At 40.1% G+C, this 144,179-nt stretch overlaps 3 protein-coding genes across 8 annotated transcripts in view; 1 reads left to right on the top strand and 2 right to left on the bottom strand.

Annotated features, from left to right (window-relative positions):
* Positions 1–43,368, top strand: part of CAMK2A (calcium/calmodulin dependent protein kinase II alpha) — a 79,584-nt gene extending 36,216 nt beyond the window's left edge. Inside the window, exons 7-20 of one of the 4 annotated variants that reach the window (XM_074291775.1) lie at positions 1,307–1,409; positions 2,595–2,678; positions 6,153–6,247; positions 11,206–11,328; positions 12,313–12,396; positions 14,274–14,316; positions 17,494–17,534; positions 22,126–22,158; positions 23,210–23,258; positions 32,309–32,384; positions 35,966–36,060; positions 38,494–38,722; positions 39,218–39,265; positions 42,659–43,365. In XM_074291775.1, the coding sequence (XP_074147876.1) occupies positions 1,307–1,409; positions 2,595–2,678; positions 6,153–6,247; positions 11,206–11,328; positions 12,313–12,396; positions 14,274–14,316; positions 17,494–17,534; positions 22,126–22,158; positions 23,210–23,258; positions 32,309–32,384; positions 35,966–36,060; positions 38,494–38,722; positions 39,218–39,265; positions 42,659–42,662 (1,107 nt within the window). In that variant the 3' untranslated portion in view covers positions 42,663–43,365. Of the gene's footprint in view, positions 1–1,306; positions 1,410–2,594; positions 2,679–6,152; positions 6,248–11,205; positions 11,329–12,312; positions 12,397–14,273; positions 14,317–17,493; positions 17,535–22,125; positions 22,159–23,209; positions 23,259–32,308; positions 32,385–35,965; positions 36,224–38,493; positions 38,723–39,217; positions 39,266–42,658 lie in introns of those variants that run through there. The other 3 variants (XM_074291776.1, XM_074291778.1, XR_012486648.1) reach the window with 3 other exon arrangements.
* Positions 43,369–59,609: 16,241 nt separating this feature from the next.
* On the bottom strand, positions 59,610–91,555 carry SLC6A7 (solute carrier family 6 member 7). 2 transcript variants are annotated; one of them, XM_074291773.1, is made up of 14 exons: positions 91,378–91,555; positions 85,461–85,644; positions 81,476–81,607; positions 80,518–80,752; positions 78,714–78,852; positions 76,315–76,449; positions 75,595–75,698; positions 75,302–75,426; positions 71,138–71,250; positions 70,902–71,033; positions 70,462–70,561; positions 67,910–68,010; positions 67,409–67,576; positions 59,610–61,180 (listed from the first exon to the last, which is right to left on the bottom strand). In XM_074291773.1, the coding sequence occupies exons 1-14, from the start codon at positions 91,408–91,410 to the stop codon at positions 60,974–60,976; spliced, it is 1,908 nt and encodes a 635-aa protein (XP_074147874.1). In that variant the 5' UTR covers positions 91,411–91,555; the 3' UTR covers positions 59,610–60,973. The 2 variants fall into 2 exon arrangements, with proteins under 2 accessions (XP_074147874.1, XP_074147875.1); XM_074291774.1 differs by lacking the exon at positions 91,378–91,555 and having other exon boundaries at positions 81,476–81,542; positions 85,461–85,610.
* Positions 91,556–102,039: 10,484 nt separating this feature from the next.
* CDX1 (caudal type homeobox 1) lies at positions 102,040–117,644 on the bottom strand. 2 transcript variants are annotated; one of them, XM_074291771.1, is made up of 4 exons: positions 117,060–117,640; positions 114,437–114,478; positions 105,922–106,067; positions 102,040–104,729 (listed from the first exon to the last, which is right to left on the bottom strand). In XM_074291771.1, the coding sequence occupies exons 1-4, from the start codon at positions 117,499–117,501 to the stop codon at positions 104,508–104,510; spliced, it is 852 nt and encodes a 283-aa protein (XP_074147872.1). In that variant the 5' UTR covers positions 117,502–117,640; the 3' UTR covers positions 102,040–104,507. The 2 variants fall into 2 exon arrangements, with proteins under 2 accessions (XP_074147872.1, XP_074147873.1); XM_074291772.1 differs by lacking the exon at positions 114,437–114,478 and having other exon boundaries at positions 117,060–117,644.
* Positions 117,645–144,179: the final 26,535 nt, after the last annotated feature.

Genomic DNA, 144,179 nt, shown 5'->3' with positions numbered 1-144,179 from the left:
AGATGCCAGGGTCTGGGTGGAATATCTTGAAGCATAGATGGAACCTCAAGAAGTTACTGAGATGAGAGCAAGGAGTATATCCATTTCTCCTTTCCCTAACTCTGTGTCCAAGGGTTGAGGAAAAAGCACAGCCAATTATGAAGAAGGTAGCCAGGGGATGAAATATCTTCTGGCAAAAGTTAGGTTACCTTAAGAAGCAGGAAGCAGGAAGAAACATAAGACAATGGCAAATTTGTTAGCAATAGAACAGAGGATCCAGAGGGTATACGGAAGGCAGAGCAGTATGGGAATGCTGAAGGGTTAGGGCTGAGAGGGTGGGGATGAAGGGTTGAGAAGTAGTAGCAGGGGAAGGGAGGTTTCATCTAGGCAGCCTATAATTTTGAATCACAGAGATTTGAAAAGGAGGAAAAATAATTTGCTAGCCATTGCATGAATTTCTCTCTCCCTCCTTAAAACCTGAATCTGCCCTTAGTGATAGAATTTCTAGTTATAGCTTTGGGTTAGGACCAGCTATAGACCCTAGAATTCCTTTCCATTTGGGTGACCTCATTGAACAAAAACTTTAATCTAATAAAAATTTACTAAATGCCTACTTAGAGCATTGTGTTGGGTATTGGGAGAAACAGTTAGAAGAGTTTAAAAGTAGGTAGAGTAATAAATTAATAAATGTCTGCTAAGTACCAGACACTACTAAATGCTGGGAGTACAAATACAAAAAAAAAATAAAAAATCCCAATTTTTGACAAATAAATAATATGCAGTCCTTACTTTCATGAATTTCATGAGTTGGGGTATTATGTATGTATATAGATAGTGCAAAATGATACATAAAAAAGCACATTTTAGTCACTAAAAAAACTGCTATGTGAAGTCTGAGGGAAAAAGTCATTCAGTGCTCAAGAGTAATGAAAGACAACTTCCTGGAGGAATCAAGGCTGAAGATTAAAGGAGAAATCAACTGTGTGTGGTGGTGGGAGTTATTCTAGCCTTGTCTATACAAATACCCCTTCTTGAAAATTCTAACTTGAAATCAGGGCTTTGAGTGGCCCTGGCCATAGTGGCTCCCTTTTGGTTCTTTCACCCTCTTTTCCATCTGCCTTTCTCCTTGAATATATACCTATTCATGATGTGTTCTTCCTATTTACTTACATGTTATCTCACCTTAAACAGTAAGCAGGTCCTTGAGGTCAGGAATTTTTTTTGCTTCTCTTTGTATCCCTGTCACTTGGCACAGTGTTTAGCACATAGTAAATGCTTGATAAATGCTTGTTCCCTGATTTGTCCCTTCATCCCTTCTCCTGTGAAGCCGGAGAACCTGCTCCTTGCATCAAAGCTGAAGGGGGCTGCCGTGAAGCTGGCTGACTTTGGCCTGGCCATCGAGGTGGAAGGGGAGCAGCAGGCGTGGTTTGGTGAGTGGGTGCTGGAGGAAGGAGGGAGTTGGGATGTCTGTAAAGGGGACAAGGATGATCTTGAAGGGCCTTCCCAGCTCTCCCTCCCCTCTTCTCCCCGGATAATGGGAGGTGGAAAGAAGGCAAAGGTCTATGGAGGCTCCCACGGTCTGGCTGGGGCCCAGTGAGCAAATCTGGCACCCCAACCAACTCAGCCCTCTCAGCTGTTACCATCTCCTCTGATCCATACTACTCAGAATAGCTTATTGAAGTCTTTGCAAGAGTGCAGTAATAATTTTTCCCATTGGTATAACACTATTTTCCCCCCAAGATCCTCTCTTATCCAGTCTTAGGTGACCCTCATAATAACCCTGTGAGACAGGTCATGCAAGAAAGATTATTCCCAATTTTTAGAGGAGGAAATTGAGGCCCATAGAGGGAAAATTCCTGAGCAAGACCACACTGAGTTAATGGTAAAGCTAGGGCTAGAACCCTAACTTCTGAATTGAAATCCAGCACTCGACCACAGCAGGAGGCATCGAAGACTTAGGCCTTAGCTTCAAAGTTCCATTTGGTTAAGACAGAATTTTAAAAAAGGAAAAAGAATAAATGGGACAGCCACAGTAGAAGATCTCCTGGTACATTTCCCTTCTGTTTTCGTTCTTTTCCCATAATTCTTCCACCATGACAGTACTCACTCCTCCCCAAACAAAGGTGGGAAAAAGAAATTCAGAATGGAAATGATTTAGTTCTCTTTTGATTCCCTTCCTTAGATCATTCTATCATTCATAAACAAGACTGAGATTTCCCAATTACAGTTTTCTGAGACTGCTATTCAGTATCAACCTGGGGATACTTCCGGAGGAATAGGGTATATGTGGGGAAACTTCTTCAGTAATTAATCTTCCCCAGATCAAAGATATGGCACTGTTGTTTTGTAAGTAATACAGAGCTACTGAAAGTTTTTGAGCAGAGTCAGGATGGATTGGTAAAGGAGTCTGAAGGTAGGAAGAACTGTTGAGAGATTATTTTTAAAAGCCAAGTATTAAGTTGGGGGGATAAATGAGGGTGATGGTTATGGGAATGGAAAGAAGTCACTGTTAGTTTATCTCTCATAGTTTTAGTAGAAATCTTTCCTAGATTATTAAGATTAAATCAAACATCTGTTTTTGTTCATTTGTTTTTGTCTTGTTTTGTGGGGAGCAGGCTTTGCAGGGACACCAGGGTACCTCTCTCCTGAAGTTCTCCGAAAAGACCCATATGGGAAGCCTGTGGATCTTTGGGCATGTGGTAAGTTTAATCTTTGGAGTCAAAAGCAATAAAAAGAGAAGAAATCATGGTGCTCACTAGAGTTCTCTGGTCCTAAAACAGACCAAGTGAGTGAATACTCTACTCTGGCTTATGATGGCAGAGACATCCAAGTACCTCAGAGTTCCAGGTACTAAAAAAGTCATCCACATAACCCAGAGTATGAGATGATCTTCTCATGTTGTCTGCTATGATTCATGAGCTCCACATTCCCCACCTGTTCTTTTTGTGAGAACCCCACTTGAAGTTATACTAGAAATAATAGCTAGCTTTATTAAGCACCTACCATGTTCTAGGTAAGATGCTGAGTGTTTTACAAATATATTTTCATTGGATCCTCACAACAGCCTTTGCTATTATTGTTCCCATTTTATAATGGAAGAAACTGAGACAGAGATTTGCCTAACATCATCCAGCTAGTAAGTTTCTGAGACTGAATTAAAACTTAATTCTTCCTGAGTTAGGTCCAGTTCTCTATCCTCTGTACTATCAGTTCCCACAGGAACTACTACTCCAAGAGGAGCATTATATCTCCCCATGGGTCATTATTGTGCCTAGTACAAAATCCTATGAAGGATGTGTCAGGGAGGAGGCATTCATGAGAATGCACATAGTGTGTTGCCCTGTGGGCCAGGAAGCAACATTGCCAACCTGTAGAATGATTGTAGTTGTCCAGGCCACGGGGATCCAGCAGCTGCCATACAGGGACTCTGTGATCTGCTGACAGTAGGAGGTAACACAGACACCTGTTCAGGTCTTCTCATTCCCTTCTCTGCCCTGTTCACTGCTTGCCATGCTAGCCAGATGAAGGTGACTTCTCTATTATTACTTTTCCAACAATCTTTATTACTAGTACTGCTATGGACTTCATTCATTCAGTAAACATTTCTTGAAGATTTTGTTGTTGTTATTGTTGCTCAGTCATTTTGCTGTTATGTCTGGCTCTTTGTGATCCCTTGGGGTTTTCTTGGCAAAGATAAGGGAGTGGTTAGCCATTTCCTGCTCCTTCTTGAGCACTTACAGTGTGTTAAAGCCTGGGGGAGATGATACAAGGATAAGTGAGTGTGGTCCCTATGCTCTGGAGCTTGTTCTAATCAAAGAGATACACATTCACAAACATCTGCAGTCCACGGCAGGATAAGATAACTGATAAAACAAACTGTACAGATTATCATTGATAGAGGAAATCAGATGAGGAGGAAGGAAAGACTCCCTTTGAGTGATGTGGCAAAGCATCATGGAAGAAGTGGACTTGGAGCTGCTGAGTCTTGAATTTTGGTGGCTGGAAATGGAGAGAGAGGGAAAGGCACAGCAAGCATAGGGAACAATGTAAGCAAAAACATTATGGCAGGAGAGGGCAGGGAATTTGGGAAATGGTGGGGGTTAAAGCTGAAAGAAAAGATTGAGTGATGGAGGATTTGAAACACCAGGCTAAGGAGTTTGGATTTGGTTCTGTAAGTAATAGAGAGACTAAGATTTTTGAGTAAGGGAGTAATATAGCATCATGAAATTTCAAGCTGAAAAGAAACTTGAAAATCATTTTGTCAATCCATCTCACTTTACAGATGAGGAAATTAAGGCCCAGATTTTCAGTGAATTATCATAATTTTGGGATTTTGTTATATATTATATCATATAGTGTTATGTTATATTATATATTCATTATAGATATTTATTACATATTAGGTGTACTAGGTAAAAAAAGATGAGGCAGGTAGACTGGTAACAGGCTATAGGGATAGTCCAAGTCTGAGTAACAGGTCCTAAACTAGGGTGGTTGCAGGGGGAATGGAAAGAAAAGGATAAATATGAGAGAGATTATGAAGGAAAAGTCAATGGTCTTGGTGACTCATTTGGTTTGTGAGGCTAGGGAGGAATTGTCACAGATGACTCGAATTTTGAGTCTGAGTGCCTGGGAAAATGGAGGTGTCATTGACAGAAATAGGAAATCAAGAAGAAAAATGGATTATAAAAGGAAGGTAATGTATTCAACTTTAAAGATAATAAACTTGAGATCCTAGAGATATTCAATTTGTGATGTCGAGCAACTACTTGGAAGTTTAAGTCTTGAGCAAGAGAGAAAATTCTAGGCTGGAAGATCTAGTTACAGGAATCATCTTCATGGAGATCAGAATTGGAAGAATCCTTGGCTATCATCTAATCTTCCTCCTCATTTTACAGAGGAGTAAACAGGCTCATAGAAAGAAGGTGATTGGGGGCAACAAGGTGGTGCAGTGGACAGAGCACCAGCCCTGAAGTCAGGAGGACCTGAGTTCAAATTTGGACTCAGATACTTGATACTTCCGTGCTGTGTGACCCTGGGCATGTCACTTAATCCCAACTGCCTCAGAAAGAAAGAAAGAAAGAAAGAAAGAAAGAAAGAAAGAAAGAAAGAAAGAAAGAAAGAAAGAAAGAAAGAAAGAAAGAAAGAAAGAAAGAAAGAAAGAAAAAGCATGAAAGTGATTGATTCAATACAATTCTGACATTATTTTCTGGATTCTTTCTATTATGCTTGTTCTGGCTAATAAATGAGGTGGTGGCCATTGAAGAAATTGTTGTTTATTTTTCATTATCAGAGGGCTAATAGCATCAGAAGAGTGATGACTTGTGTGTGAATTGGATTTAAATAAAACAAAATAGAACAAAATCATCAACCTCAGTCTCTCTTCCAGAGTCATTGGAGGCCAGTGACAAAGCAAAAGTCTAGTTGATGGGCCATGGCCCAGGATGTAGTAGATGACCTTGGCTTTTAAAAATTGAGGTCTTTTCCTGGACTGTTTATCTGAGTCAATGTCCATTCTGTGACTAAAGGCTAGGTGAGAACTGAGATATTAGATGGCCATAGTTTACCATTGCAAAACTATCCCTCTTGGAAGAAAAGATCCTGAAAGTTTTTGGATTGAAAACAAAACAGTTGCTATTTATACTCTCTCCAAGCCATCAAAACCCAAACAATGAGCAACAGAGGCTTGGGCTGGGGTCTATTATTGGCAATTCATTGAAAATCAGAGTGATTTGGATTTAAAAGCAGTCAAGACATACCAGATAATTTGCAATGGGCTTTTTTTTAAGCCTGTTTTTTCAGAGCTACATTTCAAGGAAATGGAAGAGATCACCAAAAGAGAGAATGTAAGGAGAAAATAGCAGTTGGCTGGTACTAAATCTTGGTGTATACTTCTATTTAGAGGGCAAAAAGAGAAAGAGGAACTAGAGGAGATAAAGTTTGATTAGAGAGGATTACAAAAAAGCAATATACTAGTAACTAAGAGAAGAGAGCATGTCCAGAAAGAGTGACAGTTGCTGTTAAGAGGTCAAGATGAAGATTGAGATAAGACCACTGAATTTGGTAATCAGTTTATCATCTGCCTCCATAGTTATTGCATCCATCAATATGATCCTGCTCATTTCCTACTGTTCCTGACATCAGTATCTCACAGTCTTGTTCCTTTTTCCTAGGTGTCATCCTCTACATCTTGTTGGTAGGTTATCCTCCTTTCTGGGATGAGGATCAACACCGACTATACCAGCAGATCAAGGCTGGAGCCTATGATGTGAGTATTGCTTAATCCTGATGCTTCTTCTTGACCCTATTAGTGTGCTAGGCCTGCTACAGTCCTTTTAATCTTACCCTACTATTTCTCAATCAGACATGGTGCCCCAGTGGGACTTATGAACAGGAAGATCCTTGTACTCATCTCTCAGTCTTTGCATAGAGATACCCAAGTCTTTGCTCTTAGGCTGGTTTGGATCTAGGCACACAGCATATATTGTGAACACATTAAATTTTAGAAGTTAGAATAGTAATATTGTAATGAGCTCAAAATAGTGCTTAAAAAATAAAATAGCCTTTGACAAATTGAGGTCTAGATATTACCTTGTCATCAATCCTTATGAACTCTGTAAGACTTTAGTATTCTTTGTAAAGAATCTTTGTACTAAGAGGAGGATGGGTGCAGCCAAATATAAAATTCAAGCCTATTTAAAGCTTCTTTCCAATGTCTCATCTCTCAGATCTCTGTGTGGGGTACAAGGGAAGAAAGGGGAGATGGCCTTTTATCTACTGCTATCCATTTCTGCCTGCTCTCTGGTATGCCCAGATTTTTCTGGCTTCTGTTGGACTTGATATAAGTGCTTACTTCTTTCCCTTAGCACATTTAAGACAGAAGTTGCTTTTTATTTCTTTTTTCAAGAGGACTTCATTAGCAATCAAGATAAAGACCCATACAACAAAACAAGTTCATAAAGTATAGTACTGTTGAGTTAGAGAGCTCAGGAATCTCATTCTAAAATATGCCTGCCTAATCTAGCCCCTTGGGTGCTATAACTGCCAGAGCTGTCTAGTTTCTCCCCTTCTCATCTAATTAAGCATCTGGGCCTGGCCCCATTACATGAACAAGTGCCATGCTCCTTCAGAGAGGGACCAAACACATTATCTCCCCCAGCATATAAACCCAAGTAAGCCTTCTTTTCCATTTTAAATTTGGTGCTCCCTTCTCCAGCCTTGCCCCCTTTCTATCTCCGTTCATTTGCAAAGCTGAGGTAACAAGACTAATGAACTATGGATATCTTTTTCCTGATCTAATTGCCAATTTTCCTGATAAGGTTTGTTCAGGTTGATGAGCTTTTTTCTCCTCCCCATTCTTTTTGGAACTTCTCTCACTTTCTTACTCTAACCTCAGATATCTCTCTCTAAACTCTGATGGAACACATTTTTATAAATTCACAAGCAACATAATAGCACAAGGAGAAACAAGAACATACCATCTTTACTCATGGAAAGGAAAAAATAATTTCATTACAGCATGCACAGCTCCCAAATTACTGTCCTTCAGATTGTGAAATACTCTCTTGGTCAAAGTTGATTGCCCCAAAGTTTAGTGATGGTGAAGAATCTGGAAATTAAGTCATAAAAAAGAAGGATTAGAGGAATTGGGAATGTTTGGGAGTAGAGAAAACTTAAGAGAGACATGGTCATTGCTTTCAAGGTTTTGGAGGACCATCATATAGAGGAGGGATGGGGGCTGATTCTTTGTGAATCTCCATGTAGGGTTCCTATCCCTTTGCTTCCCAGCTGCTTGCATCTTCCCTGAACTCCTTCCCCATTACATTTTTAGTTTGTATATTTTGTTATATTATATAGTTTCTATTTTAACATAATTGACAGAGAGCTGGCCTTGAAGCCAGGAAGATTTCAGTTCAAGTCCCATCTCTGACACATTCAGGCTTGATAAGTCCTTTAACTTTTTAGTATTTTCTAGGAACTCTCTAAGAGTTTCAGAGAAAATGCCACCTTGCATTGTAGAGGGAGTTCATCCATCTGGAAATCCCCTATACCAAGGACATAACAGTTCCAATCCCTATCCCTAAATTTTGTACATACTTATATTGTCTCTCCCTTAGATTTTAAGTTTCTTAAAAATATTATCGCATTTTTGTCAATGGAGTTATCTGCATGAGAGGTGATAAGAGTTTGAATGAAGGGGCTGACCTTTGATGGAGAAAAAAGATAAAATGTGAGCAATGTAGAAATTGTAAAAATTGACAACTTACTGATATATGAGGTAAGGGAGAGCAAAGAATCAGGGGTAGGGCTGAGATCATATAGCTGAAACTGGAATGATGATGGCACTCCTGACAGAAATAGGCAAGTTGGATACAAGGCTGGGGAGAATATAAGGGAGTCTGTTTTGGCTGCACTGAATTTGAAGTGTCTCTGGGATGTCTAGTTTCAAATATCCAGTAGGCAGTTGGTGATGTGAGACTGAAGTGAGGGAGAGTCTAGGATTAGAGATATAGACCTATGAGTCATCTTGCATAGAGATAATTAGACTCATGGGAGCTGATGAGATCATGGGATGGGGAAGGGAAGAGAGAGAGAGAGAGAGAGAGAGAGAGAGAGAGAGAGAGAGAGAGAGAGAGAGAGAGAGAGAGAGAGAGAGAGAGAAAGAGAGAGAGAGAGAGAGAAAGAGAGAGAGAGAGAGAGAAGAGAAGAGAAGAGAAGAGAAGAGAAGAGAAGAGAAGAGAAGAGAAGAGAAGAGAAGAGAAGAGAAGAGAAGAGAAGAGAAGAGAAAAGAAGAGAAGAGAGAAGAGGAGAGGAGAAGAGAGAGAAGACATTAATTGATTGATATATTAACTTTTCAGAGGACTTTGATTTTCTTTGCATGCACACAGAGATATATAGACACACATTTACATATATACATTTGTCATCAACCTAGGCCAAGATTAAGCAATGGCATTCTTGATTATGAAAGCCTAGAGATCATTTAGTCATGATATCATAAGATTTAGAAATGAAGGAGGTGCTAGAGGTGAGCTAGAGGATATTCTAAAAATTTACTTTTTGTCTAAACTCCCCCTTTCCCCAATTAATAAACTCTTATGACAGACTTCCAGAAGAAATTTTAGTTTATGCCACTTGAGAATTATTTGATGGAAGGAACTTTTAGTCTGGAAAAGAGAAGACTTGGGGGCCAATTGGAAATGATGGAGTGTGATATTGTTGTTTAGTCGATTAGTTGTGTGTGACTCCTGAGTCCATTTGTGGTTTTCTTGGCAAAGACACTGGAGTGATTTGCCATTTCCTTTTCCAACTCATTTTACAGGGTCATACAGCTAATAAGTATCTAAGACTGGCTTTGAACTTAGGTCCTCCTGATTCTACAACTCTATTTACTACACTAATTAGCTGCCTCTTGGGGCACAGTAGTTGCCTTCAAAATTTTGAAGAGCTCTACTTAGAGTAATGGGTAGAAGATACAAAGAGGCAACATATTAGGTTTGATTAAGGAAGAGCTTTCTAGCAGAGCTTTTCCAAAGTGAACAAGATGTCCCAAGAAGTTATTGGCTCAAAGGCTAGTCAATCACTTGTTGGGTGTATTAAAAAGAGAGACTCCTTTTTGCAGGAAGGGTTCAGACTAGACAGCCTTTGAGATTCTTTGATTTCTGGGTACATTTCTGTCCTCTTCAAATAATTTTCAAAACAAAAATTCTGGGCACTCAGAATTTCATATGAATTTTAAATGCTTATTGACGTGATTTGTTGACTTTCAGTTTTGAAATTCTCTAATTCTATGAGCTCATCTAGAATAGCCTCATTTTAAAGATGAGAAAACTGAGACATAGAAAGGATAAAGTGCTTGCCCCTGTGGTAACAAAGCCATGTCAGCGTAAGAATTAAAAATGAGCTGGAGAAGAAAATGGCAAACTGCTCCAGTATGTCTGCCAAACAAACAAACAAACATACAAAAAAACCCAAACGGGATCATGAAGAGTTGCATATGACTGAAAATGACTGAACAACAACAAGGGTTCATAGGAATCAAATTGCCCAATCTCCCACTTTATGCAAGGACCCTTTTATAATAAACCTTGCACTTAGATAATAATCTTCTGATTGGATAGCTCCAGGGATGGATGCCTTCCTCAAGAGGCAGCACATTCCGTTATTACACAGATTGTTTTCTTAGAAAGTTCTTCCTTGTGTGTTGAGATGAAAGGAGTCATATAGAGTAAGTTGAATCCTTCATCCTAATGATAGCTCTTCAAGCATTTGAAGCCAGCTATCATATCCCTACTAAGTCTTTTTTTTTCTTCATGCTAAACAGTCCTTGTTCTTTCCATTGTGTATCTTTATCATCATCCAGATGTTTTTCTCTTTCGTCAAAGTGATGCTTCACAGTGATCAGAATGTGTTCCTACCAGGGCAGAGTACAGTGGGACCATCGCCTTTCCTAATCTAGACATTAGTTTTTTCTTTCCTTACTCATAGCAGCCAATGGAATTGAATAGAATGGAATAGAATTCTCACAACCCAAAATCCCATTAGCCCTTGTGGCAGTTATAACATACTATTGACTTACCTTAAGCTTTGTGGTCCATGTAAACCTGTAGGTCTTTTTCACATGTGTGCCCGTTTTATCTTATAATTTTTATTTTATAGACTCAAATATAAGATTTTTATATTTGAATTTATTCTGTTCATATTCTAGGCTTTTTTGGAATGCTTTTGATGTCATAGAAATGTGGGCTGTTATTGTTATTATTATCACAATATCCTGATTCTATCATCTATGTGTCCATCCAAGTCATAGACAATGATGTTGAAGACTGTCATTCTTAAATCTTCTCTCCTCTAAACATCCTCAGGCCTTTCAATTAATCTGCCACCTTCTTTCTGGATTTCTTCACAATTCTGATCACCCTCAGCTAGACAGATGCCAGATTGTAAATGATAAACTTAAAGTGTGCTTCTCAGATCAGGGTGCTGTGTACAGAGAAAATACCTCCTTCCTCATTCCCCTCTCCCATTGGCACTGGATGCTCTCCCAGAGACAGCTGAAATTCTGCCCTTGCAAGTGGCCACTGTTTGTTTCTGATAGACCTAAACAAGAAGGGTCTCTGGGCCATGGCTCTCCTATGCCTGCTCCCCTGCCAGGCAGGAGTTGTTCTGATTGCAGGGGGTGGCCTGTGGCAGGCTAGCCAAACCTGGCCCATTTGCCCCTTTCAGTTCCCATCCCCGGAATGGGACACGGTTACCCCAGAAGCGAAGGACCTGATTAATAAAATGCTCACCATCAACCCCTCCAAGCGCATCACAGCTGCTGAAGCCCTCAAGCACCCCTGGATCTCTGTAAGTAATACCTGGAGTGGGGTTTGGGCAACTGGGGTTGGGTTGTGGTTTGAGGGCTGAAGATCACATGGCCAAGGGTGGTTTGTTTCTCAAGGGACCAAAGAACATTCAGCATGCTCACTGCCCATGGATCTGAGTGTTTAGGAAAGTATGTAACTTTCCTTGGCAGACAAAGCCCTGGGCTCCTGTCCCAGAAAAAGACTTGTTAGGAGGAGTGAATTGAAAGTAATAGCTAATGACAATAGCTAACATTCATACAGCATTTACTGTGGACTGGGCACTGGCAGCAGTTTATAATTATTATCTCATTTGATTCTCACAACCCTAAGAGATACGTGCCATTATTAGCCCTGCTTTATAGATAAATGGTCCCACACCTAGTAAGTACTTCAGGCAGGTATTGAACTCTGGTCTTCCTGACTCTAGACCTGGTGTTTTATCCATGTTGTACTGTAAAGAGCAGTGGGTTTAACATTGGGAGAATTGAATTCAAATTACTGCTGTGTGACTATAGGCAAATTGTTTAATCTTTTTGAATCTCCAATTTTCTTATCTATAAATAGGCATGATAATTTTGCATTGCTTACAGGATAGACTGTTGTGAGGAAAATACTTTGTAAACTATAAAACCAATGCAAAAAACCAAAACAAAACAAAACAAAAAAAAACCATAAGAAGCTTCCCTGCCTTTACTACCCATGTATCCATCTTTCTTAGTTCTTTCTTCCCACCAAGAGTCCTTTGAAATTAGGTCTTCTTATTTATTGAGCTTCCACTGGTAGGGATTTACTGCTGGTTGGCCTTTGGTAGGCTTGCCCTTGCAGCATCACATCTTTGCTCCTGTTTGCTTGGTTTAAAAAGAAATGAGCCACCCCCCACTCCAGTCCCATCCTGAAGTTTGGAAATTGAAACTATCCTTTAGATAAAAGTTGCACACAACCCCCTCCTTCCTTCTCATGTGCTTTTCCCTCTCTTCTTTTGCAGCACCGATCTACAGTGGCCTCCTGCATGCACAGACAGGAGACCGTGGACTGCTTGAAGAAATTCAATGCAAGGAGGAAACTGAAGGTAACCCCTTGGCCTGGTTCCCTCTCTGAGACTGCTGGGTCCTGGATTGGTCCACATTTCTACCAGGGGAATAGTGGATGAGGTTAGGTGGGAATTCCCTGGAGAACTGGGAAATTCTCAGACCTTGCCTAGGTCATGAGCGATAACAGTGGACTGTACTCAAGAGTTAAAGAGAAGTGGTAGTAAGGGTTGGGTAACAAGTGCCTGGCTAACTGTGGCTGTTCACTGTGAAGAGGCTTACCTCTTCCCCCCAATGGGAAGCACACAGACATAGGTGCTATTTTGGGAAAGTCAAAATAGCATTAGACTTGGGGTCTCGGGGTAGTGGGACTTAGAAAGTTCAAATCTCACTTTAGACATTGACTAACTCTGTGATTGAGTAATTCATTTCACCTGTCTGGGCCTTGGCTTCCCCATCTAGAAAATGAAGGAATTTGACTGGATAACCTCTAAAATCTCTTCTAAGTCTAAATGTAAAAATCTTGGAATTGTCATTTCCTCATCTGTAAAGTGGGAAAAATGACTATCACAGGCAACTATGAGGAAAGTACTTTTTTAAAACGTAGAAAGACAATACACCTATGAGTTATTATATTGTAAAATGCTACAGAAATGGATTATAAAATGGACTATCTTTTTATAGTATTATTATTATTGAGAAGCAATGTGGTACAGCAGATACTCAGAAAGACCTGGATTCAAGTGTTGACTTTGACATATGCTGACTAATCTTCCAACATCCCAGGAAATTCTCTAAGACCATAAAATGCAAAATTTATATAGGACTACATAAAGTGCCAATTTATATCCATAAAGAGACTTTATTTACCTGGAGTTCTCTCATCAATCTGAACCTCCCCAAAATTATTTTTATCCATATAGTTCAGAATAGCTCCTGAAGCAGTGTTGCTCTTTTTAGTATACTATGGGCTGCGCAGCAGTAGGAGTTAGGATTCTTTCTATCCAGTTAAATGGGCCTATGAGCCCCCAGGATTACATAGAGCTGAGGCATGATTTATTTTAGATGTGCTGAGCTCACTGTTAATCTCCTTCCCTTCCAGTGTTCACTGTTCCCAAGAGCCTCCTAGCCTCCCATCCTCCCATAATGGGGAGGGAGCTTGGGGCACAAGGGAAGACTACATGTATTAAGGGATATTGGCAGCAGAGGGCTGGTGAAATCCTAGGAGGAGATCTGGACCAAGGGGATTCCCACCTGACTTCAGGATTTTTTAGCTCAAAGGAAGCTTAGAAATGGAAACAGATGCCAGAAATCTTATCATATAAAATGATATCAGAATTGGAGGAGCCTTAGAAAGCATTTATTCTACTCCCTCTGTTTTACAGATGTGGAATTTTAAGAGATGAAAAGCATTTCTGAAAGCTTGGAATTCCTTAAGGGGATAGTTAGGCTGGCTTGAGAGAGAGAGAGCTCTAAATGCTCTAAAGGGAGAGGGATAACTCATGTTGAGGGCAGGAGTCTAAAGGGAAGGAGGGTTGAGAAGGTGACCACCTACCTGACTCAGTTAGGAGATTTACATGGCCTTTTGGATACCTGCTTGGCAGGCCTCCTGGGGTCTAACCAGCAACCCTAGCTCAGGCTGGAACTGCCTATTAATATTCTTGTCCAAGTTAATCTTGTCCCTTGAGTTGTGCCCACCTAACACTCTTCCCAGCCAATCACTTTTTCTTTGGGAGTACTGAGGACAGATGGACAAAGGGATAGGGGAGAATGGGAGGTTTGGTCTCTGAGAACAACAATCTCTCTCTTTCTACCTACCCACTCTCCACATTTTCTTATTCTTCCCTCCTTCCTCCTTTTCCCCCGGTCTCTCTTCCCACCCTCACCTCTCTTGCTGTTCTATTTTTGTCTGTTTCAGGGAGCTATCCTTACCACCATGCTGGCCACCAGGAACTTCTCTGGTAGGTGGTGGGACCCTTTGGTCCTCAGGATCTAACACACACAAATCAGCACTGCAGAACTCCATATCTAGGGTGCTCTAAGACTGAAGGAGAGTTCAGGGGTCAAAACATTCCTGCTCCCCCTGCCCAGGAAAAACAGGGAATTTATTCTTTGGCCCCCACCCACCCACTGCCATCACTGCCTGCTGAGCATATATATGCAGGGAGGCAGCTAATACTTTGCCAAAACTTGGGGTGACAGCTGAGGGGTGGGTGGAGGGGGAAGAGGAACATGAGGTGCTGACCAAGTGCTGAAAAATCCCAATGGACTTGACAGATATGTGCATCTAAACAAGTTGGCCCATTAGCTGTAGCTATAAACTTATATTGGGGAGAGATGACTCGGGTCCAAATTCTAACTTAAATTAGCTGTGTGACCTTGGGCAAGCCATTCAAACCTCTGAGAGTCTTACTTTCCTCATCTATAAAATGGGAATAACAAAACTTATAAGGTTGTTGAGAGGAAAGTATTTTATAAACTCTAAAGACTCTAGGAGTATAAAATAGTATTTTGATCATTTTTCTCTGTGCCACTTATGAGAATGGTCCATGGGCTAGGAATAGAGGTAGGGGCAGCCTCACAGAGGAAGGCTGGCAAAGTGTAGATTACAGCTTTCCCCAATTCCAACAGAAGATGACCAGAAGGAAAGAAGTGGATGGTGAGAAATGGCTGTGAAAGCACCAGGGGCTTCCTATGAGGGGTACATGAGAAGCACCCAATTATTGCATAGCAGTGTCTGAGGTTACTAGGTAGTGGTGAAAGAAAAGGGATAGAAACTTGAATTTATTAAGTGACCCTTGTCTGAGGACACCTGAGTGAGTGACAAGACTGCCAGAGTCTGGCCACTAATGCCAGGGCTTTGCTGAGGCAATCGAGTAGAGGTGGCAAAATTCACACCAAAACAGAAGAGGGGTCTTGGAGTGATTCTGCATTGCAGTGTGAGCTCAGCTCCCTTTTTTGGTCCCACCTATCCCCAGACAAGGGTACAGAAGTTCATCCCATTTCCTTCCTCTCAGAAAACATGGAATTTTATCCACCTTAGGCAGCAGCTAGAGACCTAGTTGGTAGAGGAACCATCTGGGACTCAACCAAGCACTTTTTGCTTTTGCATATCATGGATATGGTATAGTGTCAATTAGACATAAACTTAATGTTTATCTCCAGTGAGCTAGGCAGTGTGCACAGTGGAAAAAGTCTTGGATTCAGAGTTGGAGGACTTGGGGTCGCATCCTTGCTCTTCCTCTATATCCAAGTGATGTTGGACAATCTTTTTAACCTCTTTGGACATAACTTTTCTCATCTTTAAGATGAAGACACTGGGACAAGATGAACTCTAAGATCTATTCCAGCTCTAAATCTCTGACTCTGTGATCCTTTCCAGCATAAATGCTATGCTATTATCTGTTCACCTTCCTGTTTGAGCCTGGAAGCCAAAATGTGTGTCCCCCCCTTCTAGGGCTTCCCTTACTATTTTGTCTTTTCCAGGCTGGTAGTTAGAGAATCTCTTGTAAGTTCTTTGCACATGCATAAGGAAATTAACACTGAGAGTTAGACCCCCGAGCAAGGCTTTAAGAGCCAGGAAAGTGATTATAAAATAGAGAACACTCTATTTGTGTCTCCCAAGAGAGACTAAGAAAATGAGATGCTTCTGGGAACCAAAGAAAGGGCAAAAAGACAATAAGTGCAATAGAAAGAGACAGTAATCTGGGGGGTCTCTTCCTCCCTATGCCACTTATTAATAAGTTGGCATGAGGCAAGTTACTTTCCCTCACTAAGCCTCATTTTCCTCATCCATACAATAGGCATAATAATCCTTTCCCTGCTTGCATTTCAGAGTTGTGTAGACTAAGTAGGAGGATAATGGATGTGAGGGCTTGGGAGCTACACAGTGCAAAAACTGACATGAGGAATGAATTGCTGCCTCTCATTCCATGCTCCAAGGCATCACAGTTATGCAATTAATAAAGGATATGTAGCAGGGACTTTATGGAGTTCTCAGGTGCCAGAGAGCCTCTGAGCTGGGACAGAAAGCACAGAGTATCCACAGATTAGGGGAGCCAGAGGGCAGAGTGCTATAGTTACTATAGCAGCTACTGTGGGTAGACTTTGGGGTGGGCTTGAGTCTTGGCCAATGTAGTTAGAGAAGATATTTGTCTTCCTAAGTTCACTGTGTCTCCTTAAAGCATTTTTGGGGAGTCAGGGTTAAATAGATGACTACTTTTGGCCCGCTTTCCCCTTTTTATTCTTTCCTCTCTGTTGCCCAGGACACCTAGAGAAAGGTTCAGGCAGAATATCAGGGTATTCTGGAACATTTTCTGACCAGTATCCAAACATAAGCACTCCATCCAGGAGGGGGGTGAGTGTGTGTGTGTGTGTGTGTGTGTGTGTGTGTGTGTGTGTGTGATGAGGAGGTGACAGAAAGGCAGAGGATTCTGGGAATTTTCATTGGAACAGGAGCCCTCAGGCAGCTGCTTATCTCCTTTCCGGTCGGTGCCTTGGGAGCCAGCACCCACACTGTGCATGCTTTCCGGTGCTGAGAGTCGAGGGAGGGGCTACTCTAGCTGGAAGGCACCAGTCTGGCCCTGGGAGGGGGGCTGGGTTAGGACCTCAAAAGTGGGTGGGCATCTGCTTCTTCTCATTGCCAAAACGGGGCTTGCAGCTGTCTAGTGAGGAGGATCGGGTGACATATGACCAAGGCAGCATGGGGCTAAAATTAGAGAAGGGGCAGAGGCAGGGAGAGAGTACAAACCACCACTGTCCCAGGAGTTTGAGACTCTGGGATTAGCCTTCGGACTGAATGGGGCTCAGAGGAAATCCCCCAAAGCTGTCTGGAGCCCCTATGGCAGTGTGGTAGCCAGGATCTTGGAGGAGGAGTTCTTTCTTTGAAGTGCCCGAGTATCCTGGGGCCCACGGAGAGGGAAAACTCCCCCTTGCCCCAGGAGGCCAACAACGGTGCTAGGAAAAGGAAGAGGAAGAGGAAGAGGAGGGTGTTTGTCACTGCTGAGGATTCCGGACCCAGCTTGCCTGGGGTCCCTCTCAGTCCCTGCCCTGCTGCTCTCTGATGTTGCTCCTCCTAACACTATGGGCCCTGGTGCCCTGTCTTGTGCTTTTAACTCTCTACTTTGTCTCCATCACAGGAGGAAAGAGCGGGGGCAACAAGAAGAATGATGGTGTGAAGGTAAGCTCCCTTTGATGCCTGAAAGGCCTCAGGTGTGGTGGAAAAGAGCACACAAGATTTGGAGCCAGAGGGGACCTGGGTTCGAGTCCTAATTGCTACATACTGCCTAAAGCTATGGGCAGTTTAATTTCTCTGCCCTTCAGTTCTCTCATCTATAAAATGAGGGGGATGGAGTAAATGATTGTTATTTTTAAGGTTACTATCAATTCTCAATCTATGATGCTATGATAACAATTCACACTTGTGTGTGTGTGTGAGTGAGTGTGTATGAACGTGTTGAGGAAGGTGGGGCTCCAATCTCGATCATCTGGGCAGGATCAGTGTGGGGAACATCCTGACTATTGGTGAGAATTAAATCACATGGATATTCCTATTAAAAATGGGCACCTTGGGATAACGGCTTCTCTTCTTCTTTATCTCCCAGGCTCTTTTTCCCCTCTCTCTATCGGGTACCCTTACTCAAGACCCTGCTCTCCTTTTGCAAGGGCATGGGGAAGATTGAGAGCAGAAGTCAGGGAGATAAACAGGGAAAAGAGAAAAAAAAGAAAGTTTGAATGGGGGGGGAGGGGGGAATGATAGACCAAGAATAAAAAGGAAAGGGTTTAAATCTCTCCCTCCAAGGACCCAGAATGATGAACAAAAGGATGAGTGAGTACTCAGGAATTAAGAATGATAACAAAAACTTCCCCATAGAAGCTTATATGTGTCTTTGAGCCTTGGTCACTGGGAGGAAACTTCCATATATATTATGATGAACACAGAGGCTTTGGCCTGCCACCTTCACTCCAATTCCACTGAAGTGACTAATGATTTCTTCCACTTCCCTTAGGGCCATTTGACAGGAATCAGTCTCTCGCCCCTCTGATTCAGGATGATCAGGAATGTGGGATATCTAGGTTGAAAATGGCCAAAAATATGTTTTTCCCCAAAAAACATATTCAGTGACCTATTAGGGATGCTGCTACCTGATCAATGATTATATCCCCTGCCTATCACATTTCCCCTGAAGAGCTCCAAGGCTCAAGGGAACCAGAATGTAGAATATTTGTTCCCTCCTCAAAGGAAAGAGGGCTTGACCTTCTCTCTCTGTAAAATGGGCACAAGTTGCTTTTCTCCTCCACTCTTACTCTTATACAATGCTGAAGGCCAGTCACACAATGACACTTCCTTATCTTCACTTCCCATTTCTCTATTATTGTTTCCCTCTATTCTCTGGTGAATGGTGCTTGTGCCTCTAGAAAACATACTGGTTCCATCCTGCCCTTAGCTCCCTTCCACCACAAGTTCACTGTTCCTGGATAGGCCTTGTCATCCTACCACACACATTTAGCTCCCCCAGCAATGGGATCTAGGCCATGAAGGAATGTTAAAGTGAGTGACAGCAGGATTTGGGGAAGTCTATAATAATTCAAACTTAGTGGATTAGTCTGTCATACTTCTAGAGCTTCTAGTGTTAGATTACTGGCCTTTCTGGGTAATCCAACTGATCCCAATCATTGTTCGGAGGTAGCGCTGTTAGTGCTGTTAACTTAGATTATTTTATTATTGGCCTGAATCAAACCTCATTAATAAAATGTAAGAGCCCTCCTTGGTTGCTGGTATCTCTTTCTGTTGAGCTGGGTTAACAGGCCTCTTGGGGAAAGACCTGGTATTGAAGTATCCTTGAGCTAGAATTGTTGGCCAAGGTTAAGTTCTCCATTGGCGGGATCCTGAAGGTAGGGGAGATAAGGTAGAGAATTAAAATAAGTTTTGATGGGCTTTGGGACAGATTCTGAGGAGTTTCCTTAGGGATTGGGGGAAGGGGGTGGCCCAGGCTTCTGCATGGTCAGTTGGGTTTTAAGTCCTGTGTTGTTGGGACAAAGGTGCTTCAGTCTAAGGAATGAGAAGGAATTCTGCTGGGTGACTGGGGCAGTGATTCATCCCCAAGACCTCCCCTACTAAATTTCAGGCATGACTTGAACCCCTGAGGGCTGAGGCCACAAGTTGGCTTTTGCAAATTGTCTTTGAAGTCAGATCCTCTGTATGTGAGGTCAGAGTGATGGAGAAGCAAGAAACAAAGGAGCCTTAGTCCCCGGAATGGCGGTAGCTGGCTCTAGATTCTGAATCTGCCATCTGTGGGCAGCAGAACTGGCATTGCCCATGTGTACCAAAATGCCACCCTGTTCCTCTGCCCCACAGCAGAACATAACGAGACCATCTTATGTTTCCCAGACAGTCAGGGAGGTAGAAGAGAGCCAATATCCTGGGGTGCCATGCCATTGCTTTTAGTCAGGGGAAGGCCTGGCGGGGACAACCCTGGGAGATCCTTCGCCACCCCCTGAGGCTACCTCTCCCAGCCTCTCCTCTTCTCTGGCAGCCTCAGGAGGGAGGCAGGAATGTGGTGGGGGAAGGACATGAGCTCTAACCAGGAATGCCCAAGGAGCTCCTTGGAAAGAGCAGGGGCAACATCCTGGAATCCTCAGGATGAGCGAGCCTAGCCTTCCCTTCCTTGAATGAGAATCTCTGATGAAAATTGTCCTCTGAATACGAGGGAGTCAGGATTTGGACACCCAGCATATGCTGGCTTTTACTTCTTAATAGACAGATCTCCAAAGGGTTTTACACTGGATTTGGCACATCAGGGAGAAACAGTCATCCCCTTCCCATTTCTTCCCCTCCTATCCCCATCAAAGAGACAGCCTCTTAGGGGTACTTCAGGAAATCTCTCATCTCTACACCCTGTGCTCATCTAGGCAGGGGACTCAATTGAGTCCCCTGATTGTTACCTATCCCAGCCCCAGATCCTCCTTCCTGCATACATACTGGTGAGGGAGGGGAAACAAAGCCCCTCTCCTCACCACCGACACTCCTTCTGCCTCTCAGAGACTACCAAAGCCATTCACTGCCCCAACATGTGGTGTCCCATCCTGTCCTGTTGTGATAAGTGCACTCACTCCCCACCCCTGCCCGCCGTGTCCCATCCTGTTACTGTGCGTCCAGAACCTAGTACAGTCGCTGCTCTGTGTTTGCATCATGTTTTTTGTCTGAAACGTCTGCCCCACGTGACAGACCTGAGTGAGTAGAGCTGAATCTCTCAGCCCCCCTGTCTTTGGGTTACAGTTGAAGACAGAACAGCTACTGGACTCCAACCCCTGCCAGAAGCCCTCTGGCTCCCATATACACTGGCTTGCATCATGGCATGGAGGCCATCTAGGGAACCATGTCCATGGGAGGGAGACTGGACCAGAAAAGCTCTTAGTGAAGGGACAGGCAGGCAGAGGAGACTAGATTTACTTCCATGGGAAATACTACCCAGATCCTTAGAGAAGATAGCTGTGTGGCCCTGGATGGGGGTAGGACCCAACAACTGGGCTCTTGAATGTGGCTTCTAGCCCTTTCTCACTCTGCCAAGATGGTAGCACTCCCTGAGTCATCAGTGAGCATTGGCTTTATGACACTGTGGTTCACTGGTATCCCTGTTTAGCTTTTGGTCTCAGTCTCTCTTCACCCAAGCACACGCAGTCTTTCCATACCTGGATATCTGGCTTAGGACATAAAGAGAAAATCATTTCGAGCCACACTTTCTCTTCCTCCATCTTCCTCCCTTACTTCCTTTTCCTTCTACCCCACTTCTCTTCTTCTGTCTCTTCCCATTCCCCTTCCATTTCAGTGCTTAGAATGGGAAACAAAAAAGTCCAGACTGGGAAACAAAACAAAAAAATCCAAGATGGAACAGTACAATGGTCAGAGCCAGATTTGAATCTTGGGTATAGCAGTCATTATATGACCTTGGGCAGGTCACTTTAGTTTTCCAAGCATCAGTGTCTCTATCTATAAAATGGGGTTGATCTCTGCTCTTTACAGATTTGTAAGATGTCAGGGAAAAAAGTGATGGAGATCAAACTTGATTTAGCATTAGTATTAGCACTAGATGGAAAAGCATTTTTTAGAGGCACTTGACAGCTGTTTTCAAACACTTTGGAGCTGTCTTTGACACTGGTACCTGAACCAATTTACTCCAGTCTTCTGAAACTTCACTGAGAACTGTCCGGGTCTTATTTCTAGAAGGCGAAGCCTGCAGAATACTAAGTAAGGGTCTTTTTGATAAGCTCCAAGGAGGCCATTGAACACCATTTCTCCACTCTAAGAGTCTAATTCCCATTTGAAAGTCAGTCAATTGTGTCAATCTTGACCTGACTGCTGGGGGGGGGGGCAACTGGCATCCAGGGCACCATTCTCCCTCTCTCACCAAAGCTTGGCATGGTGGGCACTCTGTGCTGGGCTTTGGAGGATTTGAAGAGCAAGGTCCAGGCAGAGTTAGAAGGACTTATTTGCACGAGAAGAGCCCGCAGAGTAAGTCAGGGCCCCAGATTTGGCTGGTCCTCAGAGTTATGGTAAGTGGGGGAAGTGTCCCTTGGGTCATGGGCATACCACACCTTGGGCACTACCCTCTTTCTCTGAGTGCCGGATGTCAACACCTTTGAGGTACCATTGAGCCTGGCCCAGGGGCCATTGCTTCCTTCCTTCCCACTCTACTTCCCTCTCTCCACTACTCTCTACCGTTTTGCCACTGTGTCTCTTCCTGTCCCATCTCTTCTCCTTGTTTTTCCAGAAAAGAAAGTCCAGTTCCAGTGTTCAGTTAATGGTGAGTGTCTGCCGTCTTCCCAAATGCCGGTAATACTGGGCCTCAGTGCACTCCCGCCTTGCTCCTAGAGGTTACACTGGGAATGTGGGGTGGGGAGAGGGGCCAAGAGTGTGTGTGTTGTGTGGCAAACGTGTGTGTTGTTTGTGTGTTTATGTTAATACCTTCAAACTAGTACTCTGGACCAATACGTCTTGTAGCATAGGACTAATACTGGCCCACTGTGGGCAGTGGGCCTTGTCCAGCTCCTCAGGCTGTCTCTCAGTCTGATTCTCTTGAGTCATTCTCAGTAGAGTTCTCTGGTCTGAAGCCCTCAGCTTTGACCCTAAAGCCCAACTTTTTGAATTGCCCAGTTACTAAACGATGACGTAGCGGTGGCCAGTTTAGACTCATGGATATGACAGTGCAGGGACCCTGCCTGGGGTCTTTTGTGGAGTGAGGCACCCAGTGCATTGGGCAGATTGAGCCTCAGCCTTGGCCTTCCTTGACATCTCCATAGGCCTGTCAGTGTAACCAGTGGGTGCATTTGGGGCTCAGAAATGCGCTTTGTGTGATTGTGCATCTTTCCTGACTGTAGTTTCATGTGTCCTCTCCCACTTTTGCACAACTCCCTCTCTCCCTCATCCTAATTCTCCCTCCCTTTTTTTCCCCTGTAAATTTGTATCATTTCCCCCTCAATTGTACAGCCAACATGGTGTCACTCTGCTCCTTTCCACAACTCCTTCAACTCTCTTCTGGCTAAAGCCTCCTCCCATCTCACAACAGAAGCTAGAGTTCTCTATGTATTCATTGCTATAAGACACCTCCATAGACAGCCCCTCCACTGCCACTTCTTCCCTTCTCCTCTTCCTCCTCATTGCTCCCTGAGTTTGAAAGTTAGGTTGGGTTTTAGCTGCTGGACCATCTGGCTTTTGGACTATGAGCCAAGTTCTCTGGTGAGCAGGGTTGGTAGAAGCTGGTATGTTTGCCATCAGCTCGAACAGGTTCCTTGGTTTCAACAATTAGCCTGGGGTTCACTTCTTTCCTGTTGTTTTCCCCCTTATTCTTTGTCCAGGAATCCTCTGAGAGTACCAATACCACCATTGAAGATGAAGACACCAAAGGTAGGAGAGCTGGCTTCTTTTTCTATACGGGGAAACTCTGTGCCTTGCCTAATTTAGTCTAGTCTGTTCCTTTGTAATGGGAATCTGTATGCTGAAGTTAATATCTGCCTAGAGGGATTGTCTAATTAGAGCAGGACAAAAATATTTGGACGTAAGCTCTTTTGCTATTAGGAAAACCCTACAGGATTGGGGTGCTTGATTCCGGAGTAATTATTTCAGATCTATCTCAAAAGGCAAAGCTGCAATAGGCACTGGAAGTCTCTTTAATCTTTATTCCCAGGTTCTAGATCTTATCCAAGCAGAGGCTACTCTTTGATCACTTAACTATAACTGATCAGGCTAGACTCACTGTGTTCTATTTCTCCATCTCTGATCCCCATTTATCCCTCAATGCCACCATAAGATGCTTATGATTCTTAGCATCTTCTCCTATCCTTTGCCCCTTTACCACATAGACACAAAACACATTCACTAGGAACATAAGAAGAGTGAGAGACAGAAAAAATGTTTGTGGAAATTGACCTGAGTCAAACTCCATGGTTCTAAAGCTTATAGATCTACTTGCCTCTCTGGTCCCTTCTGAATCCCATCAAGGATTTGGATCCTCTGTGAAAGACAAGTTCCCAGAAGTTCAGTCTCTTTCATTCAATAATGGCATACTCTGGATTGAATATACTTCTCTCCCAAAGTTTCCTAGGTTCACCCTAGGAACATGATTTAAAATTTGTCACCAATCCTCAACTAACCAAGAAATCAAGAGTTTCATTCTAATCTGTCTCTGATGTTGTCCATTCTGAAGCCCAAGGACTTCCTACCCTCTGTCACTTAACCACAGTGAGACCCAGTCTCTAACTCATGATCCCTCTCCCTTCATCTGTTCTTGTCCCAAGGGACATCATATTGATGCTCCCAAACACTCCAACAGTTTATAGAGATACTGTGTTTCTTTAAAGCTACAAGTCTGGAAGGTGAAAGTGATACCATTAATTTCCCACTTCCCTTTAGCTCTAATCTTAGATCTGATACCATTCAGAAAACCTTCATAACAATCAAAGATCCAGATCTGCAGTCAATTAACAAATCATCTTGGTATTTATACTCCTTCCCCCAGTCACCATCTGGACAGTGTAACAAAATTATTCCCAAGTTTGAAAATAAAGATGAATTACTTCTTCCCACAGTGTCTTATAGCAGAATGAGAACTGGCTTTGGAAAAAGAGGACTTGGGTGCAAATCATTCTGATTTGATGTTATTTGAACAAATCACTCAACTTGCTTGAGTCTTAGTTTCTTCATCTGTATAAAAAAAAAAATAATGTGGGTCAGATGTTCTTGAGGTCCTTTCCTCTAAATTTATGATCCTTTCAGCCCCCTCTTGCTATCTCCAAGAGGAGAGGCAGAGGTAAGGAATTTTTGAAGATATAGAATCCCATGCAGAGAGCAATCAATTCTTAGAGCTCAGTTTGAATCATATGAATCTTTAGATATGGTGACTTTTTTGCTAGGAAAAAGATTTGGAACAGTTGGTTGATTTTTATCTCCACCCTGGGCTCAGGATTATATCACAGTGGATATCGCCCTTCTCAGGAAGCTATTTGAGGGTCTGGGACAACACCAAAATATCTGCCCAAAGCAGAGAGATGGGCATGAGAGAGCTCATTGGCCCCAAGGAAGAAGTGGAAACTCCTTCTCTGGCTCCCACAGACTTAACCGACAAATCACTGGGTGATCAGTCTTCTGGGGAATTCCTTGTGGGTACTTCTGGACTCATGCAAATAACACTGTGAAAAAAAGAAAAGACCTAGATTTGAATCTCAGTTCTTGTTACATTATCTCATTACTAGAGAAGATAATGAATGTAAAGTATTTTGTAAATTTTATAGCTTATATAAATTAATCAAAGATGACCAAAGATAAATTATTTAATCTCTTGGCTTTAATTTTTTTATTTGTAAGATAAAGTGGTTGAAACAGATCAGCAGTTCTCAGAACCCCTTTTGTGGAGTCTTTCACTTTCAGAACTTGACACTATTAAAATTGGTGAGGATCTCCAAAGAGCTTTTTTTTATGTGTGTCATATCTGTTGATATATACTGTTTTGGAAATCAAACCATCTTAATATCATTATGAAAATAGTTTTGACCTTATGTACCCACTGAAAAGGTCTTGAAGATCCCAGCAGTTCATGGACTGCATTTAGAGAATTGATAAAATAGAATTTAAAGCTACTTAAATTTAAGGACTTTGGCTTTAAATTTAAAGCACCTTAGAGATTTTTTAGTCCAACTCCCTCATATTACAGATGAAAAAGCTGAGATATAAGTAACTTGTCCCAGAGAGGGAGTAAGTAATTGAGCTAGGATTTTAACTTGGGTGATCTTTTGCTAACTACACATTTTTAAGCATGTGTCTGTTTCTAAATATGTGGTATTATAAATGAGGAAGGCTCTCTAGTAAATATTTTGCTGATGAGGGAGATAAACTATGATTCAGTCAGTTGGGATGAGGCCTTGGTGATGTGGCTGTCTGATGGTGTCTGAGAGTTCTGATCTTGGGATTTGGTAGGGAGCCAGAAAGGACTCCAGCTTTGAATGAGAAGGGGACCAGGGCCTGGATTTAGGCATCTCTGGGAGAAAGATCCCCGAACAAGGTAAGGTTCTGGCAGGTAGTGGTAGAGCAAAACAGAGAGGAAAAGAGGGAGGAACCCCAGGGTTTTTTTGGCCAGTTTCTGCCTGGGCTTCTATATCCTCAAAAATTCCTCTACCTCTCCTCTTGGAGGTGACATGAAAGGGCAATAGTCTCTGGGCTGAAAGGATCATAGATTTAGAGGTGGAAAGGCCCTAAAAGAACATTTGGCCCACATTTCTTTTTCTACAGATGAAGAAACAGGCTCCAGCAAGTTGAGTGATTTGTTCAACAAATCAGAATGATTTTCACCCGAGTCTCTCCAAAGCCAGTTCTTGCTTTGCTATAACTCTTTGGGAAAGAAGAATTCACTTCATTGTCAGCTCTTGTTTGTGTGTTTTGCTTGGCTGTTTCCATATTAGCTTTTCAGGACAAAGAACAGACAAGGAAACTTGAGACAGTACAGTATATGAATGAATAAACAGATCAAGCATTTATTAAGCTTTTTCTGTTTATAAAGAACTAAAGGCACAAATAGAAAAGTAAGATAATTCTGACCCTTAAGGAGCCCCATGTTTTCTGAGAGAACACAGAGGGAAGGTTTCACTTCCAAGTCCAATAGAAAGGTTCAAATATCTTTGGGTTATGCTAGAAAAGCATATGTAAATTCTTCTTTAATGTTATTTTCATTGATTAAATGATATTATTTTATATACTTCCATATAAATATTTCATATTTTATACAAATATTTTCATATTTATACATTTAATATATTTATATACATGTATGTGTTTGCATTTAAATATTTTTATGTCTTTCACATCCTTATATGTAAATGTCTTACATATTTACATTTAAATATGTACAAAAATTTTAAATATTTATATGTAAATATTTTCTAGACTTAGTGAAAAGTACAGAAGATTTTACAGGAGATTTGAAATTAAAGGGGATTAGATTTAAATTTCAATTTATTCCCTATATTATCTTGGGGGGGAAAAATTGATCCTCTCTATTTTCAATTAATCAGTCAATAAATATTTACAAAGTGCCTACCATGTGCCTAGCACTGTGCTTAGTATCAAGGAAAGATACAAGACAGTTCCTGCTCTTAGGGAGCTCCCAATCTGTTTCCTAGAGGAGAGTTGGACCAAGTGACCTCTTGGGTCCCTTCCAGTCCTAAGGCTTGGGAGGAGCAAAGGGGGTTGTCATAGACAACACTTGAGTAAAGGTAAAAAGGTAATGTGGTTTCTTTTGGGCCTGAGAGGGCCTGTCATTAAGAACAAGAAGCATAAAGTATTATTTCCCTAAATTATCATCCTTCCTTTTATTTGCATGCTGATTTTCAGCCCTTCAAAGTGGTCTTATACTCACAATTTTGACCTCAATACCTGGAAAGAAGGGATAAGGGCAGAGAGGAAAGGGAGTATTATTCACTTTTTACAGAGAACCCAAAATAGGTGTGTGTGCTTCTGTGTGAAAAAATCCTTAAATTACCATCATGCTTTAAAAAAAAATTCTTTCTACTCAGCCTTCTCCCCTCATCTTGCCCTGGATTGGTTGATACCAACTAATAATAATGAGGAGTAGCTATGGCCAAGAAGGTGTGAGGGGGAGATCATTTCAATAACTTCTCTTCCTGAGGCTTTCTTCACAATAAATTCATAATGGGACCTCTAGTGACTCAATGGATCAAGCACAGGACCTGCAGTCAGGATGATCTTGAGTTCAAATTTGTCCTCAAGCATTTGACTAGTTGTGTGATCCTGGGAATGTCACTTAACCCCAATTGTCTCAACAAAAACTCCCTCTAAAATAAGCTCATGAGGGAGGGTGTACAGTGTGTGACTTCACAATCCACCCCTCACTTTCCTTATCTCTAAAATGAAGGGGTAAGACTCACAAAAATTTGCAAACTACAGGAACCACATCTGAACCCAGGTCCCTCTTCTTCAATTCCCATACTTCCTCCACAGCAGCTTTCGGCTCTACAATTTCCTGGCTCTGGCCCTAATGGGAATACACTAGTCAGGAGCTTAGACCTCTTCTTGGCCCTTGAGTCACTATCTGACCTTAAGAAACTTGCTTAACCTCTTAGTGGCTTAAGTTTCTCCTCTGAAAAGATGTACTCCCAGGAGGCCAGGACGATCACCATATATGTGAAATGTCAGGGACCAAGTAGGGATCTGGCTCATTGCCTTTGAAGAGCTGCTGGAAGGAGTCCCACACTGGGACTGGGGAGAAGGATGGCCCTGAGACAGATGTTTATGGTGCTCTTAGTTAATTGGTTTGGGGCTTCTGAAAAGAAAAAGGGTTTAAAGGTCTGGAAATATTATGAGGCTCTTAGAGAAGCCCATGTAATATAACAGATAGAGAGCTGGTCTAGAAGGCAATACAACCTAAACTTGAGTCCCAGCTTTGATACATATGGACTTTGTCACTGGAAAAGTCATTCAGTTCTTTTAAAATTCTGATGAAGGGGGCAGGTAGGTGGTACAGTGGATAGAGCCCCAGACCTGAAGTTAGGAGTCAAATCTGACCTCAGACACTTAACACTTCCTAGCTATGTGACCCTGGGCAAGTCACAACCCCTACAACATCTACATGAAGTTTTTTCCCATCTTCCCAGATGCTAATGTTCTCTTTCCAATTTGTCTTCCATAAACTTCTGGCACTCTTTTTTGTTTGTTTTGTTTTTGTTATGGCAATTGGGATTAATTGTCTGAGGCTGGGTTTGAACTTCAAGGCTGGTGGTCTATGTACCTAGCAGTCCCTATATATTTAGGGCAGAGATTACATAAGCACATTGAGTGTAGAGACTTTCATTTTTGTTTTTATAGCTCTAGCATCTAGCCCAGTGCTTTGTAAATGGTAGGTGTTATTAGGATAATGCAATGCAGAATGAAAAGGCAGCTAGGTGGTGCAGTGAGAAGAACACCAGTCAGGAAGATCTGAATTCAAATCCTGCTTCAGACACTTACTATGTGATCTTGGGAGAGTCACATAGCACTGTTTGCCTCAATTTCTTCACCTGTAAAATGAGCTGGAGAAGGAAATGGCAAACCACTCCTGTATTTTTTTGAAGAAAACCCAATGGAGTCATGAAGAGTCAGACATTACTGAACAAGAATAAATGTAAAATGTAAATTCCTCAAGGACAGGAATATTACTTTGTATCTCTAGCACTGAATACAGTGTCTAGCCCATAATTAAGTGCTTAATAAATGTTTGATGATTGATCATATAGAGGAATGAGTAGATATTTTGTCTGGCACTTGTAAGTAGAATTAAGATCCATTGGTGGAAGCTACAGATGTGCAGACTGAAGTTCAAAAGTAAGAGCAATTTTTTTTTGGGCTATTGTTGCCATTAAGTTGTTGTCAGTCCTATCTGGCTCTCCATGACTCCATTTGGATTCTTGGCAAAGATATTGGATTAGTATCTAAAGTTGGATTTGAACTCAGGGCATTGAGTCTTTTTGATTCTGGGTTCAACACTTTTTGCACTAGTTGCATCTGAGCTCCCCCTAGCTGTACCTGAGTCAATTAGATCTGTCCACTGATAGAATGCTCTACTTCCAGAAGCCCATTGGGAATGCCTTGAAATGGAAGTGGAATGACCACTTATTTATATTGTTACCTGATAGCATGATAGGAGAAAGAACCCTAGATTTCAGATCTTCAGATTAAGGTTCAAAACTTGGCTTTGCTACAGACTCTATGTGATCTCTGGCAAATAATTCCATCTTTTTGAAGTTCAGTTGCTTAATCTGTAAAATTGGGATAATAGTTGTGAAACCTATGTTACAGAGTTATTATGAGGCTCACTGGAGTCAGAATGACATATTTGATATAACTAACCTTGTTATTTTTGGTAAGTCACTCTCAATAACTCAGGTAAAACTCTCAAAGATTATAGTTTGTAAAGAGTCATTGATCTGCTTTGGAAGAGAAAAATTGATAGCTCCTTACATCTATGAAATCACAGGTTCTCATCAATAAAACCTTTGCAAAATGTAAAGTACAATACGAATGCCAAATTTTGTCACAAATGTTTTATCAAAGAAAGGATCCAGTCTTTGTATAGCTAGAGGCAGCTAGTGGTACAGTGAATAGATTTCCAGGCCTGGAGTCAGAAAGATCTGAGTTAAAAATCAGTCCTTAGATGCTTATTAGCTATATGATCCTGGGCAAGGAACTTAAATTCTGTCTGACTCAATTTCTGAATTGTAAAATTGGGATCATAATAGCATCTACCTTCCAGGTTTGTTTTGAGGATCAAATGAGGTAATATTTATAAAATGTTTAGCACTAGCACTTAGTAGGCTTTTAGTAAATCTCTCTTCTCTTCCCCTTCAGGTTATGATTCTGTGATTCTCTCAGAATTGGGAAAATGTTCTTGTACTAGCTACATTGAGCATGGACAAGTCACTTAACCCATCTGAGTTTTAGTTTCTTTATATGTTCAACATAAAACACTATTTGTCTGTTTACATTTATGCTTGTTTTTTTCCCCCCTGAGGAGAATGTTTTGTCAATAGCAAAGAGTTGTAGTAATGTGAACTATTATAATTGTAGTCCACAGAGACCCAGATCTGTGCTACCCAATAGAAAAGTGGCCCTAGCCTAAATGTGTGTACAGAATCAAGTTACTTGATGGTGGGGCAGCAGGCACAAGATGGCGGCAGAGCAGCTCTCATTAGCTCCAGGGTCTTTTGAGTCTCCCTATCAGGTCCCCACATGGAAAAATGCTGAGAGCAGGATATTTAAGACCGTACTTGGAGGCCAGCTGGCTTCTGGGATTTCATTACTCATACTGGGTTCTCCCTTTTCATCACTTAAGACTTCCTAAGGACCCCATCCTCTGCTTATGATTTAGAGTCAGGTTCCGTCCTCTGCTTGTGATTTAAAACTAAGTATCCCACCTTCAGATTGTTTCTTAGAGTAGGGATTGACTTACACCCAGGTGGCCCTTCCTTTGGTTTCGACAAATGGTGAAGACCACTTGTGAGGGTATAATGTGGAAGGATTCTTACTCAGTTACAATTGTCTCTGAATCTTTTCCAACTCTGCACTTCTGCGAGGCTTGGAGAGGCTGGAAGAGCACAAGGCTGGCTGTTAGAAGACCTAGATTGAAGTCCTGATTCTTACACGAGCTGTGTAAACACTGAATAAATCAGCTCACCTTCTTTGTAAATTGGAGCTAAGGATTCTTGTCCTTACTCAGAGGAATGTTGGCTGGGTTTGATCCCTTCCTCTTCTACTTATTTGTTGAATAACTTGAATAAGGGAATAAGCATTTATATAGTGCCTACTGTGTGTGTGTATTTTTTTAAAACATATTATCTCATCTGATTTTTACACCAACTTTACAAGGTAAGTATTATCCCAATTTTACAGTTGAGGAAACTGAGGCAAAAAGAATTTACTTGACTTCCCTGGGGTCACATAACTAGTTGTATCTGAAATTAGATTTGAATTCATCTTTCTGACTCCAGGCCCAGAGCTCTTTTCACTGTTTCAACAGATGCCCTTGAGTAAATATTTATATAATGCCTAGTATAGATTGGGCACTATACTAAGCACTTTTTAACAACTATAATCTCTTTTGAGCCTTCACCTTTAGTCATTTACTTCTCCTGGCCTCAGTTTTCTCATATGTAGAATGAGGGAAACTGGTTTAGATCATAGACTATTAACTTCTTTTTTGTGTTGGAAACTCCTTTGGCTATCTGACCCATTCTCAGGATGTTTTTAAAGAAAGAAATATGTAGGATTACAATTTTGTCCAAATATAATTTCATATATATATGTTTTAAGTTCACAGACCCAGATTAAGAAGTCTGAAGTCTCTTCCAGCTTTAAGACCCATATAACTGTGAACTATTAATAGGAAATGTCCTTTCCCTTTAGTGTTGGTGGGAATTATATGCACCTGTTACTGTATGCTGGCTTCAGTACCCCCGAAGGGACTTTAGGTGAATCTTCCTCTTTGGTATAGATGGGGGATATGGTGCCAGAGAATTCTAAGATAATAACAGAGACAGGAGGAGGCAGAAACAAGTAGTGATAGGCAGAGAAAAATGGAGCGGAGGATGGGCTGGGCTGGGCTGGTACTGATGATACGTGTGTCTTAGTAGCTGTATGAAGGCTGCAGTGGGAGGGTAGAGCCTGGAGGCAGGGGCACCTGTTAGAATACAAAATTATTGGGCTGAGAGAGGCATCCCCCTTCCTTCCTGGTACTGCCAAAAAGAAGCTCCTAAAAATTCAGCCCAGAGTCAAGTTTTTTGGACTCACCATTTGGCCACTGGAAACTGGCTCACAACTTCATGGCTTCCAGGGACCATTGCTAATGCTTCCTCCTGGTCAGGCTACAAATGCCTTTTGTGTTTTGTATTTCTTTGTATTTTTTCTTTGCCCTGCAGTGAGAAAGCAAGAAATCATTAAGGTGACAGAGCAGCTGATCGAAGCAATAAGCAATGGAGATTTTGAGTCCTACACGTGAGTTTGATGGATACTTCTGGGAATCTGGGGCAAGGGAGGAGGGAAGTGGCTAAATGAGGATGTGGAAATGATTATATCCAAGCATGGCTTAATGCATGGACAGGTAGTCTCGAAGCCAGGAAGACCTGAGTTCAGATCCTATCTTGGATTCCTACTGGTTATGTGATCCTAGGCAAACTACTTAATTTTTCTGTTCTCTTTGGTAATTCTAGATCATCAATTGCAAGTAAGTTATCAATTGGGCACTAGTAGAAAGGTTTTCCTCACCTGGGAGCTACTTTTAACCAACAAAAGTGTAGGGCTAGTTCTTATCCTATCCATATTCAACTCACTTTTATTTGCACAGGTCAGCTAAGGGCATGGATCAACACAAACTCCTTTTTAGACTCCTTTTAACTTTTTTTTTTCCTCTTGGTTAGAATTTTTCTCTCTGCAGTTTGATTTGTATTACTTTTCTGTCTTCCCTCCCATGCCTTCCTAATTCTCATTCCCAGTAGGCTTTCCTTTATGCTGCCAAATGGTCCTTTACTTCCCTAAGGAAAAGTTGTTTTTATTTCTTTTTTGAATTCCCTGAGCTCTCTGGGATTGTGTGTGTGGGTGTGTGTATATGTGTTGCAGGGTAGAAAGGTTGCAGCTGGATGCTCCCTGGAGAGATACAAGTGGTAGTGTTTCTCCATCTATACTACTGTCTGTGGTGAGAATGTTGCGGAGCAGCAGTTCTCAAACTTTTTGGTCTCTGGACCCCTTTATACTTTTAAAAATTATTAAGACCTCAGAAGAACTTTTGTTTATGTGTGTTATATCCATCAACATTTACCATGTTAGACAGTAAAATATCATTTAATTAAATAAAATTAAGATATGATCAATATAAAATGTTAAATATATTTTTAAATACATAAACATTTATCTTATACTTTAAAAATTGAATTCCTTTAAAATGACAACAATAAACCAATTATATGTTTACATAAATAACATTTATATGAAAAATTACTGTATTTAACAAAACAAAATAAAATTTAGTGAGAAGAGTCGCATTTTCTTGCATTTTTATAGTTTATTTTTTCCAATTACATGTAATTTAATTTTTAATATTAATTTCAAAAATTGAATTTTACATTTATTCCCTTATTCCTTCTCCATCTCCTTCTCTGAGGTGAGCAATTTGATATAGATTATATATGTATAGTCATGTAAAACATATTTCTACATTAGCCATGTTGCAAAATAAAACACAGACCTAAAAAAAAGACAAGAAAATATTTTTAAAAGTATGCTCCAATTAGAAACATATTTTTTCCTGGAGATAGATAGCATTTTTTAAAATTTTAAGTTCTTCAAAATTATCTTAGATTATTGTATTGATGAGGATAGCTAAATCATTCACAGATGATCACTGTACACCATTGCTGGTACTGCGTACAATGTTTTCTTCATTCTCTTCACTTCATTTTGCATCAGTTCATATAAGTTTTCAAAGTTTTGTTTTGCATGTTTCTGTGGATTTCTTTAATATTTGGCTTAATGAAGAGTTAGATTTTCATATCTGTTTCAGCATTCAATCTATTGCAATATGTTTTACTTGAAGGGTATGAAGAAGATCCAGCCTCATACAGATAGATAAAAAAGGAAGAAATATTTTAACAGGCAAATAACATCATAGTATTATTATGAAAATAGTTTTGACTTTGCAGGACCCTGGGAGTTCACAGATAACCCTTTGAGAACTATTGTTTTAGAATGATCTTAATTTTTAATGCATCCCCTACTCATTGAACCTTGTTCTAGCTTTTCCCCTGGGATCTCACATTCTTTCTATTCAATAAACACTCATTGACTTACTATATATAAGGCACTGTTTTTTGCTTTGGGATACAAAGATGTAATGACAAGCCATCAGAGTTTACAAGTCACTGAGGGTAGAAGAAAATGGAAAAAACACACACACACACACATATATATACATATATATATGTATATATATGTGTGTGTGTATATATATGTGTGTGTGTGTATATATATATGTATGTATGTATATGTGCAAAGCAGAATGTTAAAAGGGCAAAAGAAAGATCTAGATATGCTAGATAGGATTAAAAATCCACTGAAAGAATCAAAAAAAGCTTTATGGAAGAGTTGGCACTTGGAGGAAGAGATGGGTCTGACAAGAAGAGATAAGGAAGAGATGGGGGGGAGTCTATTCCAGATACAGGGGTGACCTGTGTAAATGCATGACCTCAGAAGAAGGTAAGAGAGTGGTTTTGTTTGGAATTGAGATGAGGACGGCATATAATGTGAAATAAATTTGGAAAGGTAGATAAAGGAGCCAGATTACAGAAGACTAAATGCTAGGCTAAGGAGTTTATAATCTCTGCTGAAGTGTAGGGAGTCCTAAAGGCTTTTGATCAGGGGGTTAGAACTGGTTAGAACTATACACTAGGGAGATTTATATAGTAACTGTTTCATGGACAAATTATAAAGTGCAGGGATTAGAGGCAGAGACACTAGTCAAGTTATTCTGGTAGGCTAGGGAGATGAAATAAGGGCTTGAACTAATGTGGTGGTTGTGTGAATGGAGAAAATTTTGTTGGGGTAGAATATTCAGTATTTAGCAACTTCTTGAATATAGAGAATAAGAGAAGGCAAAGATAACTCCTCTCAGGAAGAATTTCTTAGGATCCTTATAAGAAAGGAGAATGTATCCTTGGCCCTGAAGGAGAAACCAGTGCTTTCTATTCTTTGCTTTTGTCATACTCTGCTGCAAGGAGTTGACTGACTACCCCTGGGAGTTGGGGCACTTCCTGCTTGCATGTTTTGTCCAACAAACAGTCAGCTGTAATAAGACAAATGTTAGGGCTGAATGAGGGAATCAGGCTTCCTTGTGTTCAAACCCAGAGTTCACTGGAGAGGAGCATGTGCTGGACTTTGGATCTCCATAGTTGTAGCATTGAGAGACAGCTTAAGATGGTCACTCTGTGGCATCCTCTCCTGGGGAAGGGACAAAATGAAGAAGTCCTAGTTTATGTTTCGACTGTGGATAAGGGTCAGTTTAGGAATGAGCAGAGACACAAAGCACAGGCACTTTGAAGCCCTAACTGTACCTGTTTGTACATGCATGAGCATGAGAGTGCATCAATATTTACTTGGATCTCTGCATATGTAAAATGAACACCGGAGGTGAATGGGGCCAAAATGTCCAGCCTACCCTGAGATTCTGCCAGTATTTAGCAGTGAAGGGAATGGTAGAAAGAGGGGAAGACTATCCCTGTAGGGTTCATGGCTTGCTTGGGAGTATTGAGTCCTCTGGCTCTCCATTTAGATTCATAGAATAATAAAACACAAAAATAAAATGCTAGAATTCTAGGGGAATGTAGAACACAGAATATGGAAATCTGAGCTTGAAAGGATCTTAGGAAATGGGACGTGGAACATTAGAGTTTAAAAGGATCTTAGAAAAGAGAATACCAGGACCTTAAAGGACTATATTACCTAGTCAAACCCTGCCCCAGCATCCCCATTCAACAGATAAGAAATTGAGGTCCAGGGAGATCTCTGTTTGCTATTCCTTTCTCCAGGAAGATGTGTGACCCTGGGATGACAGCCTTTGAACCTGAGGCTCTGGGAAACCTGGTTGAAGGCCTGGACTTCCACCGATTCTACTTTGAAAACCGTGAGCAATTCCTTCCCTCCGTGGTGCCTGTTGTCTCCTCTCGTTGCTTGTCCTGCCCGCTGGCAGCGTGTCTCAGCCTCCTGGGAATAGCAGTGTGACAGACAGGGCCCCTGGGCAACTCAAGACCCCAAGAAGCCTGCAGGAAGCCCCGTGCGGAACGTGGGTTGGTACCATCTCAGACCCCTCTCTTAACCCTGGCCAGGCAAACTGCATTTCCCAACCCTACCCTTTTAATAGCTAGATGCAGGGACCCTGGGGCTCACAGGAAGGACACAGGGGGCAAGCAGCCTTTCTCCCAGGATCCCTCAGACAAGCGTTGCTATCATAGGGGAATGCAGGTTTAGTTCAGCATGGTCCTGATCACACAGGCCATTTGGGTTGGAGGTTTGAGTGTCTTAAACTGCATAAGAGTGGGGGAGGACCTCACACTGCTGTACCCCGCCCTGTCTGTGTGCTGTGCGGCTGGGTCTCTGTTCTTCATGTCTGTTGGTCCTGTGCATTCCCCCCAACAGGGGTAGCATGATAGCTGGGAGCTGATATGGGGCTTTCTGCAGGACTGTTTCTGCCTTTGCCTGTTTTCCCTGTTACTGGCTCTCAAAACTCCCCTGGCTATGTCATCCTAAGGGGCCCTCATGGAGTCTTAGAGTTGGAAGGAACCTTAATGGATCAATCAGTAAGCCCAACTTTGTTTTATAAGATGAGAACACTAAGGCTCTTAGAAGGGAAGGGATTTTCTTAAGAACACCCAATGAGATAGCAGGAAAATCAGAACTAACAATAATAGCTTACATTTTCATAGTACTATGAGAATTCTAAGTGTTTCTGAAAATCTAAGCTTCTTTAGGGCAGGGATAGTTTCACATTTATTTTTGTATCCCCATTCACTCAATAAATATTTATCGAGCCCTTACTATATAACAGGAATTGTGCTAAGTACAGAACTAGCATATAGTAGATGCTTAATAAATGCTTATTGATTGCTTGATTTCCTCACAGCAACCCTGTGAGATAGATAAACTATGATTACCCACATTTTATAGAAAAAGAAACATACTTAGAGATGTGACTTACTTGATCAAGCTCCCCTTACTTGAGCAAGCCATCGAGAGGCAGTTAGAATCAGAACTCACCACCCCTGGTTCTCCCCCCATGTTGTCTCTTCAGGGAAATAGGTCAAAAAGTCTTCATTCCATTCTAAGAGCCTTTAAGTCACAGTCTAGCTGACTGATTAAATGTTCCATTTTGGTTAGAGTTTGGGGACTCTTCCTGAACTCTGTCTGAAGGGCAATGAAGGCTACAGCCACTCTTCCTGACTTTGGCATCAGATGGATCATTTTTGCCTTGTGAAAAAGTAAGAAAGATAAAATAAAAGTCAATATTTACTTACCAGTAAAATGTTCTGCAGTCCTAATATTCATTGGCAATGGTGAAAAGCTCATATGATATACTGAGACTTGGTTTCCAGGGCCATTAATTTTCAAGCTTGCTATAGCCTAATTTCTTGTTCCCAACATTCTATACTAATTTGCTTGAGCACTCCTTTTTAATCCTGTCTTCCCTAGGAATATAGAAGTTCTTAAAGGGCTAAAGTGTTGAGTAAGCAAATCACTGAAGCGGGTCCATCAGGAATTCTTGGTTAAAGTATAGGTTCTGTAACACACTATGGGAACTCTTAGTGCCTTAGTTTCCTTCTCTGTAAAATGGGGAATATTTGTACTATCATACTCATTAGACTGTGAACACAGTACTTTGCAAACTTTAAAATGCAATGAAAATTAGAGCTATTGTCATTATCTGATAAATTTTAGGGACTAACATAGCTGATCTCTAAGGACCCTGATAGCTCTAAGGACCCTGTATGGCTTTCTGTCAAGGAATCTGTAAATTAGATTCCTGCACTGGGTGAAAGTTTGGATGAAATGGCTCCTGAAGTTCCTTCCAACTGTGAGATGCTCTACTTTTAAACTACGGGGATCTATGGGACATTGCCATCTGAACTAGCCTGATGTTTAAGCAAGGATGATGGGCTCCTTGCCTCATGTATTGCCGAGAGACTTTTTTATTCAACAATGGGAAGTATTTTTTTTTTTCCGGAGTAGTAATGCCTCCTTAACTTTTTGTCCCTTTTTGCTTTCGTGAAGAGCATTCTCAGGAAGAGAGTGTCTCATTTTTCTGAAACTTCTCTAATAAAAGTCTTAATCCCCTAGAAAATTTACCTTGCCTCCCAGATATCTAAGGGGCAAAATAAGGCCTGGTGATTGAGTTTCCATCTCTGGACTAATGTAGTTAAGGGGCCTTGAGGGGAGCTGGTGAAGGAAAGACAATGATGAGAAACTTCAGTGTATCCCAGCTCATGTTCAATCCCATGGTTCCATTCCACTTTTACTCCTTGTCCCTCTTCCTTTTCACCCTTCCCTACTCTCTGGTCTCCAGTGTGGTCCAGGAACAGCAAGCCTGTCCACACCACTATCCTGAACCCCCACATCCACCTGATGGGTGATGAGTCAGCCTGCATCGCCTATATCCGCATCACACAATATGTGGACGCCAATGGTATCCCTCGCACTGCCCAATCTGAGGAGACCCGCATCTGGCACCGCCGGGATGGCAAATGGCAGATCGTCCACTTCCACAGATCTGGAGCACCTTCAGTTCTACCACAGTGAGATCCTTTCTCTTTTTCCTTCCTTCCCTTCATGTCAGGCTGCTCCTGATATTGAGACTTCCCAGGGGTGGAGTTTGTAGCTGTGGTTTGATTGGATATTGGAGCAGAGTCTAAATCATTATCTCCTAGGCAATCTGGGAGATCTTCTGTTAATATAGATGGACCCAATCATTCTAATTAGGTTAGAATGCTTTAATGTCAAAATAGTATATAATTCTTTAGATTATTTTAAATCATAAATTGTTAGTCACCATAATTTTGTATAATAATAATAATAATAAATTAGAGCCAGAAGGAAACAGGTATTGAATGGTAGCATTGGAAGAGACCATAGAATAAAGGTGGGGGTGAGGGCGGGGGCAAAGTGGGGACGGGACAGATCCTAGACCATAAAGTATCAAAGATAGAGGAGATTTAGACATCTGATCATAGGATTTAAGGCTCTAGCAGGGATTATTAATCACTAACCCAATCCTTTTATTTTACAAATAGGGAAACCGAGGCCCCAAGAGGTCAACTGACTTGCCCGAAGTCACACAGGTAGTAATTATCAGAGCAGAGCAGTAACTGTCCTCTGTGTTCCTTTCACTGTGTTCCTTTTCCAGATCGTAGGATGTAGAGTGTCAGAACTGGAAGGGACATTAAGAGGTTAGGTATTCTGATCCTCATTTTACAAAGGTGGGAACCAGAGAAATTAAGGAATTTGCTCAAAGTCATACAACTTAACAAATGAGAGAGCCAGGTGAACCCACATTCTTGTTATGGAGTTTGTTTTAGAGCCTAATCCCCACAAGATTTTGGAATTTTCATAGCTATCTAAAATTTGAGAACATTTATAAAAGCTATGTTCTACCCTTTCTTACTCCTTCATACTCCCAAATTCAGCTAAAAAAGAAAAGGCATTTGCCTTATCTTTTATGAATCCTGTTGGTTTAGCCCAAATAATTACATGGTTGACATTAAAAATACACGTTTAATTGTTCCACATTTCAAACATGTTTTCTATAGTAGAACTATTTTGATTGTTGTCTTTTTTTTCCCTCCAAAAAAAAATATTCAGAGGTCACACTTCTGTGTCTTTTCAATACACTCCCCTTCCCACCCCCATCTTCATCCTCATCTCCGCCCTTCTCTCCTCCCAAGCCACATAATAATAACAATTCACATTGATATAACGCCTTGATGTTGGCAAAGAGCTCTGCCGAGGCAACCACGATGAACACATTCATTTTTATGGTCCTTTAAGGTTTACAAATGGAAATGGAAATTACAGATATTGTAAGCCTTATAACAGATCATGAAGTAGATAGTGCAACACATATCTCCATTAACAGATTAGGAAATTGAGGCCCCAAAAGGTAACATGACTTTTTCAAGGTCACAGAGCTACTATGTAGTCTAGCAATGGAAACAAACTCATCTGTATTACTTTGCGAAAGAATTCATTACAGTATTCCTTTAAATGGCAACATCCCTTGATACATTCAAAGGAGCATTCACTAAGTACCTACTATATACAGACCATTGTTAGGCTAGATGAGAATATGAAGATTAGTCAAAGTATGGTCTCTGCCTTCATAGATCTCACAAACTAACTAACACATGCTCATAACATGATAGGATGACACCAGATTTTGGATATATGCATGTGAAAATGTCTATTGCATGGCTCCAGTGAAGTTAAGGGAATGAATGAGATTGCCAAGGAAGACTAGAAGAGGACCAAGGACACAATCTTGGGGAACTACAGGAAAAGAAAAAAGTGATAGATAGATAAATATAGATATAATAGATTGGTCAAATATTGACTGTAGTTCTTCTTTCTCCTCCCCCTCCCATTAATGCATAGAATTTTTCCCTTAGTGCATAGAATACTGGATTTTAAATCAGAAAGACAGACATAGAGATAACAAATACAAAGAAGGAAATAATTACAAGGAACTTGTATTCTCTTAGGGGAGGGAAAGGAGATAAAGCATTAATCTATCTATGTGCCTGCTTTATAGATTAGGCACCATGCTAAGTGCTTTAGGGAAGTGAACAAAAATTTTTTATTTATTTATTTAAATTATTATGTTTTTATTCTACAATGTTTCAAGAACTGTACTAAGTTTTCTTTATAAGTATTATTTAATTTGATCCTCATAACAACTCTTTGAGGTAGATGCTGTCATTATCTCCTCTTTATACCATGTTTATAAATGAGGAACACAAGGCAAATAGGAGTTGTGATTTTCTCAGGATCACACAATGACTGTTCGAGGTCAGATATGGATTTGTCTTCCTAACTCTAGGCTCAGTGCTCTACCCATTGTGTTACCTAGATATTAAAACTTAAAACTGCACTGAGACCTTTGGAACATGCTGAATAAGTATAGAGGAAATAAATATAAAGAGAATAAACACAAGTTGCTTGAGATGGAAAAAGCTGGCATTTGGGAAGATCAAGAGAGTTTCTGGAATAGAAAATAATTCTTCTAGGACTTGAAGAAAGAAAAGGATTTTATAAGGTGGAAATGAGGAGAGAGGATATTTCAGGTTTGGAGAATGAAGGATGGTATGTATGTGTGTACAGAGGCTGTTTTCGCTGGACAGGTTGGGAAGATAGGTTGAGGCCATTTTGGAAAGGACTTTTTAAGCTAAACAAAGTTTATAATTTGTCCTAGAAATAGTAGGGAACCACTTGAGAATACTGAGTAGCCTGATTAGAACTGTACTTAAGGGAATTCACTTTGGCAACTGTGAAGAGGATAGATTGGAATTGGGATGGGCTTGTGGCAGGGAGATGGCAGCCAATTAGGTGGATGTTGCAGTAATCCAGGCAACAGCTGCTGGGAAGGGTTGTTATTGCTTACTCAATTAATCATGTTTGATTCTTTGTGACCCCATTTAAAGTTTTTCTTGCAAGGATACTGGAGTAATTTGTCATTTCCTTTTCCAGCTTATTCTACAGATGAGAAAACTGAGTCATACAGAGTTAAGTGACTTGCCCTGGGTCACACAGCCAATGTCTAAGGCCAAATTTGAACTCAGTTCTTTCTGACTCCAGGGCCAGCTCTCTTTCCACGGTACCATCTCAGTGCCTCATGGAAAGTGGAGCAGGGACTGAACTAAAAAGTAAAGGGGCTGGTGTGGTCAGGAGAAAAGGTTGAATGCAGGAAATGCAAACGCAGAATGACAGATTTTTTAAAAAATTATTTATTTTCCTCCAGGGACATGTAAAAACAATTTTAACATTCATTTACTTTGAGTTCCAGGTTCTTTTCCTTCCTCCCTTCCCCATTCTAGTTGAGAAGACAAAGAATTCAAATAGATTATACATGTGTGGCCATACAAAACACATCCAAAATAAGTCACATTGTAAAAGAAAACCATAGAACAAAAAAACAAAACAAAAACAAAAACAAAAACAAAAAAACCCTCAAGAAAAAAAAGCATACTTTAACCTGTATTCAGATAGCATCCATTCTATCTCTGGGGATGGATAGCATTTTTCTTCAGAAATTCTTCACAGTTATCTTGAATCATTGTATTGCAGAGAATAGTCAAGCCATTCTCAGCTGGTGACCTTACAGTATTGCTGTTACTTTGTGCACACTATATTTCACTTGAATGGCAAGTTTTAGCGAAGATGAGGATGACTCCTAGGTTATAAACTAGAGACCTGAAAGAATAGCCTTGACAGAAAGAGGAAAGTTTAAGTTGTGTAACGCTGAGCAAAATACTGCACTGCCTGCATACTGCTCCGTGTCCCAGTTTCTTCATCTGCAAAATGGGGAAGAGTAAGACTTGATTGCCTCTAAGGTCTCTTAGGTCTCTTCTAGTTCTAAATCTATACTCCTATGAACTATAATCCTAAGTATATATTACCTATTATTATCATCTTGGGTGTCTTCAGCCTTCTCTTTTAATCCCTTGAATTCTACTTTTCAGCTGAAGTTCTGATTGGGTTGTGCACTCGCTGGCTGCACTATGGAGATCTACCCTTCTTCATCTGCAGCATGTGGCTGCTGGTTCTACCATGTGCTGGAAATCCCACCATCATCATCATCACCATCACCAAGCTCCTCACAGAAGCCAAGAACACCTGCCAACCAACTCAAGCCATCATGCACCAGAGAACAAACGGCCACAGTTACTTACTTTTCTTTTTCTTTTCCTGTCTCTCCCTGTTTTGCTTTTCATTTCATCTTCTGATTGTGTGCATGAGCCAGGCCCAAGGGCACAGATTGTCTTTCCTCTCCTGGGTCAGCTGCTCCCAGCTCTTGGGATAGAGAATAACATGAAAGGAAGGGACCCCTCCCCTCCATCCTCCCAGCCCCTGCCCCAGCTCTGGGAGCTAGCAATTTCCCAAATGCTCACTCTTCTCTATCAGCTGTGCTCCCTATTGGACCTAACTGCAAACTCCCACAAGCTACCACAGATGGATAGATGGGTAAATCAAGCCTGTCCCATGCTGATGCTAAGCCTTGCTAGCTAGCTAGCTAGCATAATGAGCAGGCCCCTATTTGCTAGCTCTCCTGTCTCAGACCTTTGTTCCTGCCTCTCTTTTGAAACTTTTGAGAGAAGGGCAGCTGACCCAATAGAGAAGAGCATTTATGGCAAAAAAAAAAAAAAGAAAAAGAAAAAGAAAAAGAAACTGGAGCATCTGGCCACAAGCATGAATTCTTTGCCTTGGGCTATCAAATATATGTTCTGCCTTTATCCCTCCCTTCTGTGTTTTTTCCTTTCCCTTGGTAAATTGCTTTTCTCCCTCTACTAATGTTTTCTCTCTCTCCCTTTTTTTTTTTTGCATTCTGTGAACATTGAAACTTATTTTATTTATTCATCAATTTGTTTATTTTCGGGGGAGAAATAAGCAGTGTTAAGAACACTGGTGCTAGATCAGGGTACTTTTTTTTTTTTTTGATTTGGTGGGGCCGTTTGCTTCAAATATGGACTTCATTGAACCCATTCTTCCAGCATAGATTGAGAGTTTCTGCTTTAGTAACACTTGAGAGAGGAAAGCTGATCATCTTTTGGGGGGAAAAAAGAAAAAAACTAAAAGCAACCTTTAGGAATCTCTTCTACTTTGACCGCATGCCTTTTGATATCCAAATTTCTGTGTATTTGGTAAATTGATTTAATGTATTTGCTGAATGGGTCTTTATGTAATAGCTAAACATCTCAGATTACTTTGGGAAAGGGTGGGCTAGGGTAGGGTAGTTGTTTCTTTCATTTCTCTCTTTCTCTCTTTTCCCCTTAACTTCTGAAGCTATAAATGTGTAACATTTGGGTGTCTGTGGTATAGGTGAGCTTAACCTCTCATCCTCTCCTGTGCATCAGTCCCTTCCCCCGGGGTTCCCTTCTGTTCTGCTGACAGAGTTGGAGTTGAGAAAAGCATTGCATGCTGATATGAATGTTGAAACAGCTGGCCACATCTCAGCACAGCTGGCCACGGAGGATGTCAAAAATGACAAGGGAGAACTTGGCCTGTTGGAGGAACATCTTGGCCTCCTGCCTCCCCACCAGAAGCTTCCCCTGGACCTTAATGAAGAGCCAAGTCATCTGTGCGACTCAGTGGACCTTACCTTTAACAGGGCATTCCAGCAGTGATGGGAGAGGTCAGGGAGACTCTATGTGGCCTGATGCTGCGTGGCCTTTTCCTGTGGGGTTTGATGGTATTTCTAGTGTCTATTTTACCCTTCAGTTTCCTGCTTTTTTGCTCTTACACTCCCTTGGTTTTTCTCCCTTTTCTCTGGATTGACTCTGACGTAAGATGCCCTGGCCCTTCCAGCAGGGCTATGTCTGCACTGTGTTCTTTGCATGACCTTACACTGTATATGCAGTAAGTTTATTGACAAAATGAACAAAACCAATCATGTGTTTTGGCAAAAAAAAAGAAAAAGAAAGAAAAAAAGAAAAAAAAAAAAGAAGTTGTATTCTCAGTGTTCAATTTGGAATTGCGTTGCTGCCTTTCTGTGTCTCACGGCCTTTGTATGATCATTTCTCCTGAGTATCTTAGGAGAGGAAGGCCCAGCTAATGAGGGGCCATTGACTGAGCTCTGGGAAACAGCTCCTATCCAGCCCACTGACCTCCACATGAGTCCTTTGTGTGGAGTGAGGGTAGACACAGAACTATTAAATGATTTCTAATCTGGGCATTTTTTTAAGTCTTCCCAGTTTGACTTCTCTGTGAGTGATTTCCTGCTGAATGACAGACAGTCTTCCATCCCTGGTTTTTCCCCAGCAATGAGTTTGTTGGATCCTCTTGTGGGGATGAGGAAATAAGAAAAGGGGCCCACCTGAGTAGGGGGGTTCTAGGTGGAGGCAGGGGAAAGATGGGGTAATTAGTTGGATTACTGAGGATATCAGTTGAGTCACTGGAGGGAAAGGGAAAGAAAGACTAACAAGAGTTATTCTCCAAATTGTTGGACCAGTGCAGTTTTAAATTATGGTCCTCTTTGTTGTATAAGTTTCTTCTGTACAGGTATGGGGTGGGAGGTAGAGAATATGTACATGTACTAGTCAGGTTGCCAGTATGGCAACAAGCATATGCTTGTCCTAAATCCCGGTGTTTTAGTGGGAAATATCTTCCAGAAAGTCAGGCAGAGAATGTGCCTGCCTTCTCATTCAGCTCTCCAAATGAGTTCCTTTGCAGTCTCAAAGGTCTTCCCTTTTCATTTTTCCCTTTTAGGAAGCCCTTTTGCTCTCCTTGGCTGTACTCTTGGGCTCTATAATGACTAGACCTCACTTCTTCTAAGTTTCTAAGACTTCTTCCTCCAGGGCCCTCTTTTTCTCAGCAACAGGTTTTCCTGTCCTAGAATGAGTACTCACTATCCTATCAACCTAGTGCGACAGGGCTTGCTTCCCTGTCTGCAAAATGATGGGATTGGGCCAGATAATCTCTTAAGTTTTTATTTTTTTGTTGTTTTAAAGTCTATGATCTCCTACCTCTGGTCCTCCAGGGGACCCTGAGCAAATTCGAGAGGAGCCTGAAAAACTCTAGACTTCTCTTTGACGTTGAAGAGAATGGATCTCTTCCCCCTCTCCTTTCCTTCCTCCAACCCCAATTCCTTTCTTGGTATCCCAACCACTACCTAGTAGCCCAACAGCGGAAAAAGCCCTGGAATTTTGTGATTTTTTTTTTTTTTTGACTCATGGTCTCCCCTTTCCTCCCTGTATTCTAGCTTTGGCTCTATTAACATCTTCCTGCCTGACCTCATCTTTGGTGGCCTCAGTCTCCTCATCTGTAAGATGAGGGTAAAATAGGTAGCTGGCCCAAATGAGCTTTGATGTCCTTCCACCCCTAAGGTTTCAGACCAGATGAGCATCTGAGCCATGGAGTTCTTTTATTCCCTTGCTAACAACAATCTATCTGTTACTTTTTATCAAGGAGTTTACACATCTGTCATCTGAGTCTATTTTCCAAATTGCCTTGTGTAGGGGGTGAGGCAGGAATGGCCACCCCAATTTTACAGATGAGAAAACTGAAGAAGGGTTTATTGATCCTCATGCCTGTTCTGAATGGAACTCTGGGACCAGCCCTCCTCCATTCCACCTCCCTCCAGAGCCAAGCCACCCCACCCCTTAGTGCCTTATAGGCTTTGGGATGAGTTGTCCCTTCCCTGCCCTGCTCCCTGCAGTGGCTTTAAATAGTAGCATCTAAAACAGTTAGACAAACAGGAAAAGCCACTCATAGTGGAACTGAGTCAGTAGTCATTTCATTCCTAGCACCACATAACCCTGTTTTTTTTTTAATGCTTTTAAAATCATATTGTGTGAAGATTGGTTGAAGGCACTGGCAATGTTGAATTTGATGAAGACAAGGCTTGAGGTGGACATGATCTTTGTCTTCATGCTTCTGTTCACTGCCATGGACAAAAGTGACTTGATCCTCAATGTCCAAACAAGGAATAATGTATAATGTATGGAATAATGTATTATTACATAATAATGTAATGTCAGAAAGGCAGATTTTAACTCAATATAGGCAAAGTTCTATTAATCAGAGCCATCCAAAAAGTGAAAGGACTTCTTTGGGAGTCAATGAGATCCCTTGAGGTTCTCAAGTGTAAATTGGATGACCACTTGTCAGAAATGTTGTAAAGGGAATTCTTTCTCAGGTATGAGTTGAATTGGGGGGGGGGGGTCTCTGAGATCCCATCTAGTTCTGAGATTCTGGAGTCATGGGAATGCTGGTGTGTGTGAGTATGTGTGAATATGTGAGAATCATCTCTTTCCCTTCCTTCCAAATTCACCCTCAGGTAGTGAGGTGGCCCACCCTCCTGGGTCATCCTCAGCTCAGGCTGTAATTCCATAATCCCTGTAGATATGTCAGAGTTTGTGGTGGGGGGAGGCAAGGAAACCTGACTTCTGCTGGGGTCATTCTCTATCCCACTCCCTACTCCCAAGCCCAATCACTGAAGTGTTGGAGAAAATTCCCTATTTGGAGATTGAAGGAAAGTATTATACCTTGGTCCTCCTTAGCTCAGATAAAGGAACACCAGGTATTCAATGGGAATGGAAGAGAAATAAGAACATGCAACATGTAGCAGGTGAGTGTTGGGGTAATCATCTTCACACAGACTCCCTCAGTGCAGCAGGAACCCTTAGTGAAGTCAAACCCCATGATCCTTTTAGCACCACTTACTCTAAGCATTGAGCTATCTGGTCATACCCCTGAAATATAGTTTTTCATTTATACCAAGTAAGAATAATCATAATAGGAGTTGGAGGAAGCACTAAAACTTGAATTTTTAATCCTCGATGTGTGCTACTTAGCTGGACTTTGGAAAACTCTCTTAATCTCTCGGCCTCAGTTTCTCCAAATACAAAACTAGAGTGCTGAACTAGATGATTCTGAAGCTTCCTTCTAGCTCCAATATCCTATTAACATATGGCCAAGCAAGACCAAGCTCTTCCCTCAATGCCTGTTTATTCTTCCTTTCTTTCTCTTCTTGAGGTGATCTTCCTTCTCCATCCTTAGCACTCTTGTGCCAGAGACACCCCTTCATCCCTCATTCCACCCTTCAGATGGGGCTAGCAGGTGAAGGTGGGTTGGGGGAAGAGAAAACAAAGGAGATGTGGAGTAAGCATTCTCTTTTTCTAACTCTTGCACATTTTAGAGGTATAATGATTTCTGCTCAAATGGGCAGGACCCAAGCACCCAAACTTAATATGTGGGACCCTAGAGCCCATGTTATTGCAAAAAAAAAAATAATAACAGAGGATATATTTTTAAAGGATATTTAAAAATACCTCCCACCCCCTTCACCTCCCTGCTCATGGAGCAGAGCCTGGCCCCTGCTCCTCTCTGGTCTGGATGAGGCTTGAGGGGACCTCATTTGGGGCATGTTTGCCAGTGTGCCCGTGCTGCATTGTTTCTGGTTTTTTTTTGGGGGGGGTTGGGGAATCTGTGGCTGTGACCTGAATAATTGCTGTTTCAATTTTATGTTATTTGGGAAGGGGAGGGAGGGAGGGAGGAAGTGAGGGTGCTATCTGTTTTATTCTTGATGTTTCCAGTGCAATAAAGAGTTACTTACTTCTGTGCATGACAAGCCTTGGTTGTTTCTGTATTGCTGGATAGTCTGTGATGGAGTAAAGGGTAGACTAGGTCCCCAGCATCTATGTAGCTAGTGTGTATGCCAAATCTTGGTTCAGAGAATTATCTGGTAATGTCCCTATGGGGCCCTGTTGGTCCATCTAGAACTGTCAGATGCCATCAGAAAGTAACTGTTAGGGAACAGGGAATAGATTGAAGAATGCCTTCAAATGATATAATGGAGGGAAGGTAGGGAACAGAGAGAGAGAGAGCCAGAGTGAAAGAGAGAGACAGAGACAGACAGAGAGAGACAGAGAGAGACAGAGACACAGAGACACAAAGAGAGAACTGAATTTGGTGGCCAAAGATCTGGGTTCAAATTCTAGCTCTTGTATTTAGCTCTATGTCATATTGAGCAAGTCACCCAGTTTCTCATCTGTGAAATGATGGGGTGGGAGAAAATGTTTATTATTTAGTAGTAGTAGTATTTTAGATTTAGGGATATGTTTGGGACTAAAAGTGACCTAGGAGTCCATCTAATCTACCCTCATTTTACACATGAGCAAACTGAGGCCCAGAGAGGCTAAGTGACTTACTCAAATCTTCAAACTAGTAGGTGGCAGGATTCAAAGCCAAATTCTTTGACTCCGAAATCTAGAGAATTTTACACCATACCATGCTATCTCTCTCAGAGACTTCTGAAGTCTTTTCCAATTTTAAATGTATGTCTGTGATCTGATGATTCTCTATTTTTCACTGGTTATTGATGTTCCTCCCTTTACTCATATCCCTGCTCCAAATATCATTGCATCCAGAATCCCTCGTTCCATCATCCCTTCCTAGACCACTCTATGACCCTATCCAAGTCACCTAATTTCAATTCTTCATTTACAGTCTATGCTTTTCCTCTTTTGTTATGAGATGAGCTCTAAGGAGGAGGTAATTTCCATGGATAGTTTCCATTTAGAGTACATTGAATCTGAAACCTTAAGTAGATTCAGGAGCAACAGGAAAGTGAGATCCCTGCTTAAAGAGCCTATTAGGCACACACACACACACACACACACACACACACACACACACACACACACACACAAAAGTACATTAAGGGCATCTCCACTTAGGCAAATCCCTCTGGCATTTGCTTTGGTGCCTGAGAGGAGAGAGAGTTATGAAGTTAGTTTGGAGCCTAATAGACTTTAGAATAAAGTTCTACTTCTTGTTCCTGACTATGGGATGTGAGATGTAGAGAATTCTTCAGACCAGGGCTGTTGTTGGTCACTTTCTATGATCAGGGTCCTATGAAATCCATTTCAGCTCCAAAATTCTACGTCGTTACATTCCTTCTATTCTCTGGTCTTTGGTCCAAGCTCCTGCCTGCTCTGATATTCTCTCTTCTCTGTTCTGGGTCTCCTCCTGGCCCCAGTGATCCCTAGTCCCCCTGCAGCTCTGATATAACTTCTTCTGTGTTCTGTATTCAATACCCCTTGCAGCTTTGTTGCTGAGACTATTCCAGGCTTTTTTCAGCAGGTGGCATCATGGGACCAGATTTTTGCAAGTTGCCAGCTAAAGGGAAGGCAGGGGCCTCCTGTAGCTTTAGAGCTGTGATCCTCAGCTTTGGTTATATAACTTTAGTGATTTCCAGAGGTACTGTGAAATTTAGAAAAAAGAATTCATGTCAGTTGATACTATCAACAGCCTGCTATAACAGAAAAAGGCAGAATAAACCTGAAAACTGAGATAGAAGGGCATATCTTAATTCAACAGCTCAATCTTTTGAAGATCAGCAATTTCATCATCTTGGGCACTGCCACTAATAATGTAGAAGTCTGTCCATGACTTAGCAAATAGTTTCATGAATTGACATAGGCCAAAAATTTACCACTTGGTGGCCAACCTTCTGGAGATAAATTGTTTCTGAACTTAGAGCCAATCACTGGTCCCACTCCTGGAGTCTTGGAATAGGGGCTACAAACCCAGCATAGCCTCAAAAAAATATAGGGTTGATTTCCAGCCACAATGAGGCACCCACAGGGAACTCTTGCAGAAGAAAGATTCACCTAGCTTTTTTAAATGAACTCAGTGTTTTGGCCAAATGTGTTTTATACCAGGGCCTTGGAAAAATTTGTAGATGTGATCTTCAGAATATTATCAGCAGTCTTTGAGGAATTATGGATAATAGGAAGGGGCCGGAGGAGCAAACTTTATTTATGCTGGAAAAGAAAAGGGAAAGGGGAAGTAAAGGAAGGGAGGGAATAATAACTGCCTTTAAATGTGTAAAGGCCTGTCATGGTGAAGACTTATTGGAGCCGATTTGTAGTTGGAAGGAATCTCATAGGCTGTCTGATCCAAATTACCCAGGATAGGAATTCTTTCTGTGATATCATGGCCTCTGTTTGAATACTTCCAGTGATGGAGATCCTACTGTATCCCAAGCCAGATCATTTCATTTGACAGTCCTAATTTTTAGGAAGCTTTCCCTTTTATTGAGCTGAAATCTCTCTCTGTATTACTGTTACTCATTCATAGTATTGCCCTCTGAGGCTCTACAGAAAACTTCTAATTTTCACTTTCTATGACATTTGAAGATGAGTAATTATGTCCTTCCTGGGTCATCTCGGAGGCTAAATCATTTCTTTCAATTTCTCCTCATGGCATATGGTTACCTATTCACCTTTCTCTAGACACAGCTTCTCAAATGTAGTACTTGGAACTTAAACACTGTTCAGCAGGTAAGATCTGACCCTGTCCTGAACACAGAACCTTCCTTATCTGGGCAGTTTGGTCCTGTTTCATCCTTTGTAAAATGAGAAGATTGGAATTATAGGTTTTTTAAGACCCCCTTTAACCAGGACACACTGTGAATATGTGCTTCTATTTTCCAAATGCAACCTCAGATCTCATTAACTTTTATAGCAGCTGCATCACGCTATTGACTCATTGAAATTGCAGTCCATGAAAGCCCCTCTGGCCATTTTTCACATGAACTGCTGTCTAGCCACATTTCCTCCACCCTGTGCTTGTGCAATAGATGCTCCCCAGAACAGAGTGACCCAAGTCTCCTCTTTTCTCCCCAAGGATTTTTTCCCTGATGATTTCATCTGCCGCCATTCGTGGTTTTGGCAGTGTTCTGAATGCAAATAACTCTGCTCCATTTTGTCACAGTCAGCCGCCTGTGTATCTTGTGTGTATCTTGGCTCCCCCACTAGATTATAAGCTGTGGAACACTTCTCTGTGTCTTTGCCATCTGTCCCCACCACCCCTGAAATGGGGATATGTACATAGCAAGTGCTTGATAAATATTTGTGGAATGAATGAATAAAGTACAAGAAAAGCTCAGGAACAACAGTAGTACTTGGAAAAGTACTTTCACAGAGGAAAGAATACTCAAGTCTACCTTAAAGAGGCATAATAGGCCAGTGAACTTGGTGCAAGGCAAGACCTTGCTTTAAATGTCGATGCTAGCTGTGTGACAATGGTTAAGTCTCTTAACCCCTCTGAATCTCTCAGTTCTTATTTCTAAAATGGGAATAATGATGCTCGACTTCCTCATTGATTATTATAAGTAGGAGGAGAACAGCAATGATGTTGCTGGTAGGAACACAGGTCTGAAAGCAGCTAGCTCTGTCTTGTTTCTCTAGTTTGAACAGGAATGGTCATGAGTATCAGGATAGCCCATTGGATAGAGTACTGGGCCTGCAGACAGGAAGACTCATCTTCCTCAGTTCAAATCTGGCCTCAGATGCTTCCTAATTGAGTGACCCTGGACAACTTACATTTTTTGCCTTAATTTCTTCATCTGTAAAATGAGCTGGAGAAGGAAATGGCAAACCAACCTCCAAATGGGGTCATGAAGAACTGGACACAATTAAACAATAACAAAAAATTTTGGACATGAAAAGGGACTTTTTTCTCCCTCTAAGAAAAATAAAGGTCTGAACTCATTGAGGGAATCAGAGGAACTAAAAGGACAGATTTTTTTTTAAATGTCATTTTACTTAACCCAGGATGCTTCCCTTTTTGTAAAAAGAGGGGGTTCACTAGTTGGCCTCTCAACTCTGTTCCAGCTCTAAATCTATTATGCTATAATAATATTATACCAATATAATATCATATTAGTGATATTATTATATTAATTATATCAATATATTCATGTAACTAATAGCATTTATATAGCACTTTAAGTTTGCAAACTGCCTTACTATGTTATCTCATCTGATCCTCACAATAATTCTGTGAGGTAGATGCTGTTATTATTCTCAATTTACAGAAAAGGAAATGGTTCCTGAATAGATGGTGAACAGAACAGAGTACTGGACCTAGAACTAGAAAGTTCAAATCTGGTTTAACTAGCTATGTGACTCTGGACAAGTCATTTAACCCTATTTGCCTTAGCTTCCTCAACTATAAAAATGAGGATAACAATAGCCCCTAGCTCAAAAAGTTGTGAGGATCAAATGAAATATTTGTAAAATGCTTAGCAAAGTGCCTAGCACATAGTAAACACCATATAAAGATTTATTTCTTTTCCCTCCCCCCCCCCCCACTTAAGTGACTTTTTTCCAGTGTTTTTCTGCTCCAGAACTCATCACTGTCTTTCTACTTTGGGTCCATATGAATGATGTCTATATTTACCCTAATTCTGGATGAAAGTCAGGGTATTGATGGGGGGGGGGAGGTAGAGCATGTCTAGGACAAGTTTGTTTAGCTAGTCAGTAATGAATGGGTATAGATGTAAATGTTAGAAATTCCTTTTCCCAGGAAGTGGCTCATTTGACTTGCTACTGCCCTGTGGCCCTTCTAAGCTATGAAAAGTGGAAGTTGTCTATCATAAACACTTTAGTATGCTTCTCTTCTTAGCAGGAAGTATTTGTATAAGCTAGGGTGGAGTTCTGCCCTCTTCCCTTCCCCTACTCCATTCCCATGAGAATTGCCTTCTCCCAAAGCCAACTACTTCCTACTATGGGGTGACATTACTTGTGCTCTTCACTTCCTCCCCTGCCACTGACCAGCCCAGAACCCCCATGATAGGACAATCAGGTCTGGTCCCTTCTCTAGATGTTGGGAATAGAGGATCTGGGTGGAGTGGGAAGGTGGGACTGAGAGCATCCCAGTAAAAGCCTTCTCTAGCTAAATAAAGGCTACTTACTATCTCCTCCAAACAACTCAACTAGCAGTTATCATGGATACAGCAACTGAATTATCTCCAAAATCCATTGAACGGCTTCATCATTTCTTTATCCTGCTGGTCCCATCTCCTCTATTGATTCAATTCTATCAATTTTAACCAACAGCAACAATGGCTGTCCGTTGGATTCTAGCTATTGACAAGTCCTTCTTCTAGTTAAGTCTCAATTTATCTTTCTATCTACCTCTGGCCCAATGGGCTATAGTTCTGCCTTAACCTCTAAACCTCCAATTTGGGTAAACAGAACCAAGGTTAAAATAAGCCTTGGAGACCATAAAATTTTATTGCCTCTCCCCTCCTGGGACTTCAACATAAGGCCCCATGTTAGTCTCCTAATGATTAACTTTGTGGAAAGACTGCTGGAAAATTTCTTCCAGACTTATAGGGCTTGTTATTGAAACCAAAGTAGGAGTTTTGAGGTCTGGGTCAAATGGAGAGAGAATTAATGGGGAGGACACTGCATTTCTACTCTACTCTTACCTCTTATGTCTTAATTCTTATTTTGGTTTCTAAGTTAGTAATGTGAGCAAAGAATCATAGAATGAAAGAGTAGGGAGGATAACGTAGTCCAGCCCATTTATTTTATAGATGAGGAAAGGAGCACATCTAGTGGTTTTAGATCCATATGGAATTCAAATAATTTCCTGGTCAGCAGAAATTAGAGACTAGCTACAATTCTATGAAGGTAACCTATTCCTTTTCCAATATACTTAGAGGAGACCAGGTTGGGATCATGCATAACTATTGCTGGGAAAAACAATCTAGCTAGAAGACATTCCCCTCTCCACCCCCAAATCCAAAGTCCTTTGAAGTCTAGGTGGGGCAACAGAATATTCTCTTCCCCACCCCATTCCCCAGCTTGAAAGGGGAGGAGGGGAGAAGGAATACATGGATCAGAAGGGAAAGTGGGGCACTCTTCAGGGTAGAATCTTTCCCTTCTTATCTTCTAGACAACCCTCGAATTGCTGCCTGATCAGAGCAGAAGGAGACATCTAATGCCCAATGAGAGGCAGTAATCCTCAGCAAGAACTGTCAGGAGAATGATCCTGCAGCAGGAAGGCTGGCCCCTGTAATGCTTCTTTTGGAAGGGCTGAAGATGCCAAACCTTTGCATGGTTGGATGGTTTTTATACCCCTCTGATATTTAACTTTGTGCCACCATGCCCCAGAGCTAGAAGGGACATCCGAGGGCATCTAGTTTTCATTTTATAGATCAGGAAGTTGAACACTTGAGTTTGGGATACATTTCCCCCAAAAGGGCTATATCCTCCTCATTTAAATCACAGGGATAGTGAGAGGAGACCATGATATTACATTTAGGAAGTTCAGAATAGATTCCATGGGTTTCTGATTTGTTTACACATTTCCCTTTCCATCAGCCTCATTTTGTCTTCCATCAATCCCAGAGGGGAGGAGGGCATAACAGCAGTCCCATTTTACAGATGGCAAAGAGATTAAATAATTCAGCTAGACTCATCCAGCATGTTCAGTGCTAGATTCAGGACCAGTAACCAAATCTTGACCTTCCTATGCTTTAGATTTAAATTATTTTTTAAAGTGAAAAAAAAAAAAAAATCAGAAAGCCTGCCATCTCAGTTTTCACATGGCCACTAATTAATGTTACAGTAGCACTTGAGAAGCTCTCTGGGCCTTGAGGTTGTCCTTTGTATGGGATTAGACTAGGTGATCAAGGTACCTCTAACAGCCTGTGATTGGCACTTAGGCTTACTGTGGCAGTAAGTAATTGAAACCCTATAAACAAATGGGACATGGGGAGTGTTGAGGGCAGTACAGAAAGATTAAGAACAAGGGCTGAGATGGAGGAGAGCCTGCTTGACAAGGCCCACCAGAGAGAGAAGGGCCTGGGACACCAGCCATCAGCAATCTAAAGGCCCCAAAGAACAGGAAGTCGTGGTCAGTAAAATATTCCAGGGATGGGGGCTGGGGGTGGGCAGAGGAGGAAAATGAAAGCCAATTTGTCCTTTGGCCTTGCAGCCTCCCAGAGTGACGATGTCTGTCTTCAGGACCCTTGGCCTGCAAGGGAAAATATACCACAAAGACGCAAAACTTTCCATGACCCACTGACAAAAATATGAGACTGACTACTCTGACAGATGAAGAAGCATTTACTGCAGACCAGCACAGCTCTGAGTGCAGTGGGACAAAAGGTCACCTGAAAACCCAAGGATCACAGTTTGCTTTTTAACCCTTTCTTTGACTGTCACCTTTCTCACTGAGTACCCAGCTTGAAATAACACACAATTTGGAGAAAAGTTAGAGGCAGAATCCTAACTTGTACTATTAATAGGAAGCTATTGAGATGGGAATGGAAGTGTTTGGACCTTTGAGCAAGAAGAGGGATCTTAGAGTCCTGGTTCCCTTCTCACTGAGGACTCAATGAGGCCTGGTTCCCTTTCCCCTTCCCCTGGTAGAGCCTTAATAAAAATTAGTTAATTTGATTTAACTGGATTCAAGGATAGGTCTATTGGTATCAGATTGATTTCAGACAAATACTAACCCAATTAGAGACTATGTTATTGCTATTCAGCTATTTTTTAGTCATGACTGTCTCTTTGTGACCTCTTTGAGCTTTTTTTAGTAAGAATACTGAACTAGTTTGCCATTTTCTTCTCCAGCTCATTTTACAGATGAGGAAATAGAAGCAGGGTCACATATATTGAAAATGTTTGAAGTTAGATTTGAGCTCTGAGAGATGAGTCTTCCTGACCCAGGCCTGGCACTCCATCCACCACACCACCTAGCTGCCCCTTGGGATGTTAGGGACATTGAAAGCCCCTCTGAAGTGGAATTCTGTATATCTGACATTGGCCAAGAGCATCAGGTGAGATTTCTGTTTATTTTTGGAATGAAAATGGTTCTTGTATGATAATAGAAAGGGTACTTCATTTCTTTCTTTCTTTTTTTTTTTTTTAATTATAGCTTTTTATTTACAAGATATATGCATGGGTAATTTTTCAGCATTGATGGTACCTCATTTCAAGGAACAAAATCTGGTTTCTGGTCCCAGAACTACCACTAACTTGCTGTGACTCTGAGCAATTCATTTGCCTTTTCTGGGCATTTATTTTCTTTTCTGTCAAATGAGTAAATAAGACCAGCTGGTTACAAGATGCCTCCTAGCTCTGAAATTCTCCCTTCTGAGGCCTCTTCCATTCCTAATATCTAAAATCCTATGTATTTACTATGGTCTCTAGCCATTCCTAAAAGCTACATTAAAAGAGAGAAGGGAGAGTATCTTAGAAATCAGACACAAAGAAAAGATTCCGGAAAGTTACTCACTGAATGTTTATTAACACTGAACTAACAGAACACAGACGACCAAGAGAACAGAACACATCAGGGGGATTTGATATGATTCACAATAGACCACAACTGCACTGTTCAACAATACCTTAAAAGAGTGCCCTGCACCCCATGTATAACACCATTTATAAAAGACAAGCTGCCTTGCAGACACATGCACCCTCCTACCAGGTCCCAATAGCTCAAGGGGCTTAGATATCCCTTCCTCAACAGAATGAGAAATGCCTAAAGTACTGGGATAAGGATATTGGGTTCTGGGTTCCTTCTTTCCACTTAGTACCCTCAATATTTCTCCCTCAGAGAGATTGAGACTGGGCAGAAACCCTGAATTGGGCAAAGTTTCTGCCAGGATGCCCTTTGGTTGGCAAGGGAGCATCCCCCATGGATGTCCTATGGGGGGATTGGCAGTAGTTCTTACTCTAAGGTTATTCTCATCCATGCTGCTCTCTTGGACAACCACCCTCCCCTCACCAAGCATGGACAACAACCTGGTCAGGGAATTCTTGTCTGGTTTTGGGGACATTATGGCAGGAGATGAGGAAGGAGGAGCAGACCCTTAGCATCACTGACTACACAAACTGCTTGGGGCTTGAGGCTGGGAAATAGTATATGGAAGAGAGGCCCAATTATTACTGGATTACTATTGTGGGGGAATAGATGTCATCTGAGCTGACCCAACTCTAGAGACATTTTTTAAGCACCAACTGTGAACAGTATTCTGCACTAGGTGCTGAGTGGGATGCAAAATTAAGAAAGCATAGCCCCCAACCTTGTAGAGCTTATATACAGTGTTCAAATGTTATATATATTGTTGCTCCAAAAATGCTGAGATTTCCTTAATATTGATCTATATATCAATACATCACAGCCTCTCCTTGCCTTATCAGGCAAGTGATGAGTATTCAACTTTTAGCTGGGTTGGTCCTTAGATGAGAGACATAAGTCTGGCATGGGGCCCCTTTGACAAATTATTTCTGTAAAATATTAAAAGTACATCAGAAGAGTACCAAGTGCTATGAGAGGGGACAGAAAGAGAAATAAGGGCATTAGAGAAGGCTTCTTGGAGGAAGAAACATCATGAATGACTAGAAATCCAACAGGTGAGTCTTGTACACTTAGCTTTCCCAGCCTCACCCTGCTCCAGGGAAAGAGCCCATTTGACTTTCCCTATGGTTGGAAGGGACCAACTTCTTCTCTCTATGAGTAAAAGTATGGAGACAGGAAAGCATGGAGGATGTTTGGAGAGTGGTGAACAGTCCAATATGAGAAGACTGGAAAGGTATAGTAAATGGGGTGTGTCAGGTTCTAAGTGAAGAAAGTTGTCTAGAAGATCAGGCAAATGAGGTGGAATTCTGTTATTATATAGTCATTTTACTCATATCTGACTCTTAGTCCCCATTTGGAGTTTCTGTGGCAAAGAAACTGGAGTGGTTTGTCATTTCCTTCTCCAGCTCATTTTACAGATGAGGAAACTGAGGCAAACAGGACTAAGTGATCTGTCCAGGATCACACAACTAGCCGGTATCTGAGGTCACATTTGAAATTGGATCCTCCTGATTTCAGTCTTAAAACTCTGTCTACTGTGCCACCTAACTGCCCCCAATTAGAGTTATACTGAGCAGAAATTTTGTGCAGAAAGGTGACATAATTTATGCCCAAAACATCTGGAAGGGAGTGAAAAGAGGGACTGAGAGGGGGACATAGTAGAAGTAGGAAGCAGTTTTTGCAGTAGGCTAAATGGGTGGGAAAGAGGACCTGTATACGATGATGTCAACAGAACTGAGAAGGGGACTGAGGCAAAAGATATCACAGAGGTAGAATTGAAAAGGATTTAGAAACTTTAGGAAATGTGATGGGAGAAGGAAGAGTGAAAATTAACCCTGAGATTAGGACATGGGAGAACAGGACTCAACTGAAACAAAGCAAACTGAGATCTTCTTTGCCCCCATCTCCAATGTGACCCGTGTATAGCTGCCTACTCAGTGCAGAAGATAATTCTTCTCATGTCCAGTGAATTTAGTGACCAAAATAATGAAGTTAGGAGGAAAAGAACTCTGGGGTGTGTGTGTGGGGGGGAGGGTATTATAAAAATTCAAGTTTGTCCAAGCTGAATTTGAAATGCTGCTGGGGCATGGAGACAAATTTTACCCACTTAGATAGATGTGGGTCTAAAGCACAGAGTAAGAAGCAGGGGATGTAGATTCTCAGGTCCTCGATATGGAGGTGATCAATGCGACAGGAGTAGAGATCAGCACAGGAGAAGAATATGGAGGTAACAGAAAAGAAGAGGGGGCAGAGATCCTTGGGGAGCACCCATGTTTAAGAACCTTCGAAAAGGACTGAACTCCATAGAGACAAAAATGGGGAGAAAGGTAAGAGTGCAGTGTGCTGGGAACCAAGGGAGGAGGGGTCATTTAGGTGGGAGGGAGTGGTTAAGTGCTACACCCTTTAGGGAGGTCAAAGACAAGAAGGAATGTAAAAGGCCGTTTGATTCAGTGACTGGGAGGTCACCAACACAAGCCAGATTGCAGAGGGTGGAGAAGAGAGTGGGTGGTTAAGAATGGGAGCCATGCATGTGGACAACTGCTTCAATAAATTTGGCAGTGAAGGGAAGGGGAGAGAAGGGACCTTAGTCAGAGGGAGTGAGGGGCCAAGAGGAGACAGCGTCTGAGTTTCAGGGAGCTTGGAGAATGTTTGTAGGATCTTGGAAAAAGGCCAATGAAAAGATTAAAGATGTCTGAAGAACAATGGATGATTTCTAAGAGACAGCCTGGAGGATGAAGCAGGAGCAGAGGGCCATAGGATTAGCTTTCATAGAAAATAAGCATTATTACTTTTTGGGGGGGGCTGGGGGGGGGAGGAAAGAAGTCAGGGAAAATCAGAAGGGAAGTTCCTATCAGATGGCCTCAATCTTCAGGGAAGTGGGAGGCTAAATCATCTGCTCTAAACGAGGGAGGAGGAATGGAGGTTGGAAGAGAAGATCTGGAACAGTTTCCATGGGGAATGTGATTTAAGATCAGTAATGATCCCTAACAGCATAGATGAGAGGCCATATATGGACCTTTCATCTCAGACTCTTCTGGTCTGGGCTCCAGGCAGCACCATTGCTGGAGACCTTTCTTGCTTAAGCTTACTTCTCTAATTCTACTTTTCCCTTTCCTTCTCCCAGCTGGCATTTGGCTTCCTTCTTCCAGTTCAACTTGTATATAGGGACATTCAACTTCCTAATGCCCTGCTTCCTACAATATCTTCAATGGCTCCTTAAGTGTCTCCTCCTGGCACTTCAGGTTCTTTTTTACACCTTTCTTTCCTCCATTTAAATTCATCTTCTCCTTCTAGTCAGATAAGTTTCTTCCCTGTCCCAGACTTTGGCTCAGGTTGTTTCTTCTGCCTGTGCTTGCTATTAACCCTGATCCTGAACTTCAGCCAAATTGTACTTATCCCTATGAATCCATCTCAATCCCTGCATCTTCTAGGAATTTTCCCTAAACCATTCAGATTGCCATCTTTCCTCCCCCTGAATTTCTATTGCACTGACCATAGAAATCTGGCATATTTGTATGCTTGCTGTCTTATTTCTCCAGCTTTACTGTAAACTCTTGGGAACAAGGACCATATCCAATACATCCCTTTATTGCCCACAATCCAGCACAAGGTTGGGCTTACAGGAAATGCTCAGTGAATGGAATAGCCAGGGCCCAGTCCACTGGAAAACCAAAAAGGTCAAAGATTCCCCTTAGATCCTTCAGCCTCAGGCAAGAGGGCTGGATGACTCAAGTTGCTAGCAAATCAATGGCTGATCTAAACCCCTTCTCCAAACATTTCTGTGGGCTCCCCTGCCCTGTCCTGCAGGTCCAAAAGGAGAGATTCCTTGCTGCAGCATAGGTTTGGGACAGTTTTTTGGGGCCACAGGAAAGTCCAGATGAGGGAATAGAAGTCAGGAATGATGTTTTGTGGGTAACCTGGGCCCAAAGGAGATGGGTGGACAGAGGATGAAAAGCAAATCAAGAGGACAGGGCCTGATTTCGGACCACAGTTAAGACATCCTGTGCCATTTACTCCCAGGAACCCACAGGAACATATCCACACAGCCTCTAGGCTCTGGGACAGTCGTTTCAGACCCACAGTATTATCCTGCTCAAGGGGAAGGGCCTTTGGGGCCCATAATACTGCCCTCAACTGTCCTCTGTCCCAGGGGCCCTGCTCCCCCTCCCTCACATCATGGATTCCTCTTCTTCGATTTCCCGGTCCACTTCAATGGCTGTGTTCTCAAAGCTGGTGACGCCACCATATTTCCTCATGTGGACCATCAGAGGCTTGGGGGACTGGCTACCTGCCAGGGTGGCCACGTACATGCCTGTCCTGTTCTCCTCCAGAGAAGGACCCCAGTCCATGGCCGGTCGGCTGGCTTGCTGGATCCTCTGGGAATAGAAAAAGAAGAACAGAGGTCACTTGACTTCTCCCTCAATGATCCAGATATTGAGGGAGGAGAAATACCTTCTCTTTCCAGAGCCAATTGGGTTCTACTCTGAGATGAGAGCAGAATTCAGGGCTCAGACATCTCTTGCTCTGCTTTTGGAAAACTGATGAAAATATGGATCCCAGCAGTTTCTGGCAAGGACTGTCAGCCACTTACATTTACATCCTTCTTCCCACAGCCAAACCTGAAAACCTTTCCTGCCCCTGAGGACTCTTCCGTCTAGGGGAGATCTAGGGGGGGCCTGATAGGATCTAGTCCAGGTCTCACTTTCCATTCTAGACTCCATTTATGTCCTCCTTTCCAAGGACTGGTATAGTGAATAATGAGCCAAGCAGGAGGAATCCCTCGTGGTGTTCACTCTTTAGAAGGACCTGACCATGCATAATGAGACAGCTTTTTTTGAATGTGGTCAATGTGAGAATTTGTTTTGGTTGAATAAGCATGTTTATTTAAAAAGATTTCATTTTTCTCCCCCCCCCCCCCATGGGGAATGAATGGGAGGGAGAGGAAATAACTTTTTGTTCATTGAAAAGAATAAATTTAAAAAATTTTAAAGCATTCTCATCCTCAGAATCAAATAATAATAACAGTGGGATTTATATAGCATTTTAAGATTGGCAAAGCACCTTAAAAATGTGCTCTCATTTTATCCTCACAATAACTCTGTGACATAGGTTTTTGCTTGTTTTTGAATTTCTTGTCATTTTTTCCCTTTTGGTCTGTTTTTTTTTTTTTTTTTTTTTTTTTTTTTTTTTTTTTGCACAACATGACAAATATGAAAATATGTTTTAAAGATTGCATGTATTTAACCTATGTCAGATTGCTTGTTATCTTGGGGAGGAGGAAGTTAAAGGAAGGAGGGAGAAAAATCCAGAACACAGTCTTTCAAAAAGGAATGTTTAAAACTTATCTTTTTATGTACATAGAAAATAAATTGCTATTTAAAATTTTTAAAAAGAAAAAGAAAACAAAACAAAAAAAGTATCTGCCACCTTGGGGGCCCTACCCCAAGACTCCCTAACCCTGTTTTTTGAATGTAGTAAGTCACTAGCTATACAATCTTTTTTTTTTTTTTTTTTTTTTTTTTTTAATTAAAGCTTTTTATTTACAAAATGTGCACGGGTAATTTTTCAACACTGACCCTTGCAAAAACTTGTGTTCCAAATTTTCCCTTCCTTTCTCCCGTCCCCTCCCTTAGATGGCAGGTAGTCTAATACATGTTAAATATGTTTAAAATATACGATAAATCCAATACATGTATACATACTTATACAGTTATCTTGCTGCATAAGAAAAATTGGATCAAGAAGAAAAAAAAAAAAAAAAAACCTGAAGAAAACAAAATGCATAACTGTATGGATCTTAAATCATTTGGTTCTTTGGGTCTTTTTATCTGTATCTTGAAGGAATCACAGCAAAGTTTCTTTCACTTCCAAAGTTCTGGATTTCTAAAATTTGATTGGGAAAGTGGGTCTTGATTAGAGTTCCCATCATTAATGACGGCAGAATCAGCTTGCTCCCACCAGAGGGCAGCCTATACATACAAAGTTTACCCTTCGGCAAGCATGGAGCTGAAAAGAACTTTGGCTTTATCTGGTTGCCTCTTTTTACTGATGAGGAAACTGAAACCTAGAGCAGACAAAAAACCAAGATCACAAAGTAAATCACTAACAGAGCCTATACTTCTGACTCCTAGATCCAGGAGGCTAGCACCTTTTCTTGATATATCATAGTCTTATTACAAGCTAATAAGGAGAAAGGCAAAAGTTGAAGTAAAAAGAACACTGGAAGCCCAGTATTTCATAAAACTAAGAATAGATTCCAACTGGGAAAAAGACTCCTTCTTAAACAAAAGCTGATGAGAAAACTAGAAAGAATTTTGACAGAAAATGGCCTCAGACTAGTAACTTATACTCTACATCACCATGAGCTCTAAGTGAATAGATGATTTAAGTATAAAAGATCACTTTATGATGAAATTAGAGAGTGGAAAGTGTTCCTATCAAATTCATAGTCAAGGAAAAAAAAGACCAAACAAGGAATGCATAAAAGACAAAAGGAAATTTCAATTTCATAAAATTAAAAAGCTCCCCCCAAATAAACAATGTCAATTATAGGGAATAGGCAAATCACTAGATAAGTAACCCAAAAACAAACAAAAAATCTTGGAAGCAAATATCTCTAATAAAAGTCCATTATACAAGATATATAGAAACAAATATGGCTAAGAACTATTCTCTAATAAATAAGTGGTCAAGGGATAAAGAAAATGCATGGGAAGGATTCTGGGAAGATAGTAGAGTAGATTATTAAATTTCAAGCTTTCCAGATTTTTCCCACAAATAATATAAATTTGCACCTCAGGGCGAATATAGACTGGTGAACAGGAGTCAGTCAGGTATAACCCAAGAAGATCTGAAGACCCCAAACCTGTGTGAAGTGCAAACACCTCTGGGCTAGCTCCTCAGAAATACCAAGTGTGGAGTCCTGGGGCTAACTGCATGTGGCTGAAGACTCAGCAGAAATCACAGAAACTTTCACTTTCACCTCCTGGACTGTTTGTGGAGTTGGGATCTGAGTCCTGGAAGACTTAGTGAATCTCAATTGATTGGGAAAATCAAACCCAGCTGTTTTGCAGGGATTAGGCCTTGGGCAAGAAGGAACTGTGAAGGCAGAGTCAGTGGGGCAGGGACTCTGCTGGTTGTAGCCACTTGCTGACAGGTGGAGCTCTTGATTTGGGGTTCTAGGTTGGAAGGGAGAGCTGAAGGGAAGCTTGAGGCACCGCCCCTCACCCCACAATTAGAAGCGCTTACATAAATATCACTTATTTAAAATACCATAGAAACTTACTATGGAAACAGGGAAGATGGAGGTTCATCTTCAGAGGAAGACACTGAAGTAAAATAAAGCTTCTACCTCAAAGAGTAAAGTGAAATGGTTCCCCACACAGAGAGAATTTATAGAAGAACTCAAAAAAGAATTTAAAAATCAAATGAGGGACACTGAGGAAAAACTAAAATAACTAACTAAATAAAAACCATCCAAGAAAAACAAGAAGATTATGAAAAAAAAGTTAACCAACTAGAAAAGGAGATACAGAGTCTCAAAGATGAAAATAATTCTGAAAATTAGAATTTGGCAAGGGAAACCAGTGAAGCTATGAAAGACCAAGAAATAACAAAACAGATTATAAAGAGTGAAAAAATAGAACAGAATGTGAAACATAAGAAAAATGACAGATCTGGAGAACAGATGAAGAAGAGAAAATATAAGAATAATTGGACTGCCTGAAAGTTGTGACCAAAAAAAGAACTTTGACACTATAATGCAAGAAATAATAATAAAAAAAAATTATCCTGAAGTGATAGACCATGAAGGAAAAATAGAAATAGAAAAAGTCCACTCATCACCATCTTAATGAGTTTTTTTTGTGGAAAACACATAAGAATATTATTGCCAAATTTCAAAACCTCAGGTCAAAAGGAAAATTTTGCAAAAAAAAAAAAAATAAAACCCAGTTCAAATTGGAGCTACAATTGTACAGGATTTATCAACTGCCACAATAAAAGACCACAGGTCCTGGAATCATATCTACCGACAATCAAAACAACAAGGCCTGTGGCCAAAAATATCAAATCCAGCAAAATTATCTATGATATTGAATAAGAAACAATGGCCATTCAACGTGCTTGCAGATTTTAAGAACTTTCTATCTACCAAACCTGCACTTAATAGAAAATTTAACATATAAGAGCCAATATCAAAGATCAGTTTCAAGGAGCTCAACATGGATGAATTATTTACGTGTTTTTTTTTGTTTCTTTTGTTTTTTACACATAGAAAATGTATACCATATGTTTAAGATTGACATCAACAATAGAGTAGCTCAAAGAAAGACTGGGACAGAGTTGAGATAAAAATAGTAATTATGTTGTACAAATGAGGGGCAGAGAATAGGCACAGAGATATTAGAGGGGTAAGGAAGGTTCATAGTTCTGAAAAGCTACCATATTAAGAATGGGTTAGTTGGCAACACTACACATATGCTGCGAAGAGTATAGCATTCTCCAAAATCTATAAAGAAATAAAGGCAAAGGAATGGGTGAACTGGAAGCAAAGGTTGAGGAAAGAAGACAAGAGAGGGATTCATGAGCGGTGGAAGGTTAAGTAATAGCAAGGCTAAGGAGCAGAATTAAAGCAAAGAGTCAGCAGGGATAGGAAAGATATGTCTTTATAGATGGGGAGGGTGAGGTGTGTGTGTATGGGTACGTATATATCTACATATGTAGGCATAAGTATATCCTTTCTTAACTATAGCCTAGAGGTGGTAGGGGGAGAAGAAAGGGAGAAAAGAATAGAGTAAAAAAGGTGTGCGGCAGAGAACAGTTTATAAGTAAGAAAAGATGGACACTCATGAATATAATTTCTTCTAATAACATATATATATATATATATATATATATATATATATATATTTTTTTTTTTTTTTTTTTTTCTTGAACTGGTAATTTGTTCTTATATATTTTGAATCCTCCCTGATATTCTGTTGGGCACATGATAATGTTCTCTTTTGTTTTATTTTGTTTTGTATTTCTTTTCTGTTTTTTTTTTTCTTATTCTATTTTTTAAAAATAAAATAAATTAAAAAAAAAAAGAAAAGAAAAAGAAGAAAACATTCATTGATTTAGAATCCTAGTGATATAATGACTTCCCAGATTAGGTGGTAAATATCATCTGAGTAATCTGAAGACTGGTATTCTGTTGACAGAGTCAAGTCTCCCAGAGGAAATATAGATGGTTACAACATATTTTTTCAAGTTTCAAATTACTAATAAAAGAAATTAAAAATTAAAAAATTCTGAGGTTTCACATCACATTAGTTAAATTGGCAAAGATGACAAAGATGGAAATAGTTAATTTTACATTTTATAGATGAGAAAACTAATATCAAGAATAGTTAAATGGCTTGCTCTGAATCACATAGCTAGTAAACGCCTGAAGCAATATTTGAACTCAGTTCCACCTGTCTCCAAGTGTATCACTTAGTCCATTATTATTAGTCCTAGCACAGAATTACATTATTAGTGGAACTGCAAATTGGAACAATCTTTATCAAAGCAATCAAAGCAATATGAAATTATGGTGGGGGGGCAGAGATAGCTAATGAATTGCTCATATCTCTTGATCTAACAATTTCACTGTGGGTATATGCTCAATGAAGTTTAATGACTGAAAGAAAAGTTCTCTTTATGAGAAAATAATCATGGTTTCTTATAGTAGAAAACTAGAAACAAAATAAATGTACATCAACTGGAAAACAGCTGAACAATTTGTTGTATATGAATGTCATGGACAATATATTATTAAGCCCTAAGATATGACAAATAAGAATTCAGAGAGATGTACAAAAATAGGATTACATAGGATAAAGATTAAGAACTGGAAAGGATTTAAGAGGCACTTTGCCCAACTCTACTATTTTTAAGATGAGTAAGCTGAGGCCCAAAGAGTTTAAATATTCAATCAAGATCACATGTATTATGTGGCACAGTAGGAAGAAGGATTTGTATCAAATATCTCTAAGATCCTTCTCAGCTTTATTATTCTAGAAAACTTGGTTAATTAAGTAGGGAAGAAATTATATGCTCCATGAAAAAGAGGTTGCCTCTCCATCTTCAATGCCTTCCACCTTGGACTTCATCTGAGCCTAAGCTGGGTTCCATCCTTCAGCTAAGTGGCCAAGAAGTGATCTGTCCTATGTCCTTGTCCCTGGTGGGGTTCTAGCCCTTGTATCATTGAGTGCCAGAAGGGGGTTAGCAATGGTTTAGGGCTCAGCTTTTTAAACTGTAGGTTATGACCCCATATGAGATCTCATAACTGAATATGGGGGTCCTGAAATTGTGATTTGTTATCAGTTAATGTTTGAATTGTATACCAATTTTATAGATCTATGTACCCAGAGTCAAATAAAAATGTCTTGGTTGAAAAAGGGTTGCAAGTGGAAAAAGTTTAAGAAGCCTTGGTCTAGGATAACTTTCATAAACATGCCAACATTTCAAATAACTGGGAATTTAACCCCAAAACTTGGAACTCCATCTAATGCTCCTTAGTTACCCTACAATGGGAATGGGAATGGGGTGAGTTCAAGGTCCACCAGATACAGACTCACCTCCCACAGTGTCCCCTCTTCCCTGAGTACAGCAGCTAGCATGCAAGCAGGAATCACTATGCAAGACAGGAGGCCCATCAGGATGCCCAGGAGCTCTGCCCAGTATGGGAACCGGTAAGTGCCATATTCTGAGGGTTGGTATTTCACAATGCTGTATACCAGCAGTGCCTGTGGGGTAGAGACCCAAGCCGTTACCATCCTGGCCCCCAAAATACCCCAGCCCAAACCTGGACCAAACCTGTAGCACTGACCCAATCTAGACCTGTTGTCCAAGTAATTGTAGTATTGGTAAATATATAAGGGTTTGGAAACTGAGAGCTAATTGATTCTGGAAGCATCCCCTCCAACCTCATTCATGGGAAAGGAAGTCCTTACTAGACTATGTGCCTTAAAGATGCATCTATTCTTAGACTGCCCTCTGTGAAGGGAGAAAAGGGACCCAATATAGCTAACACATCTCCCTTTATTCCCAAAGGGCCTGGTCCCTAGTCTCCCAGTTACCATCAGGGTGGCTGGAGACAGGAACATCCAACAGGCCTTAAAATACAGACCAGGTTTGAAGCCCAGCATCATGTGAATGTCCCGACAAAATCTTTGGATACCTAAAAAGAAAAAGGGAAAAGCTGGATGAGGGGAAGGTAGTTCTGGAGGGGTAAAAAAATTCTTTCTGGCCACTTGGTAACATTTTTGAAGGTATCAAACCTCAGCCAAATATACTTTGTTACAAGTAGCAATGGGGGTCAGGTTATAACAGGAATAATGATATACAAAGAAGCAGAGATCCTGATCTTTGTTCTATTGTCAGAAAAATGGCAAATATAAACCAGGGATATCAACAACTAGACAGCTCTTCCTCTAATCAATTGTTCTGGCCTTCTCTTGCTCAAAGTGGGCAGCTGCAGAGTTGGGATTCAAGGAATCAGTTAGTCCACAAATTTTGAGCTCCAAGAGCTCTTTTAGCTCAAACCTCATTTTACCAAAAAAGAAAAAACCTTTAAAAAGGCTTAATGGTGTAAACAATTTGCCTACAATCGCTGTGAAATACATAGCAGATCAGTAGAGAGCTTTGAGCTACCCCCAAAGAGATTTAAATCTAACTAACTGAATTTAATTTCTGGGGTTTCTTTAGGGATTGTTTGAAGATAGTTATTTGTTTTTCAGTTATTTCAGTTTTTCTTTTTGACTATTGCTGATCTCATTTGGGATTTTCTTGTCAAAGATACTGGAGTGGTTTGTCTTTTCCTTTTCCAGCTCATTTTACAGATGAAGAAACTGAGGCAAATAGGGTGACGTAACTTGTCCAAGGTTACACAACTAGTAAGTGTGAGGCTGAATTTGAACTCACTGAGACTTCCTAACTCCTCACTCAATGAATCACTCCTCTGAAGACAATGGGGAAGCTTGAATTTGAGCACCCAAACATTCTGTTTAAATGACAGGGTGGGCTTACCAATAGACAGCAAAAGATCTGGGAGGAGCTAGGACACCCAGCCTGCTTGGTGATTATTTTCATATAATTCATTTTATTTCTTTTGTGTCTATACTTGTGAATAAATAAGTACATAGTTATGCCTTGTTCAAGTGGTCAACTTCATTATATCATGCTGTTATCTGAATTCCACTGAAACTCAGCAAAGGGAGGAAGGTGGAGTTTCCCTGTGGGTGGGGGAACAAGCCCTAAATAAGACTCTAATTAGATAAATGTGCATTTACCACACTCCTTGACTACAGAGACTAGTGTAAAAGGGACAGGTCAGAGTGGGAGAGGCAGTCTGCTTTCTGAGAAGCTTAGACAGCTTACAACCCCCTCAGATTCTCCTTAGCCGAAACATACTGTCTAATTATGGCTGCCAAAGTGAAGGCTCATAGAATTTCCTGGGACCATTGCCTTCCTTTTGCCCTTGATGTTAAGCCCCTTTAAACATGCATCCCCTGTTCTGGCACCATCTAAGTCTTATATTGCCCAGGCTCATATCACTTACATGATTAATTCATTTCAATTCAGTCAACAATTTTTTATTAAGTGTTCTGTGCTATGGGGAGGAAAAAGAAAGTTATAGACAACTCTGTGTGATTAGGATACTCTTTCTTTTCTTCCTCCCTTCCTTCCTTTTTTCTTCCCTCTCTCCTTTCTTTCTTTCCTTTTTCCTTCCTCCCCCTTCCTTCCTTTCTTCTCCCCTCTTTTCTCTTCCTCCCTTCCTTCTTTCTTCCCTCCCACCCTTTTCTTCCTTCTTTCATTCCTTCCTCCCTCTTTCCTTCTTTATTTTTTTTGTTCTTTTGTTTTTGTTCTTTCTTTCCTTCTTCCTTTTTCCTCTCTCTCTCACTCTCTTTTGCTTTTATTGCTTCTGTTTATACTTCTGTTCTATGACTATATTTCAGTACAGTTGTGATGAGTGTGCCTATGTTCTGTCTTCCTAAGTGGATTATAAACTACTTCTAGCCTGTAAGCAGGCTTTTCTTTTTCTTTTTAAAAATTATCTTCTTTCAGAACATAAGATGGTGTGTTAAATATATAACAAATAGTGGCTTAAGCCACAGATTTTGGATGCCCAAACTCAGAACAAGTAGGAAATAGTTATATGCTTTTTAGTCCCCAATCCTTTTCTCTGGACCCTTCTAGTGCCTTATTCACAGAGGGGAATCTTCCCTGAAAGAAAATACTCTGGTGCCCAAAGCAGTCACAGCTCTGAACTCTAGCTCACTGGTCTTCAGGCTGTTTTGGTCAATTGAATTTTTTATGAGTGAGCAAGGGGAATTTGTGTCTCCTAATTCTTGAATGGTCCAGCTTCTCTCCAGCCATCCAACATTATATCCACATCTATTCTGATAATCCTTGCTTTTCCTTTTTGGTTACCATTCATCTCCTAACCTCCTTCAGAAACTGACAAAAGGGTACAAGGAGACTTAAGAATTAAGGAATCCTGGAATCTGCCCTGTCCCAACTCAGGGTCATTCTGTCAGCTTCTTCTTTCTTGGGGGGAGAGTGGTTACATTCCATGGACATTCCTAATGGGGTCTGTCCTGCATTTCATGGAGGATGGGGTCTTTCTTACCATACACCCGGGTGACTGTGAGGCAGGTTGTGATCACTACCACCATGAGTCCAAAGCCAGCACTGTAGTCATCCAGCAGGACCAACCAGTACATGCCTCCCTAGAAAAAAAGCCAACGACCATGAACCTTCTGGGGAGTACTCACCTGAGGAGCCCTCTTCCCTAGAAGATGTAGGGAGGAAGTAGGCAGTCTACAGGAGGGGAGAAATATGGGGTATGTGATAGGTCAAGGAGGGGGGAAATGGGACCCTCTTCTCTTCCAAAGAAGGAAAACGGTTTATAACTGAATGAAACACTGCCCAGTTGTTTGGATCAGGCTATTCCAGGCTCCAGCAAGAGCAGCTAGCTACTAAGATTGCCTCATGTTGAAGGAGATGGAGGGGAAAGGTGTTTGAGGAGAGAAAGTCCCTCCCACTGCCCATTTTATTCCAGAAGCTCACATCTGTGGTGAGAATGAGGCCCATCAGAAACATAGCCACACAGATGGTCCCAGAGAAGATGGCCTTCTTGGGCCGAAGGTAGTAAGGAAATTCATCCGTTAAAGCTGTCACGATGGTTTCTAGAAAGGCAAACTGTAGGAACAGGAGAAGTACAGTATAAAGTGTGTTAGTGAAATATGGGGTAGGGGGAGATCTGCACTTTCTATTCTCCCAGTTCTGCTGCTGAATGTGCTTACCTGACTGTCCAGACCAAGGGTCAGCAGCATGAAAAAGAAGAGAAAAGACCAGAAAGGTGACAGGGGGAGCATCGTCATGGCCTGGGGATAGACCACAAATGCCAGGCCAGGCCCTAGGTGGCAGAAACAGAGAGCAGAAAGTCAATGAGGTCTTTCCTTGCTCCTTAGACAGTTCTTCTCCCTTCCTCACTTGTGCCAGTCTTTTTCCTATTTCCCTGCCCTAACAAAGGAGCATAAAGAAGTTTGGAATCAGAGTGCAAAGGAATGGTGAAGATCATCTAATTTAATCCTTTTTTTTTTTTTTTTTTTTTAACAAAGGAGAAAACTGTGGGCCAGAGGGAAAGCAATGTCCCCAAGATCACATAGGTGGTAAGTAACAGTCCTGAGATTAATATCCAGGTTTTGATGATTCCAAATCCAACCTTCTTTTTTTCTTGACCTGCTGTCTCTCTCACTGGGGTTGGCTAAGACATGAATGAAGTCTTGGGGCATAGGGTAGGTAGAAAGCCAAGTTCTGGGGGCTTGCTCTCCTTATGGAAGACAGCTCATTTTTCTGCTCCATATCACTTTCCTCATCCATCAATAAGAATTTATTAAGCACATACTATGTGCCATAGACTGTGCTAAACACTGGGGGTACAAGGAAAGGCAACAAATAAACAAAATACCAGACCCAGGAGTTCAAGGTATGATGGGAGAGGCAACATGCAAATGATTATATACAAACAAGATGTATACAGGATGAATTAGAGATAATTAAAAGATGGAAAATACTATCATTAAGGTGAATCAGGAAAATGGAGTTTTACACAGGGATTTAAGCTAATTCGAAAAGACTCAGAATGGAAAATGCCTTCTGCATTCAGAAAGAGAACTATGGAGACTGAATGTGGATAGAAGCTTAGTATTTTCACTTTTATTGTTGTTTATTTGCTTGGTTTTTTTCTTGTGGTTTTTTTTTCCCCCTTTGATCTGATTTTTCTTGCACAATATGACAAATATGAAAACACATTTTTAAAAATTGCATGTTTACCCTATATCAGATTGCTTGCTGTCTTAGGAAGGGAGAGAGAAAAATTGGGATATAAAGTTTAACAAAAATGAAAGTTGAAAACTATCTTTACATGTGTTTGAAAAAAATAAAGTATTATTGGAAAAAAATGGGATTTTTATCTAGTACTTGAAGGCAGCCAGGGAAGGTAGGAGATGAAGAGGAGAGACAGAATTGTAGGCATGGAAGCTAGGGGTGGGACAGCCAATGAAAATGTATGAATTTAGGAAATTTATAAAATGGGTTGTCAGAGAACAATACTATGTCCTTCATAGACTGCTCATAGAACTTATGCAATAACTCAAGAGTCTAAAGCTAGCTCTGGGGATTAGACACAAACCTTGGGGACTCACCCAAGTATGTTTGCTAACAGACAGCTCTTTGGCTGAAGGTAGGTTACCCAATCCTATGCTGCTCTAGCCTCTGACAACACTTGAACAGGGTGCAGATACTCTGAATCCCACAGATGCCTGTTCCCTCTTGTTCCCTGCTTTCACAAAGGCAGTCCTGAGCCCTTCCCTCCCCAGTGTCCTCTAGTACTTTCCTATATATATGAAATCTAATCCATTTCCCCAGACTTCAACTCATTTCTTCTTTTGAAGAGCCCATCTGAATATTCACTCTATTGGCTAGCTCAGCAATATCTGCCACAGAATAGAGCACTAGAGTTGGAGTCAGGAATACTGAAGCTGAAATCCCAACACAGATCTTCAATGACGTAGTGCAGGGGATAGAGTACTAGTTAGGAAGATATGAGTTCAAATACAGCCTTTAACAATTGCTAGCTGTATGACTCTGGGAGAATCACTTAATTTTTGTGTGCCTCATTTTCCTTAACTGCAAAATGAGGATGATAATAATAGCACCCATTTTCCAGAGTTGTTGTGAAGATTAAATGAGATATTATTTATAAAGTACTTAGCTCAGTGCTTGAGACGTAGTAGGTGTTTTAGAAATACTTCTTTCCTGACCATGTGATTCTGGAGAAGCTATTCAATTCCTTTGCCTCAAGAATCAAAAAGTTATGAAGGGCACAGTGGATAGAGCACTGGACCTGGGGTCAGAACAATATGGATTCCAATCCAGCCTCAGATACTTACTAGTTGTATGACCTTGGACCTCAAAGGAAAAAAAAAAAAAAACCTAACAACTATGAGCTATTGTTGTTATTATACACCAGATTTAATAATAATAAGTAAGATAAATGACATTCAAAGTAAGCTAGCATTGTCCTTTTGCATACTCTTTTGCTTGCATGGACATAGACCAATACTTCCAAGTTTTCATCACCATTCTACAAGGTAGGTCTCTTACAGCTGGATAGGGTGCTATACATTGGTGACTGGACCAGAAAATTAGACATGTTAATTCTCATCCTAAAAATCCAAGTTCATCTGTAGTTGTTGGAACTGGAGTGACAGATAGCTGGGGTGGGAGTACGATGATGGGCAGAGATTGGAATTATCAGCTTCTTACCAACCACTGTCTCTTTCCTTCATTCTGGAGTCTCTGAAGGTTCCTGGCCTCTGTTTATTGTGTCCCACAGTCTCATCTACTACTTCAGACCTCCTGCAGATCCCATGAACATCATCAGCATTGGGAGGTGAGGGAAAGTGTTAATCTGATAGGAAGCCCTTCTCTCCTGCTGTGTTTGAATCAGTTGTTTTTGTTTTTTTCTTCTCTTGTAGTTAGAGACTATATCAGTCTCTCTCTCTCCTCAGAGAATCTGTCTGGCCTCCCAGAACAGTAGGAAAATTGAAATCATAATAAAATAAAGGGGAGTAAGATATTGAATTGGAAAGAACACAAGCCTGTATATGAAGAGAATTGAGTTCTAGTCTAGCTCTGTTGTTAAGACCCTATGTGGCTTTGGGCAAATTATTTTTGTTCCCTCTGTTTTTATATCAGGACTTGTTATGAGGAACATCTTCCTGAACTAATTTGGTAAGTACAGTTTACAGGAAGCTAAATTGCTCATCATTTAGCACATCAAAAAGAAAGCACCAATTCTGAAGTCAGAAGAGCAGGTTCAAATCCTGCCTTTGAAGCTGACTATTTGTGTGATTTTAGAGAAAACATATCATTTCTCTTTGTGTAAGTATATTTGTTCGTAAAATAATGATTGGATTAGGTGGTCTCTGAGGCTCTTTCCAGTTTTTAATCTAGAATATTATCCCAATAGGCTTCCACTAGCAAGAGGATTGATTTTATTATAGTTCTTAGGCTTGGTCATTGTCTTTTTTTTATTGCTATTGCTTCTCACTGTCCCACCTGGATTAATTTCCACCAACTCCCTGACCTATCTTCATAGATGTCTTTGGAGCTCAGCTTCCAAAAGGAAATGATAAAACAGAAAAATCAAACAAAGCAAAAAACAAACGGCAAGTTTGAAAATCAGAGTGAAAGACCAACTATGCAGGAAAATTATTGGAGTTGGAAATGAAAGCAGCTTTATTCTTGGAAGGGAACAGAGGTAACCAATGAATGTGTGAATGACCTAGGCTGAAAATAATAGATCCAGAGACTGCCAGAGCTAGATGAGACCTCAAAGAAGGCGTTCTTAACTATTTTTGTATCTAACTCTGGTATTCTGGGTGGAATCTATAGATCCCTTCTCAGAATAATATTTTTAAATGCAAAAACTAAAATATGCAGTATTAAGAAGGAAACCAATTAGGTTGAAATAAAGATTTTCTTTATCATTTGAGTTCATAAGCAGCTAGAAATCTATCTCTCAGGTTCAGGATCCCAACTTTAGAAATGACTGAATCTCATTTCCTCATTCTGTATATGGAGAAACTGAGGCCTACAAAAGGGAAGTGATCTGCCCCAAAATGTAGAGTCATGATTCAGATTAAAACTGTGCCTCCATCACAGACTTCTAAAAGGTAGCCCCAACATCTTTTTTCAGAAATGTGGAAGTCTCTAGATATTCTTATTCCCTAAACACACATCCAAGCTTCTCTCTATATTCTCAGATCTTATCTACAGCAACTTCCTCTATGCAACAAGCAAATATTTACCCATTATGTCACCCTCGAGTGCCAAACCCCCACATATACAGTACCTCATGCTTCAATGCCCAACATATTCTTAGGAGCCCATCTATCTACCTGCTTTGGCCACTTGGTCCACAGGGACTCCCAGCTCCTGAGACATGTATCCCAGCACAGAGAAGATGGCAAAACCAGCCAGAATGCTGGTGATTGCATTGCCCAAGGTAACAATGAATGTGTCTCTGAGAAAGGAAGAAGGATAGAGTGGGATAGGGACTACTTGGCATGAGAGGGCATAACATCTCAATCCTATTTTCCCTGATCCTATGAGGGATCAGTTTGTCCACCCTCTGACTCTCCCACCCCCCAAGGAAATGACCCTTTGGAAGAAAAGGCTGCAGGGGACTGACCTGTAGATATTTTGGTGAAAGGTGTTGTAAGAGGCAAAGGTAAGGAGGCCCCCAAAGCCCACCCCCAGAGAATAGAAGATCTGCAAAGCTGCCTCAATCCATACCTGCAGGGGAAGAGTAGAGATGAAAGGAAGAGGGAAAAGAGAGGGGGAAAAGTAGGGCCATGACAAGGGAGTAGGGAGATGACAGTAGGAGGAAAAGGATATATAAGATAAGTGGAAGTAAGGAGAAGAGAAAGAAATTAAAGAACCCAATTGATTAAGGAGAGATAGGGGAAGAAGGGAAAAAGAAAACTGTCCTGGAAAGATCTCCCCCCTCCCTAAAGGATGGCCCTTCAACCTCCTCTTTCCTTCTTTACTGATCATAAAAAATACAGGAATGTTTTTAGTGTTCTAGTTCAGCTGGTTCTCTTAGCTAAAAAAAAGAAAAAGAAATATACTACCCAAGTACATCTTTACTCTTGCCCACTGGGGTACAACTATGAGAGCATCAAAAGATTCATGTACCTGGTCATGGGTATAAGTATACTGAAACACCCAGAGCCCCTCTTTCCTTCCATCCCTGCTCTGATAGCCTTCCCCACAATATGCTGGACTGCTCTTTCCCCAGTTCCATCACATAAATAAATCTGAAGAATAGAGAACAGCCTCTATTTGCTTTTCCTTTCCAGCTCTTCTTCTTCTTCTCCCACCCTCAAACCCCATATTTCAATCGACTTACCTTGGAGGTTAGAAGGTGATCAAACTGGGGTGTGAGATAGAACTGGATTCCTCGCCAGGCACCTTGAAGTGTCAGTCCCCGAATTAGCAGCATGAGAAGGATGAGGTATGGGAAGGTGGCTGTAAAATACACTACCTGTAGAGAGGAGGCAAGGAGCACAGGGAGCCTAGGATGGAGCTGAGGAAGGGGAGCAGCTCTCCATGGTTCTGACTTTCCTTCTTTCTGATCACTCCTTGTCAGCTGTTCTTCCTTTCAGGCCTTAAATGTTGATGTTAGCCCTTTCTTTTCTTTCTCTAATCTCAACCACTCCAATGATCTCCACTATTTATTTCTGTACAGATCATTACTGGATCATAGTTCTAATTCTAGAAAAATCATTAGAGGTCATCTAGTGTAACCTCTTCATTTTACAGATGAGGAAACTGAGGCTCAAGTGTCTTGCCCATAGTGACACAAATAGCAAGGATCAAAGGCAAGATTCGAACTCCAGTATTTCAGGATCTTCCTGATTCCGAGTTTAGCAACCTGAAAAGGAAGGGGTTGATGGAACCAGGATCCAAAATTTCAGAGAAGTGGATGGTGTCTGGGAGCAGAATAGGAATAGATTAGGATGAGATCCCCAGGCTCAGGAACTTATCCTTTTGGGATTGGCAATTTTAATCCTTCCTCAGACATTAACTAGCTATATGACATTTGGTGATAATAATTATAACAATAGTAATAATTTAGGATTTATTTAGCACTTTAAATTTTGCAAAGCACTTTTCATGTTATTTTGTTTGAATAACCTCTGTGTACCTCAGTTTTCTCATCTGTTAAATAAGGATATTGGACTCTATGACCTTTTAGTCACTTCCAGCCCCAAATCTATAATCCTAAGAACCCTTCCCCCTCAGTGCCTCATAAGTGTTATGTGGATTTTCCAAAAGAGCTTTAGGTGTAGCAGCTCCTTTTATGGTAGCAAAGAATTGGAAAATGAGTAGATGCCTATCAATTGGGGAATGGCTGAACAAGTTGTGGTATATGAAGATAATGGAATATTATTATTCTATAATCAATAATGAACAAGCTGATTTTAGAAAGATCTGGAAAGATTTACATGAACTGATGCTGAGTGAAACAAGCAGAACAAGGAATACATTGTATACAATAATAGCAAAAATGTGTGATGATCAGTTATGAAAGACTTGGTTCTCAGTGTTTGAGTAATCCGAAGCAATCCCAATAAACTTTGGACAGAAAATGCCATCTGCATCCAGAAAAAGAATTGAAACAGTGTAAATTAACCCATGCTATGCTTACTTTTTCTTTTTTTTTTTTTTTTTTGATCTCTCCAATGTTTTTTTTTCTTTTGCTCTGATTTTTCTCTCCTAATATAATTCATAAAGCAATGTGTATTAAAAATAAATAAATTTACTAGAAAAAAAAAGAGATTTGGGTAAGCTAAGGAGGAGGGCAGCTAAATAGTGCAGTGGATAGAACATAAAGGCATCTTCCTGAGTTCAAATCTAGCCTCAGCCATTTACTAGTTATGTGATTCTAGGCCAGTAATTTAACCATTTTCCTCAGTTCTTCTTCTGTAAAATGAGCTGGAAGAGAATGAAAAGACTCACTAGTATCTTTTCCAGAAAAATCCCAAATGGAGTTATGAAGACTTAGACATGTCTGTGCAATAATAACAAAGTGAAAGAAAGACTTGTGTGTACTTCTCAGGGTTAGGGAAAACAGAAGCTTCCAGAGCCCCCAAATATCACCATTACATATAATTCTGGGGCATATAATGTTAGAAACTGAGGAGAAAAAAATTTTCAAGCTAGGCTAGGATTGACTCATAGCCATGCTATGGTTAAAATGTTGGACTTTAGAGTCAGGAAGACTTGAATTCTTCTTCAGACCCTTTGCTGGATCATCTTAGGCAAGTAATTTAACTTCTCTTGGCCCCAATTTTCTTCATTTGTAAAATGAGTATAATAGTAGCACCTACCTCACAAAGTCATTATAAGCATCAAGCATAAGTAAAATGCTTTATAAATATTAAAGCATCATATGTATCATTATTGTCACTTTATTCATAATCATTGTCATCATCTTCCTCTCTAGATTTTTTCTGGGCTTTGGAAAAAGGAAGAAGTATGTTCTGGTGGTAATTTTAAATCTGTCTTTCCTAAAGTATTTCTTCATGTTTCCCTATTGGATATTGAGATCTCTGGAAACAAAGATCAAGTGTTTTTTTTTTTTTTTTTTAATTTCAGCATCTCTATCATAAAGCCTTGCACATAGTAGTTTTTTTCCCAGGGATCTCAAACTAGTTAAAGGAGAGGACTGGCTGGAGAAAGGTAGGAACTCAAGGTCTCACAGCTTCCTCCCCCCCAACTTGAGCTAGTCTCCCAGAGTCTCACCTTGCCAGAGGATTTTACTCCCTTGAGGATGCAGAGGAAGACGATGACCCATGAGAGTAAGAGGCAGAGACAGAGTTTCCATTGAATCTCACCTGGATCTCCGATGCCTGTACTCCCTTGGATGTGAAGAACATATCGGCTAGGGCAAAAGAAAGGAGCCTGAGTGTCTAGGAACAGAGTAACCATACCAATTCAAACCCACCAAGCCTTACATCCAGGATCCCAGATACCTCAAGCCTTCCTTCAGCATCTATGTCTACCATCCACTGGGACAGAAATAATTTAAAATACCTGAGTAAAGGGAAACCTTTTCCTTCTTCCTACATCTGAGAAATCAGATTGATGGAGAATTAGTTTTATTTAAGAAGCCAGATTCTATTTATTTATTTGTTTATTTGTCCATTTATTTATTTATAGCTTACTGTGTGAGCTATAAATCATTTATTTCAATGGGCCTTGTTTTTTGAATAAAAAATTCCAATTTATGTAGTACTTTATATTCACAAAGCATTTTCTGTACTTTATCCCTTACAATTGGCAGACACATAAATATTACTATTCCCATAAAACAGATGAGGAGACTGAGGTAAGGAGAAATTAAGGAACTAAGAGAATCTCAACCTTGAAAATTATCTCACTTAAACTGCCCCTAAACAAGATTCCTTTTACAGCATCCCCCAATATGCAGCTTTAACTTATAAACCTCCAGAGAAGAGGGCTTTTTTTTTTTTTTTTAACCTTACTTTTTTACTTTACTTCTCAAGGCAGCCCATTCCTCTTAGGAATAGCTCTAATTGTTAGGGCATTTTTTCCTTATGTAGTGCCAAAATCCATGTTTTTCTAACTTTTCCAAAGTTGGTTAAGTCTAATCTCTTTTTCCTTGAAAATCCTTAAAAATACTTGAGATAGCTATTGTGACATGAGCATTCTTCCCCATCAACACACTGTCTCCAGTCTTCTTATCTTGCAAAATATTGCTAGGGAGCCAGTAAGTCTATTAGTCCAAAAATTTAAACAAAGATTTCCTGTTTTCAAAATCATTGGTCTTTCTATTTTTTTTTTTTTTTTTTTTTGGACCAGACCTATGATCTTATTGATAATGGAGACTCACTCTTGCAGTTTATGGTATTAGAAAGTTGCCAGGGGCATTAAAAGGTTGGATAACTTGACAAGTCATCCCATCAATATATATTAGAAGAGGGCTTGAGTCTTCCACATGGCACTCAGCCTTTCTCACTGTCTCCATATATAGCTCAGTTTCTTAAACTATGGTTCCCTACATGGGATGATAGGGTCTCAAACTGAATATAGGTGGGGGTCACAAAATTATGATTTATTAGAGTAAAAGTTTGACTTGTATATCTATTTTATATATTTATATGCCCAAGGTTGCATAAAAATTTATTGGGTGAAAAGGGATGAGTGAAAAAAAGTTTAAGAAGCATTATAGAAATTCTATAGCCTTTCTATGTTTGTTCAGAGGTATAAAAATAATGATTTTTAGAGGACTTTAATACAAGAGTTCTAGCACCATGGGAAAGTTGGAGGATCATATTGAGTGAAAGGATTGGTCTACATATGAATTCCTAAGGCCCCTTTCTATCTCTAGGAGGCTCTGGCTCCAGAGCTTCTCCAAAATTTCCAACGCATCCCTATGCAAAGTCTTTTAGAGTGAGGCTACAGTGTCCACTGGGACTCTTGTCTACCAAATACCATAACCCAGGGTCCAAGGCAAGCTGTGCTAAGCATGAGGACCTCCCTCCTAAATCCCTCCCTCCCCCAACCTCTGGCCAGTTGGCCTGACCTCCAGTACTCCTCGCTGGGGCTGACGGTGTTAGAGAGGTTGAGGGGCATCGTGCTATTGGCTTCTCTCATTGCATGGTGGTCCAGGCAGAGGTCTGTGTTCCACCAGTTACCACAGTGCTGCCAGGGCAGGTGGCTGGTTAGGGAGGCGAAGAGGTAGAACAAGACGTAGGCGATGATCATGTTGTAATAGATGGCCACCAGGGAGACGATGATGAGCATGGCCACACCAACACCTGCAGAGCCCATACAAGGGGAGCAGTGGAGGCAACCTTACTTCTGCCTCTTCAGCTCTCCTGCTTCCTTGCCAGGCCATCTGAGATGGGCCCCATCACTCAGAGAAACCCTCACCATTCCCACCCAAGATCCATGGCAACATGGCAAGGAGCACTGAATTTGAAGATTTAAGATTCGGGTTCAAAACCTGTCCCTCCTCCTCAGTGGCTATGTGCTATTGGGCAAGATAATAAAGATAGCTAGTATTTATACAGCACTTTTTATAAACATTTTTATTTCTATGATAACTCTGGGAGGTAAGTGCTGTTATTATCCCCATTTTATAAATGAGGAAACTGAGGCAGAGAGAGGTCAAGTAAATTGCCCAGTGTTAGCTAGAGTTCAATTCAAGTCTTCTTGATTATGAGTCCAGCTCCCTATGTACTGTGGCACCCAGCTGCTCCAGACTTCAGTTTCCTTAAATGAGGGGATTGGACTAGATGTTTGAGAACTGTTCCAAATCTGAAGCTATTATCTTGAAGTCTCTTGTGAACCTTGACTTTTCCCTTTATAGAAAATAGCCATGAAGTTGTGATAGAGACTATTTCAAGAGTCTGGAGCCCACTGGCTAATGTTGCAGGCAAGCATTCACTAGCTCCCTTTCAGTTCGAAGTTCCACTGTGTAAGGAGAAATGCAGGAAGGCCAAAATGGTTGCCCTGTGGAGTAAATAAGGGGACCTTACCTTTGAAAAGAGGGCTAATCTTCCAGACAGCAAGTGGACCCAAGCTAGAGAACTGGCCCAGAGAGAGCTCCAGGAAGAAGAGGGGAATACCACAGATGGTCAGCATGATGAAATAGGGCACGAGAAAGGCACCTGGAAATACAAGACAGGGAAAGGCAGGGAGCCCAGCTGGGGAGCCTCAGGAGAATCTTACTCTGCACACACAGCTAAGAAATGAAGAAGTTATGTGTTCTCTCTGCCTTTTTCTCCCTTCCTCTCTTTTTTCTTCTCCCCTTTTCCTTCTCTTTCCTTCCTTTTCTTTCTCTCTCTGTCTCACTGTCTGTCTTTGTGTCTTTCTTTCTTGTCTGTTTGTCTATATCCCCTGCCCACCCCTCACCTCTCCAACTTCATAGGTCACTCTCTGTCTCTCTGCCTCTCTCTCTCTCTCTTTATCTCTGTCTGTCTGTCACCTCATACCCCCAACCTGGTAGGTCACTCTCTGTCTCTCTGCCTCCTTGAATCTGACTCTGGCTATCTCTCTTTATCTCTGTCTGTCTGTCACCACACACCCCTCCACCTGGTAGGTCACTCTCTGTCTCCTTGTCTCTGTTTTTCTTTGGCTCTCTGTCTCTTTCTCCATCTGTCTCTGTCCATCTGTCTGTCTCTTTCCCTCTCTCTTTTTGATCTCTATCTCCCTGCCTTTGTTTCTATCTCTGTCACTCTCCCTCCTCTTCTTCCTCACTTTGTCTTTTTCCTCCCTCTACTCTCCTTTTCCTCTTTTCTTCACCCACTCTATTTCTCTTTGTGACTTTCAACAAGTCACTTCTATCTAGACCTATTTCTTTTTCTATAAAATGAGCAAGGTGGACTTGATGGTTTCAGAGCACAGAAATCTCTTTTCTGTTTGAAGATCCCTCCCAGCTCTGATAGTCTATGTTTCAAAGTCTAACCCACCTCCATGCCTCTTTTTTGCCAGTGGATATCAATAAGGTATCCTTGGAGCACTTTAATTCAAACAAACAATCCAGACTTAAATTAAGAAGCCTGAGCTCAAATCCAAGCCTGTCTATTTACTAGCTATGGGGCCCTCAGCAATTTAAGTTCTCTGAGAGTTGGTTTCCCGATGGTAAAATGATGGTCAAATTGTATTTCTTTCTTCACAGGATTATCATAAACTTTAAGCATTGTAAACTCTAAACACTATAGAAATGTAAGCTATTACTATTGGATTGGACTCATGATTTCATCAGGAGAGGGAATTCCCAAAGAGGAAAATCCCTTCTATCAAATCAGATCAGCACCATTGTAATACAACAATTTACAATCTTAAGAGAATTGTTGTTGCTGCTGATGCTGTTGGTGGTGGTCCTGATATTTATTGTTGCTATCTGACTCTTCATGATCCCATTCGGGGTTTTCTTAGCAAAGATACCAGAATGACTAGCTATTTATTTCTCCAGCAGCTGGGTGGCAAATGAATAGAATATGGGACTTGGAGTGAGGAAGACTCATTTTCCTAAATCCAGTTTTGATCTCAGATACTTACTTTGTGATTCTAGACAAGTCACTTAATCCTGTTTGACTTAGTTCGTCATCTGCAAAATGAGCTGGATAATAAAATGGCAAACCCACTTTCTTTGCCCAAAAAATGAGGTTTTCATGGCGTTTCTTCATGACCCCATTTCTAGGCAAACAGGGTGAAGTGACTTGCCTGACTAGGGTAACACAGCTAGCAAGTATCTGAGAATGGATTTGAATTCAGGTCTTCCTGACTCTAGGTTGGTCTACTGCTCCACCTAGCTGCCCAGAGAATTGGTGGAGCCACTGAAAGATTAAGATAAAGATATCTGAGTTTAAGTACTCTGCCCAGGGCCATCCAGATAAAATGTGCCGAAGGTAAGACCTGAACTCCAGTTCAGAGGCCAGTTTATTGTCCACACACTATCATGATGCTTCTCCATCATCACTCCAGCCAAGATAAAGCCAAGCACAGCAGTGCTGAAAAGATAATCTCTTTTACTTGAGATTAAGAAGGTTAAAAATCATTTTAAGGCTGGAATTAGGAAGACATGAGTTTCTCAGATACTTATAGTTAGTTGATCCTGAGCAAGTCATTTTACTTCTCTCTGCCTCAGTTTCCACAACTATTAAAATGGGAATAATAATAATAATACAAGAGTGGTTGTGAGAAACAATGAAATAATAATTGTAAAGTGCTTAGCACAGTGCCTGGCACATAATAAGTACATTATAAATGCTTGTTTTCTTTCCTTCCAGCCTTGCCTCTACGTACAATGTGTTCTAGCCACACTGGATCTCCATCTATATCTTGTCCTTCTGGCTTCTCTGGAATTAGTCACACAGCTCCCTACACTTAGCCTTTCTCTTCCATTATTATCTATGATATTTTCCTCTTCTCTCTCTCTCCCTCCTCCTTTTCCCCCCAAAAAAAAATCAACTCAAATTCCAGCTGCCCAAGAAGCCTTCTCTGAGCCTACCAGTCAGAAACTATATTTTTTCCCTCCTTAGTGCTCACCCACATTTTTGCTTTGTACTTTTAACCTTACATTATGGTTCTTTTCCTATCCTATGTTCCTACTAGATACCAATTTTATTCCTTTCTGTATCTTCCCCAGCATCAGGGATAGATCTTTGCACTGAATAAGGTTTAAAGCGCATTTCACATAAAGGAGAGAAATGCTTCTCACAGTACAAAGTCAGCTGTTTATCCTTCAAGCTGCAGGTGGGAGAGGCTTAGACCCTAGGTGGGCTTAACCTTCTCCCCCATAAATCCCAGTGGGAAGCCAGGCAGGAAGTCAAGGTCCAGGAAGAGGCTGGCCTGAGCTGTCTCAGAAAAGTTAAGTGATGAGCTAGTGGGGAGAGTGGAAGGTTTTTAAGGGGGCAGGGCTTAATTTTCTTCTGATTCCTTGTATCCCCAGCACCTAGCACAGGGTCTGGAACAAAGTCAGTGTTTGATAAATTATTGTTGAACTGAATTGTATCTTCAGGGTATTATTGTTGCACAGAAGAGTCATAGCATGTTAAAGGTAGAACTCACATTTTATAAACATAAAACACTGACCATGCAGATCTATACTTTCAAGCCTCTGGGTATTCTAGTTAGAAAGAGTTAGGCAAACAGTACCTGTCCCAGACAAATAAATACTACAAATAAGCAATTCAGTGGATAAGAGGAATTCCAAAAATCTGTGTTCAATCTTGACTCAGACATATAGACATATATATATATATATATATATATATATATATATATATATATATATATATATATATATATATATATATATATATATATATGTCTAATCCTGGGTAAGAACTTCTAGGTTTTTTCCATTTGCAAAATGGGATTACTAATAGTAGCTACCTTGCAAAGCTGTTGTGAGTTTGAGTTAACACATGTATAGGGCTGTACTAAACAACTGCTAGTTAATGTTACTAAATGTAAGATGATTTGAGAAGGAAGAGTTTTTCAGTCACAGATACCAAAATCTTGAATTGTTCTCCCTTGCCTCATTTAGAGAGAATGAAGGAGAAAAAAAAATCAAGGCAGAGAAAGAGAAAGGGGGAGGGGAGAAAATATTTTACTGCCTCCATATACTTTGAGAGACAGAGATACAAAGAGAAAAACAGAGCGACAAACAGAAAGAGACAAAGCCTGAGAAAAAAACAGAGACAGAGAGAGACACACAGAGAAAAACAGACATAAAGGAGGAAGGGAAGGAGAGAGGGAGAATGTGGGTGAGAGAAACAGAGACAAAGGAGAGAGAGAGAGAGAGAGAGAGAGAGAGAGAGAGGGATTGAGATACAGAGATAGATTGAGGGAGATAGACAGGCAGGCAGGCACTGAGGAATACAAGCAAGAAAGTCCCTGCCCTCAAGAGCTTACATTCTAATGGAAGAACACAACACATAAAAGGGATCCACATGGGCTACTATGTCAGTATGACCTCACTCTAAGGAAAAAACGGATCAAAGGATCCCCTACCTCCTCCGTTGGTGTAAGCACGATAAGGAAAGCGCCAGACATTTCCTAGGCCTACACAATAGCCAATGCAGGAGAGGAGGAAGTCCAGTTTCCCTGTCCAATTTCCACGATCTGCAGTGAAGTCTATTTCCAGGTCTCCATCACCCTGATCGCTAGGGGTCATCAGTAGATCTGGGGTCACAGGCTGCCAGCAAGAAAGACCATAAGGATGAAGGAGAGGAAGAAGAAATCTGAAGGACAGAGGTCAGGCCTAACCTCACTCCATTCCCACCCCAACACTGTAGGAAGGACAGCCTTACTACTTTTACTACACTAAATGGTCCAAGGCAAATTGACAATTTATTAAGTATTCATTATGAATCAGACATTGTAATAACTGCTAGAGAAAGGTAGACAGTCCCTGCCTTCATAGAGCTCACAATCTAATGGAGGATACAACATGGAAACAACTATGAACAAATGAACAAACAAGATATATATCAAACACCTTCTATTCCTTCTTAAATTTCTGGACAAGAATGTCATATTGGGAAAAAAAAATCAGTACAAAAGGGAAAAAAAAAAACACAAGAAAGAAAAAAAAGAAAAGAAAAGGTAAAAATGGTATGCTTTCATTCACGTTCAATCTCCATAGTTCTCTTTCTGGATGTAGATGGCATTTTCCATCCAAAGTTTATGGGAATTGCCTTGGATAACTAAATTGTTGAGAAAAGCTAAATCTATCATAGTTGATAATCACATAATCTTGCTATTATCATATACAGTGATTTCCTGGTTCTGCTCACTTTACTTATCATCAGTTCATGTAACTCTTTCCAGGCTTTTCTGAAATCAGCCTGCTCATTATTTCTTATCACACAATAGTATTCTATTATATTATTATCATAACTTATTCAGCCATTCCCCAACAGATGGGCGTACACTCAATTTCTACTTCCTTGATTCTATTAAAAAAAAAATGCTACAAAGATTTTTGTACATATGGGCCCTTTTCCCTTTTTTAAGACCTCTTTGGGATACAGATCCCATAGTAACACTGTTGGGTCAAAGGATATGCACTGTTTGATGGTCCTTTGGGCATAGTTCCAAATTGCTCTTCAGAATGGCTGGATAAAGTACTCAATACTTACTGAGTTGAATTAAATTTTACTATCCATCTGCTACCTCGTTCTGTTTTTGGCATTCTCTCATTCCATCATGTCAAATGATGGAAGTGATAGCATTGATGGGGATATGCTGGTGTGAAAGTGAAAGTGGTTACTAAATAGTTATTTATGTCTTCTCTCCTTCCTAGGTTGTAAGCTCCAGAAGGACTGAGTTTACTGTTTTATTTATATTTTGTATCTTCTTTGAATTTGCTCTTGGTCACTTAACTATGAAAGACACAAAGTTTATTATTAACAAAACAGACAGTTAAATAACTTTCAACAACTATTAATCCACATGGCTCTTTTTCTTTTATATGGAAATATTGAAGACCTCTTTGATAATGGTATTAAAAGGAACTAGGCAGGCAAATATTCCACCACAGTATTCCACAGCAGACCACATCTTTACTATTATCTACTTGACTGGAAAATATAAGGGGTACAGGTGTTTATTGTATTATTCACTGACTATGACAAAAAGTGTTTGTTTCAAAACAGTGAAATACTGCCTTAAAAGGTTCCTTCCAGCAAAGTGTCAAAATGATATAGGATTTCTAGAAAGATTTTACAGTGTAAATAACTTTGTTTTACAGCCTTCTGATTGTTAATATCAAGTGAAGCATAAAACATGGAGATGTGCTTGCCAAAGGCAAATTTGGCTCTGTCAGAGAGAAATCCAGCAGAGTTCATGTCAAAGAGGGATTCTCTCTATACTCTTGGTCACTGATAACATTCTGCTGAATGCATCAAGCCCTGGTACACTGCAGTCTCTTGAATGAAATCCAAAATCATGTAAGTCAGTCTGGTCCAATCATCGACATAGGCAAAACTAAATAGAGAAATAAAGACTATTGACCAGATTGTGATATACAATTGAATGAATAACCTATGGCATTTATTTATCACTGGATAGATGTGGAGCTGACATTGCAAAATGACAATGGACTGAGCCCAGAATCAAACAGGAGGAAGATAGGATGGATTGTATTTGGGAAGCTGAAAAGCCTTTCCTGAGACAAAGACTTTTTTTTTTTTTTTTCACCAACATTCTTTAATACTGCAGGGTTGTGAGTCATAGAACATTGTGGTCTCCAAAGAATTAAAGTTGAGGATCCCCCAATGGGGAATGGAGAGGTGCAAAGTGAATACAAGCAGGCTGAAATGCATTATAAGCAAAAATGTCATGAAAGAAATGTACAACCAGAAAAAAAAAAAGAATGGGTTTTTCCTGTAGCAAAAAGAAAAAAAAAAAAGGAAAGTCCATAGATTTATACCAAAGCATATATGAATATTTCCAGGACATTGACTGGTCTTCCCATGGTAAACTTTAAAAAAAAAGATGGATGGTGACTATATCGTTAAAGGGAAGATCTATATCAATGAGATCACAGATTTCCTGGAATAGTGGCACTGTATTTTGAACAATATTTTCTTTTCTGGTTTCATTGGCAAAGGGAGTTCCCTGGGAAGATTTCTCTTAATACCAATCAGCAGATACTTTTCGATTTACAATCTTAGAGAGGTACCTGGAGCACTGAGAGGTTAATGATTACCTAAGATTATACAGTTATCATGGGTCAGAGGGGAATTTAAACCCAGCCAGATCATCTGGATGTTTGTCTGCCTCCTAACCTGTGCTACTTCTCACATAGACTATAATCTCTTGAGAGCAGGAACTGTGTTTTGCCTTCCTTTGTATCTCTCTTAGTTAACGAAGTACCTGGCATATAGTAGGTGATTAATAATTGTTTATTAATTGACTGACATAGTAGACACAAAGTTTGCTAAATGAATAATCTTCCTGGCAGTGATGATGAAGGCATTGATGGTAGTGGTGATGATGGGCACTGCTTTTGCTTACAACAGTGCAGTGAAAGTGAAAATGGTTGTAGCAGCTATTCCAGGGGGATAGCACTAAGGGTTAAGCATTCAACTGCTCTTCTATTCCATTCATGGCACATGCATCATAGTGACTTCTCCAGCTGGGCTTAGATCTGCTAGAAACAAGCCCCCTGCCAAGGCCTCAGCACTCCAGGCCTGCTTCCTTTCCTTCTGCCTGGTTAACCCTCTTCTAGGACCTTCCTTCACAGCTGAGCTCTAAAAGCAATACAAAAACACCAGGCTGTGGAGATGCCTGGCTAAGGCAAGACTAGCTCTAGCAAAAGCGGGTAGAGTTTGCAAAATGCCAGGTGGCCCGGCACCACCCCAAAACCCCCTCTACAGGGACAGACAGCCTGAGAAACCAGCTAATGAGGCCGATCTCCCCACTCCCTGGGAAGAAGCTGCCCTTTTCCGCTGTTTCCATGGTGACAAAGAGTTCCCCGAGTAGGATGCTTGCAGCTCATTTCCACTCTCCCCCACCTCACTCCATTCAGGGGGAGGCTTGCCCCTGTTCCAGTGAGAAGGGGGGCTAGTAGTAGAACTATGATCTGGTCTTAGCTACCTGGACCTTTAGTTTTAGCATGGGCCTACTTCTCATTGCCTGGCAAAAAAGAATGAGCTAATATATAAAGAAGGAAGTCATTATAAAAAATAGGACAAGATCAGCTGTGCAATAAATAAATCCATTAGCACATAAGCTTGTGAATATATATGTGTGTTTCTATATGTGTGATTCAGTATCTTTTTGATATTTCCAAAGAACTGTGATTTTATTGCTGCCAATGTTCCTGCTGCTGGCACAGATCACAACCTGTCCATATATCTCTAGATAGTTTCATTGAATTGCTATAACCTCTTCCAAAATCTGGAAAAAATTGCTTGGTGACAAACCTTCTGGTGATGAGTGTGCTTCTGGTCCTCAGATAACAGACACATAATTCTTGCCAGGTCCATATTCAAAACCTTTCGATTTTGGCAGGACCTATCAGAGCTTATATTACACTGGCATCCATTGTCTCTGTTCAATTTATATGACAGGTATGTGTGAATATGCATATGTAGATACAGATATAGCTGTGTATGTAAAATATTTATCTCCCTCTCAGGAATCACTCATTACAGGGGGCATGGGATTCAGAACTCAGCTCCTAGAACAAATAGCTTCAACCCAACTGTATTTTTCTGGAAACAGTCCTCTAGTTTCTTTCCTGCCTAGGATACTGTTAATGGCTGATGGTTGGGAATTTCTGGAAGGAAGAGATAATGGGGAGCTGGATAAAGTAAAAAGGGAAATCAACTTCAGGCTGAGGGAGTGGAATAGAGGCAATGGATGGGATATAAATCAGGATCACTGGAGGCAGCCCCATTCCTCAGGACTTTGAATCTGAACCCAAGATCAGTCACAGGCAGGTATGTGGCCATCTCCTGAGCAGAAAAAGGTTGAGGTGGGTCAGGGGAGGAGGGCGGCAGTAGATTATGAGATGAAAGAGGATAAAATTCTGCTTCTGGGGTATCAGACTAGGACTTTCTCTGGGATAGAAATTGACCCAAGTTATGAGAAACTTTCTTGTTCTAACCTCCTACAGCCTTAGTATCCTGTCCTACAGCCAAATCTCATAAACTTTCAACCCACCAAGGTAATTTTTTCATCAGACAGAAATACAGAAATAGAAGGGGGATGTCTTTTCTGATATTCCTCTGTGTAGAGAGGAAAGAATATTGAATTGGAGATCAGAGCACTGGGTTGGAATACCTTATTTGCTGCTGATTACTCCTGTATCCTTGCAAGGGTATCTTAACATTCCTGGGTCTGGTTTTTCTCAGCTGAATTTAATGGAGTTAATATTTGAAATATTTTTAAGACTACTATGGGGAACAAATGAGATATGCATGAAAAAAAATTTTTTTTTTTTTTTGTAAATCCCAAGGAGCTTTGTGAACATCAGCTATCATCCTCAACTTTTCTGCTAAATTGATAGCACCAGTAACACAGATGAGAGGATCAGGATTGGAACTTGACCTAGTTAGATGTAGCTTTTTCCTATATCCATCTTTCTTGGTTCATCTCACTTCCCTCTCTTCATCTTTGTATTCTGCTTACCCAAGCCTATTGCTTCTATTCAGTTTTCCTCAGCACACACTTCTAACTCTCCAGGTCTTTCCTCCCTAGTTCCCCTTCCATCTCTTGAAAAGCTAGGTTAAAGAGAGCAGGTGAAGGACAAACGCTTCCATCTCATGGAGACAAGAGAGCTGGCTGGCAGGGAAAATTAAAAGGATTCCCTCTGCAGGGATATTCCATGGATGTTCCAGGAAGATCCAGGTGCATAGGTTTTACTGTCTTCTGGATCCCTGCTCTCTCTGGCCCAAATCCCAGAGATCTGGGAACAGTTTGGAAGGAGGCTGGCTTTAACATCCCTCCCGACCAGCCATCAATCTGCGTGGTATAAAAGGATCAAAAACACACCTTTGTAGAACTGGGGGATTTTTTTTTTTTTTTTAAGCAAGAGATTCGGCCTCCCTGCGTCCCAACCCCGAGCCCTAACCCCAATCCAGTACACCTCTCAAATGCAAAAACACCTGTTTTCTGGGACAACCCCGCAATTCCTTGCCCCGGCTCTGTCTCTGGTTGTTTACCTAGTTCTTTAATTCAGTCCTCGGCCCTTAGGAAAAAGCCCACCTGTGCCTGCCAACCCAGCCCGTCTCCTCCGCGCCATCTGAGCCACCCGAGGAGTGGCTGGCTGGCTGGGCCGGTGGCCTGCAGCGTCCCTGAAGCACAGGGAGCATCAGTCTTCGCCGGGGCACTCTCCCTCCCTCCCTCCATGCCCCTCGGTACCCAGGCACACGATCCTCAAGCGCGCCTAGCCCCGCTGCACCACGCTGCCTCTTACCTCGCCCAGGTGGGATGCCTGGCGCCGCTTCATCCTTCAGGGCCCGGGGGCGGCCAGATGCTCCCTCGCACGCCTCCGTTCCCGCCCCCTCTTGGATTCCCCCCGCGTTGGAGGCGCCGCGTGCAGAGAGCGCTTGGCTCGCGGCTGCTCCGGCTCGCCCGCCTGGCTCTGCCCGCAGCGCCCGCGCCCGCTCGCTGCCTGCCTCTCTCTCCGCGGCGCACGCGCTGCCGCCCGACTGCGGGGAGTTACCGGCCTGGTCTGGCGAGGGAGGCTCTGGAAGTGAGCATGGGCTCAGGCCGGCTTGGGGCTTCGGGGCTTCGGCCGAGGGCAACTGAGAAAGGCAATCCTTACTCCCCCATCCTTCTCCGCCCCCTCCCCACCTAGAACCCTTCTGTAGTGCAGGGAGCCCACCTAAACAGAGGCTGGCAATGAGGAGAGCCGAATGTGAGTGTTCTGCCACCGAGTCACTGGGGGCCTTAGTTAGGCAAGTCACATAATCCTTCGGAGTCGCCACTTCCTCCTCGATGAATGAGATGAATTCCAAGATTCTTTCCAGTTCTAAAAAGTCCAGGGAAACATTGGCACAGTGAAGATGTAAGATGTGGCAAGCAGCCAACTGTCTGACCCACAGCCAAAGAAAGGAAAGGAGCTGAGATGTGTCTGGAAGTTAAATCTTGCAGCTATTTTCTATAAGTGGCCAGTGAGGTAGACTGCGACTTTAGGAAGAGAAGCTTAACCCTGCCTTCCCCCAGACACTTACTACCTGTACAGGCAGCTCGCTTCACCTCCCAGAGACTCAGTTTACTTATCTAGGAACAATCCTACTCCTACTACTTATCTCACCCGATTACCCTGACGCCCTAGCCTCCAACACACAAACAAGGACTGGTCAGGGTTTTGTCTATCTCCCTATTAGTACTGGCTATCTTTCTTTGAACTATTTAGTTCCTTATTCTATAGATAAGGAAATTTAAATCTAGGGAGGGTAAATGAGAATTTAAACAGAATATATAGGGATTGCAATTCTTACTGTGCAAAAGAAATTTGGTCTTACACACATATATTGTATCTAAGATATACTGTAACACATTTAACATGTATGGGATTGCCTGTCATCTAGAGGAGGGGGTGGAGGGAAGGAGGGGGAAAATTCGGAAAAGAAGGGAGTACAAGGGATAATGTTGTAAAAAAAAATTATCCATGCATATGTACTGTCAAAAAATTATAATTATAAAATTAATTTTAAAAAATATATAGGGATTGGAGAAATAAAGGAGAGGGCCTGAGTGTCATTCATTTCAGGATTCACCAAAAGATAATCATAATTTTTTCTTCCTATATTTATAACTTTAAAAATGCTTTTATATCCATTATATTCATATATATATATATATATGTATGTATGTATCTTCTGGACCTGATATAGCAGAGATTGTAGTACCTATTTTACAGATAAGGAAATTGAAGCTGAAAAGTGAAATGTCTTGTCCATGGTCATATAGCTATGGGTAGATGAAGGCAAAACTTGACAACCAATACAATATTCTTTACCAATTCAGTTCACCTAGTACTGTGCTAGACAGCCCACGTTGTCTGAGTCTTTGGGATTCTATTTGAAGTTTTCTTGGCAAAGACTCTAGGATCAACACTCTATCTACTGCATCACCTAGCTGCCCACCTCTTCTAAATGTTTGTTAAATTAAATTCTACAAACTTTTGAACTGTTTTGCCCTTCAGAAACTTCTAACATTTAGAGGTTGTCTTGAACCTTTTAATCCACATTCGCCATTCCAGGCACAAATATTTCTTGTTTAATCTTTCCTCTGTTGTTTCCTTTTCCTCCTACTGCTCCCGGTGTAGGCATCTCAGTCCCAGGACCTTTTCTCTTTTTATGTTCTATCCCAAGGGTGATTTTATCTACTCCCACAGCATTTGCAGATGATTCCTGAATCTACATTTATAGCCCTTTGAGCTCCACTCCTGCATTTCCAAATGCCTATGGGACATCTCTACTGGGATATAGATACCTCAGGCTCAGCATGTCCAAACTCATTTTTCCTTCTAAAAACCTGCCCCTTCTCCAAATTTCTCTATTTCTATTTATAGCATCACCATCATCCCAGGAACCTTGGAGTCATCTTTGATTCTACCCTCTCCCTCACCTCCCATATTCAAGCAGCAGATGTGTTCTTGTCATTTCTACATTCACATTATCTCTCATATCTACATCTAGCTTTCTTCTCTATTACAGCTATCCTAATCTTTTAACAGTCTTCTAATAGGCCTTCCTGCCTCCAGGTTATCTCCTCTCCAAACCATTCTTCATATCTCTATCTCAGCCAAGGTAAATTTCTGTCCTTAAAGGAGAAACAATGCACCATACATGCATCTTCTCTCATGGTAGAGGGTAGAGGACTAGGAAAAATTGTTGTAATATGTTATTAGACAAGGTTTCTATATTGGATGTTTTTGCTCATTTTTATTTTGTTACAAGGCTGATTCAATCTAGAATGGGGTGGATGGGAAAAGATGATGTAAATACATAATGAATCAAAAGAGCATATTTAAAAGTACAAAGTAATTACTTAATGTACTGCTCTGGTCATTTCACTACCCCCTGAAAAATCTGTATTTTCTTATTACCAAATAAAGAATAGGACACTCCCCCGTATCCCTGTCACTTTTTTAGCATATAAGATTTGTAAAAAGTCAGTGATGACAAAAGATAAAAATAATCAAATTTTGGAGGAGCTGTAGAAAGACTGAGACCTTTCTACATTATTGGTGGAGCTATAAATTGGTCTAATAGTTCCAGCAAGCAATTTGGATTTTGTTGAGAAAGGTATTAAGATGTCCTTGAGACTTGTCCATAATACTGCAGAAAACTCCCTGGAATTCACCTCTCAGAAGTATTTTCAACCCTTGTAGTCCCTATCTCTGATTAGATGTTCTCAGAACTTCCTTTTTTTTTTTTTTTTTTTGAGGGGGGGGGAAGGAAGGTTACCAGGCCAGCAACCCCTTCATTTATCACTAGGCTCCAATCCAAACTATTCCTTTCTATTTGTATCCCCAGAACTTAATATTATGCATAGCATGTAGTAAGCATTTAATAAATGTTTGTTGGTAATCCAACCATTCTGGAGAGCAAATTGGAAGTATGCCCAAAGGGCAATCAAATTGTGAATGCCCTTTGATCCAGCAATACCTCTACTAGGTCTGTGTACCAAAGAGATCATAAAAAAGAGAAAAGGATCTACATGTACAAAAATAAAGCAACTCTTTTTGTGGTAGCAAGAAATGGAAATTAAGGGAATGCTCATTGAATGGTTGGATGAATGGTATGTGAATGTAATGGAATATACTATTATGCTATGATAAATGATGAGCAGGCAGATCTCAGAAAAATCTGGAAAGCCATAAACTAAAGATGAAGGAAGTGTGCAGAACCAGGAGAACATTGTATCCAGTTACAGCAATACCTTGCAATGATCAATCATGATAGACTTAGCTCTTCTCAGCACTATGATGATGCAAGATAATTCCAAAATACTTATGATGGAAAATACTATCCACATCCAGAGAAAGAACTACAGAGTCTGAGTGCAGATAGAAGCATATTATTTTAATTTTTTTTCTTTCTCATAGTTTAACTCTTTTGTTTCATTCCTTCTTTTACAACATAACTAATTGTGGAAATATGTTCAACGTAACAGCATTCTTTGTTGTTCAGTCATGTTTGACTCTGTGTGATCCATTTGGGGCTTTCTTGGCAAAAATATTGGAGTGGTTTACCATTTTCTTCTCCAGCTCATTTTTAAAATGAGGAAACTGAGGCAGACAGAGTTAATTGCTTGCCCAGAGTTGTACATTTGAATTCAGGATTTGAATTCAGGGAAATGAGTCTTTCTGACTTCAGGCTTGCACTCTATCCATTTTACCACCTAACTATCTTATCTTCTGCATAGCAGGTGCTAAATACACTTTTTAAAAAATTAATTGAAGCAAAGTGGAAAGGCAGGGAATTCACCTGGGAGGGCAAGAAAGAGGAGAGGAGGAGGGGGGGGCAACAAGTACACATGCCTTGCATAATCAAGGCTAGGCTGGGCAGGAGAAGGTCTTCCAGCATCTTTATGGCCTCCTGGGCAGCACCTGCTACTCTGTGCATTCAGACGCCAGTTGTGAGGGGCCCATCACTGTTGGGGCACTTGGGGCCCAGAGCCCAACACAGGGGACTTTGCCCTGCACTGTGTAAACACCAGGCAAATAGAGTATGGGCTATAGAATATTAAAAAGGTCAGGATGTATGTATCCTACCCCTTCCACTGCTTCTTTCTTTTTTAACCATTCTCCTTTTCTCCAGCTCTTAGCCCAGCTTAATTAGGCATTTTCTCAACCTTAGTTAGCCAGCCCTAATAAGTGGGTTCTAATAAGGGTTGAAGAGAGCCACTGAGCATATCTGGGAATGAAATGAGAGTCTGGAAAATATGCAAACACCATTCAAATGAGCACATTCTGAGTCAAGAGCTTGGTTGCTTTTAGTAATGAGATGGGCAGCTGCCTGACTCTTCCCCTTTTTGTCATAGATCATTCACCCAAAACTTGCCCAGAGTAAAGGAATAGCCAGGAGAATCTTCTTTGTCCCTGCCTCCCTATCACAAAAATCTGTACTATGTACCCATAGCACAGCTGCATCCCACCAGCCCCTAAGCTGTTCTCCTGCCGTCAAGACTTTGACATTCTGATTTGATGATTCACATAGCTTTTAAAATCCCTCTTCCTCTTCTATTAAAGGCTCCAGAGACTGAACAGAGGGGAGATGGGTGCTTCCTTTCAAGCATGAGTCTATCTGGGCATGTGATAACCACAGTTATCTCAATTGTAAAATTTCTACATCTCCTCCCATGAAGTCTTACATATATTATGTAAATATTTAATCCTACAAGAACACATGATTTATGTGCTATAAATAGAGTATCAGAATTTGGAGTAAGGGTTAGAGACATGGATTTGAATCCTACTTTGGACACTGGTTAGTTTGGGGATCCTGGATATGTTAAAATCTCAGTTTTCACATCTATGATATGGATACAATATGGATATATAATATAATGCTTTCAGTTCCTGACACTCTCACTTATAAGGATTAGATGAGCATAAAGTAGATCACTGTTACTATAGAATATCCTTAAAGCATGAGGGAAGGAAGGAAGAAAATAAGTACTTATTAAAAATCTAATATGTGCCAGCTATTATTATAAGTACTTTATAAATATTATCTTGTGTGGTCCTCATAATTATCCTGGGAGGTAGGTGCTATTATTATTCCCATTTTGTTGTTGTTCAGATATTACAGTCATGTCCAACTCTTCATAACCCATTTGGGGTTTTCTTGGCAAGGATACTGTAGTGATTTGCCATTTCTTTCTTCGGCTCACTTTACAAATGAGGAAACTGAGGAAAAAAAGGATTAAGTGACTTGTCCAAGGTCATACAACAAGGAAGTATCTGAGGTCAGACTGAACTCAGAAAGATGAGTCTTCCTAATTCCAGACCTGCCACTCTAACCAATGCACCACCTCTCCCTTAGTTTATTATAATAACCTCCTAATTGATCTCTGTCTGAGGCCAGATTTATACTCAGATCTTCTTGACTCTAGGCCTAGTGTTCTAACCACTGTACTATCCAGCTGCCTCATGGGAGAATTCTACATGAAAGTTTCCAAATAAAATTTCCAAATAATGGAAACCATCCCCTTCTTTAAAAACAAAAACAAAAAACAAACCCCAAAACGTTTTGTTTTTCTTTTTAATTAAAGCTTTTTATTTACAAAACATATGCATGGGTAATTTTTCAAGGGTAATTTTTCAACATTGACCCTTGCAAAACCTTTTGTTCCAAATTTTCCCCTTCTAACCACCCTCTCCCCTAGCTGGCAGGTAGCCCAATATATGTTAAAATATATCTTAAATCCAATATATGTATACATATTTATACAATTATCTTGTTGCACAAGAAAAATCAGGTCAAGAAGGAAGAAAAAAATTGAGAAAGAAAACAAAATGTAAGCAAACAATAACAGAGACTGAGAATGCTATGTTGTAGTCCACACTCAGTTTCCCACTGTACTCTCTGGGTGTAGACGGCTCTCTTCATCACTGAATAAGTGGCACTGGAAACCATCCCCTTTTAAGCAAAGAGATAGTGTGATACAATGGAAACAACATTGGTTCTGGAAATAAAGGGCAAAACGTTCAAATTCTGCCTCTGATCTCATGCATGTGATCTCATGTGATCTCAGCAAGTTCCTTAAGGCCATGGTCCTCAGTTTTCTCACCTAGAAAATGAAGCTGTTGATCTAGATGCCATCTGTAAACCCCTTCTAGTTTTAGATCTATGACCAAATTATGCTGGTCATTAGATACTACACTTTCTAAAGAATACAAAAATCATGTAAGAATGAATTCCTGCCCCCCTTAGGGAGTTTGTCATTTAATAGCAGCGTTAAGACATTTATAAAAATAAAAGGAAAAGAAAAACTAGGAATAAAATCAATGCTATGAGATCAAGTAAGGAAAAGAGCACTTCTAGGCCTGAGGTTCTACTGGATATGGGCACCTGGGCTGAATGAGATGAAAAAATATATTTACATAAAGAAATGGGAGACAGGTGAGGGAGGGGTACTGTTAATTGTCCAGTTTGGCAGGAATGTTGGATCCATGAAGGATAAGAGATAATACTACTAGATGATTGCTGTAAGTCTCAAATGCTAGCATATAAGCATTTTATCTCATGGGCAATGGAAGTTGGGGAGAAACCACTGGAGAGTTTGTTTTTTACCAAGGGAGTGGAATGATCAGAACTGTACATAAAGAAACCACTGAAGAGTTTGTTTTTTTATCAAGACAGTGGAATGATAAGAACTATGCAAAAAGAATCTGGAAGTTTCATTTTTTCCTTTTTGATATGATTTTTTTGTGCAACATAATTGTAGAAATATGTATAGAAGAATTGCATATATTTAACATATATTGGATTACTTGAGGGGATGGGGAGGAGAGGGAAAAATTTGGAACACAAAGTTTTGCAAGGATGAATGTTAAAAATTATCTATGCATATGTTTTGAAAATAAAAAAGCTTTAATGAAAAATAAAAGATAAAGAAAAAATATCTGGAAGAGTTTGCAAGGCAGAGTGCAAAGGAAAGGAAGGAGGCAGGGAGGCTGGTTAGGAATTACTGCAAAAATTTTTGTTTTTTTTTCCAGATTATTTTTACCTTCTGAGTCCAATTCTTCCTGTGCAACAAGAGAACTATTCGGTTCTGCACACATATATTGAATCTAGGATATACTATAACATTTAACATGTATAAGATGGCTTGCCATCTAAGGGAGGGGATGGAGGGAAGGAAGGGAAAAAATCAGAACAGAAGAGTGCAAGGGACAATGTTGTAAAAAATTACCCATGCATATGTTCTGTCAATAAAAAGTTATAATAATAATAAATAATAATAATAATAATGAATTACTGCAAAAGGACAGCCAACAGGGAGTGACCACCTGAATTGTGATGGCAATGGAAGCTGGAGGGAGACTTAAAAAAAAGCAATCATCAACAGGACTTCATGACTGATAGGGTTAAAGTCACAGAAGAAAGTAGAAGAGTATGTCTGAGGTTGGTACATAAGGAAAGGGTGATAAAATTAAATGGTATGAATTTGACAGAATTATTGATAGTGACATGGTAAGACTCTAGAGAAGAGGAGAAACAAAAATTATGTTTGACAACTCTTCTTAGCTTTATGGGAGTAAATAGTAGTGGAGGGGATCAGGTAAAAAATACCTGATGTTGTCGGATGGGATGCCATCATATTTCAGGTCAAGGAAGTAGAAATATGAAATGGGAGTGAGGGTGGGGTAGGGGAAACCAAGGATCTCTAGATAAGTTTATTCATAATAATTAAATTAGTGCTGAATTATCATAGAATTAAAAACTTGAAGGGATCTTAGAGATCAAGTCCAAACCCTCTCAGTTTACAAATTATGAAAATGAGGCATGAGAGAAATAAAGTAAATCATCCAAGGCCATACAATTAGTAATTTTTGCATCACAAATAAAATATATAAAATGGATCATATGCTTGCCTGCTTTCTTCAACTGAGTACATACTGTCCCCCATTTGACAAACCAGCTTTGTTCCAAAACTGAAATTTGGGTCACATTTCTCCATAGAAACAACATTGGAGAGAATGGTTAAGATTCTATGCTAGCCCACAAAGCCCATCTAGGTAATTGTGAATATAGAGGAACTATATAGATAAGATGACATATGTTACTTTCCCTCAAAACTTCCTCTTAGTGTGTGTTGCCCTGAATTCTAAGGGGGCCATTCCAGTTGAGACAGGTCTGGCTCAGCCTAGAGCACCAGCTTAGTGATGGATAAGTGTATCTAGAATACATAACTAGGGAGTTGACCATCAGACATTGTTTCTGGAATGGAAACAATACCAGAAGATCAACTACTCTGAAAGAAAAAATTACAAACTGCACAAGGAAAGAGCACATGTGGGCGCTACTGAAGTCAAGAATCTGGTCATCATTGTGCCTGCTATGTGCCAAGTACTGGGATGCAAAGAAAGGCAAAAACATGGTCCCTTATCTTTTAGTCAATCAATTATTAAGCACTTAATAAATGCCTATTGTGTACCAAGCATTGAGATACAAAGAAAGGCAAACACATGATCCCTGCTCTCAAGGAGTTCTGGATCTCCTGAGGGGGTGAAAATATGCAAACAGCCATGCACAAGCAGTATATATACAAGATAAATTGGGGAGAGTCTCAAGAGGCAAGGAGCTGAGAGTGAAGATTAAGAAAAGCTTCTTACAGAGGCTTGAAGGAAGAGATGAGGATGGAGAGTGTACCAGACCTGAGCCAGTCAGGAAAATGTCATCATATGATATTGTTAGGATAGAAACTCCTTAAGCAGAGTCTTTTTATTTAACTTTTGTATCTCCAATAGCTAGCAGTGCCTTGAATATAATATTAATGAAATCTTTGAATTTCTATGGGAAAATATATTTGATTTCCAGAGCATGACACCAAGAATACACTGAATTCCTATCTAATCTAGGAGGACATCCTGCTATTTTAGGGCTAACTACCCCATTTCCACTCCCACACAAGAGGGAGAGTTCATTAGTTGAGGCTCCTGTTGTTGTTATAGGGACTGGCTAAGGAAGAGAAAGGTATCTGGTAATGGAATCTGAGAGTAACAGTAAGGATAGGCTGCAAGGAGCAGCAGTTCCTTAGGCTTTGGGGCCAGCCAATGTGCTTATATTGAAAAGATTCCTAGATATCCACCCAATTATGGAATGGCTGAATAAGTTATGGTATTTGAAAGTAATGGAATATTATCATTCTATAAAAAATGATGAACAAACTGGTTTTAGAAAGATCTGGAAAGATTTACATGAACTGATAATGAGCGAAACAAGTAGAACCAGGGATACAAGAAAGATTGTGATGATCAGCTATGAAAGAATTGATTCTTCTCAGAGGTTCAGTGATCTAAGGCAATCCCAATAAACTTTGGATAGAAAACACCAACTGTATCCAGAGAGAGAGCTGTGGGAAATGAATGCAAACCAATATAAGACATATTTATATTTTTTTCTCATTATTTTTCCCCTTGTTCTGATTTTCCCTCCCAACATGATTCATAAAGAAATGTGTATTTACACCTGACAGATTGGCTAGACATTATATAGTATCATAGTCATTATATAGTCATCATATAGTATTGTTGTTGAAGTATATAATGACCTCTTGGTCCTGCTCATTTCACTCAGCATCAGTTCATGTAAGTCTCTCCAGGCCTTTCTGAAATCATCCTGTTGGTCATTTCTTACAGAACAGTAATATTCCATAACCTTCATATACCACAATTTATTCAGCCAATCTCCAATTGATGGATATCCGCTCAGTTTCCAGTTTCTGGCCACCACAAAGAGGGCTGCCACAAACATTCTTGCACATGTGGATCCCTTTCCCCTCTTTAGTATTTCTTTGGGATATAAGCCCAGGAGTAGCACTGCTAGATCAAAGGGTATGCACAGTCTGATAACTTTTTGAACATAGTTCCAAATTGTTCTCTAGAATGACTGGATGTGTATCAGTGTCCCAAGGTGGTCTGAGGTGCCACCACACACCTGTCAGCGAAACAACTGTTTGGACATGTATGCATATATTGTATTTAATTTATACTTTAACATATTTAACATGTATTGGTCAATCTGCCATCTTGGGGGGGGAAAGGAGAGGAAAAATTGGAACAAGGGGTTTGGCAATTGTCAATGCTGTAAAATTACCCATGCATATATCTGGTAAATAAAAACTATTAAAAAAAATTATACAGGTAAGGGACAGAGCCAGAATTTGAATTCAGATCCTCTATGTCCAAAATTCTAACTCTTCATTGTACCACATAGTTATTGTATGTATTATTCTTTTTGGCTCAGTTTTTGTTGCTGTTCATCACCTAATGAGTCTTCCCATGTTTTTCCTCAATGCTTCACATTTGTTAGGCTTTGTAGTGTGCTAATATTAATTTATTATTTTCATGTACCATACCCTGTTCAGATATTTCCCAATTGTTAAGCAAATATTTGTTTTCTGTCTTTTTTATTATCACAAATGATGCTGCTTTGAACATTTTTATACCTGTGGATTTTGTTCACAACTTCTTATAACCAAGTCTTTTAGTCTTTGAGTATTAATTAATGGAATGAAGGAGGCAGGCCTACATAGAAACACCGAAAACATCATATTCAGTGCAAATTCGGGCCAACAAATAACATTAGGCACTCCAGAAATATCTCTGAATGAAGACCAAATTCTTACTTCTCATGTAAATCAGCTGAGAGGATACAGAATCACTGAAACCCATGGCTAGAAGGAATCTTCAAGGCTTTCTCATCTATCTGATTATAGATGATATTTATATAGCCTTCTGAGGTTTGCAAAGCATTTTACAGGCATTATTTCACTAGATCTTCACAACAGCCCTGGGAGGTAAAATAATATAGGGATTGTTCTTTCATCTTACAGATGAGGAAACTGAGGCTCAGAGAGATTAAATGATGTGTGACCTTCACACTATGGGCTACTCACTTCATCACTCTTAGTCTGTGTTTTCTCAACTATAAAATGATAGAGTTGGATTAGATTTCCTGAGATCCTTTTCATTTCTCCAATTTTGATCTCTTCTATAACCTCCTCTATAGCCATACAACTAATGTCAGAGACGGAATTGGGACATAGATCTCTCTATCTTGGCTTCAAGTCAGGTGATCCTTCCTCTAAATTCCCTCTACAAGAAAAATCTTTACGGTAAAAGGATTTCCCCTCCCTCTATAATATCCTATGTGCCTGTGATATCTATCTTCTACTCAAATCCTTCCAATTCCAAAGCAGAATAGGGAGACATGAATGAAAATGAAGGAATAGGGTAAAAGAAAGGCTAATTTTGGAAATTCTTGAATGTATTTGTCTCAGTTTTATATTCATAAACATTTACACTGTGAACTTGAGTAAGTGACTCCACCTTCCTGAGTCTCAAATTGCACATCTGTAAAATGGGAAGTCATCCCCCCTTCTCAAGGTTCTATAAAATCATCATGAGAAAACTCTGTAGGAAACATTTCTCTTTAACTCTCTCTATACACTTACACCCAAATCCCTGCTTCAGAAGGAACTGAAAAGTTTATACTTCTCTTGTGGGTTTAAAAAACATTAGCTTTCCAACTGCATCCTCAAAAAGTATTTATATACAAGACATCCCTGGCAGTCCCTCCCAGGTCCTGACAGATCCAGAATTCCTAGATATCTTGGTTTCCAACCCCACCCAATCCTGGAAGGAAGTTGGACTTATGGGAGCCAGGGAGCAAGAGCAAGGTTGGTATTTCCCCTTTCTAGTGTACTTCCTGTATCTTACTTACTTACTTCTTTCAATCTCTAAAGGGATGTTCCTTCTGAGAGTTGAGACCAGAAGTTTAGAGTAATAAAGAATTCTTTTCCAATTCCCTTCTAGGGGAAGCAATGTTTTTACTATCCAGGGATACTGAGGCCTGGGAACAATGGAAGGGACTGGAAGGCCCATTCTCCCTCTCTCTCCCTTGCATAGACATGTATGCATATGGTCTCTCTCTCTGTGCCTGCCCCAGGAATGAAGAAGAAAAAAAGGAGCAGTTTAGGGAAATTTGAGAACTGGGTAGTGCTAGAGAAGGGCACCAGAAGACAGTTTTTCCTCTCCATGCAAAGGTTTTAAGGTTCAAGGAAGAAGAGGAATGTTTCTAGAGAAAGGTAGAATATAGTATATTTGGACTGATTGGTACTTCCAACAAGATGGTACCACAAGAGGCCATTTCCTTCATTTCCCTGTCTCTGGTTCTTTATATAATTCTGGGTGTCTGAGATTCTGGTTCTCTTGTTGAGAAGATATTGCTGAAGCTAATCTCAGTGATCTTTTGCTAACAGGAAATGGTCCTCCCCAATCTTTTCCCCTTCACCAGCCTCTGACTTGACCCCCAAAGCTTCTCTCTATTGATTCTTTTTACTTGATTTTTCTTGATTTTCTTCTTGAGCCCTTCCTGGGGCTTCTAAGGCCCAAACTGTCCCATTGATGGTCTTTGGCCATCCAATCATGTGGATCCCTTTGCTCTCTGAGACACAGGTACCAGAAGGCAAAGACGTGCCCTGGGTCAATGGAAGGATCCTTCTCTTTCTCTCACCCTTTCAGATCTATGGGATTATAAAATGTTAAGGATTGGAAGGGACTTCAGAGATCATCTAAGCTAAACTGTCTCCCCATTTACAGTTAGAAAACCATGTCCTACAAAGAAGGGAAAATGAGTTGCCTAAAATTCTATAGGAGGTCAGTTCAATATTGTGTCCAGATCTCTTGGTTCTTAAGCAATGGTTCATTTCACTTCACAGGTGATATAGAAAGCCAGAACCCTTCCCCTTTTCATCCAGCTGACCCAGGAGTCCTATGCTCCAGTCCTAACTTCCACACTGTGCCCCAGACTGCTGTAGTGCCCTGTCCTGGTTGGGCTCCGCTGCCAGGGGTGAGTCTTAGGACAGGTATTCCTCTTTTATAGTCAGCGGTGAGGAGCTCAACAGGCCTGTGGTGCTGGTGCACAAACTTCCCATGGGAGTGTTGGGAGGCAGGGGGCCCAAGCCTGGGGTCGGTGTGGACGTGGTACTGTTTGGCTGACTTTGTTGCTGCTGCTGCTGCATTTTTTTCTTGTTTGCCTTCCGTTCCTTTGCCCGACGGTTCTGGAACCAAATCTTCACCTGCCAGGGAGGGACAGATGGATGAGGGAAGCAATGGATGGGGGAGGAGGGGCAGGAGGCAGCAGGGGAGGGAGAGAGGGAAGGAGAAGCAGAAACATGGAAAGAGAAGTGAGAAACACATGGCAAGAGCAAACGAATTTGAGGTGAGGCTGACTCTACAGAGAGCAGAGAAAGGGTCAGAGGTCAGAGAACTCATGCTGAGAGGCAGTACAGAGAGTGGAAAGAGTCTGGGATTTTGAATCAAAAGAGACATGAGCTCTTCCATCTGAGCTTGTATCCTTTTGCAAATCATTATCTTTCTGGGCCTTCTTTTCCTCATGTATAAAATGAGGGGAAGAGGTGGACTGCCTCTACCTCTTAAGTCTAGGATCAATTTCTGTAGCACTCTATGACAGACAACAATCTATCTTGTGCATTATTCTTCCCATTTTACAGATACAGAAACTGGGACTCAGAACAAGTGATTTGCTCGTGGTCATATAACTAAAGTTCCTGAGTTAAACTCAGGTCCAATTGCTAGTCTAGCGGAGTCCCTCTCTGGTGTTAATGGATCTTTTGATGGCAAAAATTCTCCTTTCTTTTGCCCTTTACCAGTTTTTGACCAATGTACTAAAGGTGGTAACATGAGAGAGACAGAAACAGTGAGAGAGACAGAGAGACAGAGTAGAGAGAGAGGAAGAAGAAAAGAAGAGAAAGAGGAAGAGGAAGAAAGGAAGGTGAGGAGAGGAGGAGGAGAAGAGTTCAAAGGGATGGAGGAGGGAAGGCAAGCAGAGGCATCTGTCTTGGGGAGTGGACAGCAGAGCAGCATCTCTTCCTGTTCCTAAGTTGCCATGTGACCATGGCCAAGTGGCCACCCTTTCTTGTCTCCTCCCCTTACAGTCCTGACCTGATCAGTCTCTTTCATAAGATCAAAGGAATTAGAGCTAGAATAACCCTTAGATCTCTTAACTCTTCTCCCCTTCTCTTCCTCCGCGCCTCCCCCCCCCCCCATTTGACAAATGAAGAAACTGAGGGCCAGAGAGATAAAACAAAGTCGTCTTAGATAGTTAAGTAACAGCTCAAATTTGAATCCAAGTTCTCTGGTCTCAAATCTATTCCTCTTTCTATAATCTCATACTGCCTGTAGAGTCAAGCCTCTTCCAATCTTTCTAGACAAACTATATGGTATCTGCATATCCTGTGGGGAACAAACCTGCCTCTCGGTGAGTCCCAGACTGACGGCCAGTTCAGCTTTCCTCCGGATGGTGATGTATCGGCTATAGTGGAACTCCTTTTCCAGCTCCAGGCGCTGGTGATCTGTATACACTACTCGGTACTTGTCCTTGGTTCGTGTCTTACCTAGGAAGGCATGGGGTCAAGGGAAGGAAGGTGAGCAAGAGGACACTCCAAGCTAGAGTCTGCCACAATCACAACTGGGAAGGGGACAAAACCCTTACATTCATAAAAAATGTCTCCCCTAGCATCTCACAGAAGAACATTCTGCCCAGCCCTGGGGAAGAAGGCAGAGAATTCCCTAGTCCTGGACCTGGATTAACGTTATATAATCTTAATCCTAGTATGAAGACTGTGTCTAAACCAGGTCAGAGAGAACCTTTAATGTGAGCTATATGTTAGCTTTAAGCTTGGCCCTTGTCTGGAGCTCCTAACCACTGGCCACTGTCATTGGCTACTGGATCCAGACGTAAACTGGACCTTAGCTTGAGTCCATGTGCTGGCTACAGCTCAAGTCTCAGCTATTAGACATATAACCTCTAACTCAAGCCACAGATTAAGATCTAACCCAACCTTCCATATATTTTAACCCTGATCAACCTTCTTTAAAAATTATGTTGAGGACACATTTGATTACTCTTTGATCCAGCAATGTTACTACTGTGCTTATATCCCAGAGAGAGCTTAAAGAAGAGAAAGGGACCTGTATGTGCAAGAATGTGTAGTGGCCAGAAACTGGAAACTAAGTGGATGCCCATCAGTTGGAGAATAGCTGAATAAGTTATGGTATATGAATGTTATGGAATATTATTGTTCTGTAAGAAACAATCAGCAGGAGGATTTCAGAAAGGCCTGGAGAGACTGACAAGAACCAAAGTAAATGAACAGAACCAGGAGATCATTGTACACAGCAACAAGATTATATGATGATCAATTCTGATGGAATGGCTCTTTTCAACAATGAGATGATTCAAACCAGTTCCAATGGTTCAGTGATGGAGAGGCATTTACACCCAGAGTGTGGTTCACAACATAACATTTCCACTCTTTTTGTTGTTGTTTGCATGCATTTTGTTTTGCTTCTTGTGTGGTATGAAAATTGCATAAATATATATATATATATATATATATATATATATATATATATATGTTATATTTAACATATATTTCTGCCATGTTTAACATATAATGGAGTATTTGCCATCTAGGGGAAGACAGTGGGGGAAGAAGGGAAAATTGAAACACAGGGTTTTGTAATGTTGAAGAATTGTCCATGCATATGATCTAAAAAATAAAAAGCCTTAATAAAAAACAAACAAACAAAAAAAAAAACAAAAGAGTGTTGAGGGGCAGCTAGTTGGTGTAGTGGATAGAGCACCAGTCCTGAAGTCAGGAGGATCTGAGTTCAAATCTGACCTCAGGCACTTAAAACTTCCTAGCAAATCATTTAACTCCAATTGCTCATCAAAAAAAAAAAAAAAAAGTGTTGAATATGTTGTCACAAAGTGAGGGAGTATGGATGACTCAGAACAGTCTACCTCCTTTATAGGAAGTATAATGCAAAATACAGTCTTTACTGACAAGAATCATAGATGCTTTTCTTCCCTCACCTACTCTCCCATTCCTAATGAAGCTACTAATGATGACTTTGCATATCCCTCCCTCACTTGAATCCAATTCGCTTGCATGTCATGGCATCACCTCTCTGATTCTATGATTCTCTTTGACAATGAAGGACAGACAAATATTAATTCTGAAGGCTTAGCATTAAAAAAATAACACTAATAAAAAAAAGAAAAGAAAAGAAAATGAAAAAAAAAACACCAACTTAGAATCTCAAATTAATCAACAAATATATATTAAGCACCTAGGGTGTGCTAGATAGTGTGCTATTCATAAGAGATACAAAAATGAAAGGGAAGCAAACCCAACTTTCTTGGAACTTACATTCTAGTGGAGAAGATATTAAATAGACATAAAAACATACAAAATAGATGCATACTAATTTAGCAGGGGAAACTGGGAGGATTAGGAAAGGCTTCATAGAGAGCAGCACTTGAGCTGAGTTTGGAAGGAAACCAGGGAATCTCAAAGGCAGAAGGGAAGAGGAAATGTGTTTCTTACATAAGGGACAATCACTGCAAAGACAATATCTGCAAATGACATCATTTGCAAGCCTAGTAGAGTAGAGTGTGCATGAAGGGAAGGATATGTTAATGAGGCTGGGAAGAGGTGAGGGCCAGGCTGAGAAGGGCTCTTGAAGCTTAACTGAAGATAACAGGGAATTACTCAGATTTGTTGAGCAAGGGAGTGACATGGTCAGACTGTGCTTTAGGAAAATAATTTTTGCAATTATTAGGAGGGTAGTTTGGGATCGGAAGAGATGAGACTCTATGGACAACTGAATTATGGGCTGGCACAAGAAAGACCTTAGCTTTCATATTGAGGGGAATTTGAGAGACATGGAACATGGAGATAGAAAAGATCTTAAAGATAATTTAATCCAGCTTTCTCATTATACAAATAAGGAAGCTGAGGATCACACAGTCCTAGAAAAGCTTGGACTATCCTAATTAATCAATCCAGGGAGAACAGTTGACTTAAGACTTGACAAGGGGAAACCCAGAATAGAGGCCCCTGGGGAGTGATGCAGTTTTTCTAAGAAGGAGTTAGCCAGAATTTTCCCAGGTAGTTTTTTCTCTTCTGACCTCATATTCCTAGGTGGTATTGAAAGTGAGCCTTGAACATCTACCCTCCAGACTTCTGTGGGACAGGAGTTGGTGAAAGAGACTAAGAAATGCAAGAGAAAAATGTATGTGGATTCTGGGGGAACTGGGACTGGGACTGGGGAAGTTTGTTGGGTTTTTTTGTTGTTGTTGTTTTTGTTGTTCAGTTATTTTTTTCCAATCATGTGCAACTCTTCATGACCCCATTTGTGGTTTTCTTGGCGGAGCTATTGAAATGGTTTGCCATTTTCTTTTCCAGGCCATTTTACAGATGAGAAAACTGAGGTATACAAGGATAAGTGACTTTCCCAGTTTGACACAGCTAGTTAAGGATTGGTGGCTGGATTAGAACTAAGAAATATTTTATCCACTGGGCCATGTAGCTGCCCCTGAGAAGATTTAGGAGGAAGAAGAAGAAAAAGAAAGAGGAGGAGACAGACTCCAAATTAATATTCTCTTGACTTCAAATGAACCCTATCCACTGTATTTCATTGAGCTATCCATGAAATATTGGATTAGCTCTGTTTGGCCCAGGAAGGATTTCTGCTGAACTTAATAAAGAACTTTCTAACAATCAAAACTATCCAACAATAGATAGTATACCTTTGGGAAACAGTGATTGGAATTATTAGCATCATGTGAGTCAAGAGTGAGACATGGTAGCCAAGAAAGCTAATGCTGTTAGGCTGAATTAATAAAAGAGAAAGGCCAGTTATTGGTCTGCTGCATGCAGCTCTGGTCAGATGACATTTGTGGCACTGTGTTCAGTCCTGGTGACATTTTGGGAAGGATGTTGACAAGTCAGAGCATGTTTAGAAAGGCACAAACAGGATAGAAGAATTAAATCCATATTCAAGGATTGCTTAAATCCTTCTGAGATTTGGAGAAAAAATTTGTCTGGAAAATGGGGTGTGGGAAGATGCTGATGGATAAGGATGCTGATGGATCTGAAGGAAGAAGAGGGAGCATAGACCTCAGAGGGCAGAATTAGGAGTAATGCAGAAAAGTTACCAAGAGGCAGATTTCAACCTGACCTCAGAAAACCTCCTAACAGCCTGAGCTGAAAATGGGCAGTCTCAGGAAGTGGTAAATACTGTTATCATTGGAGATTTTCTAATCCACTCACCTGGAAATGTTCTAGAGGGGATCATTGTCTGCTCAGTTGAGGGCTGAACTAGATAATCTCTAAATTCCCTTTCAATTCTAAGTTCCTATAGTTCTAAGCAGAGGCTGTCAGGAATGCAGTTAACAATTTTCTGCATTGGACAGTAAGGTTGGATTAAATGAATTGTTGAGAGTCTGTGATTCTGGACCAATTTAAGATGGGTTAATTTTTCTCCCCACTTTAGAGGTATCATTGGGGCTACCTGTGACAGCAGCACAGACAAGGAGAATTAGGGTGGAATAGATAGACACTGGACATGGAATCAATAAGATCTGGGTTCAAATTCTGTTTCAGACACTTTCTAGCTCTGTGCCCTGGGCAAGAAACTTCATTTTATGATACCATAGTCTCCTTACTTATAAAATGAGGGTATTGGATCCAGTGACCTTTAATTTTCCTTCAAGTTAAAATGGGTCCAAGATTTAGGCATAAAGAACGAGATCATAAATGAATTAGAGGAACATAGGATAGTTTACCTCTCAGACTTGTGGAGGAGGAAGGAATTTGTGTCCAAAGGAGAACTAGAGATCATTATTGATCACAAAATAGAAAAATTTTGATTACATGAAATTTTCCTTCAAGTTCTAGTTCTCCAATTCTGTATCAGATGATCCATCCAAGGTGGCTACTCACCACCAAACTGAAAGATCTCTTATGGAGTGAGTGTGCTTCTCAGGAGCTTCTGACACCTACAGTGTGTCTCTATAAAGACTCATGTCTTTGCCCTCTCTCAAGAGTCATTTCCATTAAATGATTCTTCGCAGCTCATATTTCCTTTTGGAAATGCTCTCTTCCTTGAAGTCCCCTCCAGTCCTGATCCTTCTCTGTGGGAGCCAAAAGGTATCAGATGCCCAAGAAGACAAGAGAGACACTAAAGAATGGAGAGGCAGGATTATTGTTTGTCCTTTGCTCCCAAAGAGATCTATGACATCAGGGCATTATAAGTGAATTGAATTTAAGTGAAGGAGGACTGTGTGAAGTCGCCAGCCTCAGTCTCCCCTCTGGAGCCTTACGGGTCCAGTGGCAAGATACAGATAAGGAGAAGGCCCCAGTCAAGAAGCAGGTTTAACCCTTTGGAGAATGCTGATCAAATCAGATTCTTCTGAGGAAAACCAAGTGCCCTGGGGCAGGGTGACCAATTCTATGTCTCAGCTTATCCTAGGTAGACTTGGGCCAAGGAAGAGACAGCCTCCTATAATAGAAAAGCACTGGTCATAGAATGAGAGCATCTGTATTCTAGTACTACCTAATTACCACTGTTTAATTTCTCTGAGCCTCGTTGGTTCAGTAAAATGGGGAGATTGGGCCAAATGGTTTCTGGGGTATCTTCTAGCTCTAGATTTGTGATCCTATACTATAATAGATTTAATATGTATGGGAATGCCTGCCATCTAGGGGAGGGGGTGGAGGGAAGGAGGGGAAAATTCAGAACAGAAGGGAGTGCAAGGGATAATGTTGTAAAAAATTACCCATGCATATGTACTGTCAAAAAATGTTATAATTATAAAATTAATATAAATAAATAAAAATAGATTTGTGATCCAAATGTGATCTGTAACACATAGAAGGTCCCCAATAAATGCTTGTTGATTGTGACATTGAAGACATAGCCAATTCCTTGAATGGCAGAAGTTTCTAGATGCTTCACCATATTACTAATCCTCATTTGGAATCATTCCAGCTTATAAATGTCCCTCTTAAAATGGGGGCATCTAGAAATAGGTAAAAATCATTTAGATGGGGTTTGATTAGAGGAAGGCAGAAGGTCCTTCTGTGATTTGGAGATTAAGCTGTTATATTAATGCAGTTAAAGGTGCATTTTCTTTTTTAAGTGATTTTCAATTATCATACTTGGTTCTCACACCTCAGAAGTAGACAGGTCATAAGATTTAGAGCTGCAAAGAACCTTAGAGATCACCTAGCCTAACCCTCATTAAAAAAATAATAATAATAACAACCTCATTTTAAAGACACATGTGTTGGAGACTGGAAATAGTATCATGTTCTGAACTCACTCAGGAAACATTTCTTATGTTCCTGACATATAATGTATTTGTATTGTTGAATTTTTCAGTTGTGTCTAACTCTCTGTGATTCCATTTGGGTTTGGGTTTTTTTTTTGGTAAAGATACTGGAACAGTTTGCCATTTTCTTTTCCACTTCATTTTATAGGAGAAAGTTGAGGCAGAGAGAGTTAAAGGCCAAATTTGAACTCAGAATTTACTGTACCACCTAGATGCTCCAGGGGTGGGAGTGGGAAGTACAGCAGATCTATTAAGTACCTCCTGATATGGAAAGTAAGCCCACAGCAGTATATTTGCAACTTGGCTGTAAGACAGACAGAAGTATCAAAGTATCAAACTTGAGGCACTAGTAAAGCCAGTACTAGAGAGAAATGTAATTAGAAAATGTTTAGGTTAATGACTTGTTCAGGGTCTCAAAACTGGTATATATTATAAGAAGGAAGTAAACTTGGGGCAGCTAGGTGATGTAGTGGATAGAGCACCAGCCCTAAAATCAGGAAGACCTGAGTTCAAATTTGACCTCAGACACTTAAAACTTCCTAACTGTGTGACCCTGGGTAAGTCATTTAATCCCAATTGCCTCAGGAAAAAAAAAAAGTGAACTTGGGTCTTCCTGATCCAGATTTTCTTTCTATGCTTCAGTTGACTAGTTACATCAAACTGATTAATGCTGTTCGTATCAATTTTTTTTTTTTTGAGTCAATCTGGGTTAAGTGACCTGCCAAGGGTCACACAGACCAAAATTGAACTCAAGTCCTACTGATTCCAGGTACTCTGCCCACAGCACCACCTAGCTGCTCCTCTACAAACCAACTTATGTTGGCTTTTTGCATTTCTGCATCTTCTTCCTAATAATTACAGTGTTTTAAAGTTCCCCAAGCCTAGTAGTATTATACATGAGGAAGTTGCCTATAAAAGATGTGGAGGTTGGAAAAAGCCATGGAATTATCACTGAAAGAACCTAGCACAGTAGGATTGTGAGCAGGAAGAGACTTTAAAAGCCATTTAATAATCCAGGTTCCTCATTTTGCAGATGAGGAAGAAGAAGGCCAGATAAGATCAGATAGAACGCAGCTGGAGTCTCCCTTTTCTGTTCTGGACAGGTTCAGTGTTTCTTCCATAAATACTATGCTGTTTCCCTAGTTTGAGATGTTCAGCTGTGTGTCCTGAATATTGTCCTTGACTTGTATAAAGTTTCTTATCCATTTTCCATGGGGGTCCATGTAACTGGTGGATGGCCTAGACATAAGAAAGTTGGTAAAAGTGTTCACATACATCTGGATACAGCTATTGAGATAGTTGAGCTTTCTGCCACCAATCTCGTAGACAAAGACAATTTCTCAAACTCAAGCTCCCAAAGTTCATTAAGATTCTATTCAGGAACTGAACCTTGACTAGGCAGATCAGGCAGTGGATAGTCTCTTTGGTCAAAGGAGAAGGTGGACAAGGGATCCTTGTCCCCAAAATATGGCTACCCTCTCCTTTCCTCATCTCCTAAAGTATCACAATAATAATAACAACAATAATAATTACTGATATTTCTATTATACTTTTTTGTGTTATAGAATCTTTTGGGAGTCTAGTAAAGCCTATGGATTCCTTCTCAGAACAATGCTTTTACATGCATAAAATACACAGTATTACAAAGGAAAGCAATTGTACTGAAATAGTTATCCAAATATTTTTTGAAATTCATGTATTCCAGCTACAGAGCTCTAAAGGTCACAACTCTTTTCTCTGTGAAAGGCCTTATGAAGTAAGTTTGCGAACATTCTTATTTCTATTTTACAGATGAAGACATTGAAGGTCAGTGAAAACCTTGTTTAGTAGAAAGAGAGCTGCATTTTGGGTCAGAGCACCTGGGTTGAAACTCCAGCTCTGTTTCTTATTTTCTGTGTAATCTTATACAGTTACTTAACTTTTCTGGGTCTGTTTCCTCATTTGAAAAATGTGAATATTAGTGCTTACCTCATAGCTATATACTGAAGATGAAATTATATAAAAAAAAAAAATATATATATATATATATATATATATATATACACACATGTATGTATATATGTATACAAACATATATATATATATATTCCTTATATTGCAGTCTTAAAGCTTATTAGTATTACTCAAATGTTCCTCTTCTAATATTCTTGGGAGCTGAGAACAATTCTCTCTACTTTTTATTCTGGTTCAGATCTGTGATGTCACTGACATAGGGAATTCCATGTATGGAAGCTCCTCCCACCAATGTGAATAGAAACTTTTGTTGTAGTTTCACTGAGAAGTAAATGTTAAAGTTTGTGCCAAAAGCTATATTTGAACCCAAATCTTGCTGAGTCCAAGATCCTGTATATATTATACCATGTTGCCTCTTTCCACTGGGAAAATTAAGGTATAGAGATAATCTGCCTCTGTGTCCTCTGACCTGCTATCACCTTCCCCATCCCCCATGCTTAGAGGCTGCAGAGAAAGCAGCCTCTTTGATAACCTGAGCAAGGATTTTCTTTGAAGTTTACTATCTCATAGGCAACTTCCTTAGCTTTAGTTAAGGAATCCAAAACAGTTGGAAGGGACAAGACACACCTGCTTTATTCCAATCCTCCCTTCTTTGTGTCTCAGTTTCTCCTGGGGACAAGATGAAAGAGACCATGTTTAATATCTTTTCCCTCACCAAAATCCCACATTTCACAAACCTTCCCCAATTAGAGATTATCTAGTACAACACTCCTATGTTAGAAATGGCCAAGACAAGAGAAATGACTCATGGTCATATAAATAATGATGATGATTATGATGGTTAGTATTTATAAAGCACCTAATATGTGCTTTGAAAATATTTTCTCATTTGATCCTCCTGAGAAATCAATGCTCTTATTCCCCATTTTCCATTTGAGAAAACTCAGGCATACTGATGTTAATAAGTCAAGGAAAGAATTAGGATAAGAGCCTACTTTCCTGACTCCAATTCAGATGTTCTTCCTACTCTATTGCTCCTGGGAAGAAGGTTGAAGGTAAGTCTTCAATCTTCCAGTAGCTGAATCATAGTACTAAGAGCGAGAAAGGAATTTAGAAATCTAGTCTAACCCTTTATTTTCTAGATGTGATAACTAAGGCTTGAAAGATTGAATGACTTTCCCAACATCCCTCAGATAGATCCAAATCCAGATTCACTGGTCCCCGCAAACCCAGCCTTCCTTCTCCTACCCCAGTCGTCTCTTAGAAATTCTAATGAGTGAGGGTGGTCCAGTTAACATTCAAAGAGATGGAGTGACTGAAATCCCCTGCAGAGGGTTCTGAAAGAGCCAAATTGGAATAGAGGAGAGGGAACAGTGAGAGACTGCCTGGGAACAGGACCCTTTTCCCCCAAGAAATAAGTCTATTCTTATGCCCTAGCACCCTGAATGAGGAGGCAAGGGGCTGGGGAACCCTATTTGTTCCCTATGGAAAAAACAGGCAAAAGAAGCTTGTGGAAGATGTTCAGGACGTCCCACAGTAGGAGTTGGGCTTAGAGGCTCCTTCAAGACTCCTAAGTCACCAAAGAACTTCCCCCTACCCAGCTGCTACCTTAGCACCTGCCCTGAGGCCTGGGCGGGAGGAAAGGGAAGTAGGGGAGAGTGGCGGCAGAAGCCTGAGGTAGCGGGCTACATCAAAGCCTCCCAGGCAGACCATGTTCCCCCGCCCCCAAATCCAGGCAGCTTTTGTCCTAGACAAGGTCCGGACAATGGGATGCCCCCCTCACCTTCCTGCAAACAGGAGTCCCCCGTGGGCCAGGCGTGCCCCGTTTACATGACAAAGGGGAGTCCTAAGAAAGGCACTAGCTTTTCCCTCATTAAAGTCCTGGTCTTTGTCCTCTTCCCACTCAAGGCCTTTGAAGAAAGGGGATCAGAGGCTGTCCTAGGGGAGGAGAGGAGAGATGCCCACCAGCTTCATTCGGGTTTCCACTTTCCCACCAGCTTTCCCTCTCCCAGGGAGGTCAAGAGTTCAGGCAATGATCAGAACCTTACCCTGGGACCAATAGTCAGAATCCCACCCTGGCACAAGGAGGAGAGGGTTCAGGGGGGATGACTAGAAAATGCCATTTTTTGCCATGCTCATGAATGAGCTCTCCGACCTTCAGCTCCCCAAGAGTGGAAAAAGACTTTTGGGTCCAGGCCCTGGGGTCCTCTAGCCACAGTTTTCCAGGAAGGAAAAAGGTGGTAAACAAAATGCGAAGGAAAAAGGGGACTGAATTGGAGTCAAATAAAATTCAAATAAATTTCAAACAAACATTTATCCAAGGTCCACTTCAGGGCCCACAACCACTGAGGGACATATAAAGATAAATAAATGAGGATGGGCTCTGCTTTCAAAGTCTCTTTTTATGAGGCTGAGTCAAAGGATCAAGATACAGTCAAAAGCTTCTAGGAAGGTGGGTGAAAATAAGGGAGGTGTGTGTGTGTGTGTGTGTGTGTGTGTGTGTGTGTGTGTGTGTGCAGGGATGGCTGTGGTGATGGTAAATGAGAGGTCTGTAACATAACAGAGCTGGGGGATTGTGGGCTAATTTGGGCTTCCCTCCTCCTTAACATTTTGCAGAAGTCCTGGACCAGTTCACCCAGAAAGCTAGAATCCTTGACAGGCAGGCATGAAATCTCACTGAACTCCCCAAGAAATGATGGAGAATGGAACCAGCTAAGAGGAGAAACCCATGGCTTTTTGTGGCTGCCGGTCCACACCTGCTTCTGGGTTGGGTGCTGCTAAATTCAGGTGCTAAGGAGTGGAGGTGGGGGATCAGAACCAAGAGTTTATTGGAGCTGCGCAACAGGAAGACAGGCTGTCAGGGAGCTTACTCCGCTTAAGATCTGAAGGCAGGGAAGGTCCATAACCGACTACACCAGGGTGTGCCTGGTAATAATCTATTAAAAGAGGCAGCTTGGTAGGAAGAAATGAAGGCTGGGTATAAAACTATTCCACAAGGATTCTAATCCCAGTTCTGTCACTTCCTAGATAGATGGCCTTGGTTAAGATGCTTAACCGCTCAGTGCCTCAGTTTCCTCATCTGTAAAATGAAGGACAGCATTGTTTACCTCCCTAGCCCTAGATTATCAGTCTGCTAATCTTCTCAGTTCAAACCACCCTAACCCTCTTAGCCCTAGTCAGTACCGGGTGCCACCCAGCCCCGAGGAAGGTGGGAAGGGTATGGGCACAGGGCCCGCCGGGGCCATCTTACCGCTGCTGTGGCCCGCTGACCCACTGCGCCGCATCCACTCGTAGGGCGTGCGCCTCTGCCCACCAGGGGACAGTGGCACCCCTGGGGTGCTCAAGGAGGCTGGCAGGAGGCCCAGGCCAGAGCCTGGGGGCGCCTGGACGGCCCCAAAGTCTGCAGGGCTGTAGCTGATCTGGGCCGGGCTGGCAGCAGGAACCGTGGGGCCTGGCCCATAGGCAGTCCAGTCATCTTTGGCTGGGGGGTACGGTGAAGACCAGGCCGCCCCAGCCAGCCCCTGGGAAGGGTCGTTGTTAATCCCCTGGACATGTTGGTAGCTGGCAAAGTCCGAGTACTGATTTGGAGGCGCAGAAGGCACGTAGCTCTGGGGGCTGAGGTTGAGCCCCGGGTGCCGGACGGGGCTGGGGTACATGTTGGCATCCTTCTCGAGCAGATAACCCACATACATCTTTGGTGGGGAGCCCCCGGCGCATGCTGGGCACTGCTGCCACCTCCCAGCTCCCTAGGCTCCTGCCCCGTCCCAGTCCCAGCCTCTATGCAGCCCGGAGCTCTCTGGATTAACTGTTCACCTGAATGTACTCGCCCCCAGCCGGTGAGGCACCACCCCGACCTTTTATAGGGCCTGGCCTCCTGGGCCCTTTGCTTAGAAAGGCGGGTTTGCATTTCAAAGCTTAGGAAAGCTCAGAGTCCCGGAATCAAAGAGGGGAAGACCCGGAAGGGGGCAGGGTTCAAAGGGAGACAAATTGCTTTGGCCTAGGGGGCAGCTGAAGGACTGGTCACCCTGGCGGGGCCTGGGCCTGGGAAGGAGGGGGAAACTGTGGCTGGGGTTGTGGGGGCTGGGGGAAGTAGGGGAGCGGGCCCCTGTCTAGGGGGAATCGGAAATCTTGGCTAGGAAGGGAAATTTCTTTAAGATTCTGGACGTCAGTTTCCTTATCTGGAAAATAAGGTGCTGAACTGGATTATCCCAATCCTTCTACCTCTAAAGTCTAAAGCCTTTTGCTCCCTAGCTTCCACCCTAAGGATTTCAGGTTTAATAGAAATTCCCGTAGGCATGGTGGCCCTCCATCCTGATGTCCCTGGGCTTCCCAGGCGCCTTGATGCCCCTATTCCTTAAAGGTGGTGGAGGAGGAAGAGGGGTACTGCTAAGGCCAATGACTTTGACATGCTGAGGATTAAAGATCGGAATTGACAATGGGGAGTCTGTTTTGCTTTGGAGCAAACCTTGAGCCTGGGTCCCCTTTGACTCTGAGGAGGGGAAAGACTAAACCAGATTTTTACCTTTTTTTGTTTGTCAGGGCCTTGAGGAGCTGGAAGGGTCTTGGAGACCACCTAGACCAAACCCCCTTATTTTTCATCTGAGGAAATAGGCTCAGTTAAGATGAAGTGCTTTGCCTTAGATCACACTAGTGGAATATTTAATAGAATTGGAATCTAGCTTCCTTGAGATGGGGTGGGGAGGGAGAAGAGAGGAAGAGGTTAGGGAGAACTTTATTAATGTAATTGTAGTATGGGGCAATACTGTTATTTTAAAACCACTTGATCTCTCTAGGATCCTAGATAGAGTCAGAAGTGCTTGGATCTATCTATGGTGGTAGAGGAACTTGACCACCTCCCATTCCCTTCCCCTTTTCAGTCATTCCTGCTATTAGATGAACCAGAGCAGTCTATTTCTGAGTCATTTTCTTCCCAGAGATTTAAGCACAAAGGCCTGAAGACACCAACCACACCAGCTATCTCCCCAACCTTCCCCCATTTCAATTCTCCAGCAACTAACTCTGTTTTTTCTTTATTCCCTGTACCTCCCTTTCTCCCACTGTTTCTTTTTTATTCTTGCCTTTGATTTTCTCTCCCTAACCCCTTCCTCTTCCCTTTTCTTGACTCCCCCCCATAAAGAAAAGAGCACGTACAATCTTAATTCTGGCACACTATGTATGTTGGGATTAATCACTCAATTTATATAAAACTTCAAAGGGAAAGAGTGTTGGATAAAGCCCTCCCTTTCTTCCACTTGGCACCTCTAACCCTTAGCAGGGGGTCCTTATAAATCTAAACACATTCTTATGGATAGAGCTCTGGGCTTAAAGCCAGGGAGACCTGAATTCAAATCCTGCCTCAGACTCTTAATAGCTGTTGTGACCTGGACAAGTCACTTGGTCTCTCTCCCACTTTCAGGCTCCTTAGCTCTAAAATAAAGGAGTCTCACACTTGTATCTCAAAGAAATATCTTCCAGTTGTAAATATACAATGATCCATGATCCTATATGGCACTGGCTTGTGGTTTTTTAGGATCATTGTCTCTTATGGAGTCAGAGATGAAAGGGATCTTTAAGTGTCAGAGCTAGATATGATCACAAGTATATATTTTCAAATACAATGTCTTAAGTGGAAAATACCTTAGATTTCATGAAGGTCAACTTCCATTCTTCCTTTTCCTCTCACCTATTATAAGGTGGAAATTATAGCCCCCACAAGATGAAATAATTTGTTCTTTTCTTGAACTTAAAAAAAAAATTCTGAGCTTAACAAACATCAAATAAACAAATATTTTCATGTGTACTATAGAACAGAAAGAGGTTGTATATGAAACTGTGAGCTTGCTTTTCTTTTAAAGTATATAATAAATTCAACATGTAATTTTCAAAGCTATTCTGCTTTGTCAATAGTTCCTTCTGTTGTTGTTTTTTTTTTTTTTCTGTTCTTTTGCCATTTTGGGGGAACCCCATCCTTACTCCTCTTCTCTCTCCTATCTCCACTACCCTCAATTTTAAAAAAAAAAAAAAAAAAGGAAAAAGAAAGACTCTTATAACAAATGCAACAATCAGATATAATAAATGTCCAAATGGACATGCATCTTGAATCCATTCTATCATTTTTCTGTTAGGAGGTGAGTTACATGCTTTGTCATTTGTACTCTCAAGTCATTCACGATCATTATGTTGTTTAGAGCTCTGAAGCCTTTCAAAGCTGTTTTTCTTTGCATTGTAATGGTTCTATGTATTTGTTAGCTCTACTAAGTTCACTCTTATCAGTTCACATCAGTGTGCCCAAGTTTCTTTGAAACCATTCCTTTTATAATTTCTTATGACAAAATAATATTCCATTAAATTCCTAGGCATTCCTGCCCCCTTTACTTTCTAGTTCTTTGCTGATACAAAAAGATAAGCTATAAATATTTTTATATAACTCAATCTTTTCCCTCTTTTTTTGATTTCTTTGAAGTATAAGTCTTGTAGTATTATCATTGAGTTAAAAAACATGCAGTTTGTTGACTTTTGGGGCATAGTTCCAAATCACTTTGTGTGCCTATTTTCCCTGTTGCCCCTTTAGTGTTTGTTGTTTTACATTTTTAACATATTTTCCCACCTGGTGAGTATGAAGTAGAAAATTAGTTTAATTGTTTAATTTGCATTTTTTCTAATTATTAGTGATTTGGAGTATTTTTTCTTCCTGTGCATATAGTTATTGATAGCTTGGATTCCTTCCTTTGAAAACTAAAACTACCTCTTCATATTGGGAATAATTCATTTTTTATAAATTAAAAATATTTTCTTCACGATTTAGAAAATAAATCTTTATTAAAATTTTCTACGAATATTTTCTCCCAGTTAACTGTTTCCCTTCCAGTTTTTTTCAAGGTTACATCCTAGTTAACTGGAATCCAGGTTTCCTGATGGATACCATGGGACTTTTCCCACCCCATCTATTTTAGATTGGGATAGAAAAGGATACTGACCAGGTTCTATAAGGACATTTTCTTCTCTAGACACAATCCTGTTTGTTAGGCCTTTACTGGGATTTTGCTTAAACAAAATAGTCCTGGCTCTGCTTTCCTTCATCTTCCTCATGCAAAGGGTATTTCAGTATTCTTCCCTACTTACTTTCCATTAAAGCCTGTAATATCAGTCCTTGAAGAGCTCTTCTGCCACAAGATCTTGGGCCAAACTTGGTTTATTAACTATCATTTGGTTTCACTTTTTTGGTTTGTCATTGTTTTTTCATTTTACCATGTTGTAGTCAGTCATTGTGTATATTGTTTTCCTGGTTCTTTTTATTTCACTTTGTATCAGTTCATGTTCCCATGAATTCTTTTCTGAATTCTTCATATTCCTTGTTTCTTATAGCACAATTACATTCATGTGCATTCATTTAATCATTTCTTAATTGGTGGGCATCTACTTTATTTCTACTTTGCTATCTTTAAAAAAGTGTTCTTATGAATATTTTATCATTTGGATGGGATCTTTCCTTCTATTTTTGACTGCCTTGAGATAGATGTCTAAAAGTAGGGTCTCTGATTCTAAAGATATAAAAATTTCACACTAGATGACACCTAAGCTTTAGGTGAATCTCAGCCTTCTCTAGCTCTAAATCCTATTAGAAGATATAATCATAAGAACACAATGAGTAAATGCATTTGTCTTAAGTTTCCTAGCATTTGATTTAGAGTGGTTATCATAATGTGCATAGATTGCCAGGGGATGGCCTTCCGGTGTAAAGGAATAAGAATAAAGAAACTGAAGCCATTTCTACTGGGTGTAGGGTGTGGTATTGGTGCTGGTGGTGCTAGTGGTGGAGATCAATTAAATTCGGTAAATATTTAATGCGGACTTACCATGTGCAAGGCAGCTAGGTGGTGCCCTAGATAAAGCATCTAGGTTGGAGTCTGGAAATCTCATTTTTGTGAAATTAAATCCAGCCTAGGACACTACTGGCTATGTGATCCTGTTTGCCTAAATCCTCAGTTCCATAATCTGTAAAATGAGCTGGAGAAGGAAATGGCAAACCATTCCAGCATCTTTACCAAGAAAACTCCAAATGAGGTGATGAAGAGTTATACAAGACTAAAACAACGGAACAATTACTATATATGCAAGGCACTCACTCAGAGCTGGGGATCAGGAAGATTAAACAAAAACAAAACCAAGCAGTATTTGCCCTCATAGGGCTTACAGTCTATAGCTGGTATAGATATATGAAAGTAAATTAATCTAAGGAGGGAGAGCTGTTCCCTATCAGCTTGGGAAAGATCAGGAAAGATTTCCAATAGGAACAAGTGTAAAAGCATCAAAGCAGGAGATGGAATGCTGAATTCAGGAAATAACTAATTGTCTTGTTTGGTTGGAATGTGGGCTGGGAAGGGGAATCTGGGGAGTAAGTAAAGGTGTTTGCTGCCACATTCTTCCTTGATCTAGCCCCAGATTTACAGTTCCTCTTTTTAACTTTCCTATTTAGAATCCAGATCCCATTTGCCCTCCTGTGACTTGATGATGGGAAGAGAGTCAGAGGACGTACCTTTATGACTTAACAGTCTTATAATTTTGTGCAAGTTCTTACTTTCTCTGTCCAGACCTTCATTTCCTCATTTGTAAAATGATGGGGTTGAAATAAGTGTTTCCTAAAACTCCTCCTAGCATGAAATCCCATGAGCTGTCATTCACTTCTTGGAGTGGATTTCTTAGGATGACTTATTTAACATCAGCGTCTCCCTCTTCCCAAGCATATAAACCCTGGATGTACCTCTAGGATGGTGGTTAGAGATGCCCCCTTTCCCATATTTCTCAAAGCTTTATTAGAACTTTCTATATTCAACCAACAAATACTGAAGAAACACCTATGATAATGGTACTTGTTCGGTCATGTTCAACTGCATAACTTGATGGACTTTGTCCATAGGTTTCTTGGCAAAGATATTGTAGTGCCAAGGCCATTTCATTCTTCAGAATGTCTCCATTTTATGGAGGCACTTTAGATATTAAGTAGCTTGCTCAGGATCACACAGCTAGTCTGAGGCTAGATTTGAACCAACTGAGGTTGGATTTGAACCCAGGGCTTTATCCACTGAACCACTTAGTTGGCTATACTACATAATCTAATCTCCTGAACTGAGCTGTTTTTCTTCCAAATAAGGTTTGGAGTCTGTTATTTTCTGTCTCCCAGGTAGTCTTCTTCCTTCATGGGAGTCAGCAGTCTATGGTACATTCAGTGATGGAAGAATGTTTTCAACAAGGACTCAGAATAATACTCAATCAGGAGGCAGTGATAGTGGGAATTTTAGGCATCGTCCATCCATTCATTCATTCATTCAGCAAACTTTTCTTGAAATACAGATCTGTATTCCACGCTACCATGGAAGAGAGGAAGAAATGGATAGATAGGACAAAATTCCTTTGCCCAGGGAGTTTCCAAAATAGTGGAGAATATGTTGAATCTGGAATCGGAATACCTGGATTTGAAGGCTGGTGCTGCTCCTTGTGATCTTGAGCTGAGGCATTTAAGCTCTACAAAACTCAGTTTTTGAATTTGTAAAATTAGAGCATTGAAATAGATGATCTTTGAGGTCCCTTCCTGTTCTGATGTTCAGTATTTTGAGGTCCAGCTGTAATGAATGAAATCCATGAAGAGGGACATATAATTGTAACATAAAACTGCCTGGTTTAGAGGAAAGAGGGGCACCTAGGTGGCACAGTGTATGGAGTAAGGGGTCTGGAATCAGGAATATTTGTTTTCCTGACTTCAAATCTGGCCTCAGACACTTATTAGCTGTGTGATCCTGGGCAAGTCACTTAACCTTGTTTGCCTCAGTTTCCTCATTTGTCAAATTAGCTGGAGAGGGAAATGGCAAAATATGTCCAGTATTTTTGCCAAGAAAACCCCAAATGGGATCATGAAGAGTCAGACAGGACTGAAATGACTGTACAGCAAAAAATAGAGGAAAGAACAATGAATTTGCATTCAGAGGTCCTCAATTATAAAATGAAAGCTATTGGATGCCTGGCCTACAAGTTCCCTTCTAATCAGACCTTCTTACAGTACAATAGGATAAATGTGTGAGAAAGGTATGAAATTCTAGGAGAGAGGATTCAGAAGAGATTATGTAGGGCTAGAGAAATCAAGATAGGCTTCCTGGAATAGACATCATTGGAGTTAAGTATTAAGGGGTGGGTTGCTAGAGATTAGGGATTCCTATCGGACAGAACCAAAGGGAATGGCATGTGTGTGATAGAGAAAATGGTGGAACCTCTTTAGGATCTTTCCAATCACATGTGTCAAGACTAAAAGAACTAGGCATGCGACCTGGCTCTTTTCAGTCATCCAGATTGGTGGTCCTAGAATGTCCTGTAGCAAATTGTCAGACCATTTAACCCACGAGAAGCCAGAGGTCATGCTCAGCCTCTTCACCCTTGTTGTACATACTTGTTTTGTCCAAAGATCCATACTACCTCTGACTGAGGCAGAAACAGGGACTGAATCAAGGACTGGTCAGACAGAGAAATTGAGATGCAGAAATATGGTTTCAATGGTGTCCCCAACAGCTTTCTCAGAAGAGTCAATGAATGATCCTGCTGCTCAAAAGGGAAATATGTCTAGCTTATTAGCCACCAAGTCCAGAAGAAGAAGGAAGTTCGGGCCATGCTGCAGCTTGCTGTGGGGTGGGACTGGCCTGGCCCTGGGAGGTCCTGAGAAAAGGAGCGAACAGTTGTGGGAAGAGAGGCCCTGGCACCAGTGGGGAACTTCTAGTTCCTCTCTCCAGGACCTTATCTCTACATTAAGGCTGTTTATTGGACAAACAGGTTGCTTACCTCCTACTCTCCCTTACAGTTCTGGGACCCTTTCTTTGGCAGAACCCAGCTTCAGGACCCCAATCCTGTCCTTTCAGAAGGTGTGTAGGTGGGAAGGAGCTGGGGGCTGGGGAGAATAAGGAGTGGCCAGAGACAATAGTGCTATAAAGATCTTGCTGATAATGGCTTTTTTTATTCTGTTTATGGCCTTTGGGAGAGGTCTGCAGATTCACATTTGCTACTGGGGAGAATCTGTGGCCTCCATGGATATAAAGAAGGAAAGCTCTTTCTCAGCTTGCAGAGGCCCATTACAGAATTATCCAACTACCAGGAGTCCCAGCTTCCCAACCCCCTCCCTCAGCATTGCTCATTCTGTTTAGAAGCCTTTCCTTCTTAGTCCCAGCTCTTAGATACCATATTTGACTCCTCCCTCAGATTCCAGGTGCTGAATAAACCTTTCATTTACAGAGTCAGAAAAAGGGCAGGTCTCTTCCATGAATGAAAGGAGTTAGGGATCTGATGTGGAAACCCTCAAAGAAACTTGTAGAAGTACTGGCATATCAAACAACATTCTTTAAACATCTGCAGTATACAAGGAATTGTACGAGGCACTAAAAATTCAAAAACAAAAACAAAAAAATCCTACTTTCAAGAAGTTTCTGTTCAATAGGAGTGATCATATGCACACATATATATATATATGTAGATACAATGGACAGATAGTTGAAAGAATATCAGGATTGAACTATGATCAACTGTGAATGACTTAGCTATTTTCAGCAATAGAATGATCCAAGACAATTTCAAAGGATTTATGATGAAAAACGCTATCCATTTCCAGAGAAAGAAATTATGAAGTCTGAATGCAGATCACAGCATACTATTTTTGCTTTCTTTATTTTTCCTATTTTTTTCCTATGTTCTCTTTTGCAACATGACTAATATGGAAATATGCTTTGCATGATTGCATACGTATAATCTATATCAAAGTGTTTACCTTCTCAAGGAGGGAAAAGGGAAGGAGAGTAGGAATTTGGAATTCTAAAATTCTAAAAAGTGAATGTTAAGAATCATTTTTACATATAATTGAGAAAGCACAAAATAAAAACATTCTTAAAAGAAAAAAAAAAGTATTGGAATCCTGGCTCTGCTAAGGTAATATCTTGAGCAAGTCATTCCATTTCTATAGGTCTTATTTTTTCATCTGTTAAATAAAGAGTTTAAAAAAAACCAACCCAGATACTTGTCCTTTAGGAATGACTAAACAAATTGTGGTCTATAATGTTATAGAATATTACTGTTTCATAAGATACAATAATTAAAAAAAAAAAAAAGATACAATGATTACAAAGAATTCATAGAAACATAAAAAGACTGATAAAATGATGTAAAAAGAAGAAACCAAAACCAGGAAAATAATATACACAATGATAACAATGTAAATGGAAAGAAATACAAAAGTGAAACTGAATGTTATATACCGACTATGCTCACGTTTGTTCCCAGGAAGAGATAAGAAAATACAACCTCTTTGCAGAAGTGAGGGACTATGAGTTAGAAACAGTATATATATATCCATGGGTGTGATTTAGTTTTGCTGAGCAGCTTTTCCCCTTCCCCTTTTCCATTCTGTGTCAAAATGAGCAGCCCTTTGGTTAGAGGAGAGGCGAGTTGTATATTTGAAAGTGAAGGTGATATGAAAAACAAAAAGGCATCAATAAAATTAAAAAGAAAGGAAAAATTAGTGAAGAAGATGATCTAAATTTACTTTCAATTCTCAATCCTAGACTGCTAAACATAATCCATAGTCAGAAAGATATCAATATCAAAGCCAAAGGAAGAGGAGAAAAGCAACATTTGTGCGACAGAATGCTTTTGGGAACTCCCTGAGCATTCATTCCTGGGGAACCACACTGAGAATACAAATGATTTTTGCTAAAAATTTATTATTGATAAGTTTATTTCTGTCGGATGATTTTTAAGATATGTGGCTCTCCAAACCCACAAATGTCAAAAATTTTAAATTTTGAAAGCACCTTATTAAGTTCAGCAATGATTCTTAGTTCCTTTGAATCTTTTTACGATCTCTAATGGTTCACGCTTCTTCAAGATAGGAGCATTACTGGGGCTCCAAGTCTACAGATTCCCTATCTCCAGATAGCAAAGTTATACCAGGAGAGAACTTGATGACACCAAGATCTGATGTTTGTCATTTAGGGAGTCAGAACCTAGGGAATGTATTGTGAGATTTCTGATTCAAAAAGATCTTGACAGGAGGGATTGATTGAGGGTCTGCATCTAACAAGATGAAACTGGAATAAGGAATAAATGTCATAATGATGGACAGAATCAGCTACACCCTGAGAAGGAACACTGGGAAATGGGTGTAAACTGTTTGCATTTTTGTTTTTCTTCCCAAGTTATTTTTACCTTCGGAATCCAATTCTTCCTTTGACAACAACAACGACAACAACAACAACAAAAATTCGGTTCTGCACGCATATATTGTATCTAGGATATACTATAACATGTTTAATATGTATGGGAATGCCTGCCATCAAGGTGAGGGGGTGGAGGGAAGGAGGGGAAAATTCTGAACAGAAGGGAGTGCAAAAGATAATGTTGTGCATGCATATGTACTGTCAAAAAAAGTTATAATTATAAAATTAATTTAAAAATTTTAAAAAGGAATACATGTAATAATAATAATCGCAAACAGCAATAGCTGACATTTATAGAAAGTCCACTATGTGATTAGAATTTAAAAATTATTCTTATGTGATCCTCACAACAGCCTAGGAAAGTAAGTGGTGTTATCATGCCCATTTTATAGATGAAGAAACTGAGGCAAAAAAGATCACACAGCTGGTGTCTGAAGCTGAATTTGAGCTCAGGTCTTCAGAAAAGTCTTACATTTGGATTAAGAACAACAACCAAAAAACAAAACAAAATATACACAAGGGCAGGAGAAGGGGTGGATCATACTTCTTTGCGAGTCATTCTACTTCTTAAATTCTTCCTCTTCACTGATTAAAAATGAAACCAAACAAATCAAAACTCATCACCACTTGTGGTCTTAAGATCTTCAATTTCTTCCAACTTCACAATTCTGAGCAGTTTTTCCATTTTCTTTTTCATAGTATAATTTGTCCCCGAGTGACCTACCAGCAGTGGGTAATGGTTAGCAGATTTGACAGGTTTCAAGAGGCTTTCAGCTATTCCCTAGTGAAAATATACCATCCCATTGTTCATATCAAGTTAACATATGGCTACTTCCATGCTGTTCAGCAGAGGACTGACAACTCCCAGAAGAGCATCCCTTCTTTCTGTGTCAATCCAGTGTCCTTTCTCATGGCAGCATCTGTAGATACAAACCATCATTTCATAGAGTATAGTGTTCCACTTTCTTGTTAATATAACCACTATGGAAATGACCTAGCTTTAGAAATCAGTGAATTTTCTTTTCTTTTCTTTCTTTCTTTCTTTCTTTCTTTCTTTCTTTCTTTCTTTCTTTCTTTCTTTCTTTCTTTCTTTCTTTCTTTCTTTCTTTCTTTCTTTCTTTTTCTTTCTTTCTTTCTTTCTTTCTTTCTTTCTTTCTTTCTTTCTTTCTTTCTTTCTTTCTTTCTTTTTTTTTTTTTTTTTTAATAATAATAGTTTTTATTTACTAGATATTTGCATGGGTAATTTTACAACATTGACAATTACCAAAACTTTTTTTTTTCCAATTTTTCCCCTCCTTCCCCCCTCCCCCACCCAGGTGGCAGGTTGACCAATACATGTTAAATATGTTAGATTATAAATTAAATACAATATATGTATACATGTCCAAACAGTTGTTTTGCTGAACAAAAAGAATCAGACTTTGAAATAGTGTACATTTAGCCTGTGAAGGAAATCCAAAATGCAGGCAGACAAAAATAGAGGGATTGGAAATTCTATGTAGTGGCTCATAGTCATCTCCCAGAGTTCTTTTGCTGGGTGTAGCTGGTTCAGTACATTACTGCTCTATGGGAACTGATTTGGTTCATCTTATTGTTGGAGAGGGCTACGTCCATCAGAATTGATCATCATACAGTATTGTTGTTGAAGTATATAATGATCTCCTGGTCCTGCTCATTTCACTCACCATCAGTTCGTGTAAGTCTCTCCAGGCCTTTCTGAAATCATCCTGTTGGTTGAAATCAGTGAATTTTCATTCCTTCCTTTTCTTCATTATAGTCTTCCAACTTCCAATTTCTTGACAGGTTTATCAAAGGAACTTTTGCCTCCTGAATCTTCCCTCTCTTTTCTTCATTCTTTTTTTTTTTTTTTTTTTTTTTTCCCCTGAGGCTGGGGCTAAGTGACTTGCCCAGGGTCACACAGCTAGGAAGTGTTAAGTGTCTGAGATCAGATTTGAACTTGGGTCCTTCTGAATTCAAAGCTGGTGCTCTATCCACTGCGCCACCTAGCTGCCCCTCTTTTCTTCATTCTTGAAGCAATTTTTTTTTTTTTTTTTTTTTTTTTAAGTTAGAGAACAAAAAAGGTACTTTTACTCTAGTCCTTTTATCTTGGAGTCCAGGCTTGGAATCATGAGTTCAAATCTAGCCTCAGATACTTACTAGATGTGTGATCCTGGATAAAACACTTAATTCTGCTTCAATTTCCTCATCTTAAAATGAACTGGAGTAGGAAATAGCAAAACATTCCAGTATCTTTGCCAAGAAAACTCTAGATGAGGTCACAAAGATTCAGTCATGTTTGAATAACAGCTAGTATAATGAGGAAAGCAGTCCAATCTAGTTGAAAGTCCTGAACTTGGAATCGTAAGATCTAAGATCATATCCAGGTTCTGACATTTACCACCTGTGAAATTTTGGGCAAATCACTTAACTTCTCTGAGCCTCAGTATCCTGAATTATAAAATCAGAGGATTTGGACCTCTTCCAGAGTATAGTCTATGATAATTTTATATTAATAAAGTTATTAATTGATGATGAAATAAATGTAAATATAGAAAAATTTCTACAATTCATTGGACAACTCCCTTGCTTTCCATATCTTACTGAAAATGAGATTTTCAAATCTCAGTAGTTTTTGCTAATAACTGCATTATAAACTTCTTATTCCTTATATTTGCAATTCTGTTGGGAGGGTGATTTGAAAAGCTTCTAAGTGACAGGTTTTACAGCTATACTGTCTCTGCTTTTTATTGAGTTTTTTGTCATTACATAAGCTAATGAATAATTAGTGAATTAAAGCCCTAATCTAATAACTCAGCTGTTAATTGCTATTTTAAAAAAAATTCTATCTTCCAGACTATTTTCTCTCTCCCCTCCTCTCCTCTTCACTCCTTTCCTCTCCTCTCCTCTTTTCTCCTCTTCTTTCCTCTTCTGTCTTTTCCTCTCTACTCTTTTCCTGTCCTTTTCCTTTATTCTGTTCTCCACTCTTGTTCTCTTCTCTCCTTTCTTCTCCTCTCCTTTCATTTACTCTTCTTTCTACTCTTTTCCTTTCCTCTTCTCTCATCTCCTTTTCTCTTCTCTCCACTCCTTTCCTTTCTTCTTTTTGCCTCTCCTTTCCTCCTCTTCTTTTTCTTCTCTCCCCTTCTGCCCTTCTCCTCTCCCTTTTTTTTTCTCCTCCTACTCCTCTTATCCCCCTCTTCCCTTCCTTTTCTCTCTTCTTCCTCTCTTTCCCTCCTCCTCTCCTCCTTTCTTTCTCAATTCTCCTCTCTACTCCTTTTCTTTTCTCACCTCTCCTCTCTTTTTCTCACCTTTCAATATGATCAGACTAAAGCTGGTTCCATTTGGATTGTTTGCTGTATTTTCTCACAAAAGGAGTTTTTTAAAGCAGTATTTGTGGTAGCTAGAAATAGGTAGGGCAGATGGAGTAACACTAATGATTTGCTCCTATCTTCTTTGTCTCAGAAAATTATCTTTAAACTGGAAAAAAAAATAGGACAAAAATGGCTGGGAATCAAAGCCAGAAAATTAGAATTAGAGTGCATTTAGAGTTGGAGACTAAACCTGTGGTTTCATTGGTATAGGGAATTCCTGGGTAACTCCTGGGTGACAAAAAGTCCTTTATTGATGTAGACTGGCAGCTTCTCTGCAACTCACTCTCTCAAATGTCTGTGGCATTGAGGGAATAAGTGCCTTTCCAAGAGACCTACAGCCAGTATGGGTCAGAGGTAATATCTAAGCGCAAGTCTTCCTGACTCCAAAGCCAACTTTCTTTCTTTTGTTTTTTCTTTCAACTTTTAAAAATTTTATTTTGAACTTAAGGAATAAAACAAGCATTTCCATAACACAGTATAATAGAGGAAAAAAATGATTGCACATGAAATTGCAAATCTATTATGTAGATTGCTAATCCCTTTAAATACACACAGATATGTATATCTATGTAAATATTTTAACTTTCTTTTTAAAAAAATTATTTAATATTTCCCCAATTACAAATTTTTACATTTGTTTTGAAAACTTTTGAATATCCCTACCCCCAGTCCTCATTAAGAAACACACATGAAGTTATTTTAAAAATACATATAATTTTATTTTAATATTATTAAAGTTATTATATATTTAAATATATATTGAAGTTATCATGTAGGTTTTTTTTTTCCTTTCCTCCCCACCATGGCTACCATTAAACACAAATATATCTATATCTATCTGTCTATCTATATATACATACATATATACATATATAAAATCGTTCTATAGACCAGCTTTCTATCCACTCTGCTACTCTGTTTCTAGAGTATGTTTCTCTTTCCTTAAACTTAGCCATGTTACCTGACCCGTTCCAATCCTATCCCAAGATGCTGAAAAAACAAGCAGTATCAGTACTGAATGATTGTAATTAATCCTTGAGAAAGTGTGGAGAATGGGAGAGGTTCTGTAAAACTAAAGATGGGAAAATTTGTCCCATTTTTTTAAAATGAGAAGATAATAAATTCCACAACTATATATACTAGTGAGCTTAACACTGATCTCATCCAAATGTCCAAAATGGATTATTCAATCGAAGGTTTATGAGAACTTAGAAAGGGGCAGTATTGCTCTATTTTTTGGAGCCAACATAGATTTACTAAAAATAAGTCATGCCAGAAAAATTTCCTTTCCTTTCATGGTAAGAGGAATAGATAGGCTAATACTGTAAGCAGAATGTACTTGAATTTAGCAAGATATGTGGGATGGATGAGGAGAAGATTTGGAACTAATTGAATAACTAGAACCAAAGGATGTTGGTAGATGTCACTCCCTTCCTCAAGAAGTTCTAGGGGCTAGCTCCCTGTTGCCTCTAGGATCAAAAATAAATTTCTCTGTTTGGCACATTATGCCCTTTTTCTTCTGGGTCAGCTCCTTTTATAGACATGTTACATGTTTGTTCCATTCATGCACTCTTTGGTCCTGTTGAATTGATTACTTTCTGCCCTTCACACATGTAGATTCCATTATCTATCTCTGTACCTTTGAATAGGCTATCTCTCATGCCTAGAAAGGTCCCTTTCCTTGTCCCTGACTCTTGGAATCCTAACTCTCTTCAAGACTCAGCTTAAATGTGTATCGCCATATTATGGAAAGCCTTTCCTGATTTATCTGTTTTAGCGAACTCTCCACGAAATTGCTTGCTTTGCATTTTTCTTGTATTTACTTGGTGCATATTTTGTACCACGTGTGTACATATCATTTCTTTTCTCCCCTCTTCCTGGAACGTAAGCTCCTTATGGGCTTTTTTGTCTTTTGTCTTTTCAATGTCTACAGCAATGATCAGCACATAGTAAACATTGTATAAATATTTGTTAATTTATTGACTTGAACCTAATTCTTCTACAAATGTGTTGTATGATCTTGAATAGATCATTCCACCACTAAGTTTCAATATTCTCATCTGTGAAATGGTGATAACATTTTGCACTACATTATCTATTTCACAAAACATAAGGTAAAGAAATATTTTGTTAAAAATTTCATAAAGCAGTATTAGCAGGTATTCTTAACTTGGAGTCTATGGAATTTCCTCTCCTCCCTAATATTTTGATAATTGTGTTTCAGTGTAATTGACTTCCTTGGTAATCCTAAGTAAAAAAAAAAAAAAATTTTTTTGAAGTCATTATTCTGAGGAAACCATAGGTTTCATAACATTGTTAAAGGGATTCATAATAGCATGAAAAAATTAAGAACTATAGAAGTGAAGGGAAGAGAAAGAAAACAAACAATCATTAAGCAGAATGTGCCAGGAACACTGCCTTGTTGTAGCAGAGAAGCTTGCTTATCTAATGAAATTATGAACTGTGCTATTCAGGATTATTTAAAACATATAGCTCATAGAGGAGAGCTCTGAGAAAAGGTAATCCTTTGGAGAAGGGAATGGCAAAATACTTCAGTATCTTTACCAAGAAAACCCAACAGCTAGCATGGCATGATATGGTCCATGAGGTCACTAAGAATTGGACATGACTGAACAATAATGTACCAAGATCTAATGAAGCACTTCATGAATATTTTCTTATGTAATCAACAGTTTCTCCAGAAGAAATTACAAATATACATCTTCAACCTTAAAGTCATAAAATCCCTTGCCTGTTCAACATTTTTTAAAAACAATGACTAAGATATATTAACAAATTTGTGGGTAATCAATCAGTTACTGTTTCTATGTTTTTTTAATTGTTTATAGATACTTTGGGAAATTGGAGACCTCTTTTTTTTTTTGAACTCAGAAAATTACATCCATTCGTTTTCTCTCTCTTAACTTATAAAGTCCCTAATTATTCATCTGATTAAAAATCAGATTACCCTAATGTTGTGTTTCCTTTTAATTAATTTGGTCATTAATCAACTCTAGTTAATTGCCTGTATTTGACTAATTATTTTTAATATACAAAAAGTCTGTCTCTCTGTATTCAGTGTCCAGGCCTAAGCTAAGAAAGGAACTTGGTCCTGATTTTCTGGGCAATCACTATGCATTGCTAAATAAATTGGTATGTTTGGAAGATTAAACCTTCATTTTCTCAGTCATTTCATCTTTTACTTGCTACAGAAGATAGAAGCTAATATATTGGATGACAGCCCAGGATAAAGGGAATTGTCTGTAGCAATAGAAATCAACTAGGGACAGTCCTAATGTCTTGAGTTTTGTTTTGGAATAATCAACTATGCAAGAATAGGATAGAGAAGATATGGTTCAACAGCAATTCATGTCATTAAAATCTTGATTTTGTGAGTCAATTCTGTAATATGTCATACAAAACCCACCTATCTTAGCTTAAATTCATAGGTGTATATATAGCTAGGGAAAGAAGGTAATACTCCTACTATCTTTTGTGTTAGTCATAGGATCAGGGACTAAGAAGTAGGAGAAATCAGAGAGACCATCTGATTCAACCCAATTCTTGAACTCCACCTTACTGTTGAGAAAATGTTCAATTGTTTCATTATGTCTGACTACTGGTGACCTCTTTTGGTGTTTTCATGACAAATATAGTAGAGTGATTTGCCACTCCTTCTCCAGCTCATTTTACAAATGAGGAAACTGAGGCAAATAGAGTTAAGTGACTTGTCCAGGGTCATATAGCTAGTAAATATTTGAGGCCAGATTTAAACTCATTTAGATGGAGAAACCCTGACTTCATAGCTTCCCAATAATGCCTCCTGGATTTTTCTTATAGGAAAATTTTAACCCCTCCTATCTCCACCCCTACCCTATTGTGTAGTATCTTGTAGATATGATTCAGCCTTGGGGGAAGTGAAACTTCTTTTGATGACAATCCCACTGCCCCGATTCTGCTAGCCTTCAGCAGCTGCTACAGACTTTATTATCCATACCCCTAAGCACCAGAAATTCCCAACCAGAAGGCAAGAGAATTCTATGGAATAAAGAAATTAGGTGGATTTGGAGTCAAAAGACTTGGATTGAAATTCTATTTTTCTCTTCCTTCCTTCCTTCCTTCCTTCCTTCCTTCCTTCCTTCCTTCCTTCCTTCCTTCCTTCCTTCCTTCCTTCCTTCCTTCCTTCCTTCCTTCCTTCCTTCCTTCCTTTCTTTCTTTCTTTCTTTCTTTCTTTCTTTCTTTCTTTCTTTCTTTCTTTCTTTCTTTCTTTCTTTCTTTCTTTCTTTCTTTCTTTCTTTCTTTCTTTCTTTCTTTCTTTCTTTCTTTCTTTCTTTCTTTCTTTCTTTCTTTCTTTCTTTCTTTCTTTCTTTCTCTCTCTCTCTCTCTCTCTTTCTTTCTTTTCTTTCTTTCTTTCTTTCTTTCTTTCTTTCTTTCTTTCTTTCTTTCTTTCTTTCTTTCTTTCTTTCTTTCTTTCTTTCTTTTCTTTCTTTCTTTCTTTCTCCTTCTGAGGTAATTGTGATTAAGGGCCATGACTAGGATCACAACAGTTAGGAAAGGATAAGTGTCACATTTTGAACTCAGGTCCTCATGATTTCAGGGTTGGTACTCTATCCACTATACTAATTAAGCTGCCCCTACTCTTTGAACTTCATTTTCCTCCTCTGTAAAGTGAATATGGCTGTGGTTCAGATGATATATGTGTGTTATAAACTCCAGATGTTACATAATGAAACACAAAAGCAAAGCCATCAGTCAACATTTATTAAATGCCTACTCTGTGTCAGGTGTTATATTAAGCACTATGCATAAAAGATCGTCCTCCATGAACTTACAATTTAGTAGTGGGCAACAAATTTATAGAATAGAAACATAATTATTTGGTAAGGGATTCTGAAAACTTGGAGAATCAAGAAAGGCTTCTTGAAGGAGGTGGTCCTTGAGCTGAAGTTTGAGGGAAACTTGGGAGTTACAGGAGGCAGAGGTGGGGAGGGAAAGAGAGAGAATGACAGAGAGAGGCACACAGAGAGAAAATAATAGAAGGGAGGAAGAAGGGATAGAGAGGTAGAGAAGGAATGAAAGAGAAAAAGAAAGAGAAGGGAAAGGAGAAAGAGCAGGGGGGAGAGAGACAAATAGAGATAGAAGGAGAGAGGAATAGAGATAAGGAAGAGGGAAGATGAGAGGAGAAAAACAGGAGAAAGAAATTGAAAGAGAGAGGAGGGAGCAAGGAGAAAAAAAAGAGAAAAAGATACAGAAAACCACAAAATGAGATCAAGAGATCATAGAGATCAAGAAAGGGGAAGGAAGGGAAGAAGGAAGGAGGGAAGAAATTAGAAAGAGAGAAGGGAAAGGAGAGAAAAAGAGAACAGAGTAGGGAAGGGGAGAGAGTCAAAGACAAATAGAGAAAGGCGGGGAATAGGAAGAGAAAAGGAGAGGCAAAGAAAGCAAACACATTCCAGGCTAGATAGCCTGTCCAAGGACACTGAATTGGGAAATGCAGTGATACTGTCATATGCGGAGAATAGGATGTGGGCCAGTTTAATAGAAGTAAAGTGTATAAAAGGAAGCAATATTTAAGTATTCTTAAAAATAGCCTGGCTAGAGTTTAATTATGAAGGTCTTTAAATGCTAAACATAAGTATCTGTATTTTATTTTAAAAGCAATGGAGATCATCTTCCGATACTTCATAAGTAGGGAGAGGCCTAGACAGGGATGGATATTAAGGAAGTGGATAAGACCTGGCAGCTAATTGATTATAAAGAATGAATAGAAATGTAAAGTGAAGGACAATTGTACTTGAAAGGCCCAGTTTGTGAATTTAGGAATTTGGAAACTAGGAGCGCTGATAGGATTAGGGAGTTGAGTTGGGTGGGGAATAATGAATTCCTCTGTGAATGTGATGAGTTTGAGATGCTTACAGGTCCAGATGAAGGTCCAAGAAGAAGTGGAAAAGAAATGAAAGAGACTGAGCCGATCTGGAGTTGGACATCATCTAAATAGAAATGGGTCATTGAGCTCATAAAAGCTGAGAAATCATAGAGATTGAATGTAAACAGAGGAGGAGAGAAGCCCAAACAGATCACTGGGGTACCATGTTCTCCAGTCCCCACTCCACATAGGATGACAGATCTTTCAAAGGAGATACTGAAGGTGAGTAGGATAAGTAGGAATAGAACCATGACAGAACAATGTCAGAAAAACTTGGCGAGAATCATCTCCTAATTAAAACCACCATCTTTTGGATATGTCTGGTTGCAGACTAGGGAATTGGAGGCTATATCTCAGCTTTAGACAATTTGGAACAATCCTTCTGAAAGTTTCTGATCAAGCAAAGGAAATATTTGGGTTCCTACGCCTCATAAAAATGCTTCTCAAACTCTGACTCCCCAAATTCCCAAATAGTGAAGCAAAATCTGATTCTGTGGTTTCTGATTTAATGAACTGGGGGAAAGGGGTGGTAGTTGGTGGGGGGGGGGGGGGGAAGTGCCTTGGTAATGTAATTTATGATGGAAGCTCGCCCTCTGCTGGGTAGCATTACAAAACTTGCCTGGTTGATCAGCAATCCTCTAAAGGTAGAGTTTAGGTGAAAGCTACCAGAGACGGATTTCAGGTCCTTGGATGGGGTAAGTGATCTATTCTAGTGCTTTCTGGACAGTTAGTTATGCCTTTGATTGGAGTGAAGCTGCACTAATGGAACAATGTGTTGAGGGGCATGTGGCCTTCATTAAGAATGAGCTCCTAAGGGTGGAACCAACTACATTTCTATCCACTTGAATTTGATGAAATCCCCATATTGAGAACAGACTTCAGATCCACCCAGCAAGATGGAATCTTGTGTCTACTCTGACCCCCTGCAAACTTGACAAGAGCCCAGGCCTGACCCAAAGGAGCCTGCACAGCTGGGCAGAGTGAGGTCCTGCTTGAACCATTCAGAATGAGCCAGGCAGCTGTCCAGCCCAAGTTGGCCCCACCCTAAGGGCTGGCAAAAGGCCTAGAGACCAGGAAACCCAGCTGCCCTTCTGGGCCCAGGCTCAGGGTGTGTGAGGAGAGCGAATCAACAAGAACTTAATAGAATCAGCTAAAGGGGTACAAGATCTCCCCACAGAGAGCAACAGCCCAGGATCAGCCCAAGAGCTATCCATGTCCTGCAGAGCCAGGGAGGGCTTCATCATTAGGTGCACAAGAATGCCAATCAGGGATCCCACAATTCTGGAGAGCAATATGGAACTATGCCCAAAGGGCTTTCAAACTGTGCACACCCTTTTACCCAGCAGTATTACTACTGGGCTTATATCCCAAAGAGATTTTAAAGAAGGGAAAGGGGCCTGTATGTGCAAGAATGTTTATGGAAGCCCTTTTTCATAGTGACCAGAAACTGGAAAATGAATGGATGCCCATCAATTGGAGAATGGCTGAGGAAATATGTTATATGAATATTATGGAATATTATTGTTCTGTAAGAAATGACCACAGGATGATTTCAGAAAGGCCTGGAGAGACTTACATGAACTGATGATGAGTGACATGAGCATTACCAGTTGTGCACAGCAACAGCAAGATTATATGATGATCAATTCAGATGGACATGGCTTTTTTCAACAGCAAGGTGATTCCGGCCAGTTCCAATGGTCTTGTGATGGAGACAGCCATCTGCATCCAAAGAGAGGGCTGTGGGCACTGAGTGTGGATCACAACATGATATTTTCATTTTTTAAAAATTGTTGTTTGCTTGAATTCTCTTTTCTTTCTCATTTTTGAAATCTGATTTTTCTTGTGCAGCATGAAAATTGTGGAAATATGTATAGAAGAATTGCACATGTTTAACATATGTTGGATTATTTGCCATCTAGAGGAGGGGGTAGAGGGAAAGGGAAGGAGAAAAATATTTGGAACACAAGATTTGCAAGGGTAAATGTTGAAAATTATCTGTGCATATGTTTTGAAAATAAAAAGTTTTATTTTTTTATTTTTTTGGTTCTGTTATTTATTTATTTATTTTTTTAATTTTATAATTATAAAATTTTTTTGACAGTATATATACATGAGTAATTTTTTTATAACATTATCCCTTGTGAAAATAAAAAGTTTTAATAAAAAAAGAAAAAAAAGGAAAGAAAGAGAATATTGATCAGGAGACAACAAACTATATCTCTCTGAAAACTTTAGGCTTAAGGTCCAAATGTGAAGTAACAAGGCAATAACATATACATAAGCAAAATAGCACCAAAAGGCTGCAACAAACCCCATTTCTCCTTCCAGAGGGTTGCTCAGGTAAATTTGAATTAGTGCCTCCTATCAGATAGGTTCTATAAATTCCATCCACCTTTTCTTTTTTCTTTTGGTCATATTTTTTGTTTTGCAGATTAAAAAATAATCAACCCAAGGAAATACTAAAGGAGGGAAAGGGACCTGTATGTGCCAATATCTTTGGGGCAGCCCTTTTTGTAGTGGCTAGAACCTGGAAAATGAATGGATGCCCATCAATTGGAGAATGGTTGGGTAAATTATGGTATATGAATGTTGTGGAATATTATTGTTCTGTAAGAAATGACCAACAGGAGGAATACAGAGAGGCCTGGAGAGACTTACATCAACTGATGCTGAGTGAAACGAGCAGAACCAGAAGATCATTATACACTTCAACAATGATACTGTACGAGGATGTATGCTGATGGAAGTGGATTCCTTCAACATAGAGAAGAGCTAATCCAATTCCAATTGATCAATGATGGACAGAATCAGCTACATCCAGAAAAGGAACACTGGGAAATGAGTGTAAACTCTGAGCATTATTATTTTTTTTTCCCAGATTATTTTTATCTTCCAAATACAATTCTTCCTTTGCAACAATAACACCAACAAAATTTGGTTCTGCACATATATATTGTACCTAGGATATACTATAAGATATTTAATATGTATGGGAATGCCTGCCATCTAGGGGAGGGGGTGGAGGGAAGGAGGGGAAAAATTCGGAACAGAAGAGAGTACAAGGGATAATGTTGTAAAAAAAAAAAAATTCCCTATGCATATGTACTGTCAAAAAAATGTTATAATTATAAAAATTAATAAAAATATTTTAAGTTTAAAAAATACAAAACAAAAAAAATCAAACCATTGAATATTATTTTGTCCCCAATATTTTCTTTAATTTATTTAGGGATACAAATTTTCTGTACAGCTGAGAGAAAACAACAACCCATATGTCTATAGATAAGGCTTTACATTTTACCATATTTTCTTATAACAACTCTGTAATATAGGCAGTAGAGAAAAATTTATTACATACCTTTTACAGATGATCAAAAAGCCTGAGAGAGATGAGTTGACATATATATTCCTTCCCTCATATTGCATATATATTGCAACCCCCAACCCCTCCAACTTCTAATTGTTTTAAAATGTTTATATCATTAATCCAATTGGAATTTAGTACACCATATGGTATGGGACATTCAATCTTCCAAAAATTTTAATTGAATAATGATTCCTTTTCTCAATTATTTCTAATCCTGAATTTTCCAAACATTAATTTCTTGCATTCATTCAGTTTTATTTCTGAACTCTCTATTCTCCCCCACTGAATTATTTTTTTCCTGTCTTTATCCAGAACCAGAGAATTTTGCTAATTGCTTCCTAATAGAATATTTTCAAATCTGGCAAGCCTGATCTTTTCAGCAGCTTCTTCTACCCTCATGGTTCTCCATGATTGCTATTCTTTTTCTTTTCTCAATAGTATTGTTTTTCCAATTATATGTAAAGAGAGTTTTCAACATTCATTTCTGTAAGATTTTGAGTTTCTAATTTTTTCTCCTTCCCCCTCCCCAAGACAGCAAACAATCTGATAGAGGTTAAACATATACATTCATTTAAAATCTATTTCCATATTTGTCATGTTGTGAAAGAAAAATCAGAACAAAAGGGAAAAACCATGAGAAAGAAAAAAAACAAACAAAAAAGGTGAAAATGGTGTGCTTTGATCCACGTTCAATCTTTATAGTTCTCTCTCTGAAAGTGAATGGCTTTTTTTATCTCAAGTTTATTGGAATTGTCTTGTGCTATGGTATTGCTGAGAGGAGCTCAGTCTATAGTAGTTGATTATCACATAATCTTGTCATTAGAGTGAATGATGTTCTATTTGTTCTGCTTATTTCATTCAGCATCAGTTATGGTTTTTGTTCTTGCTGCTTTGTTTTTCCATGATAGTTCTTTTAAAAAATTATCTAGTTCTACTAGAGATCATTATTGATCACAAAATAGAAGATTTTGATTACATCAAACTAAAAAGTTTCTGTACAAACAATACTAATGCAAACAAGATTAGAAGGGAAGTAACAAATTGGGAAAATATTTTTAAAAGTAAAGGTTCTGACAAAGGTCTCATTTCCAAAATATATAGAGAACTGACCCAGATTTATAGGAAACCAAACCATTCTCCTATTGATAAATGGTCAAGGGATATGAACAGACAATTCTCAGATGATGAAATTGAAACTATTTCCACTCACATGAAAGAGTGTTCCAAATCATTACTGATCAGAGAAATGCAAATTTAGACAACTCTGAGATACCACTACACACCTGTCAGATTGGCTAAGATGACAGGAACAAATAATGATGAATGTTGGAGGGGATGTGGGAAAACTGGGACACTGATACATTGTTGGTGGAGTTGTGAAAGAATCCAGCCATTCTGGAGAGCAATTTGGAGATATGCCCAAAAAATTATCAGGCTGTGCATACCTTTTGACCTAGCATTGCTGCTATTGGGATTATATCCCAAGGAAATACTAAAGAGCGGAATGGGACCTGTATGTGCCAGAATGTTTGTGGCAGCTCTTTTTGTAGTAGCTAGAAACTGGAAGATGAATGGATGTCCATCAATTGGAGAATGGTTGGGTAAATTATGGTATATGAAGGTTATGGAATATTATTGCTCTGTAAGAAATGACCAGCAGGAGGAATACAGAGAGGCCTGGAGAGACTTACATCAACTGATGCTGAGTGAAATGAGCAGAACCAGAAGATCACTGTACACTTCAACAACAATACTGTATGAGGATGTATTCTGATGGAAGTGGAAATCTTCAACATAAAGAAGATCCAACTCACTTCCAGTTGATCAATGATGGACAGAGGTAGCTGCACCCAGAGAAGAAACACTGGGAGGGGAATGTAAATTGTTAGCACTAATATCTGTCTGCCCAGGTTGCATGTACCTTCGGAATCTAATGTTTATTGTGCAACAAGAAAGTGATATTCGCACACATGTATTGTACCTAGACTATATTGTAACACATGTAAAATGTATGGTATTGCCTGTCGTCGGGGGGAGGGAATAGAGGGAGGGGGGGTAAATTGGAAAAATGAATACAAGGGATAATATTATAAAATATATATATATATATATATATATAATAAAAAAAAAATCCTTATTAAATCATTGTTAGATATCAAAAAAAAAAAAAAAAAAAAAAAAAAAAAAAGAATTTTAACGATGTTTTGAGTCCAGTTTGGATCTTGGCTTGAGTTTGAATCAGAGAAAGAAGACACGAGGCAGGGAGAACAAATAGAAGACTATTGCAATATTTCAGGTGAGAGGTGATGAGGGCCTGAACGAGGTAGTTTCCTTGTCACTGGAGAGAAGAAAACAGGACATGGAGATAGGATCCACAAAATTTGGCTACTGATTGGGATGGTAGGGGAAAAGGAATAATTGAGATTGTGAACCTGTATCACTGAATGGGTAAGGGTGCTCTTGACAGAAACAAAAGTCAGAAGGAGGAAGGCTGAGTTTGGAAAAAAAGCTCTTTTGGGGACTTTGCAGAGCCATTGTGACATCCCATTGTAAGTGTTTATAGCAAGCAATTGCAATGCTGAAGAAGCAGAAGCATATGAGGATTGGCTCTGTAAATGTTAAGAGTTGTATGCATAGAAATTATGGTTGATTCTATGAAAGCTGATGTAATCACATTTCTAAAAGTGATTTTACACTTAATATCTATTTGATCCTCATGGAACCCATATAGAGTGGGTATTATTCCTTTTTTTACAGATAAAGAAACTGAAGCTCTGATAGATAAAGGTAATTCTAAATCAGTCATTCACTGTGGAAAACAAATTAGACAGGATATTAACTGTCTTACATAGCCAAGACCCACTGCCTTCAGTAGCATTTTCTGTAAGCCTACTACAGAAGATTTGCTTGAGGGAATGAATCAGGGTGATAGACAAAAAACATCCCCTATCCTTTCCCGTAGCCTCATAAGAGGAGAAACACCTTGTGGGTAATGCCTCAACAAATTGATTAAGTGTCTGAGATCACATTTGAACTCGGGTCTTCCTGACTTCAGGCTGGTGCTCTATCCATTGCATTACCTAGCTGCCCTGTTTACTTGTTTTTTTAATCACTATGACAGATTCTTAAAGTTGTTCTTAGTAGAAAATTATATGAGTATCATTGATGTTTGAAAACTTGCAATTACCTTACTGGTAAGGTATGTCTCTAGGCCTATGGATTCTGAACTTTTATGTAGCTATTACCTATCTTTTAGGTGGGAAAATCTTTTTTAATACTTCCCACTTTTTGTAAATGAATCTATTCAAAGTCATTTTACCTTCTCTTTTATTCATATACAACCTAATTTTTAAATTAATAAATTTTAATTATATGATAAAAAAAAAAAAAAAAAAAAAAAAAAAAAGAAATGACCAGCAGGACGAATACAGAGAGGCTTGGAGAGACTTAAATCAACTGTTGCTGAGTGAATGAGCAGAACCAGAAGATCGCTGTACACTTCAACAACAATACTGTATGAGGATGTATTCTGATGGAAGTGGAAATCTTCAACATAAAGAAGATCCAACTCACTTCCAGTTGATCAATGATGGACAGAAACAACTACACCCAGAGAAGGAACACTGGGAAGCGAATGTAAATTGTTAGCACTACTGTTTATCTACCCAGGTTACTTATACCTTCGGAATCTAATAATTAATGTGCAACAAGAAAATGGTATTTACACACATATATTGTATCTAGGTTATATTGTAACACATATAAAATGTATGGGATTACCTGCCATCGGGGGGAGGGAGTGGAGAGAGGGAGGGGATAATTCGGAAAAATGAATAAAAAAAAAATTTAAAAAAAAAAAAAGTACAGAGTTGGGTTTTGGGTGAGGGACAGAAAGGAGAACATGTTAAATTAAAGGACAAGGAGTATGTGAAGGCAAATCATGTATATTATAACTAGAAAGGCAAATTTGTTAAAGACTTAAAATATCAAAATTAAAAGTTTATATTTGATCCAAGATATAATCAGGAGGCTCTGTAATTGTCTTAATCATTTACATGTTCCTCTACTAGAAAAGAAATAATCTTTGGTTAGATCAGGAGTTTTTAATCCTAACTCAAACTTGAATGGAAAATAAAATTTCATCTTGATTTCTCCAATCTTCTAACTGAAATTTAGCATTTCATTTTATTCAGTTTTTTTTAAACCTTTACTCTAAGAAGACTTCATCAGATTGTGAAAGTGATAAATAGAACAAATAAAAGATTAATAATACTTGTATTAGATGATTTAGGTTTGGGTGAACATATTCTTTGTTGTGTATGTATGCTTATGAGTATTGACAGAGAGCGGGTATAGCAAGAGGAAAAAGAAAGAAGAGAAGAGGAGGAAGGATAGAAGGAAGAGATCTACTTTATTTTATTCATATGTAAAAATTCAATAAAGGATGAATCACTAAAAAAAA

Source organism: Sminthopsis crassicaudata, chromosome 2 (assembly GCF_048593235.1).
Source record: "Sminthopsis crassicaudata isolate SCR6 chromosome 2, ASM4859323v1, whole genome shotgun sequence".
Taxonomy (NCBI): Eukaryota; Metazoa; Chordata; class Mammalia; order Dasyuromorphia; family Dasyuridae; genus Sminthopsis; species Sminthopsis crassicaudata.
This window is presented reverse-complemented; position numbering and strand designations above follow the sequence as displayed.

What these genes read in the sequence shown, in the direction of transcription:
- CDX1 (XM_074291771.1), bottom strand. Translation starts at nt 117,501, where the DNA reads ATGTATGTGGGTTATCTGCTCGAGAAGGATGCCAACATGTACCCCAGC. An exon ending in GGAGGATTGGAATAAAGCAG is followed by an intron (nt 106,068 to 114,436) that starts GTGTGTCTTGTC and finishes ATGCCTTCCTAG; the next exon opens with GTAAGACACGAACCAAGGAC. An exon ending in TGGGACTCACCGAGAGGCAG is followed by an intron (nt 104,730 to 105,921) that starts GTTTGTTCCCCA and finishes CCTCCCTGGCAG; the next exon opens with GTGAAGATTTGGTTCCAGAA.
- SLC6A7 (XM_074291773.1), bottom strand. Translation starts at nt 91,410, where the DNA reads ATGAAGCGGCGCCAGGCATCCCACCTGGGCGAG. An exon ending in TTTCACCAAAATATCTACAG is followed by an intron (nt 75,427 to 75,594) that starts GTCAGTCCCCTG and finishes TTCCTTTCTCAG; the next exon opens with AGACACATTCATTGTTACCT. An exon ending in TGTCTCCAGCCACCCTGATG is followed by an intron (nt 67,577 to 67,909) that starts GTAACTGGGAGA and finishes TCTACCCCACAG; the next exon opens with GCACTGCTGGTATACAGCAT.